General features: G+C 50.2%; 5 protein-coding genes across 7 annotated transcripts; 3 read left to right on the forward strand and 2 right to left on the reverse strand.

Moving 5' to 3' along the window:
• Window positions 1-2,156: 2,156 nt before the first annotated feature.
• Window positions 2,157-27,182, reverse strand: CD207 (CD207 molecule). Its single transcript, XM_059187992.1, has 8 exons — window positions 26,741-27,182; window positions 26,414-26,557; window positions 7,492-7,623; window positions 7,283-7,399; window positions 5,565-5,939; window positions 4,820-4,971; window positions 3,717-3,835; window positions 2,157-3,323 (listed from the first exon to the last, which is right to left on the reverse strand). Exons 3-8 carry the CDS (start codon window positions 7,565-7,567, stop codon window positions 3,173-3,175), a joined length of 990 nt encoding a protein of 329 aa, XP_059043975.1. The 5' UTR covers window positions 7,568-7,623; window positions 26,414-26,557; window positions 26,741-27,182; the 3' UTR covers window positions 2,157-3,172.
• Window positions 27,183-47,437: 20,255 nt separating this feature from the next.
• Window positions 47,438-75,987, forward strand: VAX2 (ventral anterior homeobox 2). The gene is made up of 3 exons (XM_059133927.1): window positions 47,438-47,735; window positions 64,632-64,819; window positions 75,252-75,987. The coding sequence occupies exons 1-3, from the start codon at window positions 47,498-47,500 to the stop codon at window positions 75,693-75,695; spliced, it is 870 nt and encodes a 289-aa protein (XP_058989910.1). The 5' UTR covers window positions 47,438-47,497; the 3' UTR covers window positions 75,696-75,987.
• Window positions 75,988-77,732: 1,745 nt separating this feature from the next.
• Window positions 77,733-107,055, forward strand: ATP6V1B1 (ATPase H+ transporting V1 subunit B1). Its single transcript, XM_059187995.1, has 14 exons — window positions 77,733-77,962; window positions 83,945-84,000; window positions 98,188-98,286; window positions 98,494-98,587; window positions 99,165-99,242; window positions 100,128-100,267; window positions 100,666-100,767; window positions 101,349-101,446; window positions 102,858-102,981; window positions 103,149-103,299; window positions 103,545-103,627; window positions 104,502-104,606; window positions 104,801-104,930; window positions 105,023-107,055. Exons 1-14 carry the CDS (start codon window positions 77,845-77,847, stop codon window positions 105,184-105,186), a joined length of 1,542 nt encoding a protein of 513 aa, XP_059043978.1. The 5' UTR covers window positions 77,733-77,844; the 3' UTR covers window positions 105,187-107,055.
• A 132-nt stretch (window positions 107,056-107,187) lies between these two features.
• Window positions 107,188-114,173, forward strand: ANKRD53 (ankyrin repeat domain 53). Of its 2 annotated transcripts, XM_059187994.1 has the most exons (6): window positions 107,188-107,391; window positions 107,692-107,839; window positions 108,072-108,271; window positions 109,788-109,952; window positions 110,389-110,509; window positions 112,901-114,173. In XM_059187994.1, exons 1-6 carry the CDS (start codon window positions 107,330-107,332, stop codon window positions 113,609-113,611), a joined length of 1,407 nt encoding a protein of 468 aa, XP_059043977.1. In that variant the 5' UTR covers window positions 107,188-107,329; the 3' UTR covers window positions 113,612-114,173. The 2 variants fall into 2 exon arrangements, with proteins under 2 accessions (XP_059043977.1, XP_059043976.1); XM_059187993.1 differs by having other exon boundaries at window positions 107,188-107,839.
• A 2,045-nt stretch (window positions 114,174-116,218) lies between these two features.
• Window positions 116,219-123,037, reverse strand: TEX261 (testis expressed 261). Of its 2 annotated transcripts, none has more exons than XM_059187998.1 (6): window positions 123,004-123,037; window positions 121,311-121,390; window positions 119,992-120,145; window positions 117,868-117,935; window positions 117,034-117,136; window positions 116,219-116,862 (listed from the first exon to the last, which is right to left on the reverse strand). In XM_059187998.1, the coding sequence occupies exons 1-6, from the start codon at window positions 123,020-123,022 to the stop codon at window positions 116,747-116,749; spliced, it is 540 nt and encodes a 179-aa protein (XP_059043981.1). In that variant the 5' UTR covers window positions 123,023-123,037; the 3' UTR covers window positions 116,219-116,746. The 2 variants fall into 2 exon arrangements, with proteins under 2 accessions (XP_059043981.1, XP_059043980.1); XM_059187997.1 differs by lacking the exon at window positions 123,004-123,037 and adding an exon at window positions 122,325-122,496.
• Window positions 123,038-140,153: the final 17,116 nt, after the last annotated feature.

Here is a 140,153-nt window from a genome sequence, read left to right on the forward strand (position 1 = left end):
ATTCTGAACGCCGCCTGTTCACCCCAGTGGTGCGTGACGCAGTCAATTCAAGCTACGGTATCAAGAATATTATAGACGAAGAGGCTTACACAAGGAACACTTGCTTCTCACTGTTCTGGAGGCTGAGCAGTCCAAGTTCAAGGTGCTGGCAGGTCCAGTTCCTGCTGAGAGCCTTCTGGTTTGCAGACTGACGTCTTCTCATTGTAAACTGGCCTGGCAGAGAAAGAGAGGCAAGATCTCCTGTCTGTTTTCATAAGAGCATGAATCCCAACGTGAGGGCTCTACCCTTGGGACCTAATTCCTTCTTAAAGTCCCCACCTCCTAACACCATCATGCTGCAGGTTTGAATTTCAATGTCCAGGTTTTGAGGGGATACAACCCTTCAGTCCATAGCAGTGAGGGAAGGATCTTGTGCCCAAAATAGTGCAAGCTGACCAAACAGATAGCATCTAACACTGAACGGATGAGACTGACAGTCATTTCTTAGTCACATATCACAGTCTGGAGGAGGAGACACCACATACGATGCAGGTGTCCTCGACCCCCACGGCGGTTATACCCGTGAGCAGAGGGAACTGGCAAGGACTGTGGTAGGCAAGCACTATAGTAACCAGAAGATACAGTGGCCCTGATTCTGCAAGAGGACGTGATCGGCGTGTTGGAATAGATTCCTGAGTTGGCGGGCAGGTGGGTTCGTAGAACCCAGCAGGTTTCAAGTTGGGTGGGATGCAGCTGGTGCAGTGGATAGAGGGATTAGCGAGGTAGGGTGACTCTCTGATGAGAACTGGCTCAAAGATGTCACAGCAGCCCATGAAACTGTAGACCTTACAGTACAAGCTTCTGAATCAGCTGTCCCGGTGACAAGTGCCACCTTGGGAGGCAGGCGGAATGGGGAGCAGGGCCACATGCTACTCAATGTGGCAGCCCAGATGTCAGGACTAACATGGCAAGTGGGAGAGTGAAATGGAGAGCAACACAATACTTGGAAACCCAGTGGGAGAGCTTCCTAGAAGCAGCTTGTATTTAATTTCTGTACCAGCTCGTGCTAGGACCGGAGAGCCAACACTGGGAAAAAATAAAATTCTTCCCTAATTTTCTGCTTGGAATTCAAAGAGCAGGAACAATAAAATCTCTCTCTCTCTTTTTTAAAGATTTTATTTATTTATTTGACAGAGAGAGAGAGCACAAGCAGGGGGAGTGGCAGGCAGAGGCAGAGGGAGAAGCAGGCTCCCGGTTGAGCAAGGAGCTTGATGTGGGACTCGATCCCAAGACTTTGGGATCATACCCGAGCCAAAGGCAGATGCTTAACTGACTAAGCCACCCAAGCGTCCAACAAAATATTTTTTAATGACGATGTAGAATTCTTTCTTGCCTACAGCAGCCACACTGGCTCACCCATCTTCTCTGCCCTGACAAGCCCGCGCCCTCAGACCTCAGCAGTCTCTGGAACTGGCCCACAAATGCTCCTGCATGAACACGACCGCTGCCTGACCATCCCTTACCCATTGCCATAGTTTGAAAATCCCATTTGGGGCGCCTGGGTGGCGCAGTGGGTTAAGCCTCTGCTGTCAGCTCAGGTCATGGTCTCAGTGTCCTGGGGTCAAGGCCCACATCCGGCTCTCTGCTCAGCAGGGAGGCTGCTTCCTCCTCTCTCTCTCTCTCTCTCTGCCTGCTTCTCTGCCTACTTGTGATCTTTCTGTCTGTTAAATAAATAAATAAATAGTTGTTTTTTAAAAAAATCCCCTTTGTCCCATATTTCTTCAAGCTTCCTCCTCATGCCCCTGCCCTAAGCCTGAACCCTTTGCACCCAGAACACCACCTGCTGGTCACAGTCATTAAAGGAAGATGTCCTGTCCCCAGGACCCTACTGAGGGCCCAGAGGAGGACCTAAGGAGAGGAGGGCGCTCTGCTGAGCCCACCCCTGTGCTCACACCACATCCTCCCTGCTCCCCGTCTACTCTCCTCCCAGCGGGTTCAGCCTCTGCCTGGATGCCCGCCTTGGCCACCAGATCAGGGTTTGGACTTGATACCCATGAATGGGGATCTGAGTGAAGAGTGGGAAACATGGCCAAGTCTCCCCCTCAGGAATAAAGCCAGGCAACAGCAGATTGTCCAGTGAACATCAGTGAGGAAAGGCCACCGAGAGGGTTGTGACACTGCAGAGCTCACTCTCCTTTATTTCAATAAAAACCAGGGGTAAGTACTGCTTATATTTTGTGGCATTTCCAGGGCCAGGTCTTCTCTACCCCCTTGTTATTTTTGAGCCCCCAGTTGCTTCGTGGGGCTACCCCCAGAACTTCATGTCCAGTGGAGCAGATGGCCTTGCTGGCACTTTCACCTGCACATCCAGGAATAAAATATGCCCGCATAGGTAAAACATGCTTTACCCGGCAGTAGTGCGTTCCAATACAGTTTGCAGGTGAACTCTCTAGGGACAGAGGACCACCTCCTCTATATCTAAAGGGCAGGGAGGAAATGCAGCCCAGAGAGGATGTGCAGGAGGTGAGGCAGAGAGGCTGGGTGGAGGACTGCAGAGACAGAGCTGGAGCACAGAGTTTGCAGAGTGAGGCAGAGCCATAGGGAGCGTGGATACTGATCCAGCTCTAAAGGAAACTTGTTTCCACATCAGCCCCTGACCGGAACCAGATGCCCCCATCTCTGAGAAGAAGGGGCTCAAGTGACAGGAAGTGTGGATGGCAGAGGGCAGTGGGGTCATGGCCCGGACAGGGTCACCAAGTGCAGAGCTCTTCCCACTGAGAAGAACACGGTCTGCTAGGCAGGCAACTGGGAATTGTGTGGGATGAACTGGAAAAGCCCTAAACATTGGTATCAGGGTTGTTTGTGTGGTCTGAAGCGACCTCCATGTGATAAAATTGAGGCTTCTCTGAAGCGACAAGGAACCCCAAGGTCCTGATCACCTTACTGAGACAGGTGGAACTTCTAAATCCTCTCTGCTCTACTCTCCCTTTCCAAGGTCTCCTTTCCAAGCCAGCTGCCTCTATGGGGTCAGAGAATTCCCAGCCAAAGCAGATGAACTCCAGGATGCCTCTGAGACAATTTTGAAGCCAGAAAAATGAAGGTGCAAAGTCACACTGGAATTGGAAGAAAAAGGGGCATGTTCTTGAGTTCGACAAGCATTGGAGCTCAGTGTGTGAGCTTGGGACTAATCCTGTCATGGTTCTGATGTGATGTAGGGCCGTTTACAGATGAAAAGGAGCTTATTGTCACAGGAGGCATCGTTCCATGACTGAAGTGAGGACATCTTTATATTGGCACAGTGTTCATTGTTCCCATAATTGTTGGGCTCACCTGGAATCCAGAACCTACCAAAGGAAAAAAAAAAAAAAAAGCAAAACTTTGTTTCCAATGAAGAAATGAGTGGCTTCAACCCCAGCTATGACCCTGGGTGATCATCACGTTTTTGCACCCGTGCCTGAGAGGAAGGGGATAGAGCCAAGCCAGCCCATAGCTCTCGAGGCCCTACACAAACCCACATGGCAAAGCCCAAGACTTAGAACAGGGGCCCTGCTGAGGCTGGTGGAAGGCCATGCTGCCAAACCCCAGAAGCCATGGAGAGGCCACGGATTTGTCCCCAAGCCCACAGGCAATGAGTGGAGGAGGACAAGGAAGAACCACAAACCCTGTAGTCATCCCATCCTTTGTGCCCTGGCCCTGACCCGGGAAAGTCAGGCCGGGAAGGAGGCTCTGGGACTTACCGTGCACTCTGGACCTTGTCAAATGGAGTATTATCCACCCAGTACCAGTCCCCTTCAGTCCCAGCTTTGGTCAGGCCAATCCAGTAGAAAAGTCCACCTGCCATCTTGTACAGAAACTCCTGTAGGGAAGGAGAAGGAGTGAGACACTACCACGACTCACAGCTGGAACATCTGTCCCTCTGGGTGTCCTTCACCTGTCCTCCATGAAAGCACACACTGACCTCTCTCAAACCCCTTCCCTATCCAGAGTCCATCTTCCAAATTCTGATTTACCTTTGCCCCACAACTTACAGACTCAGGACTTAGGCCTTTTGGCCCCTCAGGAAGCAGATGCTGGAGCGCAAGAAAAACTCAGCTGAACCCCAGAGCAGGGCCCCCAGGAGAAGGGCCCAGATCATGACAACTAAATGTAGTAAGCATTTAACATGCGTCTGCTCAGCTCTTCTCTGAAGCAGGGACTATTCTCATGTACGTTTCATGGATAAGCAGGCTGAGTTGATGAAGTTAAGTAACCTACCCAGGGCTCTAGGACTAGTTAGGGACAGGGTTGGGACTCTTGACCAGACTCCAGAGCACACACTGTTACCTGCTCTAGCAGCCCACCTCACAAATGAAAGGGACTCATTCAGTATTCTGCTGACCAGGTAGGAGACTTCCTGGGTTACGTTAATGTTATTAATGCCTTTGTTTTCTGGGCCCATGGAAAGATCGTACCTCCCAGCCCTCTCTGAAGCTGGGACTATATCTTCATTTGCTTTGGCCAATGAAATATGAGCAGAAGTGATATCTGTTATTTCCAGGCAGAAGCTTAAGGGCCAACATAAAATTTGCCACGTTCTCTCTCCCTGCTTCAGCAATTGTGGAAACACATGCTGAAATGAAGTCTCTTTTGGCATCGGTCCTTGAGTAACCACAGTGGACAGAACCCCTTGCAGGCCATTGCTGGACAGGCAGTGTAAAAGAGAAGTCATCCTCCACTGTTAGGTCACCAATATTCAGGGACTTTTGTCACTGCAGCATACTCTTGCCCATCCTGCCTGATACAGCTGTTAATACACCCCCTTCCAAAAGCCCGTCAGAACAAAAGAACAACACTCACTCACCTGTTCACTCTCTGAGGCCACTGAGGTCAGCTGTGAATCCCTGGACATACAGAACTGCTGGGCACTGTACCAGGTCTTTGGGACTTGAGAAAAGTAATAAAAGTTCTCCTTGAAGTACTTCCAGCCTTGAGAAACCATCTGCAGAATGTCATCTGGAGAACAAGGGTAAAAGATGAACACTGGGGTTCCTGTTTCCTTTGGGTGCTGCCTGTAGGTAGCTCTTGAGTGGGATCTCAGAGACAGCAGTGGGTAGGGCTGGGCTCTGGAGTCTGGGGATTCTTGTGTAAGGGCTCAGGGACACTGTCCCATCTACTGAAGGTCTGGCTGAGAGTGGTAGAGTGTCCGGGCTCAGAGAGGGGAGAGTTAGAGACATTGATCAAGAATCTGTCTCTCCCAGAAGAGGGAAGCAATTCTCTGTTGACCATCACAAGGGGCTGAGCTCCCCAGCTTTGGGGGAGGAACTCAACAGATAAATAGATGGGTTTGGGCCAAAACAGAGACTCCCTAATGCCTTCATATTCTATGCCTTGGTGTGAGAGCCCATGCTGGTGCCTGGTCCCTTCTCTCCAGCCCCTAAGTCCTCCAAGCCCACAGCTGAGCCCTTGCTTCTTAACTGTCCAACCATGCCTGCCCGGCTCCTCTTCCCCTTCCTTCCGCACACACCAGCCTGACAGCCTCATCCCTGTGGCTGCAAGGCCCCATGAGCCACTGGTCAGCTTGCAATGTCCTTTTCTGAGTCACTTACTTTGCCGCCTGAGCAACTTGCTGATGTCCTCCAAATGGCTCTGGAGTCCCTGGATCTTTGCATTTAAAGAGCTGGCTTTACCCAGATCTCTTTTTAGTGCTGGAATCTGGGCATTTAAGTCATTGACCTCCTCCCATCTTCTTGTTAGCATCTGGATCTGGGCAGCGGCATCCCTCACACCAGCTTCCAACTTCCCGATCTGAGAACGCACATGAGCCAGGCTGGCATTTACCATCCGGACCTGAAGGCTGGTTGCCTCCACACTGCCTCTGTTCCTCTTAATCTCAGAACCCAGAGTGCTGATGTTGTCCACACTGCCTTTCAGCAACTGGGCATTGGTCTTTACATCTGATATCGTGCGCATAAACCAGGGATCTGGATTTGAGAAAGTCAAGAGGTCAGCCGAGGGCATTCCCAGGGCCTGGGAGTGTTGTCAGGGGAAAAGAGGAGAGAGGCTGAAGCTCCCCAAGACCTGTTGCTCACCCCCCCCCATTCATTTGTGACATACTCATTCAACACACATGCGATGGGAAACTAGCGCTGGCCAGGAACTCTTGCAGATGCAGATAATGCAAAGATTAATAAAATACAGACCACTGGAGGACCTCACAGGCAAGCTGAAGTGGAGATTGGCACCCAGTCCTAAATTTTCTCTGTGTGTTCAGGGCACAAACGATGCCCTGGTTACCCCCTTGCTGCATCCCCAGGTGCTCCATCACTTGCTTCCCAGCTCTCTCCTTTTGGAGGCCCCTGCAGTGGCCTCAGCTAGGGCAGCACCCATCCCACATCTGCCCACAGGCCCCTTGTGGCCAAGATGGGAGCCAACAATCCAGACTTCTGACCTGAAAGTGACTTCTCCAGAGAATATGGAAAGAAGGAATTGTGAAACCATTTCTCCCCTTGCCTCGTCCCATCCACTGTCACACTCTGCTCAGATCACAGGCTTGGGTGCCAGGTAGGAGACTGATGACAAGCCAAGAGGAAACTCTGCTCAGAAGCTCCACGTCTGAGACCAAATATGTCCCAAAGCCTTGAAGGGAGAAGACGGATGTTCCCTCCCCCTGCTTTCTGGACACCCGGTGGGAGGGAGAAGGCTCTGCTAGCGGAGAACAGGAGGGGCTGGACAAAGCAGAAGACAAGGAGAGATAAGTCACGCATCTGGTGAACAAGGAGGAAGTCTCCTTTGATGGGCCCTTGGCAGAGAGGGGAAGAAGAGCAAAGAGAGCATGAAGGGATCCTGGTCAGGATGGTGAACCACGAGATCTGTCCGCTCATTGGCAGCTTCTCCAACTAGTCAGTTGGGGCTGAGGATACAGCTGGAATTCCTTCTTTTGTGGAGTCAGGAAACATTCTGCTCACTGCTAACAGCTGCCCACAAGGCTCCAAATAAAAGGGACACAGCTCCAGGGGTGGGGATGACAGGGGATAAAGAAATGGGTGAATGTTTCCTGGGGACAAAAGAGCACATCCTTGAGCCCAAGCATGCAAGGGCTGATCCCAATCAGGAAAATCTCCCCAGAATCGGGAAGGAGAGAGCAGCAGCTCATCTTCCTGGGGACAGGGAACCCCGTGGCTGTACCTAGAAAGAGGAGAAATGAGACAACTGGAAAAGCCAGAGGTAAGAGACAAAATTAGACAGCAGGAAAGACAGGGTCTGGATGTTTAGGGAGCTAATGGTGGAGAAGAACCAAGCTGGGATGATAAAACCCAGGACTTACAGAGAGTGGCCTGCAGCAGGATGGAGGCCACAAAGCCCAGTATCAGGGTAATGACTGCAGCCCGGACCATGAGAGGCTTCCTCAAAACCAGGCACGGGTCCGTCTTGGGAGGAGGATCTGTCAGAAGAAGAAGAGAACATTTGTTGAAGGACCTGCCAACAGCGGAACACACCACAGCAAGCAGATTCTGAGCAGAGGCTGGTGCTTGCCTCGGGGCCAGAGGGAGATGTTCTGCTTATCCACGGTGAAGTGCGCATCCGGGACCTCACTCTCAGCAGCCTTCATCCCGCACGCTCACCCCTGCAGCACAGGTGCTTCCAGCCGGCTGGCTCCCTGAGAACCTTTTATCCAGAAAAAAACAGGAAGTGAGTACCAGAGGAGGTGGTCTTGTCATCCCAAAGTTCTCCATTCCGGGTTTAGACACCTTGTCTGGCCTCAGCTCTCTCTGCAAAGTTCCGAGCTCTCAGAAAGAGGCCATTTGTCTTCTCCACAGGCCTGTTACACAGACATTTTAACTCTACTGTCCCAGCACTATTCCAGATCTCTTATAAGACTCCTTTCAACCCTTATCGATCCACACAGGCATTCATACCATAAATACACATCGAGTGCCTCCTAGGGACCAGACACTGGACAAGGACTGGGCCACAAAGATGACTAACTCATAGTCCGTACTCCAGCAGCTCACAATCTGGTAGGAAAGACAGACCAGAGCAAATCAATTACAATAGAGTGTGAAGGGCACATGCACCATTCAAACAAGTGCAGAGATGGAATAATGGTAAAAAGTTCCAGGGAGAAGGATTAGCATATTCAAAAGTAAGGGGGCATAAGACAGCACAGAGGGCCATTTGGTGGTGCTGGAATGTAAAGTGTGTGACAGGCGTGGGAAGGGCATAGGCCGAGAGAGACAACTGGGGTCATAATAAGCAGCTTGAATTTTGACTTATGGATGACATGGAGCCAGTGAAGGCTTTCAGGCAGGAGAGAGACAAGGACAGGGTAACTGAAGAAGGTTCACTCTGAGAGTGGTGAGGAACATTGAACAGGATGTGGGAAGCCCGGAAGCAAGGAGACCGACAGGGAGACCACTGGAATCATATACTTGCTGATACTAAGGTCTCCCACATGACAGAGCATCGCTTTATAAAGTGGGGCTTGGAGATGCAACATGTAAGTGTAAGATGGGGGTTCTCCTCCCTGCCTTCCTGCACTTGTGAGCTTCTCAAAGTGGGGAGGCTTAGCCCCATCAGGCCAGGAATGGCTCCTTCATATGTGGGAGAAGCTCAGGGCAGAGGAGCTGAAGCGGGGCTCAGGGAGGGACTAAGTAAGATCTCTCCTGGGAAGATTCTCCTCTTTGAAGAAGTCTGCCACAGCTGAGAAGCCTGGCACATCACAGACTCTAAGCCAATATTACTTAGAAGAGAGGAAAGAGAAGACGAAAGAGTGAAGAGGAGAGAGGGAGAGAAGGAGAAAAGGAAGGGGCGAGGTCCAGATTAGATGGCTGCCTGGCTGCCTGGCTGGCTGGCTGAACAGATGGCAGATCATGGATGGATTTGATCCATCCACTGGTGGCCGCTCATTTCGCAACCCTGAAACCTCTAGTCTGTGGATTGGGATCTGTCTTCTAGAAGCTACCACTTCTTTCTAACTGTTCCCATTCATTTCCACAGCAAAAACACGAGACAACTGTGATTTATACCTTACTCCAAAATGCATGACACTTCTGACCACGGGACAAGAAAGCTGGCCCAGCCTTAATGAATCTGAGCCAATGGATCTGGATGACAGGGTGGTGTCAGGGACAAGGGCTGGAAATAAATGAGGAAGGCCAAGGAAACAGCCACCCACTCCTGCAGAGGCTTCTGCTGCTTTGATATCTGAGAGGATCCTACCTCCCTACTCAGCCCGCTATACTTATGGGCCCCTTGCTGCTCTCTCCGGGCAGACTGGGCCTCACACTGGAGCTGCTCCTCTCATGGGATGAGGAAGACGCCCAGCTACAACCCTTTTCCCACGTGGCGGGAAAGAAACTGGGCCATAGGGGTGGTGTCCCTTTTGTCCTACCTCATCTCTTCCCTACCCACTTTCTGTCTGTAGCTTCCAGGACTGCTACCTCTTCTAAACTCTGATGTTGGTTCATCCCCCAAACTGAAGGCCTCACACCAACTGACTGCTTGTCTCTAAATGCTTATGACTATACCCACTCTCTTCAGGCTGCTCATTTGGTTGCAGAACTTTGGTTCTACCAGTGTTCAGAAAGGATTAGAATGTTCTGATTCTGGGCTTTTGTGGTTGGTACCCAGTCAAACTCCAGAGTCATCTCAGACCTTCTGCTCCTGGCTCCTGGCCTGACATTCACAACCTGTCATAGTCTAGGGCCTGGGGTAGAGAAGAAGCCAAGTTACTCAAGACTCTGGTAGAAGGGGCATTGGGGGTCCTGGTCCCCTTCTAAGGCATGGGAGGGACAAAAGCCGCCACACAATATTACCTGGAGTGTGTGGCCTCTTCCCTGTCAAAGAGCTGACTTTTCCCAGACCTCTGCTGGTTTGTAGCATGAGGTACTGATGAAATGCCTCTATGCCCTCTCACTGGTCCCAGAAGAGGTCCAGAAGCCTCACCAGGATGGAGCCCACTGCATAAGAAGTCCTGGGCTTGGGCGGCATCTACTCTGAGTAATGGAAACAGGTGCCTCACATAGATATTCAGCTGATCCAGCATGAGGAAGCTAAGCAAGAAGCAACCAAAATCCCGGGCTGTGGGCCCACTGGGGTTTTAGAGATGGTGGATGTAAAAGTCCCAGCCATGAGGAGTTTCATTTCCCACTTGGCAGGGAAGGAGTGAGTCACGAGCTCTTTTCCTATGGCCGTGCTCATCTTTCCATAGGCACTGACTGAGCTCATCGCCCGTGCATCCCTCTGGGGGCCTTTCTGGCCCCTGAGCTGAGACCCTGGGAAGGAAAAAGAGAAGGAGGCAGGCACTTCAACCATACTTTCCTCCCAGGAAAATGGGAGATTCTCTTGGACACTCAGGCAAGCCCAGCTCTTCCAAACAGAGGAGGAACTTTAGGCCAGACTTAGAGTGACCAGAAATCACTGCTATGACGACAGGAAGGGAAGTTCATGGTCATCTCTGTTTTCCCACTCGCCGAGCCCCTGGGACTCTAAGACCTTCTTTGTAGAACGGCAGTGGGAGGAGACCGTTTGTCCACTTTTCCCCTTCTCTGGTCAGGACTCTCTTTCTGCTTGGGGTGGACCATGGACACAATCAGTAGGAGTGGAGAAGAGACGTGGGTTGCTTGAAATGCCCCAGCAGGACCAAGAGTCATCTCCAAGGAGAGGAATCCAGTTCCCTCCAGTCAAGGCATGGAGGAAACTAGAGTGGACAACACATTAGAGAGGGGTGGGGAAAAGAAGAGGAGCACAGAGAGGGGGAAATGGCTATGATATGAGAAAGAAGACACTGTGACAGCTGGTCAGGCTTGTTCACAGCCTCAGAGGGCACCCTTGTGTATCATGGGATGCCAGGTTTGACCAGCAGACCCCAGATAATCAAAGGCTCCTAGGCTACCCTTTGGGTATGTGCTCTGGCAACAGGGGCAAGGGCAGAGAAACCAATAGGAAAGCGGTGCTAGGTGGGACCACTCATCCTTACATTCCTCTGGGACTCCCACTGTGCACCAGGTGTGAGGAGAAAGACAGCCAGAGACCCTGCCCACAGAAATAGTGTTCTTCTTGTTGAAAACATGTACATCTCCCAAGACTCTCCCAAGATTGAAAAGGACCAAGGACCCTGCAGGGGGCCTCTCCTGGCCTTCCTTGACCTTGGGAAGAGGTTCCTCTTTTTTGGAACATTAGGTAGGGGCAGGTTTCTCTGAAACAATGACCACAGGCCAGACGTCAGTGAATATACCATTACATCTGGCGACACCATGTGCAGGGTGGTGTGGATATGAACGAGTAGCCTGGCTCTGTGGGAGGATCGCTGTGTTTCAGGCAGAGGAAGCTGCTCTGAACCATCCAAGCCAAAGAGTTCTTGTATAATCATCACTTCGTTCTTGAGCACAGGGATCCTGCTTGGCAACTGGAGTCAGGTTCCCAATGCCCAGAGCGAGTGAAACCCAGCCACTGTCCAGTTCTGTCTTGATGCGACTTCCATGACGCACGTGCTACGCAAATCTGTACCTAAACCCACAAAAAAGAACAGGACCTCCGAAAACCCCAAATCCCACAACAACATCTCCAATGTCACAACAGGGCTTTCTGACCTCTGCAAACGAAAGCCACTAAGCCAATAAGTTTTAAAATCCCAATATATACCTATGCTCTAACAAATCGTAACACCATTCACTTTATGCCCTGATGCTGTGTATGGTTCCCTCCAACTTTCTTCTTCAACTTTAGCAATAGGTTTCTCTTTCCAAGTATTTCAATTTTGCTCCTTTGTAACAAGTGATGAGATAACTGCTCTCAGCCACCATTTTATGCTTTTAGGTGATTCTCCCAGCTTCCCTTGTACGAACTTCTTTCCCCAACTTAAGATCTCCAGCTGGCCCTTTAACTGGCTGTCTTCCTACCTGGAACCTTAAACTTCCTTTGCCTCCTGCTGCTCCCTAGAGATGGTCCTGTTTCCTACCAGCTGCGGCTTTCATCCAGGACCCTTAGGGTGAGTGTCTCCCATCCTGTCTCCGGATGTTCCTCTACGGGGAACATCCCCACGGGAATTCATGGTATTGCCTTGCATCCAGTCACCCCAGCATCTGTTTACCCACCCAGTGAAATTTATCAAGTACTTGCTGGGTGCCAGTCTCGACGCCTAGCTGTTGGGAGCTCCACCTTGAACGAAACAGTCATGGTTCTGGTCCTGCAGCAGCATGCAGTTCTCTCTGAATAATTCTTGGCATTCCACCTGGGTTCTTGCAAGGAAAATAAAGTGTATCCCTGATTAAGCCTAAAGCAACAATCAAAAAACCTGCAGTTTTAAATGGTGTAAAATATGACATTCTCCCAGACTGCTCCTATTTAAAACACAGTACAGGGAGTGGCACCTGAGTGTCTCAGTCGGTTGAGCATCTGACTCTTGCTCAGGCCATGATCTCATGGGTCCTGGGATCGAGCCCCATGTCAGGCTTCAGGCTCTGTGCTGAGTGGGGAGTCTGTTTGAAGATTCTCTTCCTCTGCCCCTCCATTCCCACTCTCTCCTTCTCTCTCAAATAAACAATCTTTTTAAAAAAATCAAATCAAATCAAACACAGTACAGAAATTTAGGTCCAGGAGCACCTGGGTGGCTCAGTAGGTTAAAGCGTCTGCATTCGGCTCAGGTCATGATCCCAGGGTCCTGAGATCGAGCCCAGAATCAGGCTCTCTGGTCAGCAGGGAGCTTGCTTCCCTTCTTCTCTCTCTCTGCCTGCCTCTCTGCCTACTTCTGATCTCTGTATGTCAATTAAATAAATAAAAAATCTTTAAAAGAAAGAAAGAAAGAAAGAAAGAAATATAGGTCCATGCTTTCATTTCCTGCAAGTAAACTTTTCTCCTAATATATCTGACTTTCAACCACATGAAAACTATATGCTCACAGAGCTCCCTTCCCTGGGTGGGGTGGTAGAGCATGAGAGTTACGTGTCTAGGACCCAGTACAGGGGTCCTCAACTCATGGAACACGTTTGTTAAAAAAAAAAAAAAAGCCAAGGCCACGCCCCCCAAATTCTGACTTATTTGGTGTGGGTTGGGGCTCAGGCATCAACATCTTTAATAACCCTTGAGTGAGTCCTACATGCAGTCAAGGTTGAAGACCTTCAATCTAGTGGGAAAACCTGAGTTCTAGTGGGAAAACCTGAGTTCTGGCATGGGATCTTGGCTCTTCCATACAGTGCTGCGTGGATGAGTTATTTAGGGGAGCATATGTCACCTGTGTAAGTTCAAGAGCAGTGAGACAACTTTCTATGGAAACACCTTAGTGCTGCATAACAAGATTTGCTCTGTCTAGATGACTGGTGGATAAAAATGCCTGGCAGCACTTGTCCAGAGTTAATGATCTTGAACTGGAAAGGGAAAAAGGAGAGAGCCATGTTGTGGCCAAGAAACCCAAACCTCAAGACTCTACAGCTTCATTGCTCTGGGACTTGAAAAACAGTAACCCACAGACCTGGCAATCACTCACATAAAACACAAACATATTCACGGAGAATCAAAACTCTCACCAAAGGCATTCAGCAAAAGTCACCTTCTGGGTATCAGACTGCACTGGGTGGTCAGCAATAAACATAGGAGCTTACAATAAATATAGCCCAAATAAGTATATCACGTGCTGTGTTAAGTGACATCAAGAAAAGGACAAGGAGCACTCAGAGCATGTGAACGGAAGACCTTGTCAGAGCTGGCCTTATAGAACAACAGACTTGGGCCCTGAAGAGTCTGTTGCAGTCCCAGCTAGGAGACAATGCCTTGAAACACTGGGAGGTGCTCAACAGCATGTAGGATCTGCTTTAAAATAGGGCTGTTTGGGGGTGCCTGGGTGGCTCAGTTGGTTGAACATCTGCCTTCGGCTCAGGTCATGATCCCAGAGTCTTGGGCTTGAGCCCCGTGTTGGGCTCCCTGCTCAGTAGATAACCTGCTTCTCCTTCTGCCTGCTACTCCCCCTGCTTGTGTTCCCTCTGTCTCTCTCAATCTTGCTCTACCTCAAATAAATAAATAAAATCTTTTTAAAATAAAATAAAATATGGCTATCTCAGGGCACCTGGGTAGCTCAGTTATTAAGTGTCTGCCTTCAGCTCAGGTCGTGATCCCAGGGTCCTGGGATTGAGCCCCACATCGGGCTCCCTGCTCGGCGGAAAGCCTATTTTTCCCTCTCCCACTCCCCCTGCTTGTGTTCCCTCTCTCACAGTCTTTCTCTCTCTCTCTCTGTTAAATAAATAAAAGCTTTAAAAAATAATAATAAAATAGGGCTGTTTCTTCCCCCACAGTACATGGATCTAGAGTATTTATACTAAGGAGTATAATTAGGTAGTATCTCTCACATTGACATAACATGACCCATCCTCAATGGTCTTACTTCCCTTCTGAAAGTCTAGATCTGCTGACTGGGGGTACCCAGAGGAGAGATACCCTGACTTAGGAGCTGGGACTGCTATCAGGCTATTTCAACACCTCATGCCACTGGAAAAACAGGCTTAAGAAAAAAAATCATACTTTTGGCAATGTCTCAGACTTGATTTTCCAAAAGCAGACACTGAGATGGCATTTGGTGTATAGGATTTTCTATGAAGGAGCAACATCTGCAGAAGGGAGTGGGCGAAGGCAAAATTAGGCAGAGAGAGAAACAAAACTGTGGAACTTCAGTACAGGACCAACAAACCTGAGTCAGCTCCATGAGGAGCTCCAGAGCATCAATGACTTACCAGAATTGTCCCATGTTAGACTAAAATGTCCCTACCTGATGAACCCTGCATTAATTATTTGTTGAGTGTAGGCCACCCACAGAAGTACAGCCCTAAAGGAGCTGACAGCTGGAGACCACCTGCTCACAGCCCCAACAACCAGTTCAGGCAACAAGCTCTTCTTTGAAGGGGGATCTGGGAACTATATCTCCATGTCTACCATGTAGAATGGTTGATCTGACAGTCAAGGGAATAAGGTTCGCTGACACACAAATGGGATGTGGTGGCATCCTCTAAGATGGTCCCCAATGATCTCTGCCTCCTGGTAGTCATGCCCTGAGGATCTTGAAAGAATGACCCTCCCCCACTCGTCATGTCTTCAGATGAGACCACAGTCGCTGGTGCCCAACAGCCGGAACGTAATCTCATGAGAGACACTGAGGCAGAGGTGCCCAGCTAAGCCACACCTAGATTCCTAGCCCACACACACTGAGGTAAAGAGTGTCTGTTGTTAAAACCACTGAGTTTGGGGGTAATTTGTTAGTCAGCCATAGATGTCTAATATAGGGGGCAGGGAGGATTTTGACTGGAACTCAAGCAATAGATATACCCTGGGGCATCTTCTAGGTCAACCTGTCAAGTTTGGCATCCTTAACAAATGGGCTGACCAACAGAGGAATAAGACAGCTCAGAAACAAAAGTCACCCTCATCCCTCCAAGTCAAGAACACAGGCAGTCGACATGCTGACTGAAGAGCAAAGGAAAACAGAATAAATGGTTATGGAGGGTGGTCACATGGCCTTGTGAACTTAGCCGAAACAAGGTCTAAAGCCACTATACCTGTATTTCCTTCTTGCTGTGTCATGTATCTTTTTTATTTAATTTCATTTTTCTTTCTTTTTCCTCTCACTTATCATTGGATACCCAGAGAGGGTCATGACAGAACTAAAGAGGACGACACGATCACTCAGTGATGTTGGACTTGGAGCTGGCTGCAGTAACTCAGAAGACAGTGGGCTGTCCACTCTTGGAAAGAAGATGTGTCTGGACAGCTTACAGCTGCACTAGGTCAGGCAAGAGCAGCTTGGGGAAGTGCCAGGATGAGGGAGAGTGTGTATACGGGTACTGGGCTGTAGAGATAACTTGTCTCTTTGTCCAGGATGGCAGTACCCTTCTTAATAATGAAAAATCTCAAAATCAGTGGTAAATAGGACCACAACTCTGAGTCAGAAGACAAAAAGGATCAGACATTACTTCTTTCAAGCTCCCTCGAATACTACTCAGGCACAAGCAATCAGATGTCACCATCTGCATGACCAAGACAATAATGCACTACCTCAGAGATACCCGAGTCTTCAAGGGAATTCAAGGGAATTCTTGAAGGGAGTCTTCTCTGATGTCCTCCTTTCTTTGGTCCTGCCCCATTTTCCAAGCCTTCACACTGAGTCTGAGAACAAGTGGTTACCTTCTCAATAAACTTCTTATATGCTTAAACTATGCAGACGCGGGCTTGTTGTTTCGATCAAGAACCCTAACTGATACACTCACAGACAGGTCTCCTTCCTATTAAGATTGATCCAGTTTTCCCTGCAGTGTGTTAAATGGAACACTAGTCCAGAAGTATGCTCAAAATGGGTTCAGAGGTTAAATAAGTTTGGTAAACAGTCCATGCTGTATGCCTTTCTTGAAGAGTCATGGTAGCTGCGAGCATATTAAAGGTTCTGAGAAGTTCTGTGTTAAGAAAATCTGTTTAACATTGTTTATAACAGGGTTTCCATTGCCATTTTTCTTTTACACTTAATTGATGACACTTCTCACTCTGAGAAACACTGTCCTGGAGCCAAAAAAAGGAAGATTCAGAGAGAGACTGCAGTTCCCTCCAATTTCTAAGTTCCAGTTTGTTTGCTCTATGAGGTCTTGCCACTTCCCCAGCTGAATCACACAAAGAGTCATCACCCCCTTCCAAAGAAACTATCCATAGAATATCAGCCCCAGTCTGTTGAATAATATGTACCTTCCCCCTTAATTTCACATAGTTTTCTCTGACATTAATTATTTTCTTCTCAGGTCTGTCAAAGGCCTCTCTATGTAGCTTTATTAACCTTAGAATGACTAATAATTGCTTTACCAAATCTGAAAACACAGCAGATCCCCCTTATTAACCATTTTTGAAATAAAATTTTCTTAGCCATTCTTGTTCTTTCAAATTACCTTTTGGTGAGATACAAAAACAAAGTCCAATGCAATTTTATGCAAAGGTTAATTTTAGTAAATTTAGTAATTTTAGTAAAGCTGTAAAATAATTTAGGAAGACCTGACATCCTTAAAATAGTCTTCACATCTAGAGCCATATGGTATCTGCTTCTGTTATATCTGTCAGTCTACATTTTTGAGTTTCCTTCAGGCAGGTCCCAGGATTTTTCTTTTCAAGGGAAGAAGACAAGGCTATTATTATTTGTAGGTGAAATGATGTTTTCCCTAAGAATCTGAAAGAACCATCTGGAATAGTAATTTGAATTGATAAAAGAGTTCAATAATCATATGGACAAAACAATCCACATGAATAACTTTCCTGGGTACACAAAACAACCCAATAAAACTACAACTACATAGAGATATAGGGGAGATCCCAGATATATTTAGGGGCAGAATTAACAGGACCTGGTAATGGGATTGGTGTCATCTGTGGGCCCCCTTCTGCCCCACAATCACTCTCCAGAAAGAACCATATTGGATTATACAATATCATTTCAATTTTAGAGCCCAAATTTTATGTCTAAAGGACACTTTCAAAATTTTTGGCCTTCCTAGCTTCAGCCCTGCTAGTGAGGTCTTCGCTACCTTTCCTCATCTCGTTCTTTTCATTCCATTCAGGCGGAAGTGGTTTGGTTAGCTGGTCAGCTCCCACCCCACCATTTTTCTCAGAAATCTGCCTGTAAGCCTCTCTGTGACTATGTCCGTCTCGCTCTTGCCTGATTGTCTGATGAAGCAGGAGGAGATGATCCACTAGAGTTGCACTGGGAAACTGAAAAGAAGAATGCAGATTTAGAATAGCAGTAAAGAAGAATGGAAGAGGAAGCTCCCTGGGGGTAAGGAAATGGACAGACAGCCCTGAGAGGACTATTCATACAGTGGCCTTGTACATTTCAAAGGCTCTCAGATCCTTTGAAAAAGGAATCTACCATGCATGGAGGTTGGCAAGGGAAATGACAACGTTCCTTTTCTGGACTAATTCAAAACCTCGCAAGTTATACCTTCAGGAAAAAATATATCAATGTAAATATTGTTATTAGGACATTGACTTGTTGAGTGACAAGCAATCGGAATTACAGGCTTTCAAGAATTAAAGGTTACATTCACAGCACTTAACAACCTCCGAACTCCAGACATCCTAAAAGATTCCTTTGTTATATGAAAACAGAACAGGATTACACCTGTTCAACAAGTCTTCTCACTGGCAAGGAGAATAAATTTGGTGTTCTTTGTAGATTTTCTCAATATACCTGTTCATCAGAACTCACTTTAAATAGGTCTGTTTCGGGGTACCTGGGTGGCTCAGTGGGTTAAAGCCTCTGCCTCCGGCTCAGGTTATGATCCCAGGGTTCTGGGATCGAGTCCTATCCTGGGATTGAGTCCCACATCAGGCTATCTGCTCAGCAGGCAGCCTGCTTCCCTTCCTCTCTCTCTTCCTGCCTCTCTGTCTGTCAAATAAATAAATAAAAATCTCTAATAAATAAATAAATAGGTCTGTTTCCCTATAGTTACGTGGGAGGGAATGCTTTCTGCTATAGTTTCTAAGATCTTTTTCACCAACGAGCACGCTTTAGGTTAAACCTACTCTCAAGATTAAGTCCTTTAGTCCAGGAGGAAAGTCCTGGGAAACTTTAATATGGGGGGTGGGGGAAGGTAGAAGAAAATTTTAAACAAATGAAATATGCAGTAGTATGCTCAAAGACGTTTAACAACGGGCTCTCTAGATCTAGAGGAGAAACCCCGATTTGTAATATTTGCCAACTGTCAATGTGTAAATATTTCCACCACGGCCATTAAGTAACCAACACGATGTCACTGAAAGCAGAGTTGAGAAAAGATGTATATGATAGGCTCTTCACAGCCTGTAAGGGCTAATTCTAGCATACCACTAAGAGATAAGTAATGTTTTCTTCCTGTGCCCCAATCTATCCAGTTACGTCGTTTTTCTCCAACCTTGCACTCCAGGAAGGAGAGGAGGAGATGCAGCTGTAGGTTGGCGACAGAAGGACAGGGGTACTGTTAAATGCTATCAGGGAGACCCAGAGAGCGGAAAAGATTCAAAGACCCAGCATAAAATAGAAGGAATGAGTGCCCGGCCCTCTTGGAGGTCCTCCATTCTGAGCATTTATTTGTCCATTTCCACCAAAAGTGTGCTATTGTTTGCTTTAAGTTCTGTCTGTAAATTCCAGAAGGAACTGTTCTTCTTCCCTGGCCACAGGAGGCCTGGCTGTCCCCCACGACCACAACTCCCTGATGAGGGCACAGCTCCCTTTCCTGGCTGTGGCTTCCAATTACCTTCTTGGGAGTGTGTGACTTGACAAGGGAATCCCCGGGTTTCTGAGTACTTTCCCTGAAGTGAGAACCATCCATGCCCAGTGTTTAGCCACTGAAGAAATGGGGTGGGGGTGGGGGTAGCTATCTGTCTATAAAGAACAAAAACTCTTCCCATGGATATAGTAGCTCCAGGTACCTTGGGACATTTCCCAGGTATGGGAAGAAATGAGATGCATAATGGGATTAAGCAGTCCCTTGCTTCAAAGGATTCGCATTACCCTGGAAAGAAAATTAAATATCTATCATCTTCAACAAAACACTTCAGGATCTGGTATCTGTCTACCTCCATGTTCCTATCTCCCACCACTCCTTCTCACTGGCTTTCTTCACATTTGGAAATATTCCAAGCTTGTTTCTTCCCCAGGTCCTTTGTACTTGCAAATGTATGTATGTATATATATGTATGTACATATACAAACTTTCTCTTGCTGAATCATTTGAAAGTGAATTGCAACATGGTAGCATTATTTGATATTTCTGCATTTATTCTAAAAACAAGGACATTCTCCTCCATAATCATAATACCATTACCACACTCAAGGAATTTAATGTGGCTGCAATATCTAAACTATATATAAATGTCTAAAAAATAAGTCCCTTATACCTGGGGGTGGGGAGAAGGTCCTGACTCTAGGATCCAACTAAAGTTTGTGCATTGCATTTGATTGTCATGGTCCTGGAGTTTCCTATAACCTGGACCAGGCTCACTGCCTCATCCTCACATGTGTGCATACACACACACACACACACACACACACACACACACACCTCTTTTTATCATTCATGACACTGACATTTTGGAGAGTCCAGACCAGTTGCTTGTAGAATGTCCCCAGTTCTGGTTTTGCCTAATTGCTTCTTCATGATTACACTCAACTTACGATTTTCTTTTTAAAACACTGTGCAGCTCGACAGTCCCTCACAGGTAGGGTGCTGAGTGGTGACTGAGCTGGGGACGCAGCAGGTGTGCACCAACTGTGGCTGAGCCTGGCCTCCAGGTGTCCCCTGGGATCCACCGTCCTGATGCTGCTCAGGTCTTGAGTCCTTCTAAGCTGGAACAGTAGTGAGGAACTTTTCATCTAAGGGCCATGGAGCCAAGGATCTGTTGTTTTCTGACAGCAATATCTGAACCCCTGGGGCAAACATGTCTTAATGGAGGACAAAGAAACCAAGAAGTGGGACACCTGGCTGGCTTGGTTGGGAGAGTGTACAACTCTTGATCTTGGGATCATAGATTCGAGCCCCACATGGGCATAGAGCTTACTTGAAGAAGAAGGAGGAGGAGGAGGAGGAGGAGGAGAAACAAACCAACCAGGAAGCAACTGTATCCAGAAAGCTGTGTCACAGGGACCGCTGACCAAGACTAAGAAGATGCCCCACAAAGCGGAAAGACTGTTTCCTGCCAGGACTGGCACTCAGTGTGTAACCTGGAACCACAGAACCAGACATGTCACACATCTGGGACACCAACCACACCTACCTATTGTGGGGAGGGATGGGGAGGGATGAAATCTTTACTATGTGAACCCTGAGAGCAGAGGTTGGGCCCCAATCTCCCTAGATGCCCTGAGACTCTGCTAGTGGTGTCTTAAAAGCCATCCAGGAACTTGGGTTGAGCTAGTTCAAAACTAAAGTGACCGAATGAAGACTTCTACTTCTGGCCAAGAAGGAATAACAGTGGAAGAAGAAACAACATTCAAGAAACCATGATCTGTAAGACACTGGACATCATCAGGATGCCTGGGTGGCTCAGTCAGTTAAGCATCTGCCTTCAGCTCAGGTCATGATCCCGGGGTCCTGGGATCAAGCTCTGCATTGAGCTTCCTGCTCTGTGGGGAGCCTGCTTCTTTCTCTCCCTACTTGTGCGCTTGCACACACTCTTTTTCTCCCTCACCAATAGATAAATAAAATCTTAAAAAAAAAAAAAAGACACTGGACAATAGACAATAAAAGACGGGAACCCTGAGATGTAGGAAACAAGTGAGGGGAGCCCTACAGTTGCCCCTGCTGTATCTTGAGAGCTTCCACAGTGTACAAGGAAAGAATAGGCGGAGCCCAGCATACTCCCTCAGTTGACGGGACAGAACTGAGAGTCCAAGAAGACGGAGGCCACTAAAGAACACAGCACAGAGCTCCCAAGAAGAGAGAGCTGCACAGATGCTCAACTCCAGAGAGCTGCTGAGGTTCTCCTTCAGTGTCTGGGAGAGTACTGGCCACGCGTCTGGTCATTAAACAAAGATCTGTAGAGCTCACACTTCATTAATCAATATGTTGAACACTACATCAAGTACTAGTGATGTACTATATGTTGGATAACTGAACATAATACTAAAAAAAATCAGTAGGAAGAGTGTGGAATCCCATTCCCTACTGTCCTGCCTCTGCCTCTCCTTATCACAATTACACCATGCGTTCTCCATCAGAGGCCCATAGATGGCGCCATTACCTTTGCCAGGACACAGAATTACTCAAGGCTACCACTTAGAATACTGTTTTCACAATGTGTGTGAATCTGGTCCTCCTTAAAATTTTGTAGGATGGCATGATAGTTATAATGGAATCCTGGTCTTCCAGGAATTCCAGACCCCCTTAATAAATGTAGCAAGCAATACTAGTAATCCTGTCCCTATCCCTCATTCCCAGGCCAGGACCCATGAGGCTTCTGTAAAATGCATAAAGTAGGGGGATTCTTTGAACAGAGAGAGACAGGTGATGGCTTTATGGAATGGTCTTATCCCCAAAGAGCAGACATGAACAGTCTTGGCCTTCAGAAACCAGCCAGAGTGGAGGTGGCCTCTATCCCACCAGCTGTGATTGTTCAATACAGTAAGCCCTGATGGGATCAGTCCCAACAGTCTAGAACATTTAGAAATGCCAGGTCCCTGTTGGGAGAAGAGCCCCTGCAAAAAGGGAGATAGGCAGCAGGGGGACTCCATGTTTGCCTGCTCCACCAAAGCCGTTCTTGCCAAGGGCAAGAAGACCTCCACCAAAAAAGAAAGACACCTGGACAGCAAGTGCCTCCTGATATGATCCAAGTACCACTCATGAGGTTCTATTGTCCAAAACCAGAAAAAAAAAAAGAAAAATCAAACCTGAATCTGATAAATCCTCCAAATCAAACTGCCAGAGAACAGAGCAACATGGTTAAAGACACCAGAGGGGCCAGCAAAAGCCAGCATCAAAAATTTGAAGGATTTATTGTCTAGTTTTTACATGTGTGTGCATGCACACACAAAGTTGAACAGTTACAGACTTTAAAAGTCTAAAAGAGGGGCATCTGGGTGGCTCAGTTATTAAGCATCTGCCTTCAGCTCAGGTCATGATCCCGGGATCCTGGGATGGAGCACCTCGCCTTGGGCTCCCTGATCAGCAGGAAGCCTGCTTCTCCCTCTCCCTCTGTCCCTGCTTGTTTTCCCTCTCTCTCACTCTCTCTCTCTCTGTGTGTGTCAAATAAATAAATAAATAAATGCCCAAAAGAGTGTGTCAGACAGATATGGGTTTTTCTTTTTTGGGGGGATACTGACTGAAATAAACTACTTGTAAAAAGACATAGGAGATAATATAGAAAATATAGACAATGACTAGATATTTGGCAATGTAAGAATTAGTACTAATTTATAGCTATCATTATTGCATTATTGTGGTTATTCTAAAGTTCTTCCTTCCTTTTTTTTTTTTTTTTTTTTTTTTTTTTTTGAGAGTTCTTACTTCTTAGAAAGACATACTGGAGTTTTTGTAGCAAAATGATATCATATGTGGGATACGCTTTAAGACAATTTGAGGGAGAACAATAGGGGTGGAGATCAAATAAGAACAGTCAGTTGTTGAAGCGGCATAATTGGTATATGGCAGTCATTATACCAGTCTCTCTGCTTACGTATTTGCTTAATACATAATAAAATACATAATAAATAATAAATACATAATAAAAGGCTAAAGAGAGAGAATTTCTTAGCAAAGTGCCCCAGGCAGCCACAGTCAACCAATCAGAGCCGAGATGATGGAGCAGCCTTCTCTGCTCAGCTCTGGGCTGGGGCATGGTAATCCTGGCAAAGAGACTGTGAACCAGGAAAGAACCCAGTGGTCTTAAAGGTGAGTCTGTTCGGATAGGGTCAGAAATCTGATCCTTAGAACCTGGCTATTTTTAGAGAATGCTTGCTTACTTGCTTTCCTTCTTTGTGCATGTGTGTGTCTGTGTCTTTTCATTGTTACTACTTTTCTCCCTCAATCTTTGGTAAAATTCTTTTATGAAAATTCCAACTTCCTTCAGAGGTAATCAGAGGGACCAGGGAAATTGGGTTCGCTTACTAAATGCTAAGACCTGCACTTTCATACCCAGCCCTCTTCTCCCACTGGCTCCCAACCTGCTGGCAACTTCGCCTTTCCCTCCTAGCATGAAACTGGGAGGAACTTCTCTGGGGCATCTGACCAGTCCAGGAGACATATTTTCAAGGCAATGAAATGGATAGAGGTCTGGGAGGAGCTGGAGACTTCCAAATGACCATACACATAAGGACCAGATTTATCAGGCATACAACAGGGTTTGAGGTCAAACGTTTGTTTGCCTGTGTGCAGTTTGGAGCAAGCTGCATTTCCATGTTTTCATGTTTTTATTTTTTTTTAAGATTTTATTTATTTATTTGACAGACAGAGATCACAAGTAGACAGAGAAGCAGGCAGAGAGAGAGGAAGGGAAGCAGGCCCCCTGCTGAGCAGAGAGCCCGACGCGGGACTCGATCACAGGACCTTGAGATCATGACCTGAGCCGAAGGCAGCGGCCCAACCCACTGAGCCACCCAGGCGCCCCTCAGGTTTTTATATTTTTAAGGAGCCTGGGCCATGTGTGTTTGCCTCCTCCCCCAGATTCCACGAGGAGTGGGGGGTGGGGGGCAGACCAGCCTGGAGCAGGAGGGGACATGAGGCATGATTGTAGCTCTTGGCATCCAGAACAGAAGGGACAGTTTTGACCTGGAGGCCACATAATATATTTTTAAAACTGGGATTTCAAGGTTATTCATACAGCATGAGACTCACAAATAACATCCCTTAGGCTCTCAATAAGTACCCGATTTGATGTAACTTTGCCTTATTCTCATTTATTGCCTACTATTACCTTCATCTAAGTGTAGCTTCCTTTTCTCTTCCGTTTCTATTAGGTTTCTATAATAATAATGAAGTTTTCTTTCCTTGTGGAAACCAAAACACAGCTGTTGTTAATCTTTTGTTCAGAATACCTCTTCTGCATATTTAATTTTCTCTCTTTCTATGACTTCTGTTATCTGGACTCTGGCATTTGTACTTCTACTGCCATACCTCTTAACTTCAATTCAAAATTTCCTAATTATTTATTCTTCACTGCTTCCTTCTGTAAGACATCTGATCTTGCAATATTAATTGTGCCCATTCTATTATTTTTCCCATCTGTTGTGTTATTTCAACTATTGTATTGCTCACATTTAATATTTCCTCTCACTTCTTTTTATAATTCCTTATTCTTTTTTTTTTTTAATTTTATTTATTTATTTGACAGAGCGAAATCACAAGTAGGCAGATAGGCAAGCAGAGAGAGAGAGAGAGAGAGGGAAGCAGGCTTCCTGCCGAGCAGAGAGCCCGATACGGGACTCGATCCCAGGACCCTGAGATCATGACCTGAGCCGAAGGCAGAGGCTTAACCCACTGAGCCACCCAGGCGCCCTGATTCCTTATTCTTCTATTATTAATATCTTCCCTGCTTCCTTAAGTGTATTTATTGAGGTTATTTTAAATTATTGGTCCATCTGTTCTAATACTTCAAAAGATACATGTTATCTCCTTTGTTTCTTTCTTTGAGAAACTTGTTTTCCTCAGGTGTCTAGCTTTTTTGGCTTGTGAGGTCATATTCTCCACAAAATTCCAACCACTCTGTCTGAAAGTGAGTTCAGGGAAAGAACCGAAGTTCAAACTCTGGTCCTTCTCAGCCATGTGAGCATAAATGGAAGGGAGAAGATGAGCCTGAGATGAGCACCAGAACCACAGGTAATCACACCTGTGTGCTCTTACCCCACTTTTCTACTTCGGATCCCACGGAATGGGTAGTCTCTTGGGTGACCCCCTAGCCCTGGGAGTGTAGAAGAGGAAAAGTAGAGAATAAATACAGGAGGCCAGTCAGTTCCCAGTGACTTTCCCAGTTACCCCAACAAGACCTGTTCTCTGTCCAAATAGTACCCTAACGACACCTAACCAAGCTCAATGGGTCCTTTTCACAGAGTGAGGGAGGACATGATGTTTTCCCAAAAGCAATAGAGTAGGGACAGGCCAAATCAAAATTAAAATAATATTCTGCCCCAAATTAAACAGACACTTTCATCTCTTTGTGGCTTTTTAAGTTAATAAGTATCTCAAATACACACAGACACACATACACACACAGTGTCTTATCATCAGATTCCAGGGTCCTCCCCCAGCCTGTGACCCTAATGTCTAGGTGGCTACAACACTGTCCATGTTGAAATCCTCCCCATTTTTACAACCCACCAAAAAATGCCACTTCCTTCATTATGCCTTCTCTGAGCACCATGGCAAGAAGGTCCTCTCCTCTCTGAACTCAGCTCACATTGCCAACAGCCTTTATAGGTCCTGATGGCTTTCTACCACACAATTTCATTATTTGTATATCTATCACATCTCCTCTGCTCATTCATTTGGCCTTGAGGAATGCTACTTTGCTGAAACAGGCCCAGTATTCAAAACACCACAAATTCCCAGTGGCATCATCCAGGCTCACTTTAGATGATTCTCATGCACAGAAGCCACATATTTGCCCTTCTGAATGGCCCCCAGCCACTGTCCTGAACACGTGTCCACCACATCCAGGGCAGTGACGTGAGGAGCACCAGGATCTCACGTGCTGACAGGTCAATGAATTAATGGCCATACCATTTCCTTCAACTTTACATACATGACAAAATGGAGCCACAGAAACCAACAGTCCAAAGTGACCAGATTTAGAGATGACAGCAACAGCAACAGCCTCTGACTCTCTTCTGTGACTGTTTTCCTGGAGAACAGTACTCAGTCAGGGAAGGCCTTCTCACAGGACAGAAGAGCAGGCTAGAAAAATCCTGTCCTCCTGATCTTTCGGAGGACCCAACTTCCCCAACATTTTCGGTATTTTTGTTGTCATATTTTACCTGTTCAGCTAAAGACAGCAGTTGTCCTCTTGTTAAGTTGGCAAACACAGTTAAGAACTGTTGCCCCATGGTCTTGAAGGATCTAATCTCCAGCCACCTGCCCAAGATGTGTGACAGGAAGCTCAGGAAAGAGCCAGGTGAGGCCTGGAACAAAGCAGACACAAATGCACACATCAGAAGTGCCCCACCCCCATCTGTCCTCCTGGGGTCCTTCTGCACAAGAAAGTTCCACCAGGTGGGCTCTTACAGAGTCTACCGTGCTTGTTCAAGTGTAACTTTATGGTGACCCCTGACCCTCCTGGTACCAGACTTGTTCTTTATACTCACAGTTATTCCCATATCATCAGTCTGTGCTATTTGCTCCTGTATCTGTTTCCTCTACCAGACACTGAAAATGACGACACTGAAGGGAGAAGGATGGTGATGTCAGGCCACAGGGCGGCCTGGGGTGGGGGTTGTCGTTGTTCACGACCACAAGGTGGGTGTTTTCATCATCCAGGTACCCTCAGAACTCAGGAAGGGCTTCAGAAACCAATACAGAATGCCCTTGGGCCCCGCGGCCACAGCTCTCTGGGCCCCGGGTGGTAAAGTCCCGCCCCCTTGCCACCCCCCGCCGAGGTGCCGGGGTTTAGGGAGAGCGGACTCCAGCACTTAGCGCAGACAGATAAACCAGAGAAATGAGACCCGCTCCTGGCCTCTGTTCCAGGCGTTCCCGCCGACTTCACCGGGTTCTGCATCCGGCTCTGGGAGGCTGGGAGAACCAGGAGGGCCGGCGCCCTCGCCCAGCGCGCATGCGCAGGGTCGTCGGCGCGGGGCGAAACCCCCCTAGTCTCTTAAGCTCGCAACCAGCAGGGGGCGACACGAGGACGCCTCCCTGCTTGTAGACGGGAGCTGAAGACGTCGTGGCTGGAGGGTGGGCTGGCACCTCGCTGGGGACGGCGAGGAAGAGAAGAGAAGCGCCCAGCTTCTCCCGGTAAAATTAGCGGAAGGATAGGACGTGGCAGTAGAGAGCATGCTGGCGCGACCCCCGCCGTCTCCGCCACCCCGGATCGAGCGCTTACATGCTCCCCGCCACCGTCAGCGTGGTGTGGCAAGGGGTTGAGAGGTGCAGTGGCTGAGGAAACAGGCTTCAGCCTGAGAATGAAAGACTTTCAGCCTCACCGTTTACTCTGATTTTAGGCACCTTATCTGGCCTGAGCCCTGGCTTTCCTACCTATTAAATGGGGGTAGTAGACCCCACTTCACTGGGTCATTATGGAGCTCGCAAGCACACAAGTAAGTGCGTAATGTTAACCCTTATCAGAGCTTTTCTTCATACAACACTGTTGCCTGTCTGTGCATCTCTGTACTCCCCCCATGAACCCCCACCCGGACCCACCACATGGCCTGACTCGGTGAGCTCCCCTGGGTACATAGTGTGGGTCAGTCAACTTGGTATTACCATGCACAGCACCAGCCCTGGTAAAAAAAAAAAAAAAAAAAAAAAAAAAAAAAAAAAAAAAAAAAGAAAGGGAAGGAAGGAAGGAAGAAAGAAAGATAAAAGAAAAGAAAAGAAAACCTGCTCAGGGAACCAGGGAGAAGCCAAGGTGCTGAGTTGAGATGAGATCCCAAAGGGTCCACACGGGGTCCTACAAGAGCCCCTGCTCAGATCTCAGTCCAAATCATTTGCTCAGATCGGCAGACTCCAGCCCCATGGAACCCAAGGGCTTTGCTGTGTCCTAGCAGCCTAACCTCTCTGCTGTGTGGAAGGATGGGCTGCTCCCTCCCTGAAGCCCCCTGGTCCACCTAGCCCTCAGGGGGTGTTTAGTCCTCCCCAGTGTGTTTTGTCTGAGTCTCCACCCACCTCTGTGTCTCAGACTCTGCCTGACTCTTATTTGTGCTTGTGTCTACCACTGAGGCTGTAGATCAGAAAAGAAGAGGAGGGAACACCACCTCTTTCTAGTTCCTGCCTGAAGTTGGTATATATGATTAGCCCAACTCAACTCTCTCCCCAAAACACAGCTGGAATCTCAGCCCTTACCTCAACCTGCAGCCTGTGAAAATTCTACTCTTCTGTTCACTGCACAGCCCCACTCAGGCTCAGCCCAAAGGGACATGGAGTAGGATCTCCCTAAAGGGGCTGCAGAGCCCTGAGAGACTGCTGGCAAGGAAAACATGTCCTATTCAGGAAGAGATGGCTGGCGAGAGAAAGGTCCTGGGGACTCTCCACTGGACAGTTTCCTTAGTGAGCCTAAGGCCAGGGAGCCCTGGGCACTCTCTTCTCCCTTGTGGCTCAAAGGCAGGTCCACCTCTAACGCACGCAGCACCCTTGTGAAAATTAGCTCAGGCTGGTTTTCAGTCCCCATTTGCCTTCTAGGCCCGGTGACCTTGTATAATGCCCAACCTGCTCAAACTGTACATGGCAGAAAACTGCATCCTGCTAGTCCCCATGGAGTGTAGAAACTCAGACTGTGAATCAGGCAGATGTCCGCTTGTCCACCTCTACACTCCAGGACAGTGATGGGGGCAGTGACTGCTCCTATAATAACATAACACTTCTGGGGCACCTGGGTGGCTCTGTGCGTTAAAGCCTCTGCCTTCAGTTCAGGTCATGATCCGAGGGTCCTGGGATCGAGCCCCACGTCAGGGCTCTCTGCTTATCAGGGAGCCTGTTTCCTTCCTCTCTCTGCCTGCCTCTCTGCCTACTTGTGATCTGTTTGTCAAATAAATAAATAAAATCTTAAAAAGAAGAAGAACAACAACATAACACTTCTTACTCCCATCAGGGGACCCACAGCTCCCTGTGCCTCCCTCCAAAGCCTCTGACTCTGAAACTGATGGAATCTACAGGACAGTTTCTGGAAGCTTGTGGCCTCTACCCCCACTATTTGTCATGTCTTGGCCAGGAGGGTCGACTACTCCTCTGTGCTCAGCTCTGCTCCCAGGCACAGTCCTCACTGCCTAACTAGACCTGCAATGCTTTTTCATATTTCTAAAACCAAGAGCCCCTCTCAGTGATGCCTTCTTTCTTCCCAAACTCTTGTCTCTGATTCCCTGTTCTTCATGACCTTTGATTTGGCAATGGTTTCTTAGATATAATACCAAAAATATAAGCAACCAAAGACATAGATAACTGGACTTCATCAGAAGTAAATATTTTTGTACTTTGAAGAACACTATCAGGAAAGTGACAAGACAATCCACAAATAGGAGATTTATTTGCAAATCATATATCTGATAAGAGACTTGTACCTAGAATATACAAACAATCCTTCCAACTCAATATATAATGACAAGTAACCCAATTAAAAATGGTCAAAGGATCTGAGTAGACATTTCTCAAAAGATATACAGATGGCCAACAGACACATAAAGACAGTCAACATCATTAATCATCAGAGAAATGCAAGTCAAAGCCATAATAAGATACCACATCATACCTACTAAGATGGCTGTGATCAAAAAGACAGGTAATAACAAGTAACAACAAAAATGTAGGGGAAACTGGAACCCTCACATGTTGCTGGTAGGAACATAAAATGGTGCAGCCATTTTGGAAAACAGTGTGGCAGTTTCTCAGATAGTTAAACACAGAGTTAACTCTTCAACCCAGCAATTCCACTCCTAGGTATTTAGCCAAGAGAAAGGAAAATGTGTGATCACACAGGAACTTTTACGAGAACATTCACAACAGCATTATTAATAATAGTAAAACAGTGGAAACAACCCAAATGTCCATCGACTGATGAGTGGATAAAATGTGACAACCATATAGTGGAGCATTATTTGGCATTAGTAAGGAATAAAGGACGGCTACACGCTAAAAGGTGGATGAATCTTGAAAACGTGATGAAAAATGCGAAAAGCTGGTCACAAAAGACCACACGTTATACAATTCCACTTGTATGAAATGTCCAGGAGAGATAGGTAAAGCTACAGACACAGAAAGTAGATTAATAATTGCCCAGGGCTTGGGGTGCCTGGGCGGCTCAGTGGGTTAAGCCTCTGCCTTTGGCTCAGTTCATGATCTCAGGGTCCTGGGAATGAGCCCCACGTCAGGCTCTCTGCTCAGCAGGGAGCCTGCTTCCCCCTCTCTCTGCCAGCCTCTCTGTCTACTTGTGATCTCTGTCTGCCAAATAAATAAATAAATAAATAAGGTTTTTTTATTTAAAAAATAATTATAATTGTCCAGGGCCTGGAGGCATGGGAGGATTGAGTAGAATAGCTAAAAGCTTCTCACCGTAATGATGAAAATGTTCTAAATTTGATTGTGGGCATGGTTGCAAAACTCTGTGAGCATCCTAAAAACTGTTAAATTATATACTTTATGAGACTGACACGCTACCTACTGCACTAACGAGGCACCTAAATTATATACTTTAAATAGGTGAACTGTATGGTATGTGAATTATATCTCAATAAAGCTGTCACAAAACAAAACAAAACAAAACAAAACAAACAAACAAAAAAAACAGAAGCCAACTGAAGGGAATCCCATTGACTACATTTGGAACAATTTGCAAATTAAATAATGATAGTAACATTTTATAACCCATTGAATAAAATATGAGTTCATTGTACTTATTGTTATAAACAATGCTTAGAAAATTTGATGAGTAAAAGGATAGATATTTCTGTAGTCTCTGAGTTCCTCCCTGAAAAATATTTATTAATTACAAAGGAAAAATATACTAACTTTAGAGAAAGAAACTTGGCAGACACAACTTCACAGAAATGATCAAAATTAACATCACCCATAATCGGATAAATAAAAATCATGTCCCCTCTGACAGGATAGAGTAAGAGAATTCAGCACCAGTTCAGTGGTATTCCCACCAAAGATGCATAATCTAAATTGCATCACAAGAAAATATCAGATAAACCCATACTGACAGAAGTTACATATAATAACTGGCCATGGAAGTCAAGGAAAGACTGGGACTGTTAAAGATTAAAAATGAATAAGGAGACAATGACAATCGAATACAGCATGTAATCTTGTTTGGATCTTTTTGCTAGAGAGATTGTCAGGAAAATTGGCAAACCTTAATGAGGTCTAATTTGTCCATGGCAATAATGTTGATTTTATTATTTTGACGATTCCATTATGATTATGAGGGACATGCAAAATAAAGCATATGTCAGCAATCGATGCTCAGATGGGGCCAGGGCAGGGTGAATTCTTTATACCTGACAACTTTTCCATAAGTTTCAGATTGCTTAAAATAAAACAAGAAACCATAATACATTTAAAAAAAATACCTGGCCCATGTTCTTCAAAAAAATATCTGTTACAAAAAGGCAAAGAAAAGTTGATGAAATGTTTTCAGCTAATGGAGACTAATAAGAACTCAAAAACTAAATGCAATGAGTGATACTGGATTAGATCCTGGATCAGAAAAAAATAATAAAGGACATTATTGGCACAAGTGGCAAATTTTGAATAAAATCTGAAGATTATATTATAGTATGTTAAATGTCCTGATTTTGATCATTGCCCTATGGCCACGTAGGTGAAAGACTTCCTTCTTTGGAAATATAAGGAGACATGGGGTTGCCACTTACTCTCCAATGTGTCAATAACAATAATTTTCTAAATATATACGGAAAGAGAACAATAAAGCAAATGCAGCTAAGAAATGGGTTTATTGCAGTTCTCTGTACTACTCTTGTAACTTTTCCATAAATCTAAAAGTATTTAAAACTAAAGTTTTTCAGAATAATATTTAAAAAACAAAATGAAATATAAAAGCCAACGCACATGAATGAAAAGCACACGCACAAAAAACAATGCATATTTTGTGAGAAAGTATAACAACAAAACGTACATTCCAAACACACCTCAATGGTTCCTTATTGAATGGGGGAGTGGGGTGGGGAGGAAAGTGGGAGCTTGTGGCTAAAGAGACAAATAAAACAATTTTTTAAAGACTGGAGTGGGAGTATTTAGAGGAACAAAAGTCAAATTTCTCACTTCAAACTCCTGAAGAATAAGGTGGGATAAGAGTGGAGGCAAACATGAAGAGGAGAAACATCATACAAACACAGGCTGTTTTGTGTTTTATCTTTTTGTTTCGGCATTGTTTGAATTGTTTTGTGATATAAAATATATTCATGTGGGGGGAGGGGGGTTGGGAGAAGGGGGTGGGATTATGGACATTGGGGAGGGTATGTGCTTTGGTGAGTGCTGTGAAGTGTGTAAACCTGGTGATTCACAGACCTGTACCCCGGGGATAAAAATATATGTTTATAAAAAATAAAAAATTATAATTAAAAAATATATATTCATGTATTATTTATGTAATTTTCAAAATAGAGGAAAAATGGAACATCCATATAATGTAATCTAGAGGAGCTATTGAAACTGAGATAGAGAGAGGGGTGTCCCTGTCACTCAGTTAAGCATCTGCCTCCCACAGGGAAGGCATGATCCTGGGGTCTGGGTCCTGGGATAGAACCGCATGGGGCTCCCCACTCCACAGGGAGTCAGCTTCTCCCTTTCCTTCTTCTTCTCCCTCCCACCACCCCCCTCGCTCGTGTGTGTGCGCGCGCGCTCTCTCTCTCTCTCAATAAAATATTTTTTTAAAACACTGAGAGAGAGCTACATCCACTGATATATAAGAATGTCATGGTCTACGGTTAAACTTTTTTTCCAATAGCGATTTGCTGAGTAGCAGGAATAATATAAGCAGTAGATGAAAAACACATAGTTTGCACATGCAACATTGTAACTATCAGCTATGTTACTTAAGGAGGGAGGATTAAGGAGAAGGGACTTATGTACATTTCAGCCTGGTTATTTTACAATGAGCTTGTGTTAGCATAATTTTTAACCACAAAATGCATGAATATATTCTCATTTTGGAACAAAATCAAGAAATATATGTATGGTTTTAAGATACATATCACTGTAGCTAAGGTAAGAAATTGTTTCTTAAAGGACAATTGGAATTTATTTTAAAGGGAATGTAAATTCCTTTTTAACAAAACACTACTTAAAACAATAATTATGTAATTTCGTCTCTGTTCCTATAGCGGACAGTTTAAATAGTGCATACCCACAATGAGGAGGTCGTTGGTTTCCAATTCCGTTGAATGAAAGGTGAGAGTCTTACCTTGCCAGAGTTTCCCAACCACCCTCAATACTCCCGCAAAGTATAAGCCTCTTCAAAGTTTGCCCCTCCGAATCCAGAAAGCCCTCCAGCTACCCAACCTGTGCACAGGAAGGTCCCCATGTCGCTCCCTCGGTTTCTACTTGACAACTCCTGCCTGAGGCGGTTGGGACATCACCTCCACTGGAAAGTCTTCCTTTCTCCAGGCAGGAGACGGAATCTCCAGTCCTTCTCTCCTCCAGCCTCACCAGTCCACCCCACTAACCCCACACCCTCCCCATCTTCACCTCCCTTCTGTTGTGGCATCTTCCCTCCACCTAGAGGGTTCATCACTTGGCGCACTGACTCTCGCTTCGGGGACCTGTCTCAGCAGAGGCATAGGGTATGGGGAAAATGTTTAAAGGCAGTTTGGCACTGTATTAACAAGAGCAATGCAAAGGTCCCTATCCTGTGGACCTAGTAAGGATCCTAATGAAATACTCCTCCCCAAAGGAGCAAACTACTTATTTGAAGATTTTGGTATGAGCATCATTTTAATGCTGAAAAACTGGACATGCGGAACATTTAACAACTGATTACCAGGAACAGCCTATCTCTTTGCCACTGAAAAATACGGACGAGGACAATAGCACATGTCAAATATTTAGTTGAGACCTCAACTAGAAAATGCAGAATATAAAACTGCGTGTTCACCATGATTAAAACGATGCAAATTAAGTGTGCAGTGAAAAGAAGAGTGGGTTGTTTTTTGGTTTTGTTTTTGTTTTCCTTCTTTCCCAAGAAAGAAGATGGTGAATTTAGGTTTGGGCACTGGGATTTTTTTCCCTTCTCTCAATTCTATTATTATTGTTCTAACTGTATGACTAGTGTGCAGAGGCTGGAAGAAGCGTTAAAAAGGAGTCTCAACCTTGTTTACAAGAGGAATGCTTTTCTTTTCTTTCTTTCTTTCTTTCTTCCTTTTTTTTTTTTTTTTTTTTTTTTTTTTTTTTTTTTTTTTTAAGGACTGCATTTCTAATCGAGGGATTCCGGCACCTTGACTGGCCAATGGGGGCTGGGGGCCGGGAACAGGATTCCCAAGGTCTTTTAGAACAAAGCCAAGACCACCAAGTGCACCTGGAAGAATTGGTACGAAAAGGACCCCTTGCCCACTCCGCACCTGCGACTCAGGTCAGGCTGAGCGGAGCCGATTGCCGGTTGGTTGAGTGCATGTATTTCTCCAGCGATCCGTCCCTTTAAACTACCTTCCCTATTAACAACCTGCCAGTTCCCACTGAGACCAGCCGGCCTGTGGACCAAACCGAAGAAATCGGGAGAAACTGGGGGAAAGGCCGATCACTCTCCGCGGAGACCAGGCGGCGCTTTGTCTGGATCGCAAGCAGCCTCCCGGCTTCCGGCTCCGCCCCTTCCCACTCTCCCTCCCCCTCTCCCCGACTCAAGCTCTCGCTCTAGAGCTCCGGCACCCTTGCTTTCACGGCTTCTGCCCCCTCCCCTCGGCCTCCTCCTTCCCACTCTCTTTCCCTTTCTGCCATCACCACCCACCCAACACACACACACACACACTCACTCACTCACACCTCTCCCGCGTCAGGACCTCCAGCACAGTCTTCGCCACCACCATCCTCCCAAGGATTTGCAATTTTTGTCCCAGGGAACGGACCCTAAAGAAGGGGTCTCTGCGGAAAATCAGTAGGACTCAAACTTTCGTGGAGATCAGGACGCCGGCCAGAGCATCTCGGCCCCATCATTCCAGACAGCGCCGGCCGCGTCCCTGGGGAAGGGAAGGCGAAAGGCTCAGGCAGGTCTCTGGAGAAGGAATGACGGAGTGGGAGGACACTAGAGAGGGCGACCAGGGTGGGGCCGTCTCCACTTGGTGACTTTGAGCGCTGTCCGTCGTCTATCCCATAGTTTATTGGAGTTTGGGGATGATCTACCAAAGCCAGGATTTCCGAGGGGAGAGCCCACGTCGCATCCCCCGATATCCCCAAGTTTGTTCTCCATGAGTGTCAGGGGGAGGTGGGAGAGAACGAGCTCAAGGAATATATCAGTACATTCCTATTCTCCTTAAAAAAAAAAAAATAAGGTCAGGTCAGGGGCTTCAAAATGACACACATTCCCCCAAACACTCGCTTTTTTCAGGAGAAGAGCTGGCTCTCTCGGCGGTCCTTCCAGCTCTCCCTCCACGCACATACAGGACACAGAAACGTGTAAAGGGTGGGTCGTGGTTATTTTTACACAAATGGTGTGACATTCCGTGATTGTCCCGCAGCGGAGGCCGCCGAAGCGTGCCTCGGGAAGGGAGAGGACGAGCTCTTGACAAAAAATTCCTTCGCACTGCTCGGTACTGTCTGTTGAACCATGTATGTTTGCCTAAAACGTATTTTACCTTGTCAGAAAGAAAAAAAAAATATTAAAAATAAAGAAAAAGAAAGGGAATTAAAATCTAGAAGAAAAATAGGTAAACCCTGTTCCTCAGACACACATGCGCACAGGCGCGCCTCGGGAGCTCGGGCACATTCGCTCTTTATTCTTTGAAATTGCTTCGGACTCATCTCTGGGCTCTCTTCGCAGCCCCTCATTTCGTGTGGCCGAGGCCCAGAATCCGGAGGTGTCCTAGTCCCGCGGCCGCAGGAACCCGTCCTCTAGAGCCTGCCAAGGCCATCCACGGGCTCGGAACTCAAGCTTCTGCGTGCAGCCTCCCGAGATCGCAATCCCCCCCGGTGCTGTCCCCAAGCCCGGCCCGCGGATACCAAGGACCTTGACCTCGAGGGGACCTCGTCGCCTTGTTTAGCTCTCCCTGACCTGCTTTTGAACCCGCTAATCCTGTCCGAACTCTCGCCCCGCGGCGATCCCTCGCCGAGGCCCGGCGCGCTAATTCCCACTGACCCCGCGGCCCCGCCGCCTCTCTCCACTCCCCAGGCTTTGAAAGGGCGGCGAGGGCTTCAGCCCCCGAGGGCGGTGCGGTGCGCTGCGCTGCGTTGTGGCGCGCGGGTTAGGATGCCCGACCTCGCTCCAACCCACATACACGCCCTCGGACCAAAAAAGCAGTCTCACACATTCTCTCTCTCTTTTTTTCTTTCTCTTATTTCCCCTTAGTTTAATTCTCGTTTCTTTAAGAAACCCATCAGATCCACAGAAATAAAGATTTTAGTTAACATACTGAACTGGCGAGGCTGTGGGGAAGCGGACACTTTCGCACGAGGCTGGCAAGCAACCAGGGCGCAGAAAGGGTAAGCGGGAGTCGGACTATACCACCGAGCAAGGCGCGGGCGAAGGCGGGAAAGGGCAGGAGGGAGAACAGAGGGACAGTGTGACTTCGTTCCTGTTTTTAGGTGACGGCGGGTACGTCTGAGATGGGGCAAGAATATGGGGCTTCTGGGATGGGGCTGAGGATCTGAAGAGAACCCTGCTTGTGATTTTATAATCCTTTGTGCTGGTTAGAGGGTTTTTTTTCTCTCAGATGAATGTTTTCTTTAAAAAAAAAAATTAAAGCTGTTTAAAAGTTAATTAAATTCATGCACAACATACACACTTAGGAACAAAAGCCACACACGCGCACACACACCCAAGGCATGGGACTGCATGTTTGTTTGGGGTTTTTTGTTTGTCTGATTGTTTTCCTTTGTTTCTTTAGCCAACTGAACGGGAGAAAATGCATTCCCCTTCTTGGATTTTCCTTTACTACAGAACCACTAAGGCTTCCCAAAAGCACCTCTTTCATGGGTTATTTTCAGAGGCTATTTTCTAGTCCCCAAAACAAACCTATGCTTAGTCACGGGCTGGACTGTGCGTCTCAGCAAACCATCAATCAGGCCAAGTGACCCCTCAAGACAAACGATACAGGTCCCCTGCTATGACTCCATTTTGGGTTTCACTATCTAAGGGAAGGTTAGCTGCCCCAATAATGTAGGATCCCCAACTGTGGGGATTTAGGTCTGTTCGGTTCAAAAATGTCCTAGTACCTGACATTCTGTCCAGAAGTAGTAGTAGCTCAATAAATATTTGTTAGAGGAGGGATATTCCAAAGAGTGTGCAGTAGATCCCAGTAGATATACATTCTTAGCAACATGGCAGGGGGGGGGTAATAGGACACACACCCTAAGGGACTATCTGGAGGGGGCCTTGGCTAGCCATCAGAGTGTTCCCAACATTCCAACAAGGCCCAACAGTCATCCAACATAGGCTGCCAAGCAGCTCCTTGATCTTCCACATTTGAAGTTCTTTCCCAGGGTCAGGAGATGGGAGAATTCCTCCAGGTTCACCCCATGCTCATGGCCAGCTAACTTCCTTTCTTCATGGCAGCAGATGCCAGGCCACCCAGTAAAGGGGCCTCAGATGCTCAAATCTGGACCTGTGTGACCCAGAGAGCAAGGAAGTTTCAGGTGGAGAGGTAAGGGAGTCCCTAGATCCAGAGTAACTGCTGAAGGGAGTACCAGGCATCTTGTTTCTTCAGCTTCCCTTTCTCCAACGTAGCCTGGAACCCACTTTGGGGGTGATGCTGATGGCAAAGGATCCCTTCTTGGGAGTAAGGTTCAAGACTAGTGGGTTCCCTTGGGACCGGGGTGGTTGGTGACCCTGAATGTGCAGTGTGGCAGCAAGCACAGCAAAGACAAAAAGGAACCCTGTCTACAGGGTAAGTCACTATAGGCCAGCTCCCAGAGGCACAAAGTAGGGGAGGAACAAATAAGCACCTGTCTTTGATGGGGCCATCAAAACAAAATACCTCTTTAAACTTATTCTAACAACATTTAAAAGATTGCTTAACTAGATGCATTTGAATTATAACACCCCACAGATTCAAAGGGTGTGAAAGGATATAAAAGCCACCATTGCTGGCCTCCAGGCTGCTCCCCCAAAGGTAGCCTAAGGAGCCATTCCTTCTCTCTCCTGGGCCAGGTGTGATGGGAAAGGTGGGGGCCAGGACACCTCTTGCGGGGATCTCCCTGCCTCCAGGCTTCGGGGCTCAGATCCTTCGGGGCTCACGTAGCCCTTCCTTCCTCACCTGAGCCATGGGCCTGGGTCTTGGGAAGGGCTGTAGGCTGGCTGGGGTTCTTCAACCGGGAAGGAGGAAACCTAGCTTGGCGGCAGAGGAAAGAGTGTTACTTTAAACATTGAACGCTCCGCAGTGTCCATGCCATTGGATGACTGAGAAACACGAGGCTGGATGAGAGCATCAGATTTGCTATATAGAGGCCTTGGCGGTGAGATGCGTTTCTCCAACAACCCCATCCTGACCACCTAAGCAGCTGGGCTTGAGGGCCTGGAATCTGGGTTCCCAGCCCCAGGTCAGAGAACCTCCCTCTGTCCCTTTGGGCATGGCTAAAATCTTCATTCTTCCATCCATCCAGGAGAAGGGGAGAGGGGGATAAACTCTTGCAACCTGTGAGCTCTGGTCCTAAGTCTTAAGTGATAAAAGCTTAAATTTTCTTCTCTCTAGCACCCCACTGAGTCCTAGGTACCAGGTCAAATGCTCTACGAGGATTAATTTACCCCTCATAACAACTCCAGGAGTTTGATACTAACATCCCCATTTAATGGATGAGGACAGTGAGGCACAGAGAGGTTAAAAAACGTATTAGCAACTAGGTAGTGGTAGAACCAGGATTCTAACCTAACCTAGTCAAAAGTCGAGGCTCTGGATCTTTTTTTATTTCTTTCTTTCCTTTCTTTTTTTATTTTTTTTTTTAAAGATTTTACTTGACAGAGAGAGAGATCACAAATAGGCAGAGCGGCAGGCAGAGAGAGAGGGGGAAGCAGGATCCCTGCCCAACAGAGAGCCTGATCATGACCTGAGCTGAAGGCAGAGGCTTAACCCACTGAGCCACCCAGGCGCCCCAAGGCTCTGAATCTTTACTACAGAGCTAGAATTCCTACAAGCCTTCCAGTCCACCCATCCCCTCCTTATTGGACAGGAATGGAAAGGAGGCTTCTGGAAAGTGACCCATTCGCTTGGGACATACAGCCAGTGCATGCCCCAACCCTGAGCTTCACCATGCTCCTCCCAGAAGACCTCCTACCTCTTCTGAGGTACCAGTGGAACACCTTGAGACAGGGGTGTACCCATACTCTCCAACAGATATGTAAGGTAGAAACCATCCAAATGTCTATCAATAATTAATGGAAAAACAAATATGATAGAATCATACAATGGAATGTTATTCACCCATAAAAGGAATATAGTACTCATATATGCTATAACATGAATGACCCTTGAAACATTATGCTAAGTGGAAAAAGCCAGCCACAAAGGTCAATTATTATATGATTCCATTTGTATGGAAAAATCCAGAATAGGCAAATCCATAGAAACAAAGTAGATTGTCGGTGGTTGCTTAGGGCTGGGGGTGGGGGCAGTGGTGGGAATTTGGAGTGTTAGCTAATGGGTACAGGGTTCCTTTTAAGGTAATGAAAATGTCTGAAAATTCGCTGTGGTGACAGTTGCTCTATACACCTGAATATTTACTACATATTTGAGTATGTCTGTGAAAATACTAAAAACTATTGAATTGTATAGTGTGTGCAAATTGGATGCTATATAAGTTATATTTCAATTAAGCCATTACCAAAACAACAAAAAACAAAGCAACACAGAGTAAAGGCAGCTACATTCAACTCATCTTCTGCTCTTTGAGAGCCTAGGTCTCACACTCTGGGTGAGCAGGCTTCTTTTGGTCTCTCCAGAGAAATCACAGCTCCCCTCCAAGCTGCCAAGGCACCATGTCACTCAATCTGAAAGTCCCCACTCCAGCAGCTGAGCTAGAAGCCACCAGCATGTACCAGGGCCATCCAGTGACTGAGTGAGTTTGGGGGGGGGGCTAGCGGGGGATGGGGGGAGCCCAGTTCTCAGAGTGAAGTGAGAGACAAGGGAAGAGATTTTTGTCTTAGCAGTGCCCTGGGTTCCCACACCTGCAGGTGAAGCCACACAAAGTAGGTATGTAACCTCGGTCTATTTCCTTCTCTGCAGAAGGGAGCAACCAAGTCCCACTCTAAGGGGTGTTGTGACTCGTTCATGATAGTATTAGTGTTGCACAGTTTGGGGCACTTAGCCCTGTATCTGTCGCTAGAAGACAAATAACTTGTCAATTGATTTAGAGAATGATCCAGATCAAATCAGAGTGTGGTAGGAGTGAGTGGCTTTTGTTTGTTAAGAAAGAAGGAAACATTTTTGGAAGATACTCTCAAGTCCCAAGCTTTTTCATTGGTTTAAACTCTGCACCTGGCTGGGATGGCTTTTTCCTAAGAAAGATGAGCAAAAGTGGGTACTTCTGCTCCAGCTAAGGGGAAGGCTGATGGAAAGTGGGGGAATTTTGGAGCCAAAGAGGGAAGGCGGAGAGAGGCGAGGGAGAAAAAGAAAAAAAGAGCTACGGAGGCTGAGGGGCTGGGTGGTCAAGACCATACCGGGAAAGGAGGAAGACTGGAGAATTAGAAAGAGAAAGGAGGTGGAAGGAAGATGAAGTAGCAAATTATCAGAGAAGAGGCAAGGAAGAAAATTCACTGAGCACTACCAGGAGGAATACGAAGCCAAGAAAGCTTTAGGGAAAATCTGTCTAGAGGAAAGCAGAGACAATCAGCAAATCAGGAGAATGCCCCCCCATGCCCCCCATGCCCCCCACTTCCACTACCACCACCAAGCCCCTATTCTAGAACCTGGGAACACCCCTTCCTGCGCTAGTAGCTAACTCTACTTCCCACCCTGCCCAGCCAGCCACCTGCTCTCTCGCCCTTGGGTAGCCTCTCCTCTGGAGAGACCAAAGGAAGCCTGCTCGCCCAGAGTGTGAGACCTAGACTCTCAAAGAGCAGAAGATGGGTTGAATGTGGCTGCCTTTACTTTGTGTTGCTTTGTTTTTTGTTGTTTTGGTAATGGCTTAATTGAAATATAACTTATATAGCATCCAATTCGCACACACTCACTAAGAGAATCCGGAGTCCGTGGGTGGGGGGTGCTTTTCAGATCGGGTTAGACACCTGCGTGTTGGGTCCAGCTGTATCCTGGCCAAGATGGTTCACCCTCTCTGATCTTCCTACCCCAAAATTGCCCTCACTCCAGACCTCTGCTGGCTTCCCTCCTCTCCCACCCACCCAAAGTCCTGTTTCTCATTCCCTGATTACTGCATACTAACCACTCAAGATATTTGCTTCTGGCTTTCATCCAGCAATGCATGCTTCCCCTACACTCAGCCCAGTGCAGGGGTTCCCAGCCAGGCTTCCCCTGGAAGTCTTTTAAATATCAGGAACCCACTGGGGATCTAATTTGAAGTCACTGGACCTGAACTGAAGCCATTTGGTGGGCAGCCTAGCACCACTGATTTTTTTTTTCTAAATTATCCAGGTGATTTAATAGGTGTCAAGTTGTGAAATCCATTGCCTCCTCCCTTAAGCCTTCCTGGCACTGGTCCAAAGCCAGAGTCAAGGCAGGAATTGCCTACTGATAACCACTGGGTGGTAGGTACCTGAAGGATCTTATCAGCCCTGGCCTGCCCACAACTGTCACTCCAGTGTGGCCCTCTTTGCAAACAGGCCTAGACCCACAGCCTCCCCTGGGCAGCTCTCCCCACAGGCCTTGGGACTCACCAGATCAGGGAAGGCACCAGCGGGTTGTACTAGATCCTGGCACCAGCAGATCTTGACCACCCTAGAACTCCCACTACCCAGGCTGGGATCCCTGCCTATGCACAAAGTGGGGGACAAAGCAAAGCATGGGGAATGTTGACTTGAGAGGCAAAGATGTGGGGCAGTAGCAGAGCCTTGCCCACCTCACCCTGCACCAGCCCACCCAGCTCAACTAACTTGGGTTCCCTGCTTTCCCTGCAGAAGTGACCTCTATCTTCCTGCTGGGTCCCTCTAAGGCCCAGAGGGTCTACTCCCTGCGAAATCCTCAGAGGGCAACAACCAACGTCCAAAACAGACAAGCCTCAGGCATCTTGTGTTGCCTAAATAGAGCCAGTGACTGAGCCCAGTGTCTGAACCTGCAAGCAGCTAGCTAGCTAGGAGGAGCCTACACCCTGGAATTTGAGGAGCCTTGCACCAGGGCACCTCTCCCACTGACCCAAGGAACAGTATGTCTCACGGAGGGAGCAGCCCTCCTTGGGTTGCAGCACTGCTACTCTTCTCAGAAAGGAACACATTTTATTGTTTGTTGGTTTGTTTGTTTGTTGTTGTTGTTGTTTTACAAAAATAGCAATGCTCATTGTAAAAAACAAACAAACAAAAAAACCCAAAGCCTCCAACAGCACCCCACCTACTTCTAAAATGTCAATCCTTCCTACCAGAGAGTGGAACGTGGGGTCCCTCTCTAATGTGCCCGTAAGCGGTCTGACTCCCAGGCTTGTGGGTGTGGGGTACAGGCAGGGCCAGGGAAGGAAGTCATGCACAGAGTTTTTCTGCCTCGTAGGACTTGTACTCCCCAGCTGATTCTTCAGGGAGTGTCCTTCCCCATTCACCAAGCGCCTAGCTTACTTCAGCTGCTGCAGAATAATAGCTGGGGGCCAGAAGAATGCCATCCAGGATTCCCAAGGACCTTTGTGTGTGGTGGGGGGGCCTCAAACCAGGAAGAAGAATGATGGACAGGAGACCAAAACAAAAAGGGGGAAGAGGCAGGGTGGAGGAACCCAGCCTCCTGAGTCTCTAGGCCTCCAGGAAAAGACTAGGGAGAAACACAGGCTGAGAGAAAGGAGCAAGGAGGTAGAGAGGCTGAGGAGGGGTGCAGGAAGGAAGCCAGCTGGGGAAGGCACCCGAAGAGGCTGCAAGCTTTGCCCAGGCCACAGAAGGAGCAGGGCTGAGCTGGGCTCAGGGGTCCAGGCCTGGAGAGGGACATGATGGGCTTGCCAGAGCACCCTAGGGATACAGAAGAAGGAAGAATAACCAGATACAGGATGGGGCCCCGACTTTCCAGGTTCTGAGCACAGAAGGGGATGCTGAAGGCTCCTGTGAGCTGCAGGCCCATTGTGAATGGAGGACCCAAGGGCTTGGCTTTGAGATACAGGGAGCTCCTGGGGGAACCTGGACTCCAACCCCCATTCAACTATATGCACACCTTGGCTCCCCGAGAACCCAGGACAGGTGACATATTCTGATCCTATGAGGCCTGCTGCCCAGCAGGGTGGGGGTAGGGAGACTCTTTACCCATACACGAGGTGGTGGGGCAGGGAACTTAACTCTCAGAAGGACAGAGGCTCACTCAATAAACTGCTAGAAGGCCTGGTGAAGGTGGATGGGGAGGGCCTGGAGGATCCCGGGAGAAAGACTGGACCAAGCCCACTCCAGGAGAAAAATCAGCAAGAATTAGAGATGGCAGTTAAGCAAGGTGAGACTAGAGAGAGGATAGCCTCCTTCCCCAACTCAGGCCATTTTGGAGAAACTCTCTGGACCCCTAGCACTAAGAAGCATCTGGAGAGTGCTGGGTTGGTGGAGTCCTTTCCTGACTGGCTGTCCCCCCCACTCCTACAGCTGAGCGGAGGAACCTGGACCACCATGTGGCCAGGGAGCACCTGGTGGCAGAGCATCATGGGACTCTAGCCCAGAAAATAGCAGCTCCTTGTAACCAGACCTCCTCATCCTGCAAAGCAGGAGCCCACTATTTCTCTGGGACCAGCAGAGACCAGAACAGAGACTCATAGTGGGGATGGAACCTGGGCTATAAGCTGTGGACTCTGTAGGACCCAGAAAGGGCTGGATCAACACCTGAGGTCTGTCAGCACTGGAGCCTAGAAGGGTCAGAGGCACAGGGAAAGCCAAGGCTATGTCCCTGTCCCTTCCCTCTCCCCCACACACATCCCTCCCAGGAAGGTGCCTGAATCACTTTACAAAAAGGGAGGGGTTGTGTAGAGAGAGCATTTTCCATGTCCCTAGGATCTTGAGCAGGTTGAGATGACAGTGACCCTGCAAGTGTAGACTGGCAGTGAGAGCATAAAGCATAGGATGCATAGGCCATTGGTCCCAGTGCCATGGGGTGAGGAATCCTGGATCTCGGTCAATTCATGCCAGGTGGGCTCAACACCAGGAGCTCTGTGTGTCCTGCTCTGGTAGGAGGATCTCCCAGAACCAAACGGCATCCCAACATGTGAGCGTGCACCCATGCTCAGCAAGGCCAACCCTGCACACCCCTGCCACATGGCCGCACTGGGTACAAGGGCACCCAGCATTCCTTATCCAGCAAGCTCAGGAAATAGACCTGCAGGACAAGGTCTCCAGAGAGGAAAGGATGTGGGTGGAAGACCAGTGGCCCCATGCAATCCGTCCCCTCTGTTGTTAGGCACTGGGCAGCCCAGGAGCCAGGATGGCCTGGCAGGCATCTTGGCTGGGCCAGAGCCCAGGCTCAGAGCCTATATCTAGCAACGCCTCCCCCCAACACATCCACACATGCAAGGGACACACTCTTCGCCTCAGCGCACAGAAGCCCTGAGTTCTTCGCTTGCTCTGGCACAGGCAAGATCTCCCCTACCAGGACCCCACCGCTAGGCCTGAAGAGCTAAAAGAGTCTGATGTCCCGGGGACACCAAATCCTACCCTGCAAAGAGGGAACGGGGAAAAAAATAAATAAAGTGCGGGAGAAAGAGGAAGAGCAGGACGTGCCCCTAGTGAACCCTACAGAAGCAGGAAAGCCCTGCCCGAAGCTTAGGAAGGGGAGGTTGCCGCAACTGCCTGGGTCCTGTCTCTCGGGTTTCTGCCTCTCCCTGCAGACCCCCCCTCCCCCCGCTGCTGGATGCAGGCGCCCAGAGCCCATTCTGGACGTCGCAAGAATTTCCCAGACAGAGACCTGAAGTTATTGGCACTGGGAGATGTTATTTGTAGAATGAAAATTTACAGGGTGAAAACAAACCTGGCAGGGCTCAGCAGGTGCTGTTCCACTCTTCTTTGAACAGAAACTGGGGCTGCGCCTGTGGGCAGGCAGAAGAGCGAGGGCTTGGGGGCCCGGGAAGGTTGGAGCCTAGTGTTTACTTTCTGCTTCTTACGTGAATAACAGAAACAAGTAAACTTGAGAGAGTCAGAGGGGAGAAAGACTGAAATGCAGAACATGCTGAGCGAAGGCAACCAGTGACCTACTGGGCTGGGACGGAGGATGCCCTGGCCCATGTGGGGGTCACTGAGGAGTTCTGCAGGGCCCCTCCAGTGCCCGCCGCATGGGTCCTTCCAACCGAGAGCTCGCACTGCTCTGGTTCCTCCTCTAACTATAAACTTGCCCTCCTCAGTGCCCCAGGGGCCACCAACTGTCAGCGCCGGGCAGCGGGTCCAGCCTGCCCTCCCTCTGCACACACTGCCCAGCACCCCGACACCATCCCGAGGTCCCCTGCCCTACCTAAAGTACCTAATAGACAAGTTTCTTTCTTTACTAGGTTCCTTTCTGTTAGAATGGAGCAGCAGTCCTCCTCCCCTGCACCCTTTACCCTCCCCTCTTCCTACATCTCAAACTCTTCACCAAGGCACTGTTAGTCACCCAATTACATAACTGGGGTGTCCAGCCCATCTTGCTTTCTGCTGGGGGCGTTTGAAATTGGACAGAATCACACCCACACTGGACACACGCTAAGGCACCAACACACGCACATTCACAGAAAGGCTCACCGAATCATGTAGGCTGCACCAGGACACATTCAGCCCGGCCACAGCCACTTACCCACAGCACATCCATGGGCCTTGCCCCCAAAGACACTCATTCAGATCCCCCCTGACAGACTGGGGTACCCTCGCTCACCGAGTCTGCCGGCGGGAAAAGGGAAGCAAAATCTGTAATTTATGGCGCTTTAGCGGAGTTCACCGACCCTCCCGCGCACACACACCTTGTACACGCGTCTTCGCTGAGGTCTCTCAATCTCTCTTCAAGCCCCTTTCTGAGTCACACGAAGGGAACGAAGAGCCTGGCCTCTCCTGGTGCTGTCAAAGGAGAAGCCAGAGTCGGGTGAACCCGGGGTCCTCAGAAAGAGCTGGGGACCGTGACGCCTCGGAAGGCCGAGCGCTCTGCCCAAAGACTCCCAACCCCTTTGCTTCCCAGCGCAGCTGGCTCCTAGCCGCTGTCACCTCCGCGCTTCGCTTCTCTCAGCCCACGAAAGCGGGACCTGGGACCAGGACTGGGGTAGGAGGCAGCTCCACGGAGGCCGGTGGGGTAGGGGTGGCACAAGGAAACGCCCACCTGCTAACCCAGTCTGAGGGTGCGGGTCGGGGAGCCGCAGGGGAACCGGGCGTTTGCTGCCTGCCAGTCTCGGCCTCACTCAACCCTCTGGGCCCCTGGCCCCGGCTGTCTGTCTGCACGTGTTTCCTCTCCCGCGGCGGGTACATGTCACTCCGTCAGCACCCCCCCCCCCCCGCCCCCCGGCCTCACTCAGGCTCACTGACCACATTCCAGGCCTTGCCCTCCCGGGAACGCCGGGACCCGCCTGAAGTCTGTCCGTGTTCTTGACTGTGGGTGGAGGTATGACTCTGGGGCGGGGGTGGGGTACTGAACCCCAGGCCCGAGTCCCTGCCCCCAGCCCCCGACCCCGCCAAGTGCTGGAGCATGGCCAACCTCCTTTCTGCTTGGTCTCTCTGGGGTCGCCTTCCTGGAGCACTGCGGTTATTGATCCCGCTGAAAGAGCCGGAACGCGGAGCCTGCTTCCCTTGGGATGAAGGGAGTGAGGAGGAGAGTAGGCAAGGGGTTGGGGGAGGGAGTTGATAAACTTTATGGGAGGATGTAGGGCTAGGACAGCACTCTAGGGCCGCCCCAGCCTCGCTCTGCCAAGCTGGGTGTGGGGCTAGACTAGGGGTGAAGGAGTGGGCCACCCTCTCCCTTCCTCCCCACCCCCGCGCCGCGCAGCTGCCACGGAATCCTCTGGGAGTCGGAGAACCCCGACTCCTGCCCAATCAGCAGGGATGGGTGGAGCAGCCGGGCAGGGGCGGGGCCGGAGGAGGAGTCGGGCGGGGGGCGCGAGGGGAGCCGGGGCGCGGGGGCGCGAGGGGCGGGGAGTCGCGGGCTTGGGTAGCGTAGGCTGGCCAGGCGGTGGCGAAGGCGGCGGTGGCGGCCGGCATGGGCGATGGGGGCGCCGAACGCGACCGCGGTCCCGCACGCCGGGAGTCGCACGGCGGCCGCGGCGGGGACCGAGGCGGAGCGGAGGACTCGGGTACTGATGCCGGCCGCCGCAGCCCCAGGGAAATTGCAGGGACCTCAGCTTCTAGCCCCGCGGGCTCCAGGGAGAGCGGCGCGGACAGCGACGGCCACCCCGGGCTCGGTGAGGCAGACCACTGCCGCCGCATCCTGGTGCGAGGTAAGCGGACAGCGCGCGGTCCTGGCTCACCGGATCCGCCCCCCCGCCCCCACCGCTCTTCTGCTGCCTCCACCTCCCAATGCATGTACTCAACCAGTCAGTCATCACTCAGTCATTCATTCAGCTAGTATTATTCTGAGCGTCTATTGTGTACTGAACGTTGAGCTGAGTGCAGGGGACAAAGCGGCGAACGGGACCAAAGAGATCCCCGTGTCACTGCCTTATATTTCTCAGCCTCTCGGGCCGGCCGCTCACCCTAGGCCCATCCCAGCCTCTGACGGTGGCGGGGGCACAGACGCGAGCGCGGGAAGCCGAGAGCCGGTCTCCGCCCCGCGTCCCAAACGGCGGGTGCGGAGAAGAGCGTCACGAGCGCTCAGCGGGGTCAGGACAAGGAGGGACCAGCGTCTGGAACCCCGGGAGGAAAAGGCCGGCGCTCCGCTCAGAGGCCAGGAGCTTCCTCGCCGCCTGGCCAGCCTGGTTTCTCATTCCCAGCGACGCAGACTGCACTGGTTGCTCGCGGGAGAGGGCACCCGGGCACGGAGCGCGGGGTGCGCGGCGCTTGCCCGCCTGGGCTTCGCTCGCTCCCACTTCCTCGCGGCGCCCGGGCCCAGCCGGCCTTCTCCCGGCCTGGCCTTTCACGGCTCTCGCTTTCTCCCTCGCCCTTCGCCCTCCTCTCTTCTTTCCTGGCCTTTTCTCTCTGCCGAGCGCTCCCCAGCCCTCTTTTCCTACAAGCGCTTCTGGACTGCGCCCGAGTACCCGGCTCCTCCTGGCCTCCTCGCTTCGAGGCCGAGACTTCCCAGACCCCTAAAGCGAGCCTCACTGGAAGCTGCAGGCTCAGCTTTCGCCGGATCGGGGCCTCGCCCAGAGAGATGGGAGGAGAAAGGGAATTCCGGGGTCTCTCGGTCAGCCTGTCCCTAGGCCTCGGCCAGAGCCTTGAGGTCTGTTTCCCCCAGCATCTCGGAGCGCGGGCACCCGCAGACCGAGCGCCCAGAAGAGGCCACACGCTTGTAAAGGCTCCCCCCCAAGGCCTCCTCCAACTCCCCAGCCCGGCTTCCTCCCGCTTCTCTTTTACTGCCTCTGCTTCCTGAGCGCCCTCTTGCAAGCCGCTAGGCTTTGCGAGGCCACCGGCCAGAGCTGATTTCCCTGGCCATCAGGTCCTGGGGAAGGGAAACCAGCTTGCCGCTGGCCCCAGGACACTCCAGCGCCAGGATCCCGAGTTTGTCTGATCTGACCTAGGCCACCCACACAGGGGGGGGGGGGCACCTTGGCCTGGTTTTGCACAGCTTCCCCAGAGCCGCTGGGTTTGAGTGGCTCTGGGAATGGGGGACAGAGCTAGTGTTGAGCATGGAGGCAGCCCAGTGTAAAGTCAACTGATAGACTGTCTTGTACACAGACTCAACGACCCTGGTCTTCCGGAAACACTCCTGGTGTCAGGTGTGGTCCCCTAGAGATGGGGCACTCGGCGCTGTTCTGAGGGAAGGCTTGGGCTGAGGCAGTTACAGGACTGGGTACGAGGGGTAATTCCATCAGGTGTGTGGACCTTTTGGGCACCTGGGGTTAAATTGGATCCCTTCTCATAGACTGTAGGATGCCCTGAATACAAGATGTCAGCAGCCAGCTTGGAGTTCCATTGAGAAAATCTGCAGGGCTTCCGGAAATGAAGAAAGAAATCAGCCCTTTAAGCCCACACTCCGAGATTAAGACCCTCAAGTCCCTGGCTGCCACACTCACCACCTCATACACTATCTGTGGGTATTTGTGAGTTCCAGACCATCGTGAGTTCTATGCCACCTATCATCGCTTCCACTCTACTAATTCTGCATGTAGAACAAATAAATTCTGTGTACAGATGGCCAGTTTAATAATTCTCAGTTGTAAACTCACAGAAGGTAGGAGTGTGGTAGCTTGGAGGCCACCCACGCTAGAAGCAATCCACAGCGGGACAGAGAGGAACACCCCTCCAACACACACAGACTGTATGTGGAACAGCTTGTGTGCATTGTCAGGAGATATGTTTTTATAAATGCATGTGTGCACATACAGCAATGCATTATATTGGCATAATATAAAGAGAAAGAAAGGAAAGGTACATAAGGTCCTCATAAATCCCTCTGCCCTTTCTCATTTAATGAAAAGAGGTTATTTCAGGCCTGAGATACCTGGCATGTCATTTAACCCTAATTACTCCTAGCCAGGGTCACCTGCGTCCCTCCTGGCCCCACCCGGGCTCAGGGTAGAGGCTCTAACAGATGAAAAGCCTGGCATCGGGATGAATGTTCCTCTGGTGTGCTTTAAGTAGCAAATGCATTTTGCCCTTGACGTCCCAGGGCATAGCCTCCCAAAGTACATTTGGAGGAAATCATAAAAATGTAGAAGGGAGGTGTTTGCCATCACAGACCATTAGGTTGCTGATGGGGTGAGAGTTCTGGGAAGGAACCCCACTTCCTCTGGGTCTTAGCACTTCTTTCTGTTTCTTTCTGTCCTGATCTATTAAGGGGAGTTCCAAGGCACAGGGGGATAGAAGGTAAGTGTGTGTACTGGAGTTAAATGAAGTTGGGTTGGAATACCAGCCTTAGAGGCCTTTAAATTTAAGCCACTTTCTTTACTGCTCTGTGCCTCATTTTCCTCATTGTACATAGAAACCCAGAGCTGTCACCTTGAAAGTCAGTGCTAAATATCAGAGGTGATGTCTATAAAATTGCAAACGCCCAGCAGGATCTCCAAAAATATTCTATCGAACGAAAAGGGGTTGCTCTGAGGTAACCCACAAACCACTCAGGGAATGGACCTCCTTCCTCAGAAGCTTCCTCCAGCTCAGCTCAACCCCGCTATCGGGGACTTGGTATCTTTTTGCCTTGGCAAAATGCTGTGCAGCAAAGGGGTTGAGAGCTGTGGAAAGGAGGATTAGTGCCACCTTGCAGACCACGAGGTGTGGCCTTCCCCCAATCACCTTCAAGAACCCTCACTCCACCAATTGCTCAAGTCCCCTGCTGCCTCGGCGAAATGCGGGTCAGGGAGCCAGGGAGGCCCACCTTGCTGCATCCCCACCTCAAAATGGAGGCCGCCTCAAGCCACACACGGACACAAACAAGGCCACAAAGATGACAGGCGAGTGTGCACAACAGGCATGCCCGCATACCCCCCCACCCCGCGGTGTACACAGCCAGGCTCCTATGAGATGAGACAGCCCCGCAGGCCACCACACACCTCTGCATGCACAGCCTCTTGTTGGTGAGGAGCAGGGATGGGGGATCCTTTTGTTTTATACTGGAAACGGCGCCAACCATGAGCTGGAGGCAGTCTGACAGACCGCCTCCCAGCCTCGGCTCTCACCGCACAGGGCGGACCAGATGCAATGGCCTTTTCGCTGGACCCGGGACATCGGCAGCTGGAAGACATGGACTAACTCTCACCCGAAACATCCAGCAACCTCACAATCTCTGTTCACGCCCACACACTCAGATGTGCCTGAGTGATTCCCAGATTAATCCGGATGCAAATTCAACAACCCTTCTGGATAGAGCCGGCAGGGTCGCCTGCTAGTGTCACCGACTTCTGTGAATAATGCTCAGGACCTCTACCTGCTACCCTGAAGGGGTCCCTCAGGCCAATGGGTGCCAACCCGCCATTCTGGTTGCATCCTCTGTCCTCAACTCAATGTAAGCACCTTGGCCCGGGTGAAACAGGATCACGCTGCCCAACCCCAGCACTCCCCTTCTGTGAGAAGTGGAGAACCCCCTTCCTCATTTCCACACACCTCTGGTGGCAGGAGGACAGGAAAAAATTAGGGACCCCATGACTGAGTGAACAGCTGACCCGCCCACCACCACCCACTCGCTGAAATGCTTTCACCTGGGAGCTTGATGGATGCACCCGGTGTCTAAGGACATAAGAAAACCCAGGAAGAACAGGGCCTTCAGCACCATCTAGCAATTCTCGCTGTGGGTGTGGGTGTGGGGAAGGGAGGCACTGAATTTAGTGGAGTCCGTGCCCACCGCCCATCTGCGGGCAGTGCTGCTGTGTTCCAGAACGGGGAACCTCCAAACCCTTAAAAGGGCTAGGCAATGGCCTGCACCAGGCAGGGCCCTGGCTGCCAGACTCATCCGAAGACGCTGGGCAAGAGGCCAAGGCCTCTGGGACTTGAGCTGAGAGCGGCCTGGGTGGGTGGGGGAACAGACTCCCCCCTCCTGCAATCAAATCTGGGCTCAGCTTCGCTTCGAATCTGCTTGCTTTCTGCTTGGATTTACAAAAGCCACTGGACGTACAGCAGCTCAGCCCTGACCTTGCAGGTCTCACCCTACAAGTTGGAGCAGCTCCACAAGGCATACCTGCCCACTTGCCCAGCGGGCATTTAAACAACCGAGAAGGTGGGGCAGATTGTTTTATGTAAATGAGCACAGGATTGTGAGACCCAGCTCTTGCTTGGGCCATTGGTGGACCTCAGGACCCTGGCCTCAATCAGAGTCTGTGAATACACGTGATTACCCAGGCCCAGGCCCCAGGCAGCAGTTGAAAGGTTTGAATGGTTCATACAGGGACTGTATGGAATTTTGGAATTTTGGTTTTATATGTTATTTTTAGTTTGGGAGCGTGTGCGGTTGTATTAGGGTTTGTTTTTTTTTTCTTTCCCTGGGATTGTTTTTGTTCTGTTTGTTATGTTTTTCCTTTTGCTTTGTTTTGGCAAAAGTACCCGCATTCTCCTCAAGGGTCTAGAGCAGGTGCTATCCTTTTGGTCTTTATTTTCCCCTTTACACACATGCCGCCTCCCCCCGCCCACACACACAAAGAAGCAGTCCCGGCAACCGAATGTGTCCTCTCATTGATGTGTTTTTCGGGCAGTTTGCATTTTTTAGGGAACTCTGACAGGCTCCTTGTGTTTCATGCTGTTTTTGTTCTGGGTGGTAGACTGGGCTCTAGTGCCCGTGGACCCACTGCCACATCGCCCGGGTGTGTACCACACCCACGTGCAAACACACACATATACACACACCTGCAGGGTTAGAGCTTCTAGGTGTCCCCCTACCCTCAGCACCTCTATCTCCCACCTCCACCCCTTCACCCTGCAGAGCAAGGAGCCTAGGACAGTTGAGGGAGTACTTGCCCTGGAGGGGAGGGAGGGGACCGTGGGTGTGTGTGTGTCCTTGGGCTGGTATAGATAGATGGTTAGCTCTGGTTGGGAACATTGGCCCATTGTGCACCATCTATAGGGAGAGGGAGCCTTTATGGGTCCTGCTGGCTCTAGGCCATTTCCTCAATGACCCTGGACTGAGCCTGGGGCTACAGTGGCCCTGAGCTCCCTCCCTATATCTTTTTGATTTGCATGGGGGGGGCACAGGAAGCATACTAATTATACTTCTATTTCCTTTTTGCTTAATATAAAATAAAGATTGCCCTGGGGCACCTGTGTAAGGCAGTTGGTTAAGCATCCCACTTTTGTTTTCTGCTCAGGTCCTCATCTTAAGGTCAGGAGACTGAGCCGTGTTTTGGGTTCCCGGCTCAGCGCAGTCTGCTGGAAACTCTTGTCTCCCACTCCTCTCCTCCCCCCCCCTTCAGCGCTCTCTCTAAAAATAAATAAATCTTAAAAAAGAAAATAAAGATTGACCTCACTCCTTGTTAAGCCGTTAGGGCTACACAGCGTGTATCCGCCCCACCCCACCAGTTCCCAACCCCAATTTGAGAAACTCTGATAGAGGACACCGAGACAGGGTGGGCCTGCGTAGGAATCCCTGAGAGCTGGGTGGTCTCCCCCACCCATCCAGGAGGGAGGTTGGAGGGCCTGAGGGTGTCAGGGTGGCCTCGAACAATGCGAAAAGGGAAAGACAGGACAGCGCCAGGACGGGATCTGGTCTACAAAGCAGTAGAGTGGACAGCGGTGAGAAAGCCAGGGCCTGGAGCGCAGGGGTGGGTGGGGATGGGACTGGGTCGGCTCTTAGGTGCTAGCTGCCCCCCCCCCCCCGCAAAGGCCTCTCGAACCATTTCTCTCCCAGGTTCTCCTGCGGTCTTGCCTTTCACTTGTTTTCACAAACATCAGTGAATACCTACTAAGTGCCAGACCCAGGCGCTAGCGCTCAGCTTCCCAAACACGAGACTGTCTCAGACACTGGGAAGTGCGGGGTTCCTGACCCGCCCACCCCAGAGTTGTCGGGGAAGCGAGGCCTAAGCGAAATTCCAGGGACCTGACCCTGCGCCAGGACCACGGAAGAGGTCACCGTGCCGTCCAAATCCACCATCTCCCCGGATGTGTTCTTAGCACACAATACACAGTATTTATGTAGTGAATGAAAGAAGACAAAAAAGCAGTCAACGTCGCCTATTTCTTTAGGTGTAAGACTGCAACGCCCATGCCCGGGAGCAACATTCATTCTGAGATGACGTCCTCATTTATTTGACGTTACAATACCGTTTCTTTTATGAAACCATGATGGTGCCAGAACCCAGAATAATTGTTAAAACATAAAATTACCAATGCCAAAAAAAAAAAAAAAATTACCAATGCCATATTTTTGGAATTTTGTGCAGCCCTCTACTTTGCGAACCACCGACATATAAAACGTGGAAAACCTCGAATATGTTTGTTTGACTCATCGCTGGGTCTCCAGGGCCGGGGGATGGTGGGCCGCCTAGAGTCCGGTCCCGGCCGGAGCAGGGGGTCGTGCGAGGCGCTGGGCGGTGAGGTCGGTAGTGAGTCTCCCGCTTCTCTGCGACTGTTAGTGCGACGCTCCGCCCGCAAAGCCAGCGGGGGGTGAAAAAAGCAATAATACCTAGGTAAATCCGCGCCCCTCACGCCCTCCGCGCTCAGTTCACAAGCCTCCAGCCAGCCGCTGGAGCCGCACATCTCTGGGTGACCAAAGCCGGCGTGTGCGGCGGGTTTCGCCCCTGCCGCGGCCCAGCGCGGCGGCACGTGGGGCTGCGGGCAGCCCGGGCCGGGCTCCAGGGCCACCCTCACTCGGAGAAGGACCGGCGGAGGATTGCATTTCAAAAAGCAATAGGGGCTCCGCGTAAACAAAACAAAGCCTGGAGCGGCGGAAGGCTCCCCCAGATGGCCACAGTTCGCAGTTCCAGGTGCGTCCTTCCAGATTCTTCTACTCTCGCAAACAAACGTTGAAAAAGCGGAATCGTCTTACAGAAGCTGTTTGGCAACTTACCTTTTTAAACACATTTAATCCGCAGGGGTCATCTATTCGGGTCAACCATTTCGCGCTGTCCCGTGACGGAACCAGAAGGATCCCTCCGGCTGGGGAAAGCCCGGCTTCTCCCAACCGCTGAAGGGCTGTTCCAGTTGTTTTTCCCCAACAGAAACACCGTGCAATAAACTCCTAGGGCGCGGGGCTTTGCGCCCTTGAGTATTTCCGTGAGATAAATTCCTTGCCGTGGGATTGCGGCACCAAAAAAAAAAAAAAAAAAAAAAAAAAAAAGGTTTACGCACAGCACAATTTCTAAAAACGTGTTTTTGTTTCATTCCAAAAGAGTAACTAACTCCTATGATTCGGAACTTCAAAACCTGGTGGTGGTGCTTTACGGACGCCGGGAAGTATCTCTCCCAGCCCCGCCCTCCGTCTTCCCGTTACCACCCGGCTCTAAGGCAGCGATTTTTACTTTCTCATTTGTCCTTCCAAAACCATTTCATGCTTAGGCAAGTCAGAGCCCCTATTTTATTTTTTCTTGCATGCATGCATGCATTCATTCATTTATTTATTTATTATACCCATATGGTGATATTTCCATACTTTCCAGCACCTTGCTATTTTTCACTTACCCATATATTTTGGGATGTGAGAAATTTCTCGTCAGTTTTTTCCCAGATGCATAATATTCCATTTATATGGACTGGGTGGGCCATAATGTATGTTGCATAACCCATGTCCTATTGGTGGGTATATAGCTTTGTTCTCATATGTTGCTATTATATACAATGCTGCAATAAATAAACTGGTTCTCAGTCATTTCTACGTGTGTAGATATGTGTCTAGGGAAGTTCCTAAAGGCAGAATACTGGGTGTGTTTGTAATTTTTTTTTAAGATTTTATTTATTTATTTGACAGAGATCACAAGTAGGCAGAGAAGCAGGCAGAGAGAGAGAAAGAGAGGAAAGCAGGCTCCCTGCTGAGCAGAGAGCCTGATGCGGGGGCTTGATCCCAGGACCCTGGGATCATGACCCGAGCTCAAGGCAGAGGCTTTAACCCACTGAGCCACCCAGGTGCCCCTGTGTTTGTAATTTGGAAGATAATGTCAAATTGTCTTCCGTCTATGGTATACCACCCCACTCCCTACCCACCCCCACCCAAGCTCCAGCTTCAGCAACAATGCCTGTAAGTGCTTGCATCTCCAAATCTTTTTTGAAAATAATTTTTAAAAAAGATTTTGTTTCTTTATTTGCCAGAGAAACAGATCACAAGTAGGCAGAGAGGCAGGCGGGGCGGTGGGGGGGGGCGGGGAGGAGGGAGGAAGCAGGCTCCCCGCTGAGCAGAGTGCCCAATGCTAGGCTTGATCCTCAGACCCTGAGATCATGACCTGAGCGCAAGGCAGAGGTTTAACCCACTGAGCCACCCAGGCGCCCCTGTATCGCCAAATCTTGCCACCACAGTTTGTATTGTATATCTTGATAGATACTAATTCTTTGCAATTTATACCCTCATATTGTCATCTTGTTCTTTGTAGTTTACATCCTCATCTTTTCTCTCTGCCCATATTGGGCATTACGCATCCTTTTTACCTTTGTCAATGGTAGAGGTGTTAAGTAGTGCCTCACTGGCATTCTAATTTTTATTTCATTTATTATTAGTGAAGCTAACTATCTTTTCATATTTACTGACCAGTATATTTCTTCCGGTGTTATCTATTAGCTCGTTTCTTTTGACCATTTTTAATTTTCAAATATTCCTTTCTGTGCTGATGGGTATAAACTCAGCATTAAGGGTAGTAACTCATTGCTTTCAATATGTGTTGCAGGTTTTTTTAAGTTTATAATTTCCTTCTGATGTCTTTTATTTTCTGACGGATAAAATAGCCTTCCAATGATAAAACCAACCATGCTGTTTTGCTAGATCATGTGTAAGTGGAAACTTCTTCATTTTTCCCCAATAAATCATGTATACTCCCAGGATATCACCTCTCAAATTTTCTCTACTAATTGAAAAATAGAAAGATGTAAGTGATATATTACAAGAGTAGGAATTGTTTTTGCAAAATTTTTTCCATTTTATAAACATTTGTAGACACCTTGCTCTCTAGAACTGTCTTGTTCTTTGTAACAGCAGCATGATATTCCATACTTCAGATATAATTAATTTAGCCAGTCCCCTATTGATGGATATTTAGGTTGGTTCTACTTTTCCACTACTACACACAATGTGTCAGTGAACATCTTTGTATCCTAATTTGGAGAGATGATTTTTTTTTTAAAGTTCCATTCATGAGACAATCTGAAAAATGTGGAAATGTGTAGGACTTTTTTATGTTAAGGAATGATAGGTAATGTTTTTGGTTGTGACAGTAGTACTGTAGTTTTTTTTAAAAGGAAGTCTTTCTTAGAGATACACAGAGAAATATTTCCGGATGAAATGATATGATGTCTGAGATTTGCTTAAAATTATGAGGACAGACAAGAAACAGGATTGCTCCTGAATTTATAATCGTTGCAGTTGGGGAATAGGTACATCAGAGCTTTACTATTTTCTCCAATTTTGTGTATGTTTGGAATTTCTCATAATAAAATGTTTAAAATAATAAGCATATTTCACATGTATCATATTAAAATTATGATAAGTATTTCCAAAATTCATACCAAAAATTTATACTCCCAGCAATTGTGTATAAATGTGCCATTTTCCTCATTCTTCCAACCCAGGTATACTGACTCTTAGAGTGAAGTTTTTTCAAGTGAAAAAAAAAAGTATTTTTATTAGCATTTTTAATTACTAGTGAGTTAAGCATGTATTCATATACTTAGTCCTCATTTTAATTTCCTCTTCTGTGAATTTTTTATTCATGTGCTTAGCTATTTCTGTGTTTATTATTTTCTTATAGTTGTGAATGCTATTTTTCTACTAAAGAAATAATACCTTTTCCTGTGACATGTGTTGCAAATATGCCCAAATCTTTTCCTTTTTAAAAAATTTGCTGTGAGGTTTTTTTTTTTTTTTTTCCCCCTGAACTCAAATTTAAATTGTGATCATATCTAATGGTCCTTTCTCTTGGGTCATTTAGTTCTGTTAGAAAGTTCTTGTTAAACTGAAGATAAAATTCAGTTTTGTTACAATAGTCTTTGCAGCAAACCAAACAAAAATGTATGCAAGGTAAGATTAGGGAAAATTTTTCCTCCCTGACCAGCTTCTGATCCTGAACAGTGAACAGAAGAGAGGTGTTTATCCTGCGGACTTGAGCCTATGTAGGAACAAGCATACACACCCAGACACACACACACACACACACACACACACACACACAGTGTAGTCTTACTTTTTGCTCTTTGTAAAAACAGGTTTGTACATACTTGCTGTTTTTGTAAAGTAGCATGTAAGGGGCATCCATCCAGACTGATATATGGGGATGTACCTCATTCTTGTTAACTTCTGCATAAAAGCCAAAGGCATGACTAATATTGTGATTTTGTTAACAATATTTCTACTGATAAACATTGAACCTTTTCCTTTATTTTTTTCTCTTACAAACCATGCCCCAGTGAGTCTGTCTTTATCAAAGTGTATCAATATTTCTCTGGCATAGAAACCTTTATCAAATTTCTAGGACAATGGAATTATTGCAGTTTTTAATTTAGCTAGGTATTGTGAAATTGCCCTCTACAAATATTCTTATAAAAACGGAGCTTGAAAGGGCCTATATTTCCCTCATTTTTGCCAGCACATTTTCCCCAGGCTGATAGATAAAATATGGCATCTGGAAAAAGAAAAAGCTGTATCTCATTTGCTGTTCTAACTTTCATTTTCTCGGATTCCCTCTGAGGTTGAGTATTTTTTCATAGTTATTAGGCACTTGAATTTCTTCTTCTCTGAATAAACCTTTCATAAAATTTGCTCAGTTTCTCACCGCTGGACTTTACTCCTCAGTTTCTAGAAGCTGTTTGTACCAGACATTAGGGCTCTGCTATGCAGGTATTATGAATATTTTCTCCTAATCTGTTTTTTGTCTTTTAACAGTCTTGTCCTGCAAAAGCTTTAATTTCTGGGTACTCAAATCTGTCCTTTATTTTCCTTTTTAAAAAATCGTGTTTTTCTTCAATTTTTAGAGCTTATTTTTATATGAAGATTTTCATCTATCTTGTGTTTATTTTTGCACACAGTGTGAGATGAATTATTTTATTCCAAATAATGAGCTAATTGTCCGAATGCCAGGTCTTTTTTTTTTTTTTTAAGATTTTGTTTATTTATTTGACACAGAGAGAGATCACAAGTAGGCATAGAGGGGGAAGCAGGCTCCCCGCTGAACAGAGAGTCCACATATGGGGCTCCATCCCAGGACCCTGAGACCATGACCCGACCAAAGGCAGTGGCTTAACTCACTGAGCACCCAGGCACCCCAAAAGCCAGTTCTTTAATAATTTTATCTTTATTCCCTCTAATCTGAAATGTCTTCTTTTTTTTTTTTTTTAAGATTTTATTTATTTATTAGACAGAAAGAGAGACAGTGAGAGAGGAAACACAAGCAGAGGCAGAGGGAGAGGGAGAAGCAGGTTTCCCGCCGAGCAGGGAACCCAATGCTGGGCTCACCCAGGCCCTGGAATCATGACCTGAGCCGAAGGCAGGTGTTTAACAACTAAGCCACCCAGGAACCCCTGAAATGTCTTCTTTATAAAAATCCTCATATATGCGTCAATTTGCTTCCAGATACTTGTGCCAGCATCATACCATTTTAGTTGCTGTAGATTTGTAATATGTTCTACTGGCGGGGTGGGGGATAAAGCAAGCATTTTCGCCTCATTCTTTCACATTGTTTCCTCACTATTCTTCCATTTTTAATTTTCCCAATAAACTCGAAGATGAATTTTCCATAAGGAATTTTTATAATAATCACCTTGTAGATTAAAAAAGGAAGGACCTTGTCACGTTTTAAAATCGGCACATTACCAGCTCATCATGCAAAGGAACTACCCGGGTGCCAGGGGTTGAAATCAGGAAGGGCTCTGTGGGCATCCACTGGGAGAGGGACCAGGAGTGGGTAATATTTGGTCCTAGAGGTCAGGGGCAGTGGCTAGCCATTATTAGTCAGAGATGACCACTTCCCCCAAGGCAAAGTCTCCTTTGACTGGATCATCCTCTCCCATTCCCCTAGGACTCAGGCCTCTTTGAGGAGAGCAGAAAGGCAGCAAGCTTCAGGGGTGCATTTTCATCCTAACAAGTCCCTACCCACAGGGAAGCCCTAGAATTAAAGCTGTCCCTCTTTCTGGGTGCTTCCCCCAAACTCCACCCAGAAAAGGAAAAATTCAGGGAAGGGGGCTGTGTCCAGGGGGCTAGATTTTGCCTCCGAGACAACCCCAAATCTTAGAGTTTGAATAAAACACAAGTGTACTTCTCACTCTCATGATAAGTGCATCACAAGTAGGCTCAGGCTCAGTTTGGTACTCAGAGATCCAGGCTGATGACCGGCCATCTTGACTCCTATTTCCAGGACCTTCCCAGTGAGAGGGAAGGGCCATGGCAGATTATGAACCAGTTTTTAAAGTGTCCACCTGAAGGTGACCTTTTGTTTTCTTTTTGGCCAAAGTCAGTCATATAGGCATATGTAATTTCAATGTGCAGAAAATTAGTGCAACCCTACCATGTGCTGGGGAGAGGTTGGAAACACTGGTAAATGGCATTCATAATTTATCCATTAACTTAACTTTGATGAGTAGTCTTCTCTGTTATAGCTAAAGTAGCAACTACACACACACACACACACACACACACACACCCTATGGTTATTGGGTTTTGGTAATTTGGAGAGGGTCAGCAATATCCTCTTATCTTGTTTTATTGTCATCCCAGCATTTGTCGTTACATACATACTCAATTTTAAAGTTTATTGTTTTTCTCTGTCCACAGTACAAGGTCTAAGGAAACAAGGAACTTGTTTCTTTTGCTCATTTCTGTATCTCCAGACCCTGGAATAATATTTGGTACATAGTAGGTGCTCATTAAATATGTATTGAATGGTTTGATATGAATATGTGTTTCATTTACTTAAGTGGGATATTACTGCATATGTTATTCTGAAACTTTGTTTCACTTGATGTCAGTTCATGTAAATACTTTGTCCTTCTTTTAAATTGCTGCACACTATTTTGTAGTGTGAATTACCATCATTTGTTCAGTCATTTCCCTTGTGGGGAACCTTGAGGTTGCTTTCAGATTTTCAATATTTTGAACAAAGCTGTAGCAAACATACTTACATATACTTTGGAGCACTTGAATGTATGCTTTTCTGAATAAATACTTACTAAAATAAAATGCTAGGGCAAAAGTTACGTGTGTCTTATGTAGCCTAAAAAGGTGGTGACAGGGGCGTCTGGGAGGCTCAGTGGGTTAAAGCATCTGCCTTCGGCTCAGGTCATGATCTCAGGGTCCTGGGATCAAGCCCCATATCGGGCTATCTGCTCAGCGGGGAGCCTGCTTCCTCCTCTCTCTCTCTCTCTGCCTGCCTCTCTGCCTACTTGTGATCTCTCTCTCTGTCAAATAAATAAATAAAATCTTTAAAAATAAATAAATAAATAAATAATGAAAAGGTGGTGACAATTTACAGTCCTACCAACATTAAATGGGAGTGTGGCACCTCCTACAGTTCATCATTGATTTATTAACCATTAATTAATGCCCTTCCAGTCCTACGGGAGACAAATGATTTTCCATCATGTGAATTCGCAGCATCCTGATTTCTGTGAAGCTCTGCTCATTTTTCTTACGTTTATTGGTCATTTGGCATCTTTTTCTCTAAATGGCCCAGATAAATAATTTGACCATTTTTCAGTCTAGACTAGACAACTTGCTTTTTAAAAAAATTATTTATTATTGCATTATAGATAATTTCTTTACATTTTTAAAAAGGTTTTTCTTCAATTTAAAAATAATTATCTTGGTAAAATTTTTGCTTTTTTTTTTTTTTTTTTTTTTTTTTAAATTTTATTTATTTATTTGACAGAGATCGCAAGTAGGCAGAGAGGCAGGCAGAGAGAGAGAGAGAGAGAGAGAGAGAGAGAGAGGGAAGCAGGCTCCCTGCTGAGCAGAGAGCGCGATGCGGGACTCGATCCCAGGACCCTGAGATCATGACCTGAGCCGAAGGCAGTGGCTTAACCCACTGAGCCACCCAGGTGCCCCAAAATTTTTGCTTTTGTCCTACAAAAGGCATTAGCTTTAATATAGTTGGTTATATTCTTTGTCTTTCCTTTACAGCTCTAGTTTTATATCTTTTTTTAAAGATTTTATTTATTTATTTGACAGAGAGAGACACAGTGAGAGAGGAAACACAAGCAGGGGGAGCGGCAGAGAGGGAGAAGTAGGCTTCCTGCTGAGCAGGGAGCCCGATGCGATGTGGGGTTTGATCCCAGGACCCTGGGATCATGACCTAAGCTCAAAGCAGACACTTAACACCTGAGCCATCCAGGTGCCCCTTCTCCCAAAAGTGACATTTTGCATATCTATAAAACATTATCAAGGGGTGCCTGGGTGGCTCAGTTGATATCCCATGGACTAGCTGTACCCCTGTTTGCTTAACCCCTCACCTGCTGAGGGACATTCAGTGGCATGTTTCCATGGGGGTGGTTATTATAAATAAAGCAGCTGTGAACATTCATGTATGGGTTTTGCCATGAACCTAAGATTTTGTTTCTCTAGGATAAATGCCCAGGAGTGTGGTCACTGGGTTTTATGGTAATATATATTCAACCCTTTAAGAAAGTTCCAGGTCATTTTCTAGTGTGGCTGTACCAGGTATGTTCCCACTGGCAGTGCCTGAGAGATTGAGTTTCTCTGCATCCTCTGAGCCTTGAAACTCTCAGTATTTTTTATTTTAGCTATTCTAATTTGTATCTCTTGTGATTTTAATTTGCCTTTTCCTACTGGCTTGCGATGTTGGGTATCTTTTCCTATGCTTGTTTTAATGGCCTGTTTTGATAACTAGCGGGCAAGTTGCCTATAGGATTCCTGCCTTCCCTGACCTTGAGAGGAAGAGCTGACCTTGTCTGTTCCCTGAGGCAGGAATGCTCATCTCGGCTCTTCTACAAGGAGGAAATGACAGGGGACACGTGTGATTTGACCCCAGTGGTCAGGAACACAGGCTCAGGTGGTCTCCAGAGGCTCACTGAGGAGATGTGAAGCTGCCAGCACCACATATGACAGCTGCCACCCTTCCTCCAGTCTACACACCCCAAAACACTTTTAATAAAATCAAGGCCTTTGGAGATGGAGTTACTTGGGTGTTGTGACAAAGTTCTGAGACAGGTCTCGTAGTTGGAAATAACAGGACTTGAACAAAGGGGACCCAATCAACGGGGTCACAAATACTACCTCCCCACCTTTTCGGAATGTAGAAAGTACCAGTCTCCTAGATCATATGGAGGATAGGCGGGGAGTGGGTCAGATTTACCCTCTAGGGCAGAGATTCTAGAAGCAGAATCCAGAGTGGTGAGGCTCACAGGAGTCCCTTGCCAGACAGCACATCCCAAACTCAGGTCCTTTCCTGTACCCCTGACCAAAGTTGTTTTTTTCTTTTTCTGTATCCATGACCAGAGTTCTCGTCATTATAACCTATCCACTGAATCATTACGCATTACCAAAAGATGGTCTTCATAAGGTAAAGTGAGGGTATTTATATAGCCGATGGAATAGTGTCGGTGCGGCCTCAGCTAAGTTACTTAAAATGTTTTCCTCCACTTCCCTATCTGTAAAATGGGACTAATAAATAGTTCAGCTCCACTGAGACATTAGGAGGGTTTGGGTGCGTAGAACAGTGCCTGGCCCAGAGCACACATGGCAGAGGTGTCTGTTTTTATTACGCCTAAAACATGAGCAACCCCGCCATATGCTTCTAGAGGGAGAACACAGATCATCTCTGCCCCTATAATTAAAGCTGAGGTATAGATAGCAAGCCCCCCTTCCAATTCACATTTTACTTTTGCCGCACATTTAGTTGTTGTTTCTCAATTCTTTGAGTGGGAATATCTAGTGAACATAGGCTTCAGGGATTTCAGCCACTCTTGAGGAGGCTTCAAAATATTGGAGACCCTGTGCACAGATGGCATTGGTTTAGGACCCAGGAGGGTGGTCCTATTGCTCAGAACTAGGTACAAGGGGAGTGGTAGAAATCTTGTCTCTGGAAGGCACTGCAGCAGCTTGATGTGGTGGCGGTGGTCCTTGGGCTCTTTCCTGGGGATCCCAGCTCCCTAGGCTGCCCCCCACCCCACACTGGCTAGCTTCCTCATGGATCCCAGGAGGGTCTGTGGACTGAGTGTTCCCCCATGCATGCACATGCCAGCACAGGGCTCAGGACCTAGTCCTAGATGTCTCCTCCAATAAGCCTTACCTGAGTGATCAGGTCCAGTTCTAACCCATCCCTTCCTCTGCACTTGAGGACTTGGTATATCTCTGTCCATTTGTCCTTCTACTCTGCCGAGGGAACAGAATTCTGGCTGAGTCAGAGTGAGTCCTTTCTGCCCAGACTATGGTAGAGGACTTGAAATTTGTAATGAGGTCCGTTCACATATATTTGCCCAATAGATACAACATACTGCATTGGATGATGAAGGAAGCTCAGCCCAGAGAGGGCAAGCCACTTGTCAGACACCACATTGCCAGACCCAGGCGGAAGAGCTCCCCATTAGATCACACTGCCTCTTGTGAAGATGATTGTTGGTGGTCTAACTCCTTGCCTAGTGAACTAACTGGCCTCTTTTTACGGCCCCTGCAGATGCCAAGGGGACCATCCGGGAGATCGTCCTGCCTAAGGGCCTGGACCTAGACCGGCCCAAGCGGACCCGCACGTCCTTCACGGCTGAACAGCTCTACCGCCTGGAAATGGAGTTCCAGCGCTGCCAGTATGTGGTGGGCCGGGAGCGCACTGAGCTGGCCCGTCTGCTGAATCTCTCTGAGACCCAGGTAAGCCGGCAGGGCCAGGCTACTCCACCCGTGACCTGCAAGCCTGGGGACTTTGTGGGGGTGTGAGGCCTTGTGGGCTGCTACTGGGAGACCCAGCTTGGGAGGACTTCAGACATGTATCAGGGAAAAGCTGAGAGTTAGAGGTAAACCAGAGCAGTAAATACAGTGGGAACAAGAGAGCACTGGCGCCAGTAGGCCCACAGGGGGCCTTCTGAATGCATCTGCCACTTTGGGGTGGGATATGAGAAAGAGCCAGAGAAATAGGAAGGAGGGGGTCCAGGATGCAGGGAGTGAATCGGGGGTGTTGGTGCAGGAGGGACCTTGCAGGAAAGGATGGGGAGGGGTTGGCTTGCCAGGAGAAAAGATTCCAGGAAGAGAAGAAACATCAAAGAACTGAGTTGGGGGGTGCCTGGGTGGCTCAGTGGGTTAAGCCGCTGCCTTCAGCTCAGGTCATGATCTCAGGGTCTTGGGATCAAGTCCCGCATCGGGTTCTCTGCTCAGCAGGGAGCCTGCTTCTTCCTCTCTCTCTCTGCCTGCCTCTCTGCCTACTTGTGATCTCTCTCTGTCAAATAAATAAATAAAATTAAAAAAAAAAAAAGAACTGAGTTGGGGACTTATTTCCCCATTCTGGGCCTTCCCTCTGCCCCCCCTCCATACATACCCTCCATACACACCCTTTATCCCACTGTGCCTCAGAAGTTCTTGCTGGAAAAAAAAAAAAAAAAAAAAAAAGAAGTTCTTGCTGGAGAGAAGGAGTCTGAACACCTCCTTCACCCAGGAAGGGCTTAGCATTTTAACAATAATAAGCTTGACCCAAAGGAGAACCTTTTGTAAAGTCAGCATGCATTCTGTGTGATTGGAGGCATTTCAAGCTGTAACAGATGCATGATAACAATAATGGTAATAATACCACTGAGGACCTGCTGTGCCCAGGAGCTGCTCTGTGGGCTCTGTGCAGAGTAATTCACCAAGGCCTCCCATCAACCCAGTGCAGTTAAGTCAGGGGTGGCTGCTGTCCTGCAAGCCTGGGCCATCTCCACCTGGACCTGTTTTCTTGCAGCTGCCAGTCGCAGACCCCCGAACCACCCGACAGATGGCCCGGGGCAACAAGGACCCTTACCCCAGCTATGCTCAGTACAGAGGCTGGCAAGCCCGGCTCTGCCAGACAGAGGGCTGCAGTGGCTGAGCCAGGCCAGAGCTCCTGGAACGAAATGAGGCAGAGAGTCACCCCTCTGTACCTGCCCCTCCCTATCCTAACTGCCCTCTGCCTGGCCTCGCTTTGCCCACACACTATACCTGGAAACTCTGCTCCTTCTCTGTCCTCATCCTTCCCCTGCTCTGCGCCCTAGACACCATAGTGTACCTACCCTTGATGGTTGAGGGCAAACCCCTCCTCTTCCAGGAAGACTTCCATAAAACCTCCACCTGAGAGACCCTTCCATATGGTGTGTAGCGCGCGCGTGTGTGTGTGTGTGTGTGTGTGTGTGTATGTGTGTGTGTTGGGCACTAGCTAGCATACACTTCCGGGGGACAAGAATGTGTTTGAAAGCCACATCTCCTTTTCAGGTCTCTTTGGGGAGCTCAGCACACAGCTGGGCAAACAGAGACCCCCACCTCCACCCAGGGAATCCTCAACTTACTGACTCTTGCTTACTCCCCTCCTTTCTCTTTCCCCAGCCCCTGCCCTTGTAGGTCCTATAAGGCACAGCTGACCTTTACCTTTACCGGGTCCTCTGTACCAGGCTCTAAGTACTCGAGGTGGCCTAACTCCTGTCGTCCTCACCACGACCTTGTGGGAGGGGAGGGAGGTATTTCTTCAGACTGTACTTCTGATGCCCAATGTGTGGTGTTTCCCAACACCAAGAGCAACCAGTTCTCCCATTGTTTCCCACCAACTGGGTGTCAAACTAGTCAATTCAGTTCTGACGCAGACTCCTGCAGTGAGCACAGACACCGCCACGTAAGGCTCAGTCCCACAGGACAATCTCCCATCTGGTGCCAGGTGCAAGTCCCCCCTGGGCCACCTGTACTTCTTACTGGCCAGCTGGAAAATTGGGGGTTCCCACATCTCCCTCTTCGGGTTTGGCGGTGTGTTGGAATGACTGGCAGAACTCAGGAAAACACTTCACTTTCATGTACAGGCTTATTGTAAAGGATAGAACTCAGAAATAGCCCAGTTTGGGGCAGGGGAGAGAGACAGCCAAAAAAGATCCATAGAGCAAGCTGTTGGGGTGAGGGTGTTCGAGGAGCTTCTGTACAGTTTCTGGGTGTGCCAGACCCCAAGACTCCCACATGCTTATCAACCCAGAAGCTCTCTGAATCCTTACTGTTCAAGAGTCTTTATAACCCAGCCCCCTTGCCTTCCTGGAGACTCCAAACCTTTAATCATGGGGGGTGGTGTCTTTCTGGGACCAGTGCTGCCACCTGAAACTGTGCAGGGCCCACCCTGAGTCACCTTGTTAGCATAATCTCAGATGTAGCTTAAAGGGATCCGTTATCAATGACAAAAGACACTCCTATCACTCAAGGAATTCCCAGGGCTTTAGGGGCTCCCTATCTAGAACCAGGGACAAAGGTCAAATATGTTCACTTTTTTAAAAATTTTTTATTTTTTACAAACATATATTTTTATCCCCAGGGGTACAGGTCTGTGAATCACCAGGTTTACACACTTCACAGCACTCACCAAAGCACATACCCTCCCCAATGTCCATAACTCCACCCCCTTCTCCCAGCCCCCTCCCCCCAGCAACCTTCAGTTTGTTTTGTGAGATTAAGAGTCACTTATGGTTTGCCTAAATATGTACACTTTTTAAATACCAGAAGAGGCCTTTATTATTTTTGCTTTAAAGAGAGGAGAACTGAGGCACAAAGAAATTAAATAACATGTTTAAAGTTTAAGGCAGGAATATTTGGGGAAAGTGGTTGGCTCAGTCAGTGGAGAATGCGACTCTTGATCTCGGGGTCATAAATTCAAGGCCCACACTGGATATAGAGATTACTTAAAAATAAAATATTTTAGGGGCACTTGGGTGGGTCATTTGGTTAGCATCAGCTGTTGATCTCATCTCAGGTCTTGATCTCAGGGTCATGAGGTCCCAGCGTGGAGCCTACTTAAGAAAAGAAATCTTGAAGAAAAATAAAAATCAAGTAGGCACATACATTCATTAGTTCAACCAATTTTTACAAAAAGATGGCTTTATGGGTAGTACTATCCCCATTTCAGGAAACTCAGAGAGGTTAGTAACTTGCTCTAGGTTATATAGTTAAAATTCAGTGGAATGCTCCATATAGTCACCCATACCTCTGTTCAAAAATATTACCGAGGGGTGCCTGGGTGGCTCAGTGGCTCAGTGCCTGGGTGGGTTAAGCCGCTGCCTTCGGCTCAGGTCATGATCTCGGAGTCCTGGGATCGAGTCCCGCATCGGGCTCTCTGCTCAGCAGAGAGCCTGCTTCCCTCTCTCTCTCTGCCTGCCTCCCATCTACTTGTGATTTCTCTCTGTCAAATAAATAAATAAAATCTTTAAAAAAAATATTACCGAATACTTACTACATACAGGTACTGTTCTCGGCACTGGAAACATAGCCCAGAGCAAAACAGACAAGGCACTTAGCCTCATAGCAGCTTCCATTCTGCAGAGAAAGACAGATAGCATTTATTTATTTATTTATTTATTTATTTATTTATTTATTTATTTGACAGACAGAGATCACAAGAGAGGCAGAGAGGCAGGCAGAGAGAGGAAGGGAAGCAGACTCCCTGCTGAGCAGAGAGCCCCATGCGGGGCTTGATCCCAGGACCCTGGGATCATGACCCAAGCCATAGACAGAGACTTTAACCCACTGAGCCACCCAGACGCCCTGACAGATAGCATTTAAAGAGTGATGAGTGCTATGAGGCAGATAAAACATGATAAAATAGAGACTAGGGGGTCATCAGGGAAAGCTTCTTTGAGGAGATGGGCTGAGGTGTGAATGACAGAAAGGAAACAGCCAGAGGAAGAGCCAGAAGAAGAGGAGTCGAGACTCAGAGTAAACTGGCAAGACCTGGAACTAGCATAGAATGTTCTGGAAGTGTCAGAAGGCCAGTGTGGCTGGAGTTGGAGGGTAATAGGGAAGATAGGTAGGGCAGAGCAGATAGTGTTTAGGGGCCACAGTGAGGTGTTGAAGAGAGGACTGGCATTTTACAGAGATCACTCTGACATCTGGAGAATGTGGATGAGAGGGCAAGGTGGGGCCACTGCCATGTTGTGTCAAGCTCCGGGTGATGGTGAAGGAGAGAAGTGAACTGATCTGAGACGTACTCTGATTTGGAGATAGAGCCTGTTAGGACTTGCTCATCATGAATTATGTCCACTGGGCAAGGGAGAGAGAACTGGTTGGGACTGGAACAGATGTATGTGGAAAAATGGTCACATATGCCACATCCCACATGGACAAGTTGAGAAAGCCGGGGAGGAGCAGGACAGTGGGAGAAGAATCTAGAGTTTTGTTTTGGATCAGTTCAGTCTGAGATCCAAGTGGAAATGTCAGGAAGATATGTCTGAGTTTTTTCACGGGGTTGATGTTTCTCTGATTTACCTAACTGTCTTGGTCTGGGTTCTTCTGGGGGAAAGGATAAGAGATTCCTTCAAGTGTGCTCAAATGATAGATGGACTTCTAAGGGATGAAACAGGAGGCACAGTCTTGTGGGAATCCCAAAACAGGAACCATGGTGTAGCAGGCCTAGTAGAGAGTGGAAGCTGAAGGTCATTTTGGAGCTGAGGGCTTCAATGCTAAGTACAGCCCTGCCCTCTAGAGCTCCCAACTATGCCCCCCAACTGCTCTCCAAGCAACTGCCTCTGTCCACTTCTCTTCCTCCTGCCAACAAGCATCTTTGCCCTCTTCCTGGGTATCAGGAGGGTCCTAATTCAGGCAGAGAGAGAGCATGGGCGAGTTTTACTCAGGGCCCGTTCTCATTCCCTATCTCCTCCTTAACCTCTATATGCCAGGTAGGTTGTCTGCACTTTTAATGAGAGCCCCTTTATAGGACCTGGTGGACAGAACAGCGAAGCCTTCCCTCTCCACCTGCCTACAGAGTTCTGCAGGCTGAGGCATTCTTCAGATGTAGGGACAGTGAACCAGGCAGGACACAAGTGACCTCTGGCCCTGGCCTTGCCGAGACCCTGACGGCTGGAGAGCAGGTGGGGGTCTCAGAAAGAGCTATTTCTTGGAACCATCAGAATCACCTCTCCCCAGCTCCCCAAAGCGACATGTGCTCTTCCCCACATCAGAGAACTAGGATGGTCCCACTTAGCTCAGTTCTTGCTATGTTTAGAAACCCCCTGATACGCTTCGTCCCCATGCTTCATTTCAAGGAGAACATATGGTGCTTGGTTAAACCAGTGTTTCTCAAAGTGTGGTCTGCAGACCACCTTTGTGGAGAACCCCTGAAGTCCTCATTAAAATGCAGATTCCTTGCTCAGATTCCATGCTCAGCCCACAGGTTCCAAGTTAGAATTTCTAGGGAAGACCTAACAACCTCTGTATTTTTCAAATGATGTGGTACCACACTGCTGGAAAGACTTCAGCACCTGCCAGACACTTTACTGAATTCACTAGTGTTAGCTCGTTGAGTTATCACCCCAAACCTATGAGGAAGCATTATTACAATCCCATTTTAAAGATAAGGAAACTGAGGACCAGAGAGTTTAAGTAACTTGCCCCCATGCCATTCTCACTAATCAAGGAGAGGCCGGAGTTGAATCCGGGTCTGTCTGACCCCAAGATCTTCACTGTCTTGTTTGCTAGTTCTACCAAAACATCTACTGTCTTGTAACTCTTACCTGTAACTCTTGACCTGTCCATTTGCCCTGCGACTGGTGTCTGAGAGGTAAGTGGGTGAGTTTTAGGTATTCCTGTTTCCTCAGCACCTGGCAATGCCGACATGGGCTGGATGCTTGCTGTTTATGTGTTGTATGAATGAATGACTAGAGGCAGAGCCGGAAACAAGAAAAGACGTGGCTTTGGAGAAAAGGAAGGTGGGAGGCTAGCTCCAGGACCCCCCTCACTCGGCTGACCTGGGGGACTTTTTCAAGGCCAGGGCCCCACACAGGCTGGAGGCTGAAGACAAAGGGCCACATCCCAATACTGACTTGGTCATCACTTAGCTTGGATAAGAGCAGCTCTGGCTCCTCGACAGTTACCTCAGACCCATACCCATCACCTCTGCCCCAGATGACTTCATCCAGAACCGCAGAGTAGGGGGTAATTTCCAGGTTACAAAAACCAGGGCCATTGCAGATATGCAAGTACTGTTAATAGGTTTGGGCCCACAGTCACAGGAAGCAGCCTCTTCTTCTTCTTTTTTTTTTAATTTAAAGATTGATTGATTGATTTACTTGACAGACAGAGATCACAAGTAGGCAGAGAGGCAGGCGGAGAGAGAGAAGGGGAAGCAGGCTCCCCACTGAGCAGAGAGCTGATGTGGGGCTCAATCCTAGGACTCTGAGATCATGACCTGAGCCAAAGGCAGAGCTTTAACCCACTGAGCCAGCCAGGAACCCCAGGAGGCAGCCTCTTAAAGATCAATGCCATTTCCAAATCCACAGTGAGGCTTGGGGTTTAAGGCCAACCATGAGCCCAGAAAGGGGGACAGATGATCTCCCAGAAGACATCTCCCTAGTCCTGGCAGCCGGCTAGAAACCACGCCCCTAGGGACGCCTCGGTGGCTCAGTTGGTTAAGCGGCTGCCTTCGGCTCAGGTCATGATCCCAACGTCCTGGGATCAAGTCCCACATCGGGCTCCTTGCTTGGCAGGGAACCTGCTTCTCCCTCTGCCTCTGCCTACCACTGTCTGCCTGAGCTCGCTCGCTCGCTAACAAATAAATAAAATCTTAAAAAAAGAAAAAAAAAAAAAAGAAAAGAAACCACGCCCCTCCCCTCGTGTGTGACTCACCGACTTACTGACTCGCCCTGTGGTCCCTTGCAGGTAAGAGGGCCCCAAGCATTCACTGAGTTCCAGGGGAACCAGGAGAGGGAGGAGGCAGGATGGCAGCCTGCAGGGAGACACAGCAGGGCACCAAGAAAGCAAGGGGAGGCCAGCATCAGGAAGTATGCTTCTGCACAGGATCCAGGCCCATCCAGTATGCCATCGAATTGGGCCTTAAAGGATCTGTACCCAGATTTACCCCTGAGAGAGGGTGGCCCTGGTGGTGGGATTGAAAGCTTCCTAGAGGAAAGGGGGGGGGACGAGCCCAGAGGCTGTGAGCCTGTCTCTTACTTGTTTGCTGAGCCTTACAAATTGGCCCTTTAGGGACCGTGGGACTGATGATAGGAAGTAGATGGGCCTGGAGCCTCACCCCCACCTTTGCAGCTCCAGCGTCTTCTACCCCAGTTCACACACCAGAATCACATCCAGAAAGTTTTTAAAAATATGGATGCCTAGGCCTCCCCCTGTAGAGATTCTGAGCTGGGATGAGGCAGGGGCATCCAGCTTTGCTAGAAAATGACTCCAGGTAATCTCAGGGATTGACAGCCCCTGATGTGGCTCATAAGGGCCCAAGAAATGGGCATGCCAGACCCCAGCCCCGCCCCCCCTTCCCTCTTCCCCAGGAGACTTCCCAGACCTGGGGCCAACGCACATGTCCCTCTCCCTGCTCCCCTCCCAACCCACCCAAGCTTTGTCATTCCTCATGGATCACATTCTTGTTATTGGCACTCCCTTTGCTGCCAGGAGTGGGTCAGGGCCACCCTCCCCCTGGACCCTCAGCTTCCCCAGGACAGGAATCCTGACTTCTGGGTCTGTCCTCTCCCCCTAGTTCAGAGCCAGGAGCTCACATTCTGGGTAGGCCAGGCACCATGCGGAGCCATCTACATGGACTTTCTTATCTGATCCCTGCAACAGCCCAGGTATTTTTGTCCTCATTTTTTTATTTTTTAAAGATTTTATTTATTTATTTGACAGACAGAGATCACAGGCAGGCAGAGAGGCAGGCAGAGAAAGAGGAGGAAGCAGGAAGCAGGCTCCCCGCTGAGCAGAGAGCCCGATGCAGGCCTCGATCCCAGGACCCTGAGATCATGACCTGAGCCGAAGGCAGCGGCTTAACCCTCTGAGCCACCCAGGCGCCCTTTTGTTCCCATTTTTGAGATGAGAAACTGAGCTGGGGCATTCTTGGGGTGGTACCTCGGTCCTACAAGAGCCACTTCCCCAAGGGTCTGGAGGGACCCTTTCGTGGAGTTCCAGGGAGCGACAAACTCAGGAAGGTTTTCTTTCCAGTGGCTTCCTTCAGCCATACTTAGTCGAATGCCCTTGACCTTCCCTTACTGCTATCTCCTTCACATGTCACCTCTTCAGAGAGGCCGTGTTTGCCACCCACGAAGTAATGAGCTAGTCCCCTCCCCTCCCTCTCCCCCTCCATCCTGCAGCCTTTGCCCAAACCAGTGTCTCTCCAAGTGCGGTTCTCAGGGCTGGCGTCCCCCGCAAACTGTTCCCTGTCCAGGACGCGTCAGGGGCACAAAGTAAGTGTAATTCGTTTTAATTGTATTTGACAAAAACATTGGTCCACAACAGACTGGAAACTTTAAGGCGGTTCCTCAGCACGAATAATTTGAGGGACACTGCCCAAAGCCCTTCACGCCCCCTGCCAGTCACGCTGTTGTCCTTTGCCCTTCTTCGTCTCCGGCTCTCCCTCGGTGCTGTCCCCTCCGCACCAAGGATTTGCTCTGCTTTCATCCCTGCTCATTCCCCGCCCCCCCACGTCGAGGGCACCGCCCAGCAGGTAGTAGGCACTCAGTACATAGCCACTGAATGAATGATTGAGTGAATGAATGAAGGAAGGAATCCCTCAATCTCAAGTACATCCCATAACCTTCTGGTTATTTCTATCACTGAAACTCAGTCCGGTCCAATTTAAAACACCAGACTCCTGTCTATTTCAGATCTCTTCTTCCTCCCCTTCCTGACTCAGAACAGGTCTGACTCACCATTGGGGGCGCTAGAGGGGTGGTTGCTCCTAGGAGGTGGGGTCTCCAGGCATCGCCCCAGGGGGCCTCCACTGGGCCCTCATCCTCACCCAGCCAGCCCTCCCATTCCTGCCTCCTCTTTCTTGCCTCTGGGCTCCTTCCCCAGAGCCACAGGAGTGGCTGGCCTCCCTTACACCCTCGCAAAGCTGGAGTCCACCAGCAAGGCCACCCCATCCTTTTTCTCTTGCACCCTCCTCTCGGTGCCCCCCCACCTTGTCCTGCGGGCACACACCGCCCCAGGCAGCTGCCAGCCTCTGAAACTTCCAGGCCAGAAGCAAGCACAGCCTTTGCACTCCTGGGCCACAAATCTGGGCGCAGCCGTGCTGGGTTGACAAGCGTTCCGGCTGGGGAAGGAGTTCAGACTCTCCTCTCAGGCCCTTCCAGTCCCTACAAATGATTCTTCCGTGCTCCTGGCCCCTCCCCGTGAGGGGCACACCCTCTCCTTCTCACAGTGGGGAGGAAATCCCGGCACCATGAGGGCTGACCACTGAGCTTCGCTCCCAGCCTCCACTTTCTTCTACAGACTAGAACGGGGCCTGGAGCAAAGGTGTTGGGTGGTGGGAGATGCTGTTCCTGCCTCCTCTCCTAGACCTAGACCTGGAGAAAGGGGCTCTCTCTGCCCCCCCCCTTTAAAAAAGATTTTATTTATTTATTTGAGGGAGAATGAGTGAGAGAGAGAGCATGAGAGAGGAGAAGGTCAGAGGGAGAAGCAGACTCCCCAAGGAGCTGGGAGCCCGATGCAAGACTTGCTCCTGGAAGTTCGGGATCATGACCTGAGCCGCTCAACCAACTGAGCCACCCAGGCGCCCCTCTCTCTGCCCTTCTTTTGGTGGCTGCACTTAGATGTGGAGGACTTGGCACCTCTTCGTCCCCAGGTTTGAGTGTGTGGCCCTTGGAAGCCCCCTTGGCAGTCTTCTGTATGCTGTCACACCTGGTGTTGCCTTAGGAAGCCTGGCGGCCTTTATAGGGCATGAGGGGGGAGGTGGCTGCAGAAAGGTTCACACAGATGGGGACAGAAAGCTCCCTTCAGAGGCAGTGTGGGGGTCGAGACCAGGAGCAGTGGGATGGTCCTCACACTTGGCAGCTGATCCCTGCCTGGGACCCCATGCTTCCCCGGGCCCCTTCTTGGGCCATGCCGATGGCCACAGATGCTGCCTACTGGGAGTCTGTGTCCACCTTCTAGATCACACCCCATGTCCATGATCTGGAGGGTGGGTCCCTTACTGGTTCACCCCGAGCAGGCTGGTGTGGGAAGACCTTAGTGACATTCTGGATGCTCTTCTCTCCCCCTTGTGCTCCACCCTTGCCCCCCGCTCCCCACTCCCTGGCCCTCCATGTCCTCCCTCTCCTTCTCTCCTCCCACCAACCCCCTCTTTGCTTCACCTGTCCCCTCTCCCTTTCTGGCACCCCTCCCTACCCTCTGCCCCAAGGTGAAGGTCTGGTTCCAGAACCGCCGCACCAAGCAGAAGAAAGACCAGAGCAGAGACCTGGAGAAGCGGGCGTCCTCCTTGGCTTCCGAGGCCTTTGCCACCTCCAACATCCTGCGGCTGCTGGAGCAGGGCCGGCTGCTGTCCGTGCCCAGGGCCCCAAGCCTCCTGGCGCTGACCCCTGGCCCACTGGGCCCACCTGCCGGCCACAGGGCCACCTCGCTGGGTGACCCCAGGAACTCCTCCCCGTGCCTCAACCCATTGACCTCGGCCTCGGCTTCGGCGTCCCCGCCACGGCCACCCCCTCCACCAGCGCTCTGCTTTTCCACGGCTCCTGTCCTGGACCTGCCCGCCTGCTATGAACTCAGCTCCTCAGCCTTTGAGCCCTACAGCCGGCTGGAAAGGAGAGGGGGCAGCCCTGGAGGTGGCAAGAAAGCCAATGTTTAAGCCTCCACCACCCTGTGACACTGAGTCCCCAAGCACGGCACCGTCCCTGCCTGCCCTGCCCCGTGGGCTGCCCCGGAGCCCGGCTCCCAGAGCGCGGGGGCAGCACACGTCTGGCCCCGCCAGCCCCCCAGCTCAGAGACTGTCCACCGGAACGCCTTGGTCCCGCAGCTTGTGTGTGTGAGTGTAGTGTGCGTGTGTGTGCCTCTCACGGAAATAAAAGAAAAACAATGACAAGAAGGGAAACGGAGCCCCCACAGCACCACCGCTGCCCTCAATCCCTTCTTTCCTTCTCACTGGGAAGAAGAATGGGCTGAGCCTGGGGAGCTCTAACGGGGGGGGGGGGGCGGAGCAGTGGAAGCTGGACCCATGTTCACAGTTAAGGGAAGGATCAGGTACCACACGTGTGGGAGGACAGGCACCGCAGGCCTACTCCCAATTAGAGCTCCCACGTGGGCATTCCAAAGCCCGAGAAGGCAACACTGACGCATTGGTTGGTTAAACATTGCTCTTTGTAAGCTCCTCCATGAAGCAGAAATACCTAAGAGGTGGAAATGTTAAGTCCCCAAGAGGGGTAAACAGTGAAAGGCGGAATCAGGATCCAGAGTGTTAGACAGGGTAAAACCAGGCAAGATCCCACGTGCCCCAGAGTGCACGACCCCCACAGTCACCACCCCCACGGTCACCACGGTCTTTTTCTTCAAGTAAGACGCTTGTGTTTAACTTTTTGTTTGGCAGTGGCTGTGGATTTATAGCAGGTTGCAAAGAAATCTTTGTATCCTTCGCCCTGTGTCCCCCAGTAGTTGCATTTTCCATAAGCGAAGTTTGCTACTGGGAGCAGGAAATGGATGTGGGTACTGTGTGGGCATGGTTACCTGTCATTGTATCCCCTAGGTGAGCTTTGTGGAACTACCACACTGCAGTCCGGTTGCAGGGTTGCCAATGACCACAAAGGTCCCCTCTGCAAAGTACCCCACCACACACATACCCCCAGGAGATGTTGAAAGAATGGAAATTCTGAGAGAGGGACCAGGGACCCAAAGTGGGTCCTCAGGCCAGAGGTTGGAGGTGAGATTTTAACCTTTGGGGAAGAAAAGCTAAGCACGGTCTGCCCCAGTCTGCTCTGGGGAAGACATATTTTGGTTTCGGATTGGCTGGCCTGAGTCACCCGGACAGGGGTCCCCAGACAACCGAACTTCCTCCCTTCCCTCTGCGTTGGCGGTACAGTTTGCCAGCTGGACATCCTGAGTCTGGAATGAAACATGGGAGTGACCAGGGCAAACCTTCCGTTCAGTGGATTGAGCCACTACCTCATGACCACCTTCACTTGTCCAGCAGGCCTGTGACCCCATGACTCTTTAAGCCACTAGATACCAGGAGGATTCCTCCATTTGTACGTTCTGCTCTGAGCTGAAAAATGTCAGGATAGGTCTGTGGCATGACACTGAGCAGGTAAAATATAAAAAGGTAAGACAGTCCTAGGAATGAATGGAGGGAGACTTGCCCCGGCTTCCAGAAAGCTCTCAGTATTATGAGACAGAAAGACTTAAAGAGACCAAAGTCTGATGGAGGAGACACAAACTCAGCTCTCTGGAGGCTCAGAGTCTAGGGGCAGTGATAAGAGACAATTCTCCAAAAGGGCATGACAAAGGAAAGACACCAGATGAGTGGTGAACGCAGGGAAGGCTTCCTGTAGGAGGTGGCCCTGAAGCTGGCACAAGAATGGGGAGACAGTGAGGAAGAGATGTGTGGAGAGAGCAGCCTGCCAGAAAGTGCATGTGGTGTGGAGACCAGGAGGAGATGTGATCTGGAGCAAGGGGAAGAGCGGAGTTCACACTGGCCACAGACTGGGGGCAAACGGACACCCAGATTCAGAGGTTAGAAGGCCAGCCATACCCCTGCACTGCTACCCTCCTGGCAGCTGCTGCTGGCCATTGGCTTACATCCCCTCCCAGATCCGGAAGAGCTTCTGGACCAGAGGCCGGTTTCCCTGTTTACAGTCAACTCAGGGAGGAGGGGACTGGTGAGGGGAGGGGTGGCCTCTGGGGCGGTCTGAGCCGCCCTCTCCAGCTCCTCCAGCTCTAGCTGGGCCTCAAGTGTTGCATTCGCCACAGCAGGCTCCTGTCCTCAGCTCCCAGCCAGCCGCCTCGCCATGGCCATGAGGGTAGACAGTAGGCCCGGGGGAGTCCCTGGCAGTGGCTGTGACCTGGGCACAGCCCGAGAACATATGCAAGCGGTCACCAGAAACTACATCACCCACCCCCGTGTCAGTGAGTACAATCCCCTCAGGGGGATGGGGGTGGGCGCTGCTGGGTGGTTCTGCTTTTTAGGCTCAGGGAAAGAGGAGGATCTGAGGCAGAGGAAGATCTAGGGGGCTCTCGGTCCAACAGAGTGACACCATGGGCTGCCCCCGACAAGGGACCATCTCTGCAGGTGGGGGATGGGGTCCCCAGCCCAGGCTACTCAACAGGAGAAGGCAGGAAACTTGCAGGAACCTCTCAGTCATCTCCCTTACCCTGTACTGAGACCCCAAGTCCAGAGAGAGCTCCCCACTGCCCCAAGAGTGTGTGTTTGTGATACATGCTTTGTGTGAATCGGTGTGTGTTGGGGGGGGGGCGTTGTGCGTGTGCACCAGGACATTCAGCACAAGGAAATGTACCATCAGGTGTTCTCAGGGAATGTGTGTGGCAGGGCAGGCTGTGTGTGCTTTCTCGCGGTGGGGACATATGTGCCACTACGTGTTGTGTCTGCAGGTACATGTCATGCGTGCATTTTGGGGAAGGTGTCTGTGAGTCTAACCCAGGGCAAGGCGCGTGCCTGGGTACTTGTGTGCTCCCACCTTCACTTAGGTGGGGATGGGCGTAAATATGTGTGTGACCACTTGCAGATGGGTGTGATCAGAGTGAGGAAATGTGGGACAGTGTGTGTGCACGCTTGTGGGTTCAGCGCGAACGTGTGGGTCCGCGCACGCGTGTGCGTGCTCATGGGGAGAATGTGGGTACATGGGCAGGTGATGTCAAATGTCTGTGTAGGGACAGCCCAGTGTATGCCCTTGCAGGACTCAGAGGGGGCCACCCCGAGGTGTGTCCAGATATCTGGGACACAGAAACCAGTAAGGCTCTGAGGACCAATGGGGGTACCGACTACATCTCTCCTTGCCAAGGTCATTCTCCAATTCTCAGGTTCTCAGACAGCCCAGCTCACTGGCATAAACCGGCTTGGCCAGGATGGGCCACGGAGAGCTGGAGGCTCCCGCCAGGGCCAGGGCATGTGAACAGAGAAGCTGGCCCAGCACAGCCTCCCGCCCTCTGTCTGCTGTTACCCAGGCCGCAGGGGGAGGAGCCGCCCGACGGGGCAGCCAGGTCTGCGTAGAATGGGGCTGGCAGCCACCCAGAACAGACCAAGTGCAGTGTAGTTAGGCCCCATGCGGAGGAACACAGCAGGGGGTGTGCAGGCACCTCCAAGGGCCTGAGGCAGGCACTGAGGGGTGGAGCACATTCCTGCAGAGGAGAAACTGAGCGGGGCCAGATTTAGCAAGGAGGCCCTGCAGGCCCAGCCCTGTGGAGGCACCCAGGAACTGGGAAGCGCTGAGGCCTTGATACCCCCTGGGGCAAAGCAGGGGTCATGAAGGCCGGAAAATACCCCAGCCGGCCCCCCCACTTGGGTCCGGAGCCCAGGTCTGGTGGAGATCTGAGCTCCTCCCCCAACTACCCTTCCTTGCAGGGTGCCTTCCCAGGGACCCTGACAGGTGCCACCTCACCCCAGGGCTCCCTCCAGCCGGTTCCCTCCGGCCTGCACCTTATTTAGAGTCAACAAGGCCTGGTACAGAGAAACACCCAGGAGATGTGACCCAGGCTGGGACCCAGGGGTGGCAGTACCCTCGGTGTCTGTTTGTGTGTCCCTTCACGGGGCCCCCACCCAGGTGAATGTGTCACACCCAACAGCTGACCTGGAGACAAGGTTCTGCTGAGGGGGAGCCCCTCCACCCTCCACCCCACTGGCTCTTCTCCCCACCAGCATTAAAGTTGTTCCTGCACTGTACCTGCAGTGACAAAGGCTGCACACCAGTGTCCTATAGGGTACCCCCCAGGGGCCAGCCCCTGCCCCACCGACAGCCTCCCCAACCCAGGATCAGATCTGATTCCTCAGTGTGCTTCTGTGACCACAGCTTTCTCCAATTCCCATCCCCCTTCTCCTCTGGGGCCTAAGGGGTTTCCTGCCTGAAGGTTGTGGAGGGGGATTGGAGGAGGAGGGTGTGGGGGGGGGGGGGAGAGGGCTTGTGCAGAACTATAGCTGTTCGCTCAGGTCACTGAGGCAGGTCTCCTGTGTCTCTCTGCCCATCTCCCCCAGCCTGGCCTCTGACCCCAGAGGACTCTGGATTTCTGGGCAGTAGAACTTTATGTAAAGATAGAAGGAGCCTAGGAGGAAAGGTGGGGGACCAGAAGGACAGGGATGGGGCAACTGGCTTCCAGCCTCAGGGCTTCCTCGGCCATGGGTGTGGTGAGTCCAAGAGAAGGCTTCCTGGAGGAGGAGAGGGACCAACAGGCCTGAGGCCTTAAGGGTGATTCCACTGCAGTGGCTGAGGGAATGAGCCAGAAAGGTGGGGGCAGGGTAGACTTGAATGGGAAGGGAATCCCAACAATATGTGCCCTGGTTCAGAAGGGACCATTTGCCTCCCTGAGAGCTAGAGCTCTTTCCCCAAGGGGAGGAGGTGGCAAGGATTATTTTCCTGTTGCATGGGGCAGAAGATGCTAGGCAGGGCCTGGGGGCGTGGGGGGAAGCAGGGGGGCAGGGTGCCGCAGGAGCAAAGCTTGGACCCACAGGCTGTCAGCCCAGCTGGAGGGGTAGAGCCGGGTCAGATCACCCAGAGGCTGGAGTGCCAAACCTCCAGCTTTGCCGCCTGACTCAGTTTCCTCAACGGAAAGGCCAGAGAGGTCACACTGAAAGAGTTCCACCTGGCTGGTCCTGGACTGATTCTAAGAAGCCTGGGCTTCCAGCCCCTTGCCCTCCTTCTGCTAATCCCTCAGGAGGGGATCAGGGAGGAGGTTCGGGACCTGCTGCCCTGGGCTTGCCCCCACCCCAGCCTCACGCCTGGGCGACTGGCTCAGCCCTCTCCCAGGACGCTGCAGGTGTGGCTGGGCTGGCCCTAATTAGTGGGCTGCACGGAGCCCCGCTGAGCCTTTGACCGGGAAGGCCGAGGGGAGATGGGGGCAGGGAGGGGCTCCAAGCCTGTGGCCCTAAGTGCTACCCGAAGTGTCAGCTAAGACAATGGAGAAGGGGAGGGGAAGAGTGGAGGGAGGGAGTTTCTGCAAAGTCTCAGGAAGGCCTATTGAGGGAGTGCCCCTCAGAGGTCTTCCGGGCCAGCCCCCTGCCTCCAGCACTACCCACCCCCTTGCACCTCACCAAGGTTGAGAAGTAGGTGCCAAGGCTGGGGGCAGTGCCACAGGATGCTGTCTGATGTGTGGTGTGCCCCAGGAGAAATCAGCCAACCTCTGGGCCTCCGTGGTCCACAATCAGCTGGGAGTGGGTACACACAAAAAACCCAGCTTCTGTCAAGGACACCATTGGCCTGGCCCCCACTTTGGCTGTGTCCAGACTAGACAGCCTCTAAGGAAAGATAGGCTCCAGTCTGACCTGGGAGGCAACAGAGCTCTGGTCTGAGGGCAGAGACATGACCCATCTCATTAAGGACCACAGGCTGGAGAAGAGGACACCCTCTATCCAGGGTGTCCCCTGAGGGCTGTGGGACTTCAGTGGGGAGCAGAGCCAGGGAGCTGTAGAACTAAGTTAGGGACTGGGTGTTGTGGGATATGAAAAGCCATGCTGAACAGCCAGAGTGGCTTTTCTGCAGCCAAAGGGCCCAGCCTGTGGAGGGTGGACTCACCTAGCAAGCATTTAGAAACCCCAAGAGAGAGCTCGAGACCAGTGCCTCTGGAAACCCAGTAAGCTGGTTTATGGCCGAGGCTGGTGGGATGAGCTGGGGGCTTACAGACCACACACTGGGCACCCAACCCAAGGGCCCTCTGAGCTGCTCCCAGCTGCTTACCACTGCTTTCCCTACCTCAGGTGCCCTCCCCGAGGTAGCTCTGTGGGGATTTCCACCAGACTGGTTTCCCAGAAAGAAGCTGTGAAATGGAAGGGAGGAAGTTGAAAGACTAGACTCAGAGGCAGAATTGGAAAGAGTTCCCTGGGGCTTTGTGGACCTTGAGCCCCTCCCCATCCCAGCCCACCCACTCTGCAAGTTGCTTCAGCCATCTCAGCCCTTTGGGCCAGTCTGGTATTTTCGCTATAGGGCCAACGGGAGGCCAGCTCTTCCCAGGGCTTTCTAAAATCAGGCTCTGGTCTGCTCTGCCTGGTCCCTTGGGGTGGCCTAGAGAGAAGCCTCACTGGATAATGCAGGAGGAGGGAGAAAGGTGGGCGAAGAAAGTCAGCAATGGAGCCAGAAGTTGGGCTGTGAGGGTCACCCAGCAGTGCAGGGACTGGGGCCGAGCAGTGGTTCTTGAGATGGGAGATTCCAGGGGCACCTGGGTGGCTCAGTCGGTTAAAAGCATCTGCCTTGGGCTCCAAGCATGATCCCACAGTCCTGGGATTGAGTTCCGACTTGGGCTTCCTGCCCCCAGGGGAGTCTGCTTCTCTCTCCTTCTACTTCTCCCCCTGCTCATGTGCTCTGCTGCTTGCTCAGTCTCTCTCAAATAAATAAGATCTTTTTAAAAAAGTAAGATGGGAGATACCAGAGCTTGCTTGATGGGAGGGCCAACAGAGGAGGAGGCATTGGCCATTTCCCCTAGACAGCAGTCATCCTGGAGCCTGGACCCTGGGGCCAGGAAAGGTGGGTCTAAGAGGAAAGGTTGGATCCTTTCTCCCCTCTTCCAGAGGAAGCTGAAGGAGTTCCCGCCACTCCAGGGCCAAGCCCAAAAGAAAGGGTCTTCTCGTGCCCTCCTGTTCTTGAGTTTTCCTAGCAGTCTCTAAGCTCAGAAGAGCCTTGCCCAGCTGGTCTCCCTAGCCCAAGTCCCAGTGTGACCACTGAGCCCCAGACTGGGGAGGGCTTGAGCTGGGGACATTGAGTTTCTCTTGGTGTGGGGTGACTTGGTGACTTGGCACCGGGCTTGCACAGAAGCATGAGGGCAAGTGGCTGGGAGCCAGTGTGGTCTGATGGGAAGCACAGACTGGGATCCCAGCCCCAGCTCTGCCACGAGCATGCTGGGTGACCCTGGAATAGGTTTTTCACCCCCATTCTACTCCCCTTTTGAGAAGAGGGTTAGAACAGGGTTCTTCCAAACTGTGAGTGCTCCCATGACCTTACAGACACTCTGACCATCCTGCCTCGCCAGGGTCCCTCATCTCAGCTGTCCCACTGGTGCTTCACAGGGAAGAGATGTATATCCCAGGGTCATGGGTGAGGGAAAACCCCAGGGGTTCCCAGCTAGCCTCCAGCAGAAGCGAGATAGGCTTCCTGTCTGGCTGTCTGTGGCTCTCCTATTGGGGTCCCCAACACTGGAGTTAGAGGCTCCCTGTAAGCTGAGCTCATGTCCCCATTTTTGGTTTTCTCCAGCCACTAGGACTGGGATGTTCCTCTTCTTCCTCCTTCTTTGTCATTCTTTCCCCTCCCCCACAGGCATCCAGGGAGCCCAGGTTGTCCAGGACCCTCCCTGGCAAGGCCTCATGACAAGGCAGGGACCCTGGTTGATTCTTCTCATCAGTGCCTGCACCAGCCCCCACCACCCCCACGCAGGCGCACAGGTGCACGGGCGTACAGGTGCACGTGTGCGCAGGCGCGCAGGCACAGTGCTCAGTCAGTGTCGAGTGATCCCAGAGGGCCACAGAGGGCAGTTCACTCATCCTCTCTAGCTGGGGGCCAGAAGCTTTTGGAAAATGCTGTGGGTCAGAGAGGAGGGGGTGGGTAGGATGGGGGCTGAGGCCGGAGGGGAAGCAGCCTCAAGATAAGAAAGACTTCTGGATGGCTGAGGGGGAGGAGAGGACTCTGAGGGGCCTCTGCCCTTGCCCTGGCCCTCCCCCAGCCTCCTGCAGGTGTCCAAGCCAGCGGGGGGCCCTGCGGGCAGGGGCATGACCCTTACAGCAATGGTGGCTGGCCCTGTCACAGCTAATGACCCTGACAGCCCAGACTGGGAAGGGGGTGGGGGTGGTGCACACAGGGAGGGAAAGCAGAGGATGCCTCTGTGTGTGTGTGTGTGTGTGTGTGTGTGTGCGCGCCTGGGTGTGAGACCCTCACCCACCTCCACCCCTCCCCCCAGCCTACAGGACTGTGTGCAGCGTCAATGGGCCCCTGGTGGTGCTGGACCAGGTCAAGGTAAGACTTCTATTTCTTCCCAGGCCCCAAGGCCAAATCCTGTGGGCCCGCTTGTCCCTTCTAATTCCCTGTCACCCGCCCCCACATTCTTCCTCCCCAGCTCTCTCCCCAGCCACCCTGGTTTCCCTTCCTGCATTTTCAGTGCACCCCCATTCCCTCTCTGGGCCTTCAGGGACCCACACCTACTGCCAAGGAGCTAGGCTGTCGTGCCTCTTCCTTTGGCAGTGTGATGGTTGTGTTGACCTTGCTTCCATCAGCTGCATCCTTTCAAAGGAACAGAAGGCAGAGGGGCAATGCCAGCTAACTCTTGTCCAGAGCTCAAGGTTTTCAGAGGCTTTTGGAATATCTCAGCCTGGGAACCAGCTGTGCTGTGAGTGGGACATAAAGTGGGTCTCCCAGAAGGAAATGGGATGTTGGCTCCTTTGTGTCCCCCGGGGAATGGCAAGACCCTGGCAGAGACAGACAGCGTTTTGAATCTGGGGTTGGGGATTTTTTTTTTTTTTAAGATTTTATTTGTTTATTTTATTTATTTATTAAGATTTTATTTATTTATTTTAAGATTTTATTTATTTATGACAGACAGCGATAGCGAGAGAGGAAACACAAGCTAGGGGGAAGCAGGAGCGGGAGAAGCCAAGCAGGGAGCCCGATATGGGGCTTGATCCCAGGACCCTGGGAGCATGACCTGAGCCAAAGGCAGGCGCTTAACTAAGACTGAGCCACCCAGGTGCCCGGGGGTTGGGGATTCTTAACCCATCAAGGGCCCTGTCAAGGTATGAGATCACTCTGCTGTCCCCTTTCCACCAAACAGTTCCCAGTCTCCCACTGCATGTCACCCACCCCAGACTGGGAAACTGGTGCCACCCTGGAGTCATCCTTTCCTGCCCAGTCCCTCATTGCCAATGATCTTTGAGCAGTCTCCCACCCCAGCACTCCCTGATTTGGCCATGGCCTCCGAGCCCCCAGCGTGGGGCCCTCCTGTCCCCCATGTTTCCCCTTGCAGCCTGAACCCCTTCATCTCCCTGCTTCAGACTCCTCTAGAACTCCCAATGCCTTCACCTTACAGGCCCTACATTCTGTCAGGGCTCCTGCACACCGCTCCGCTCTCAGGCCACTTCCCCTCCTCTCTGCATGGAGCTGCCATTTGATGTCTTTAGGCCTTTGCTCATATCTTCCCTCTGCCTCTCCAGCTACCTTTCCCCCATACCTTCCTCTGACTTACCCCTAGGACTGGCTGAGAGGTCACTTCTAGATGTCTCGCCCAGGTCCCCGGGCAATGAGCCTGTGCCTCCTCTCCCTCTTCGTACTGTCCCCTGGGCAGCTCTGTCAAGCCAATTGAGCACCACCCGGCCACATGTCCTCTCACTGCCTCCACAGTGTCCCTCCCATTGCACATTACTCCTATGTCCCTGGAGCCCCACCCTGCACCCAGTCCATTGCGGGTGCTCAGTTTGCTCAAAGGAAGGGTGAGTACATGAATGAGAGGCATGAATGAGTAAGTTTTAGAATAACTAAATCTGACCCTCTCATTCCCGGAAACCGGATTCCGAGTTCATACAGACCTCCCTGTTTTTTGGTTTTTGGTTTTTGTTTTTCAGACCTTCCCATCTGACCCACTAACCTTGGGGAGGCTGTGGGAGGGAGTGTGATGGAGTGCTTATGTGTGTGCATGTGACGGTGGGGCGCCCCCCCCTCGCAGTCTGACTCAGACTCCCTAGCCCACCCTTCCTACTAGCTACCTGTCAATTCGAGATCAGCAGCATCAGTACTACCTGAGGACTTGTTAGAAATACAGATTCTGGAGGCACCTGGGTGGCTCAGTGGGTTAAAGCCTCTGCCTTTGGCTCAGGTCATGATTCCAGGGTCCTGGGATCGAGCCCCACATCGGGCTCTCTGCTCAGCAGGGAGCCTGCTTCTCCCTCTCTCTCTGCCTGCCTCTCTGCCTACTTGTAATCTCTGTCTGCCAAATAAATAAATAAATACTCTTAAAAAAAAAAAAAAGAAAGAAAGAAATATGGATTCTCAAGCTCCTACCCCAGACTGACAGGATCAGAAACTCTGAGGTGTTGGGGGCGGGGGGATGCAGAAATCAGTCTCTAAAAGCCCTTCAGGGTGATGTGATGCTCCCTGAAGTTTCCAGAAGCATCTGTTTCGGCTTGTGAATGGTGGTTTCCTCATCTAGTAAATGGTCAGAGAGTTGTTGTGAGGATCAAATCAGATAAATGTTATTTTTATTATTCCTCCTTGAGAACGGTAGCCCTAGCTCTGCCTGAGAGGCAGAAATGCTGATACGCCTGATTAGGCAGTTGGTGCCATCTGCTGCCCCCTCGCATGGTACGGAGAGTCAGTACCTGTACAGTCATCCGCTCTCCCTACCGTTAAATGGGGCTAGACTAGGAAACGAGATAGATCCCCAGATCTGTGACTGTTACATACATCTGTAACTCTTAGAACAGAGTAAGTGGGTGATGGAGACACCCAGAGGACCCTGGACTTGCAGAGGGAAGAAAAAGAAGCAGTTATATATAGTCTCATAAGTTCAGGAGATGGAGAAGACAGCTTTATATACCCCTCTTTGGGTTCTGCACCCCCTTCCCCTTTCCCATTTCCTTGGGCAAAATGCCACAATTCCTCCTCTGCAGCGCCACCTGCTGCCCAAATCGAACCACGCCTGCGATGACACTTAGGCTTCCATCCTTCTCAAAAGGAAAAATGCTTGTGGGGGGAAGAATTTTGTGTAGATCTCAGCCCAGGGAATAAGGGCCTTGAAATTGTACGCAAACCTTTGAAGTCGTGTATCCATGTGCCTGTGCATTTTACTAGAGTTAGCTTCCACAGTTTTCATCTGATTTTTGGAGGTCTGAGTGGAAACTAAAAAATCCTAAAGGCTAAACCCCTGAGTGTAGACTTTAAAAAGCACCCCCCTCCCCAGATTACTAAACATCCACACTCCTAGCCCTGATCTCAAACAGTCACACACAGGTTGTGCAAGCCTTAAAGAGGAGTCAGGTTAGCGGACAGCCACCTGTCTGGGTTTCATTAAAGTGATTTTACTAGAGCAGTGGTTTTTGAACTTGAGCATGCATGAGAATCCCTTGGAATGATTCTTTGGGTCCCAACCCAAAGTTCTGATTCAGCAGTCTGAGGTTAAGGCCCAAGAATCTGCATTTCTGACAAGTTCCCAGGTACTGCTGCTGCTGCTGCTTGGCTGGGGACCACGTTAGACGATTCAGTGCTCTAGAAATCTTCCAACTGCTGTGTTTTGATGCAGACCAATCTTTATTGAGATTTGAAGAAAGCCTCATCCACCAGACTTGGTTCCAAATGTCTGTGGCTACTTCCCAACTTGTAAAGGAAAAAGCTTTCAGAAGTATGTGTATCAGCTCTGAAGACAGTTTCCAAAGAGGGCTTTTCCCAAACTGCCCTGGACATCGTCAGAAGGAAAGGATTCAAGGCCAGGGCTTTCTCAAACAAGTCTTGCCAGGCTTGCTAAGAACTTCCCATTTTGAGGAGTGCAGGAGTGTGGGCAGCAGCTCCTCTCTGCCTGAGCCCTGGATGGCTGAGAACTCAGCAGAATCCCCAGCAGAGGATGAAGATGGCCTTAAACCATCCCCCCCCCCCCCCAGTCTTCCTAGGGACCCAGAGTGGGAGTTGAGAGAATCAGGCTCTGAAATGGGGCTCCTTTGAGTAAAAGGTCATCATCATACCCTGGAATCCTCCCCCTGCCCTCCCCTGTTCTAACGGGCTGTGACCACCCCTGCCCACCACAAATAACTCAGGCAGACACACACTGTGGAGCCTGGTATTCTCTTCCTAGAGGATTCCGGACCACATCCTCCATGACGGGGTGTGATGGTCCTGACCATTCTTCCCGGTGTCTGACTGCAGTCTTTCTGCTCCCTACAGTTCGTTTCCTCTTATTTCATGGATGTCATCTCTCAGGGACACACAGGACACCGCCCCTCTCTGTTCTCCTCTCCTCTGCCGTCCCTCACTCTCATAAACCCACATGAACAGGGATGACTTATTATCACCTGGCTGTCTGGTTATTTATCGGGCTCGTGGCCTCCTTTCTTTTGGGCCCGCCTTGGCCTGCCCTCTGCCAGGTAGTTTTCCTCCAGAGGTTAACATCCCAGCAGGCAAGGCTGCCTCGAACGGAGACTGACTCACAGAACAGCCTTGGAAAACCAGGACGTGAGTTAACGTCCGTCCCGGGGCGTCCCAGCCCTGGCTCTTGGGCGCCCTCTTGTGGTTGACAAGCCAAAGACCGCTGGATCGGAGCTGCCCGCCGACCTCCGCGCCTTCCTCCCGGGGCGAGCCCTGCTCTCCCAGCAGCCCCACTCCTAGGGGTGGGTGGTTTGGGGGAGAACGAGGTCGCTTTCCTGGCGTCCGCGTCGCAGGACGAGGAGGGGCCCGATCGGGAGCTTCCTCCAGTGACCGTCAAAGCAGCAAACGCTCCGGTCTCAAGTTCCACCCTCCCAGGCCCGCAGGGGTGCCCCGCCTCCTCACACCCCTTTAGGAAATTGAGCCACCCACTCCACCCAACCCTTAAGGTCCCTATGTTAGGTCGAGCGGGGGATTTAATATAGTTAGGATGGTGATGACCAGTCGCACAGCACTTGAACATCCCCAATTACTTTTTAATTACAAAAATAAATAAATAAATAAATAATAAACCAAAAATAAAAAACATGCTGCTTGTAAGCGGTGAGAGAAAAGAAAAGTTAACTGTCCCTATCCTCTTTTATCCCCAGCTTCTTGAGACAACCAAGGTGAAGATTCTGCTGCTAAGAGGCAAATAGCATGCACGTTGGCGCTTTATGTTGGTGTCCGTCTCTTAAAAACATGTCAGGGATTCCCCCGGTGTCAGTAGCGTCCTTCCTGAGAGCAGCCCGGAGCCTGGACGTTCCGTGATGGACTCAGTGGCAGACGTTCCGTGTGTTTCCAGGCTTTGCTATTACAGATAGTACAGCTAAACACATCCCTTTCGGACTGGTGCCTTGATTGCTGTAAGGTAGATCCCCCAAAATGAAATTGCTGCTTCGAAATGTATATTGATTTAAAAATAGATTTTAGGGGCACCTGCGTGGCTCAGCCCTTAGGCGTCTGCCTTGTCTCAGGTCATGATCTCAGGGTCCTGGAATCAAGCCACACAATAGGCTCTCTGCTCCTCGGGGAGCCTGCCTCTCCCCCTCCCACTCCCCTTGCTTGTGTTCCCTCTCTTGCTGTGTCTCTCTCTGTCAAATTAATAAATAAGATCTTTAAAAAATAGATTTTTAAATAGATACTGAAGATTTGGGGATCACATTGCCAGCTCAGCAGGATTGTGGGGATTCACATTCCTGTCTCCCCTGTGCTAGAGGACCCACTTTCCAGCATCCGTGCCAGCCCCCAACATGTTCTGTCTTGGAATTTTGCCTGTCCAATCAATGAGAATAATACTATATATTTTTTTTAATTTATATATGAGAGTCTTTTTATCTGTTTGGATTTCACTTTCTCCTTGATGACATCTTCCTACATATTGAGATTGGCCTTTTGAGTTATGGAAGCTCCTTGTTTACTGTTTGCATTTTTTAAATTAAGATTTTATTTATTTATCTGAGAAAGAGAGAGCGCGCACAAGAGACAGCATGAGCAGGGAGAGAGAGAGAGCCCCGATGTGGGGCTCGATCCCAGGACTCTGGGACCATAACTGAGGTGGAAGGCAGGTGCTTAACTGCTTAACCCACTGAGCCACCCAGGAGTCCCTAGGGTCAAGTATCTCTATTTTTACATTTATGGCTTCCAGATTTCTTACCTTACTCAAAGACATCTCTCTTGCCCAGCTTTTCTTGAAAAGGTAAGAATAGGGAAGAAGAAAGGCTCTTCTAGTATTTTGTTCATCTTAGCTTTATATGTAAAGGTTTTACATATTCCTGGAACATATGTGTGTTTATGATGTGGGTATCTTCTAAGTAGATACCGGTTCTGTTGGTACCATTTATTCAGTAAATTCCATTTTTCCCTGTGAAGTAATGTGCCCTGTTTGTTCTACAACAGTCTTCTAAAACCTGGGATCTGTTTCTGGACTCGGATCTGCCCCACTCGGATCTGTCCGTCTTCCCCACCCCGACACTTAACCCTGTGACTTCCGTAGCTTCAGAGCACTTTTTTTTTTTTTAATAGCTAATATAGTACTATAATTCATACAAATAAAAGTTAACACATGTTGATCTAAATCCGATCTCTGAATTATCCCAGATAATTTCTTTCATTTTTCACTTTTTTAAAACTTTTTGTTTATTTTTAAAATTTCTTTTTAGTGTTCCAGAATTCACTGTTTATGCACCACACCCAGTGCTCCATGCAATACGTGCCCTCCATAATACCCACCACCAGGCTCACCCAACCTCCCACCCCCCACCCCCAGAGCACGTTTTCACGTCTGCTAAGGCAAGTTCTCCACTATGATCTTTTCCACAACTATTTTTGGATATTGTCAGACACTTAAATGAATTTTTAAAATGATTTTATTAAATTCTAGAAGAAACAAGAATCCATTGGGAATGCATATAATTTATATACTTTTGAAAAAGATTGATATTTTTATGACAGTGAGTCATTCTGTCTTGGACAATAGTATTGTTCTCCATTTGTTCAGGGCTTGTTCGATGTCCTTCACCAAGATTTTATTATTCTCTTGTACCTCTCTTGCCAAATTTATTTCCAGATATTGTGTGGGTTTGGACCCTATTGTGGATTGAACATTTTTCTCCAGTTCCTTATCCGTTTATGGCTGGAATAGGAAAAAAGGATTTTTTTTAAAACTAAAGTATATTGACACACAATGGTAAAAAGATTGATTTTTATGTATTTACCTTGTATACAGCTTCCAACTTCTCTCATTAATTCTGGGGGTTTCATTTTTTAACTAGAGAGCCTCTTGGGTTTTTCTAGATATACAGTATCATCCGAAATGAAGGGAATTCTGCCTCTTTTTCCATTGGGACGCTTTAATTTTACTTGTGATTTTGAAACAATTTCAAATTTATAAAAACTCACAAAAATAAAAATAGTATCAGGAACGTCTATATACACAGTTGTTAACATTTTACTCCATTTGTTCTGTCTTTTGCTCTACGTGTGTGTATGTGTGTGTGTGTGTGCGCGAGGGCGCGCACACATAATTTTTGCCTAGATCTTTTAAGGGTAAGTTATCCCCCAAAACTCCAGTGTTTATTAAAGAATAAGGATTAAAGAATAAGGATGTTTTCTTGCATAACAACAGTGGTTACCAACTTCTGAAATTTACACAGATGCATTTATCTGATCAACCATCTATTCCAGTTTACCAGCTGCTCTAATGAAATCTTTTATAGCATTTTCTGGCCTCCGGCAGAGGATCCAGCCTTTAGTGGTCACGTCTCTGCAGCCTCCTTTAACCTAGAACATTCCCACAGCCTTTCTCTGACTTTTCTGAAGAATACAGTCTCCTCTCTCACTATCTTTTTTTTTTTTTTTAATGAAGCATTCTCCACTTATGTTTATTATAGTATACTTTTAATTTCTCTTTTTTGGGTTTTCTTGTATAAACCATAATTTCCAAAACAATATTAAGTAACAACAGCAATATGGGCATCTCTGGGTGTTACTGGTTTTATTAGAAATAAAAGTGGGGGGCGCCTGGGTGGCTCAGTGGGTTAAGCCTCTGCCTTCTGCTCAGGTCGTGATCTCAGGGTTCTGGGATCAAGTCCCACATCCGGACTTCTTGCTGGGATGGGGGGGGGGGAGTCTCCTTCTTCCTCTGCCTGCTGCTTCCCCTGCTTGTGTTCTCTCTCTGACAAATAAATAAACAAGATTAAAAACAAAAAACACTGCCAAATTTTATCAAAAGACTTTTGGGTTTCTATTTACATAATTCTGTAGGGTTTCTTTTTTAATTTGTGTTTACAAAAAAACCTCCCTATTATTATGAACTATATATTGTCAAATGTTGACAAATTCCCAAGATTGATTTATCTGGGTTTACATTCTTTTGATGAGCCCTGTTTGATCATACCTCATTGTTTATTTAATATACTGTTTGATTTGACTGGCTAATAGTTTATAATTTCTGCATCTATAAGAGAAACCAATCTACTTTTTTGGGGGGGGTCCTATCTTTACTACATTTGAGGTTTGGGAAATTTTCTATTTTATAGTTTCATTGCCTTCTAGTGTTTCTTTCCGTTCATTATATTATTTATTTATTTGACAGAGATCACAAGTAGACAGAGAGGCAGGCGGGGGCGGAGGGGAAGCAGGCTCCCGGCCAAGCAGAGATCCCGATTCGGGGCTTGATCCCAGGACCCTGAGATCATGACCTGAGCCAAAGGCAGAGGCTTTAACCCCCTGAGCCATCCAGGCACCTCTGTTCATTATATTATATTGGCTGGTTCTTCGAATGTAATACTGAATAGAACGATGATAGCAGTCGTTGTTTTGCTCCTAATTTTCTAAAAAGAAATTATTTATTTATTTATTTATTTATTTTGAAGGATCTGAATTTTTTAAAATTATTATCCCAGCAGATATTACACTAGAGAAAATTCTTGGGAAAATACAAATAGAGTCATTAAAAACACAAGCTGATTATTCCTCTTTGAGAGAGAAGAGCAGAGCAAAGAAGAGAGAACACAAGTGGGGCATGGGGCAAGGAGGGGTGGAGGGAGAGGGAGGCTGCCCATTGAACAGGGAGCCAGTGCGGAACTCAGTCTCAGGACCCAGAGAGCATGGCCTGGGCAGAAGGCAGATCCTTAATCGACTGAGCCCCCCAGACGCCCCTGTTTTGCTCCTAATTTTTTTTTTTTTAAAGATTTTATTTATTTATTTGACAGAGTGAGATCACAGTAGGCAGAGAGACAGGCAGGGAGACAGAGAGAGAGGAAAGCAGGCTCCCTGCTGAGCAGAGAGCCGGACACGGGACTCTATCCCAGGATCCTGAGATCATGACCTGAGCCGAAGGCAACGGCCTAACCCACTGAGCCACCCAGGCACCCCCGCTTCTAATTTTATTTTATTTTATTTATTTTATTTTCAGACTTTATTTATTTGAGATAGAGAGAGAGAGAGCAGGAGGAGAGGTCAGCAGGAGAAGCAGACTCCATGCCGAGCAGGGAACCTGATCCCAGGTCTCCAGGATCATGACCCTAGCTGAAGACAATTGCCTAACCAACTGAGCCACCCAGGCGCCCCTGCTCCTAATTTTAAAGGGACTGTCTTATATGTTACATCAGAGTATGTTATCAGCAGCTTTTTTTTTTTTGAGGATGCTTTTTGGAGTTAAGGAATTTTCCTTTTATTCTCCATTTTCAAAGAGTAGTTTTGTTCTTTAATCGTGGATATCATGATTATTTAATCTTCAAAGTTTTTGTTTTTAATCATGGATAGTTTTTTAAAACTTTTTCTGGAATGTTAAGATGATCACAGCGTTTTTTTATTTTTTAATCCTGCAAATCATTAATTAGGTAAATTAGTTACATTATCAGATTTCTAATATTAGACTAACCTTGAATTGTCAGAATAATTCCAACTTGGTCTTTTTAACTTTTGTGTGTGTGTGTGTCTTTATTTTTTGGTTTTTTAATCTTTCTTTTATTATTTGGTTTGTAATTTGACTTTTTTTTTTTTTTTTTACTTTGCTGGATTTGGTTTGTTAGTATTTTGCATAGGACTTTTGTATATATATTCATAAGCGAGATTGCCTAAAATTTCCTCTTCATTATCTTATTTTGTATTGGGGTTATCCTTACCTCATAAAATTAGGTAAAAGACCATCCCTTTTCCATTAGTCTTTTGAAGAGCTCAAATAAGTTTCAAATTATTTGTGCTTTGTCAGAACTTACTTGTGAAACTACGTGGGACTCGTGTTTCCTTTGTGAAAGATTTTACACTATTTATGTAATATCTTAAAGACTGTAGGACTATTCCAGCTTTCTGTTTGGTTTCTAGTTGGTTTTGGTTTGAGTTTTATTCTCTTTCTCTTTTTTTTAAGATTTTATGTATTTATTTGACAGACAGAGATCACAAGTAGGCAGAGAGGCAGGCAGAGAGAGAGGAGGAAGCAGGCTCCCTGCCGAGCAGAGAGCCCGATGTGGGGCTCGATCCCAGGACCCTGGGATCATGACCCGAGCCAACGGCAGAGGCTTTAACCCACTGAGCCACCCAGGTGCCCCGAGTTTTATTCTTCTAAGACTTTGTTCCTTTCATCTAAGTTCTGAGCTTTATGGCATACGGTTCTTCGCAATTCCTTTTTATTCCTTTTGAATATTATTAGTGTAGCTGATTTGACATTTTTACTCCAACAATTATTTATGTCTTTGCTCTTTCAGTTTATTTTATCAGTCTATTTTACTAGGCTTTCAACGAACCAATTTGGTTTTTTTTTTTTTTTTTTAAAGATTTTATTTATTTATTTGTCAGAGAGAGAGTGAGTGAGAGCGAGCACAGGCAGACAGAGTGGAAGGAAGAGTCAGAGGGAGAAGCAGGCTCCCTGCGGAGCAAGGAGCCTGATGTGGGACTCGATCCCAGGACGCTGGGATCATGACCTGAGCCGAAGGCAGCTGCTTAACCAACTGAGCCACCCAGGCGTCCCCCAATTTGGTTCTTAATCTGCCTTGTTGTATATTTGCTCTCCGTGTTAATGATTTCTGACCTTTTATTATTTCTTCTAATATATATATATATATATATATATATAAATTTTTTTTTAGTTCCCATTAGTTAACATAGTGTTGTGTTACAACATAGTGATTCACACTTCCGTACATCACAGGTGCTCATCACAGGTGCCCTCCTTAATCCCCATCACCTCTTTTCCCCACCCCCCATCCTACTTTCTTGGGGATTTTTTTTTTTAAAGATTTTATTTATTTATTTTACAGAGAGAGATCACAAGTAGGTAGAGAGGCAAGCAGAGAGAGCGGGCGGGGGGGGGCAGGCTCCCCGCTGAGCAGAGAGCCCGATGTGGGGCTCGATCCCAAGACCCTGGGATCATGGCCTGAGCCGAAGGCAGAGGCTTAACCCACTGAGCCACCCAGGTGCCCCTTCTTGGGGATTTTAATGCTGTTCTTTTTTTTCTCACTTTTCATGTTGCATACTCTTAAACTTACTGTTTTTTTCTTTTCTAACATAAGTGTTTAAAGCTTAAATGTGGGGCACCTGGAGCAGTTGGTTAAGCACCTGACTTTCGGTTTCAGCCCAGGTCATGACCTCAGGGCCCTAATCTCAGGATCTTGAGATCAAGCCTCATATCCCGCTCTGTGCTCAATGTGAAGGCTGCTTGAGATTCTCTCTCTCTCCCTTAGCCCCTCCCCCTGGCTTTCTCTCCAAAATAAATAAAGAAATCTTTTTTAAAAGATGAACTTTAGGGGCGTCTGGGTGGCTCAGTGGGTTAAGCCACTGCCTTCGGCTCAGGTCATGATCCTTGAGTCCTGGGATCGAGTCCTGCATCGGGCTCCCAGCTTCGCAGAGAGTCTGCTTCTCCGTCTTACCTTCTCCCTTCTCATGCTCTCTCTCTCAAGTAAATAAATAAAATCTTTAAAAAATAAAGTTTAGATGCATCACATATATATCGATATACAGTTTTTCATTATTGCTTAGTGCTTAATATTTTCTAATTCTGTGTTCTTCTACATTAGGTTTTGAGATTTCCAAATCTATGAAGTTTGTCTAACCATCTTTTTGTTTTTGATTTCTAACTTGTTTTGATTATGGTCAGAAAACATAGTACAGCCCAATTTATTCTAGAGGTCGTGGCACAAAGGGATATCCTTTTTCATTCTTTTCCATTTCATCTAGCTTGTCAGTTCTGAGTCCCTCTGCTGTCCAAGAAGTAATTTAGTGGAGTACTTTAACCTTTCAGAATACGAGGGGCATTACCGTTTGTTTTTACTAGATTCTGATTCTGACTTACTCCCCAAAGTAACTCAATCACCAAGCAAGCAAGGTGAGGGAACCTCCCTCCAGAACCTCCCCTGGAAGAAGGTACAGGCAGGGCTTAGGTCTCTGGGGCTGGCAAGAGCTGAAGTCGGTGTCAATGGGGAGGTTCTGCTCTCCCAGCCCAGCTCTCCTGCCTCAGCTTGTAGCCTCTTCAGGAAGTAGAGAAAGACCAGGACCCTGGCTCCTGGAGCATGCACAGACTGCACGGGATGTGAGACTCCCTTGACGCAGACCTCCACCTGCCCAACCTGCTCAATCTGCTTCCCTGTGGTCCTGGAAGGACAGCCTTATTGTTTTTTTAAAATTATAATTCATATAAACTCCTTTTTTTTTTTTAAGATTTTATTTATTTATTTGACAGAGAGAGACACAATGAGAGAGGGAACACAGGGGAAGTGCGAGAGGTAGAAGCAGGCTTCCCACTGAGCAGGGAGCCTGATGCAGGGCTTGATCCCAGGACGCTGGGATCATGACCTGAGCTGAAGGCAGACACCCAATGACTGAACCACCCAGGCGCCCCTAAACTTCCTTCTTTAAAAGCACACAATTCAGTGGTTTTTAGGACATACACAGAGCTGTACAACTATCACCACTGTCTGATTCCAGAACATTTTCATCAGCTCCAGAAGATTTTCTACCTGTTGTCACCCCCAGTCATCCTTCCAGCCCCGCGCAGCCCCTAATCTTTCTGTCTTTATGGATCAGATTATTTCAGACACTTTGTATTCAATGGAATCATATAACTCGTGACCTGTTGTTTCTGGCATCTTTCGCCTACTTAGCGTGTTTCCAAGGTTCATCCGTGTTTTCAAAGGATCAGTATTGCGTTCGTTTTTAAGGCTGATAATACTCTGTGGTACAAATACGCCATCTTCTGTTTCTCCATTCACCGTCTGTGGACATTTGGGTTGTTTCCACCTTGGGGCTACTATGAACAAGGCTGCTACTTGTATGTGAACATTCGTATACAGTCATACACAAATTTTTGTGTGGTCAGGTTTTCATTTCTCTTGGGCCAGTGGACTTGCTGGGTCATATGTATCTCTCTGTTTAGCCCTTTGAGAAGCGCCAGAGTGTTTTCCAAAGAGGCTGCACCATCTTGAGGGGTCCGATTTCTCCACACCCTCAACCACACTGTAGTCCCTCGGACTTCAGCCACATTCACAAGTGGGACCTGGCATCTCGTCGTGGTTTTGATCTGTGTTTCTTCAATGGCGAGGGATGAGCATCTTAGGGGCTTCTTGATCATTTGTGTATCTTCTTTGGAGAAATGTCCATTTAGATCCTTTGCTCGTTTTAAAGTTCTGGTATTTGTAAATTTTTTTTTTTAAAGATTTTTATTCATTTGACAGATCAGAAGTAGTCAGAGAGGCAGGCAGAGAGAGAGAGGAGGAAGCAGGCTCCCCGCTGAGCAGAGAGCCTGATGTGGGGTTTGATCCCAGGACCCCGAGACCATGACCCGAGCTGAAGGCAGAGGCTTTAACCCACTGAGCCACCCAGGCGCCCCTAAAGTTCTGGTATTTTTATTTTTATTGTTAAGCTGTAAGAGCTCTTTATAGATTCCTGATACTAGCCTGGTTCTTTTCAAATGGATAAGAAGAGATAACTATAGTTGCTCATAACCAAAAGAGAAGTGATTGCCTGACTTTTTATTCCTGAAACCTGTGAGGACGACACGTGAATCAGCCCCAGCCCAGTGGCTAGGAAAAGACGGCCACTCGTACGAGGGGACACCTGGCAGCCCAGGACACACTGTGCCAGTGTGTCCGCCATCAGTCCATAGGGGCAGAGACAACAGTGCTGTCCATGGGACCTAAACAGCCGTAGTAGTGATTACATTTTATTGAGTTGTTACAGGTCCTGGGCACCAGCTAATGACTTCACGTAGCTCATTTCTCCCCACAGAAGCCCTCTGAAGTTTGAAAGATGAAGAAAGTAATACTCAGAGATGTGAAGTAACTTCACAAGGTCACACAGCTTCTAAGCTTCAGAGCTTCAGTTCTAACCCTGGTCTTTAACTCTGAAGTCAGTGCTCTACCCATCCAGGTGTACTGCCTTCCAAACAGAACCCGAATGTCCCACCTCCAGCCCTTCAAGTTCACCTAATAGTGCCTAGTCACAAAAGGGGAGACAGAAGCTTGAGACTGGGTCAAGGCGGGATGGGGGGAGACAGGGACTTCACCTCTGGTCTCACCTCCGCTCTGGGCTGCTCTCCCCTCCTGCCAGTTCGCACAGTACGCTGAGATCGTCAACTTCACCCTCCCCGATGGCACTCAGAGAAGCGGGCAGGTGCTTGAGGTGTCTGGGACCAAGGCAATTGTTCAGGTAAGTGGTGTCAGGGCGATGTTGCCCGACTGAATAAATGAACGGACCTGCAAAGTGCCCAACTACCTTAATAGGCTCCAAAGGCAGGAAAGTCCTATTTTCCCAAGAGCGTCTTGCCCAGAGCTGGGCACAGAGGGAGCCTAGAATGGAAGGCCCCATTCTCCCCAGCAAGACCCTTATTAGAGTAACTAACCTCTTGTCCCATAGGTGTTTGAAGGAACCTCTGGCATCGATGCCCAGAAGACCACCTGTGAATTCACAGGGGACATCCTACGGACTCCCGTGTCAGAAGACATGCTGGGTGAGGATGGGGGCAGGGGAGATGGGGGGGTGCTCCTCTGTCCTCCCGGCCCAGCTTCCGTGACCGCACACTTAGCACACTTTGTTGTCCTTTCCTCTTTGTCTGTCTGCCTCCCTGTGAGCTCTTTGAGGTCAGAGGTGTGTCTTTTCTCTCTGATCCCCCAACTCTAGCTCAGGGCCAGTCATACAGATGTTCGTGAATGAGGAAGGCAGGTTCAGTCAACTAGGGGCACAGTAGGTAGACGTCTATTTGGGTTAGGCTGAAACAGAGCACAGACCCCCCACCCCCAGTTTTCTCCCAAGATCTGCCATACCTGGCCCTCTCCTCTTTCTAGCTCTAAAACCCTCCATTAGAGTAATTTCCTGGGCTAGCACCTCACCTGTAAAGATTTCCGGGAGAGGAGGGAAGATCCCCAAGGAAACAGTCACTGTAGCCAGCTCTCTGTGGGTAACTGAGGGCTGATGGGAGAGGGACATGAGGGGCCAGTGGGAGGCAGTGGTGGTGTGGAGGGTGAGCCGCAGTGACGGAGACCCAGGGCTGGCCCTGAGCATCCCCCAACTCCCTTCCCCACCCTCAGGTCGCGTCTTCAACGGCTCCGGCAAGCCCATTGACAAGGGGCCAATGGTCATGGCAGAGGACTTCCTGGATATCAATGGTGAGTCACCAGAGAGAGGCTCTGGACAGCTTTCGGGACCCAGTCCCCAATCACCTTCCTCACTCCCCGCCATCGCCTCTGCCACCTTGCCCTCGGAAGTTCTGCCCCAGACACAGGCCAGAGGCGATGGGCCAGGGCTCAACCGCAAGCTGGTTAGACTGCCAGGCAGATCAGGTGTGCATTGAGAATTGCAGAGGCCTCTCTGTCCCCAAATCTGCCAGAGAGCCTGAAATAGTGCCCTTTGTGTCCCATTCCTTTCAGTGCATCATCAGGTGCAAAGTTCCATGGGTGCCCCAAGACCCTCACTCTCCTGCCGTCCAGTGCCCTGTCCCTGCCCCTCAGAGGCCCCTGGGCTGGCTTGCAGAAGGAGACACAGCCCCAAGGCCATCCCGAGTCCTCCACTCCTGTCCGTTCTGAGGATGAGATGGAGGCACCACAGTGGTCTGCGGCTGGCCCCCAACCACTCAGCAAATCAGAGGCAGAGCCCAGAACACACATCTCCTCAGGGAGGAGCTCTCCAGGCCACCCTCCATTCCTTCGAAGGCACACATGACCCCTGCTTAGCCTTGGGGGCCTTGGCCTGAGTGCCCCCCTGCCTGCTGCTTCTAATAGGCCAGGTGGCACTGTCCAAGGGGACAGTGGGCCGTGGCTATTGAGATACAAACTAATTCAAGTGCAATACACTTGCATTTCAAAACCACCTTTCACATGCTCACTAGTCAGGTGTGACCAGGGCTACTGGACCTGGCAGTGTAGTTAGAACACATACTCAATATCACAGAAAATTCTGTTCAGTAGTGCTGCTCTGGAGTCTGGGGTAGTGTTGGGGGCTGGCAGGGATGGACTTGAACCCTCAAGCGTGGGTCCATGATCGCCTTCTCCCAGGCCAGCCCATCAACCCCCATGACCGCATCTACCCCGAGGAGATGATTCAGACGGGCATCTCTCCCATTGACGTCATGAACAGCATTGCCCGTGGTCAGAAGATCCCCATCTTCTCAGCAGCCGGGCTCCCCCACAATGAGGTGAGACCTGCGGGGTCCTGCAGATGTGACCAAGAGGAAGACACAGAGCAGAGGCCAGGACTGGTGGCCAGTGAGGAGGGTCTTCTGAGGCAAACAGGCAGGGACTAGCCATGCGGGGGTCATCACCGTCCAGACTGGTAGCTGTCCTCTGGCAGCTGATGGACTCAGGGCTGCAGAAGATCTCCTCAGGGGCCCCAAGGGGGTCTTCAAGCACCATGAGGAAGGCTATAGGACCTGGGGGAACCCTTTCATCTTTCTGGCCTTGGATCCCTCTCATCAAAGGCCTTTGCAGGAGGAAGGACTGGAAATTGCTCTAGCTGTCATCCTCCGTGATGGTCAGTGGGCTGGGATCCTGGCTTTGGCTCTGACACCCTTCCTTCCAATCCACCCCACCCCAGATTGCTGCCCAGATCTGCCGCCAGGCTGGGCTGGTGAAGAAGTCCAAGGCTGTGCTGGATTATCATGACGACAACTTTGCCATTGTCTTTGCGGCCATGGGGGTAAGAGAAGCAGGGCAGATTGGCAAGTTCTGGAAGCTGTGAGCAGGCAGTCTTGTCTTTTCAGACTCTGGCTCTGCCTGATACGATAAAGGAGGCATAATCCTTCTCCCTGAGAAGCTACTGGTGTCCAGGCCTATCTGGTGGGAGAAGCAAGAATATGACTGAAGGGCGTGGTTCACTGACGAGGACAGTGTGTCCGTCAGTGCATTCCAGAGGATGTGGCAGCTATCAGATGAGCCCAGGGTGGCCTAGAGAAGGAAGAAGCCAGGGAATTTGGGAAGACCGCTTCAGGGAGGGGATACCATGGGGCCCTCAGAGGGCCCAAGGAGGGGTTTAGCAGGGAAGCAGCTGGCTGAGTGAGGGGTTGGGATGGCACTGAGCAGAGCTCAACCTGAAGAAATCTGAACTTCTCTTTGGGGACCTGGGGAGAGCAAACCCAGCCCCTGCCTTTTCAAGTTCTAGGTCATTCCAAGGACTATTAGTCAATAGGCTTTACTGAGAAGAGATGGGAGGGGCCAAGGCCCCTGCCCTTAGGCTGCAGAGACAACCCCCAACTCCAACCATCCCTGCTGTGTGTCCAGGTGAACATGGAGACAGCCAGGTTCTTCAAGTCTGACTTCGAGCAGAACGGCTCCATGGGGAATGTCTGCCTCTTCCTGAACTTGGCCAACGACCCCACGTGAGCCATCCCCTGGTACCCAGACTGTCTGCAGGCAGCGGGCCCTATCCCCTCTCAACACCCGCAGTACCAGAGCTCAGGCGTATCCCAGAACCACAGCCATGGGCCAGAGCTGGGAAAACAACCCCTTGTTGTGCAGATGGGGAAAATGAGGCTCGGGAAGGGGTAGGGCTAGCCCAAGGACAGACAGAGGGAACCGGCTCACAGCCCCGCCTGCCACCTGCTGCCCATCTGTTCTTCCCATAATCTGCGTCCAGCCACTGTCCCGAGTCAGGCCTCCTTATCCTTGAGTCACTTCCACAAAGTCACCACTAAGGAGAGATTTCCTTAAACCACGTACTGACAAAAACTGCTGTGGTCTTTTAAAAATTGTCTTACTTGAGTAGAGTTGACATACAGTATTACATTAATTTCAGGTGTACGACATAGCGGTCCAGTTTCTCTGTGGCTTAATGCTGTGCTTGCCACAGGTGTACCTACTGTCAGTCCCCATACAGCACTATGACAATAGCATTGGCCCTGTTCCCTCCGCGGTGCCCTTCTCCGGAACTGGACGCCTGTGACTCCTGCTCCCCTTCACCCGTTCTGCCCATTTCCCCAGCCCTTCTCTCTGGCAACCCTCAGTTTATTCTCTGTATGTATAGGTCTGATTCTGCTTTTTTGTTGGTTTAGTCCTTTGGAAAACTGCTACTTTTAAAGTTTAGGAAATGTGAGTTTAAATCTGTGGGTCAGGTGAACGAAAAAAAAATTTTTGATAAAACCATCCTGGGTACTGATGGTGCTCCAAAAACGATTCTGGAGGCCAGGAGGACATCGCCAGAGAAAAGACCCATGGAACAGAGTTCGAGGACGGAGAGAGCCTGGAGGCAGAGGGTGGGAGTCAGGAGAGCTCAGAGTGCAAGGGGGCTACCAGGCGGACAGGGCAAGCCTATGGAATGTGCACACCAGGCATGCTCTAGAGTAGGGAGAGGAACCTTATGGAAAGAATCAACGGAGTGCCCCAGCTGAGCCAGTGCGGGGGTGGGGGATAGGAGGAGGAGGCTGGGGAAGACAGAGCGACAGCAGGAGCCCTGCCCCTGCCTCATTCTGAGAAGCCAGAGCCCCCTCACCTTCAGGCCCACAGGGACAGGGTGCTGTCATTCTCCATCAGCCCCCTGGCCCTGCCTGGCCCACTCCAACCCAACTCCCTGCCTGTTCCAGGCTCCCTACCCTTTCCTCCCTTGGACAGCAGGAGGGAGGAACGTTGGACGTGACGAACTGCCTGCCCCAGGAACCACAGCCCTGACATGGGGCTCATCCCACCGGCTCCCCTGATGCTGTGCACAGCTGACTGTCCACTAAGCACTTGGGGATAAATGGAGCACAGGCCTAGGCCTCTGGGCTCTCTGAACATGGGGTGTCCCTCCTCCAGGATCGAGCGGATCGTCACCCCACGCCTGGCACTGACCACTGCTGAGTTCCTTGCCTACCAGTGTGAGAAGCACGTGCTGGTCATCCTGACTGACATGAGTTCCTATGCAGAGGCCTTGCGGGAGGTGAGACAGCCTGGGAAGAGTGTCAGGGTCATGCCTGCCTCTCCCTGGTCCCTCTACCCCAAAACTCATCCATCCAAGCCTGCTGCCACTCACTTCGTTTCTCAGTCGCTGAACCTCCCACTCAGCCTCTTGCTCCCTCTCTTAACCCAGTGACACTGATGTTGCAGGTCTCAGCTGCCAGAGAGGAGGTGCCAGGGCGCCGAGGCTTCCCGGGGTACATGTATACAGACCTGGCCACCATCTATGAGCGGGCCGGCCGCGTGGAGGGCCGGGGGGGGTCCATCACTCAGATCCCTATCCTCACCATGCCCAACGACGGTGAGTCTCTTGGTTGCCCACTGCCCTCTACAGCCCCCTGCCCTCCCTTCTCACTGGGATGCTTAAAGGGCCCGTAGTTTTCTGTATAGATGTGCAGTAGCTCTATTTCTCCATCAAGGGATTCTCTGTCTTCTTCTTGCCTCCACATACCCCATCATTCCCATGAGAGAAACAGAGCCCAGGTGTCGCTGAGCTGGTGGAGACGTGCGCCCCGTCTACACTGACACCACTGCATTTCCTTGCAGATATCACCCATCCAATCCCAGACCTGACAGGCTTCATCACGGAGGGACAGATCTACGTGGACAGACAGCTTCATAACAGACAAGTATTGTCCCCTCCCTACGACTTATTGCTCTGCTCACACCCACGGAGACACTGATGGACAGATGTCACAGTACTTACAGAGCTTCAGTTCTCTGTCAATTAGGAGGGGGTGGGCAAGGCTACCTCCAAAGAGGAGAAGAAGAGACCACCCAGGAAGACTGTGTGGTCACAGACACAAGACAGGTCTGGCTAGAATCCAGACCACCTGCCTGTGGGAACCTTGAGAAAATTATCTCATCCTTCTGATGCTAGGTTTCCTCATCTATAAAAGAGAAATAATAGTACTGATTACTCAATGGAGTGCATTGCGGAGGATACAATCAGTTGGCATATAGAAAGCCTCCAGGAGATAGTAGATACTCAATAAATGCTGCTTCTCTTTGCTTTCCAGCGATTTGCTCAGTGAACAAAACAGTGGGTAACTGACACTGTGCTCTAGCCCCGCCCACAGGTGGACCCTGTGAATAATGTGCCAGCAGGTTACAAAATGTGCCTGTTCCATCTGAGGTTAAAGGCAGCCCCTGTGACTTTTCCCTCTTTGCTTAGTAGGTTCCTTCTTTACAGTTATTAACTATTAAGCTTCAACCTGGTTTTTATCCAAATAATAAAAGGTTTTAAAATAGTGACTTCCATTACCTAATGTCACATCCTGTCCCCCCTCCACCCTCCTGTCTAGGAGCACACCTTAGACACCTGCATGCCCAAGCTCTAGAACTGTGGGCGACAGAGGAGGGTGGCGTGACTGACCCCCTGTCTGTGGGACGAGTGAGCAGCAGTCTCTTGAGCGCCCCAGGGGGAGGAGAGACAAGTAGGGGTAGAAAGGAAAGGAAACTCTGGACCCTGCCTTCTGCCACTCCCTTCTTCTGCTTCCCCAGATCTACCCTCCCATCAATGTGCTCCCATCCCTGTCGCGGCTGATGAAGTCTGCCATCGGGGAGGGCATGACGAGAAAGGACCATGGAGATGTCTCCAACCAATTGGTAAGCATGAGAAAGCCCAGGGACTGGAGGGTAAGCTAGTTTCAGAAGCCAGAGGCTTGAGCCCTTCCTAGACCACGAGCTGTTCTCCAGCAAGATCCCTCCCCTTTTGGAGTCCCCACTCAGCCAAACTGGTGGCCAATGGGCTCCCGTGATAGGCCTGCGGTGACGGCTGGACCGTTCTCCTCTTCACCCAGTATGCTTGCTATGCCATCGGGAAGGACGTGCAAGCCATGAAGGCAGTGGTGGGGGAGGAGGCGCTCACTTCGGAGGACCTGCTCTATCTGGAATTCCTGCAGAAGTTCGAGAAGAACTTCATCAACCAGGGTGAGGCGCGCTCGGGGCGTGCCCTAACCCTAACCCCCTTACCCGGCCACATACACGCGCGCGCACGCCTAACCCTCCTGCTCCGACCCTAGGCCCCTACGAGAACCGCTCCGTGTTCGAGTCCTTGGATCTGGGCTGGAAGCTGTTGCGCATCTTCCCGAAGGAGATGCTGAAACGCATCCCGCAGAGCGTGCTCGAGGAGTTCTACTCCCGGGAGGGGGCGCCGCAAGACCCCGCTTCTGACACAGCGCTCTAGCCCCGCCCACACGCGGACCCCGGCGCTCCGTCCCCGGAGCCCCAGCTCTACGCCAGTTCTACACCCGCCTCAGTGTCTGCCAAGGTCCACCACACCTGAACCAACCGCTTGAGTGCCCACTGTCAGCCCCCCGCCGGCTCAGGGCGGGAGGCGGGCTCCCACGCTTCATCCCTCCCCCTGGATTCCCTGCACTGAGAAAGAACACAAGGTTGTTAAGCTTGGGATAATCACCTGGAGAACTTTACAGAATACCAAGGCCCAGGCTCCAAACCAGATCAGTTGATCTGAATCTAGAGGCATAAGTCCTCTGCATTGGTACTCCGCACCCCCACCCCAACCCCGGCCCCAGGTACAGCTGGAGTTGCAACCAGTAGTATAGACACTGCAAGATAACCCAGGTGTAGATAATGAGGGCGAACTTGAAGAGGTCCTGAGACACTCTAACCCTGACATATAGATACAGTTTTGTTGTCATTCTTAGGACCCTAATACCTCAGAAGCAACAGCCCACAGAATCCCCCAACTGCCAGGAAATCCTCAATGCTTTGTCCCTGCAAATCATTGTCACTTTATCTTAATTTGAAGCCAGGTGTTAATGCCCCCCTTGGGGCAGATGCCCAGTAGAATTTGCTAGTTTTTAAAATGCTCAGGAGGGCTGCTGACTCCTTCAGACTGCTGGGGTTGGGAGGTGAGTGGGTTCCCAGAGGAGGTTTTCCCTGAAATGAGGGAGAGCTGCTTTGGGTGAAGAATCTGCATAATTTTTGTCCCTCCCTGAGTCGCTGTGGTCTTGGGAGACCCTCCCCCCTCCTTAGATTTCTCTGGGGGGAAATACCAGGAATGATGGGGCCCAGAGGGGAGTAGGTAGTTAGAAGTGAGTGGTATGATCAGGGATACCTAGAGTTGACCCCTGGGTCCTCAATAAACCTCTGATAAGCTTGGGGTCATTCCCCCTGAGAAGACCCAACACTGAATCAAGCCACATGATTGCTTGGCTACCAATATACCATAAAAACTTAAAAGGCAAACTGAGGAAAACACTGACAACAAACACTACCATGTTAATAAGTTTTACAAATCCAATAAGAAACACTTTAAGACACTCACAGAACAATGCAAAGAAACAGATAATTCCCAGAAGAGAAAAACACTGATATTTGTTTAACTTTTTGGTAAGTCATCAAGGAGTCAAATTAGAACATTTCCACTACCAAATTATTAGCAAATGTTTATTTAAAATCACAGTATTCAGCACTGGTGATGAGGTTTTCAAGTAGTTCCTCTTTTAATAATAGAAAATTCTAGATGGCTGGCCTAGTCTCCCTGCTCCCCTGGCTTCCCTCCCTGTGAAGTAGGTAGTAGTAGTCGCATTTTGCTGATGCAGAATCTGAGACACAGAGGTCAAGTAACTCACCTGAAGTCCCATGGCCCATGTGCAGGGCACCTGCTTCACTGCAGGGAAAAGTGTAAATGAGCATAAAACTTTGCCGGTGGGTAGTTTGGAAACACTAACAGTTGAAAATGTTCATTCCCTTTCACCTAGTAATTCTGCTTCCAGGAAATCCATCCTAAGAACACAACCAAGATGAATCCTTTTTTCCTGCTGCACGTGTGAAATGATAGCACGGCCATTGTGACGCTGGGCTGCGGCGGCGTCATAATGTCGTTTAGTATATGGCATGACAGTGGATGCTAGTTCTTAATAATTAACGCTAAACGAAAAGTACAAACAAAAGGTCTGTACGATATGTATGTACACATTGTCACAGACCGTGATTTCTGTGGGTGATGGGACTGTGATTTTTAATTTCCTCATCGTCCTTTTTCTCTGTTTTGACAATCAGCACTTATTAATTTAGAATTAGAAACAACCCCCAAGTGTCTTCTGATTTATGTGTGTGGTCGATGCTGTTTCCACGACGAGTGGGCCCGGGCTCCCCGGGGAGCGGAGCGGGGCGGGTGAGCGGCGGCAGGATCTCCCGGAGGCGCAGGGCGGGCCCCTGGAGACGCGGGCAGCTGGTTCCTGGGCCCCAGCAGCCGCTCGGTCCGCGGAGGAGCCCGCCTGGCCGCAGCATGCATTCGAGCCTCGGCGGGCCGGCAGGGCGCGCCGAGGGTGGGGGAGCAGTCCCCGCGCCCAAGTGTCGCCATGCTGCCGGGGGAGAAAGTCTACAGGGTCAGCTGGAGTGGCCCGGAGTCCCAGTCGCCCAGGTGGGCCGGGGATGAGGGGGCCGGGCTGCGGGGACTCTTTGGAGGGGCAGGGTCCCCAGCGGGCGGAAGCCCTGGGGCGGCGCGAGGAGCCGGGCAAACGGGGCGGGGGTCCGGGTTCGCCTCCCGAGGGGTGCTCGACGATGGTGGCTTCCTCCTTGCGCGGCCGACCAGCGAGCCCCGGTCCGGTCTCGGTGCTCAGGGACAGAAGTGCCTCGGTGCTCAGAGACAGCCCTCACCCACAAGCACGCCCCTCCGCAGGGCCGCTGGCCCAGACCCAGACTCCCTTTTCTCGCTCACCAGCCCTCTCCCAACCCACACTAACCCTGACGAGGGGAACCAGAGTGCAGCTGGGAACTACTACGAGCTGTTCGCGGCCGCACTGGGCAACTTGGAATGGTTGCGCTTCTGTCTGAGTCGGGGCCGTGACAAAATTCCAGCAGATGACAAGGTAAGGCCTTGGAGCTTGGGGCAAGAAATGAAGTCCTCTGTACCACAGAAAGTTCCTCACATAGTGGTTCCCTGGCAAAGAGCTGCCTGTGGAGCACCCACAGATACCCTTTTCTGTGCAGTCACCTTCTGCCGGCAGAAATTGCTCTGTAGGTTAGGTTGTGACCTTGGGGCCTCAGTCCTGCTCAGCCTCCTCTTACCCTCCTCCTCTTACCCTCCTCCCGCTCCCACAGGGCTTCACCGCCATCCACTTTGCAGCCCAGAGTGGCAAGCTCAAGTGCCTGCAGGCCTTAGTAGAGGAGTACAAGTTTCCCGTGGACCTGCCCACCAAGAATGGCCAGACACCGCTGCACCTGGTCATCAAGGGGGACAACAAGAGCATGACCCTTTCCTGCATTCACTATCTACTTGAGCAAGGGGCGGCCCTCAACACGTGAGTCCAGCCTGTGTCCAGAAAGTGTCCTGGAGCCTGGGCAGATAGGAATCCCCTCTTCCCCCACCAGGTCGGCAGATCCACGCAGGCCAGGCTTCGAGGTGACAAGGATCTGGTCCCCCATAAAGCAGTCAGCGAGCCCTCACGGTGTGATAAGGAGATCAGGCTCTAGGAGGGGAAAGACCCAGTTCACATGTCAGCTTTGCCATCTGCTAGCAAACAGCAAGACCTGGGGGAGGTCACTTGGCCCTTAGCCTCAGTGCTCTGGCTCCCAAGCCTGTCAGCTTAGGGGAGTCCCACGTGGAGCTTCAGAAAGAGCAGTGCCTGTGTGTCAATCAAAGGCCAACATTGGTGTGGAGTGCTGTCTGGGCTTTGGAAGGCCTAAAATCCAGGGGTTTCTAATTGGCAGCATAGTTGGGGAACTATTTCCTGAGCGTCCTCAACTGCAATGTAGGAGGATGACATGAGACTGTTGTGGCTAACAGAGGAAATGCACGAAAGTGCCCGAACAGCCTATGGGAGACTGCGCTCACTCACATTTACAGAGCGCTGTGTGCTCAGTGCCATGCCCAAGTTGAATATAGCAGTGAAGACACGCAAATGGCCCCAGCCCTCACGCAGCTGGGGTACTAGTGCAGCAGCACAGTGAGGTAGCACACTAATAAGTAGTTAAGTAGTTAACTAGTGTAACTAGTAGTAGTTAAGTAGTGTAAGTAGTTACAAAGGAAATAAACAGGGTGATAAGCTGATGAGTGCGAGGGGTAGGGTAGAGAATCTATTTTGGAAAGGGAAGTCACATCTAAGGAAATAACATTTAAATTTTTTTTTAAAGATTTTATTTACTTATTTGACACAGATCACAAGTAGGCAGAGAGAGATGGGGGGAGAAGCAGCTCCCTGCTGAGAGAGAGCAGAGAGCCCAATGTAGGACTCGATCCCAGGACCCTGAGATCATGACCTGAGCCGAAGACAGAGGCTTAACCCACTGAGCCACCCAGGCACCCAGGAAATAACATTTAAATAGCAACCTGAAAACTGAGAGCAAGCCAGCCATGCGAAGAGCCAGGGAAAAGTGTCCCAGGTAGAGGGAAAATCATGTACAAAGATCACATGCTGGGAAAGAGTGGGGCAAGGTCAGAAGATGAGGGTGAGGAGGAAGCAGGGCCTAGGTCATGCAGGCCTCGTGTGCCATGGCCAGACGGGGGAGGGGGCAGGAGGGCTGGCTGACTTGAGAGCCAGTAAGGTTAGTAGCCTCAGCTCCAGCCAACCCAGCTCCCCTTCCAGGCGATCTTAACTCTTTTTATATCCATATAATCAAGCTCCCACCATTCATTTAGTCCATACCCTCCTTCTACGGTTGAGGAAATTGAAGCTCAGGGAAGAAGGGACATGTCAGAGTCACCCAGTAGGCTAGTGGCAGAGCAGGCCCAGAAGCTGGCCTGCCCACCTCTCTAATGGGCAGATGGCCTTTGTCCTTCCTTTCTGCCCTCTTCCTGGTCGGTGGGGCCGTCTACAGGCAGACATGCAGTGGCTGCACACCCCTCCACCTGGCAGCCTGCAAGGGCCTGCTAAGCTGTGTGAAGGTGCTGGTGCAGAATGGTGCCAATGTCCATGCCCGGGACGCCCTGGGCTGCAAGCCCATCGACTACTGCAAAATATGGAACCACCGCGACTGTGCCCGGTGAGGGTGTGGGAAGCACCCTTGGCCTGCTGCCCCTTCCCTCCTTCCCAGCCCTTTCCCTGGAGCCCTCACCTAAGGCTGAGCCTTTACCAGGCGGGGTTGGGCTGGGAGCTAAGTCTGCAGCGGAGACCACTGCCCAGGTTATTATTCCCAGGGCTGTCCAGAGGGCCTCACCCCTTTGGGTTTAGCACTGCCCTGCCTTGCCCAGAGGCCTTGGGTCTTCTGCAGGGGGTGGTGATCACACTGTCAGACACCTTCCTCTCTCACCTAGAAGGAGAGAAGTTAATCAGACGGGCCTTGGGCATGGGGAAGGCTCCTCTGGTGGCTCCTCCCACCCTCATCCAGACCCTGAGCATTGGCCCGTGTTCCCAGCCCGGGGTGAATCTCAGTCCCTGGGGGATAATAATGTACCCTGCCCTCCCAACCTTGGCATCAGGTATTTGAAGGATGCCATGTGGAAACGGGACAAGAAGGACTTTGCTCGTGAGATGGAGAAACTGAAGAGGCTCAAAGACCAGCTGGCCTTCATGGAACAGGACTACCTGATTGAGTATCAGGTAAGGGGGGAAGGTGGGCAGGGGCGCCGGGCAGCCACTGCCACCCAAGCAGGCGAGCACAGGAGGCCTGACTCACGTGCCGTTAGAAGAGTGGCTGATAGCAGTCCTGTCCAGGAAAAGCCTCCCTCTCCTCATCCTCTGAAATTCCACCCTCAAAAGCCACTCCTCTAGGTCAAAATTCTTATTTTGTGTTAGAGAGCAAATACAGGTTAAATTAGCAAGAACTACACCCCTCCTAGTGCATTGCCTCCTGGATTAGAGGGAAATCTCTAGCGAGATGCATGCCCTGCCTACACTGGGATTCACACTGGTTAAAAAGATCCACCCTGAGGTGCCCGAGAGGCTCAGTCAAACATCTGCCTTTGGCGCAGGTCATGATTCCAGAGTCCCAGGATCAAGCCCCGTATTGGGCTCACTGCTCAGTGGAAAGTTTGCTTCTCCCTCTGCCCCTCACCCTGCTTGTGCTCTCTCTAATAAATAAATAAATACATAATCTAAAAAAAATAAAAAAGATCCATCCTTTGGGGCATGTGGCTCACTCAGTGGGTGGAGCATGTGACTCCTGATCTAGGGGTTCAGAGTTCAAGCCCCAAGTTGGGTATAGTGATTACTCAAAATAGTCTTTAATATTATTTATTTATTTATTTATTTGACAGAGAGAGATCACAAGTACACAGAGAGGCAGGCAGAGAGAGAGAGGGAAGCAGGCTTTCCGCTGAGCAGAGAGCCCAATGCGGGACTCGATCCCAGGACCCTGAGACCATGACCTGAGCCGAAGGCAGCAGCTTAACCCACTGAGCCACCCAGGCGCCCTTAAAATAGTCTTTAAAAAAAACAAATCCATCCCTTCCAACAGACACTGAGCACCTCCTCTTGGCTAGACACCTGCTGGCCCCTGAGGCTACAAGGACAAATGAGATGTGGTCCCTTCACTTAAGGAGCTTAGGGTCTAGAATGGGAGGTGGGTTATATTCCCACAGAGGAAGAAGGGTCCAGGAGGATGCCAGAGAGATTAATGCTTAGAAGGATCTTTAAGGGTGGGCAGCAGTTGGCCATATGAAGGGAAGGGCTGACGAGGCAGAAGGAACAGACAGCCCTGTGGAGAGGCACAGAGGTAGAGAGCGTGGTATATGCTGAGAAGTACAAAGTCAATACAGCTAGGGGAACAGCTGTGAGCTGGAGATTGACAAGCTAGAAATTTGGAAGGGGCTCAGATATATGACAAGCCCTTGGCTGGCGAAGAATGGGGGAGTAGCTAAAGGATTTCAAGGAGGTATAATGACATAGGATGCAAGAGCCAGAAAACCCAGAGAGAAGATGCTGGGAATCCTAAGTGGATCCAGAAGTGGGGAGGGCTTCAGGGCTGGCAAAATCCAGTACTCAGCTTGGTTCCCGGTGCATGTCTGTCCAGTTTTCTCAGCCCTGCTCTCTTTTGTCAGTGTTGCCCCGTCCTCATAGCCCCATGGGTCCAGAGGAGGCAAAGCTCATCTGTTCCCATGGCTCTTAACTTTCCCAGAAGCTCCTTACAGATCTCCCCTATCTCTTTGTGGCCTCAGTTGGATCCTGTGTCTATTCTGTTCCAACACCTGGAGCTAAAGGAAAGCCAAGTACTGACTGACCTGGGTCTGGGGCAAGGCTGATGCAATTATGATGATTGGCTTAGTCTAAGCAGAGCCTACCTCCAGGGCAGCTGCTGCGTCAATCCCCAAACCACCTGGTGGCTTAGCGACAGTCTGGGGGGGGGCGGTGAGATACTAAAACAAGGGCGTGGACAAGGGGCTGTTCTGTGACCAGCTGAAAGTTCACTTCTAGTGGAGGCAAAAAGAAAGAGGTAGACAGAGCCATGAGCATCCGGCCCGAAGAGCCAGCCAACTATATCCCCCAATATACAAGGTCCACCACTTCCCGAAGCCTATCCAGACTGGCTCCCCCCCAGTTCCAGGCCTTCCAAAGCTTTCTGCTTTCTTCCAGGGTCGAGGATGTGCCTTTCCTCCCCCATCAAACCAGAGACTCTCTCAGGGCAAGCCATATGTCCACTATCAGACGGGGGACTTTGGAGGTGGAGGCTTGTCTCCCCCATGAGACTTGAGGTTTTCCATAGGGCAGGGACTGGAGACCTCACTTAGGGCAGAGGCCCTGTCAAACTTGCCCCATCAGCCCAAGGGCTCCCTTCCGGCAGTAGTTCTCTCCCTGTCAGAACAAGGGCAGAACAAAGGCCCATGAGGCAGGAAGTCTCTCTCCTCAGACTTAGGCCTCCTGGGGTGTGGCTGTTTCTGGCCAGTGACACTTGAGGTTTCCAAGGGCTACAGCCACAAGAGCCCCTTCTATGGGAGCAGGGAGGAGGGGCAGCCCTCCATGACTGTCTCTGTCTCTTACCCTCTGATGTTGCAGAAAGAGCACCAAATTCTGAGAGAAGCCGATTGGAAGAAGTGGCTCTATCCCAAGCAGCTGCTCCGAGGCCAGTCCCAGACTCGCAATACCAAGCAAGCACCTTATGCTCCCCAGCCAGCGATCACTGTCTCCAGGACTCCCAAGCGCCAGGGGCACCAGAAGAGCTTCTACCCCTCCCCGGAGGCACGCCTGTGGCAGACCTCAGTGCCCAAGCTGCAACCTTCGGGGATACCCACCCCCACCTACATGCAGCCCATGGTCAGGCGGCCCAAGTCATGGAATGTTAGCAACAACCCTGCCAGATCGCCCACCACCCAGATTGGCTTCCCACAGGGCATCCGCCTGGGTGTACATCCAGACCCCAGCCCGGAGCATGACTTCAGCAGCTTCCTCGAGGTGAGGTCTGACCGGTACGGTGGTGTACAGCTGCGCACGGTGGCTGGCAGCCGGGTAGCACCTGTGCCCCAGTTGCCTTTCGAGGTGGTAGTCCAAGAGCTGCATCCTTCAGTGCGGCCACACAGGTTGAAAGTGCCCCAGGGCTTCTGCCCTGTCAGCATGAGCACTGTGCCCCAGAAGCGGCACTTTAGTGACAACTTTTGGACCGATACTCTGGCCATGAACCTGCGTGAGACCTTTGATGAAGCCTTCCTGGCCACTGTGCAAGCCCATCAAGGGCTCCCCACTCTGCCCTCCCTCAAGAGCCTCCCATAAACTTATTTTGGTAGAGTCTCAACCTGAGGCAGCCCAGTGAGGGCTGAGGTGTGGTGATTCACGATGGGTTCGGAAGGGAGAGGAGTACCCACAGGCTTCCCACTTCCCGCTCCCAAGCTTAAAGATCGGAGCCCCTTCTCTTTCAACAAAAGCCTAGATCCCAGGTCTCCCTTCTCCACGAAGAAGTTTCTTGGATTCCCCAGGAGGATGAAGCTAGGGCAGAGGGCTCAGAGTGGGCATCAATCTCTATCCTGGGCACTTGCGTTGTAAAAGTTGACACTTTGGTGTCCCCATTATCTCTCCTCCCCACCAGGAGCAAGGCCTTGAGGATAGGGGAACCACTAGAAAAGTCTGCCTCTTGTTCAGATGAAGTCCTTCAAGGTTTCTGTAGTTCAGGGAGGCATAAGCAGCATACGTTCATTGGGGGAAGGAAGGGAGGACCTGTGGCTTCAGTTTCGGCTATACAAGCACTTGTACTTCTTCCAGGAAGCTGTCCTGGGTCCCCTGTTATGCCCTGGACGCATCACTACAAATCGTTCATTAAACAAACATTTATTGAGTGCTTTCTATGTACCCGGCACCAAGCCAGGCACTGTTGATACAAAAACTGAAGGGCAGTCCCTGCCCTCAAGGAGCTTACAGTCTAGTGGGGAGATAGACCAGTAAGCAGGCAAGTAAGCCTAGAGTGATCCGTGTGGTGTCCTGAAGGGAGAGGGGACAAAGCTTAGAGTAAGGGAGATCTAAGTTGAGAACTGACTGAGAAGGTACCCAGGTGAGCAGAAAGGGGAATCAAAGTGGCATCTCTGAATACAGGAGGTGGGGACACAGGGCGCAAGGTGGCAAGTGATGAGGCCAGAGAGGTGAGTAGGAACCAGACATCACAAGTCTCACAAGCCATGCTAAGGGGTCTGGACTTTAACCTGAGGGCAACAGGGAGCCATGGAAGGTTGTAGGCCAGGAAGTGAGTTGATCATTTTAGATAACTCTGGCTGTGGGACAGAAAAGGAGGCTGTCACAATAATCAGGGTGTAAGCTGATGACCGTGGGTGCAGCTCGAGTCAAGAGATGTGGGGAAGGTAAACTTAACAGTTTTTAGAGATCAGATGGCAGGAGGAGGGGCAGAAAGAGAAAGCAGGGCTAGAAAGCAGGTTTCTGGTCTGGCTCCCGAGCAGTCTTGGGGCCATGGCAGGTACCCAAAAGAGGCAGGTTTGCAGAGGACAGGAACAAGTGCCCTCTGGGCCATGAGAGTTGTCTGTGCACCCAAAGGCAGCAGAACAATGGTTCCGAAGATCAGGAGGGATGCTGGGGCCGGAGGTCAACTCGCAGTTCCTCGGCAAAGAGTCCTTGAAGCCATCAGCATGGATGGGCTCCTCTAGGGAGCCCAAAACAGAACCCTGAGAAACCCCATGGTGCATGGGGCAAATGGAGAAGCCTGCACAGGAAACTAAAATGAAGAGCAGAGGTAGGAGGAAGACCAGCCACAGGAGTGCCAGGGAAGTGCAGTTCAAGAAGCCGGGGGTGACGGGCCCTGTCAGGTGCTGCAGCAATCCAGTATAAAGTATGAAAGGGTCCGCTGGGTTTAGCACGAGAAGGCCACTGGCAACCCCTGGGAGAGAAGCCCTACTGTTGGGGTGAGGAACAAAGGACACGGCAAGGGAGAGCAGAGCCGGCTGCTGACCCAGCAGTGAGGATGATACTGGCCTCCTGTGTCCTCTACCTTGTTTTCCCTTGTCTGCATAAGCTAAAAAGGCCTGGCCATCTCAATCCCGCCAGGAAGAAACCAAAATGTGCTACTCCTCTCAGGAACGGGAAATGCTGAAGTCAAGGGAATGAAGGGCTGTGGTGGGACTTGGGGCAGGATACAAAGAATTTCAAGCACAGGGGATTCCCTGGCTTTAAGGTCCTGCATATGCACTGTGCATCTCCGCACCTGCCTGTCCTGCTCTGACATACAGGACGCAGCTGGGAAGGGCTCTCGGGGAGGCTTCACTCCCGTATGTACTGCTGAGTACTTGCAAGGCACTGTAGTTGGAGTGCAAAGTCAGCAAATGCTGGTCTGTGCCAGGATCTGGCCCACCTTCTTAGGAGACTGAGGTCAGCTCCCTGGGAGCCAAGAGCACGCAGAAGAGGGCCAGCCTCTGTGTGCTCTTAGAGTGACAAACCGTTTCTCCCCTCAGTCCCATTTCTTAAAAATTAGGCTGTAACCCAGGCTGCCTGGAAGCCAATTTCTATTTTCTTTCTCCTTGGGCCTAAGATAGAATTCAGCCAGAAACCACTCCTTTTCCCCAGGGGAAGGCTTACAAATAGGATATTGCAGATGTTCTGAAAGTCCAACCCAGTCCCAAACTGTCCTTCCTCTGCCCCCAGTGTCACAGCCATGGAGCCTTGGGGAAAGAAGAGATGGAAGAAAAGGGAGGGGCACGAGAAAGGCTGCTTCCGCCAATTCCCCTGACCCCGCTCGGCTCCTCATCTCTGCCCGTTTCTCACAAAGGGCAGTGAGAGCAGTCCTCTGAGAGGGCAAGACCCAAACCCAGGAAAGGAGCCTCTGGAGCAGAAAAACCAGTCCAGTCCAGGGCAGAAGGTCAACAGGAAGAAAGGGAGATGAACTTTCAGGATATTAAGGCAAACAGTGCCACCTAGAATCTTTATTCAAATGGGAACCAGCACTTGGGACAGAAATCACAGTTCAACAGCAAAAACTATTTCTCTCAGAAGTGCCAAGCCATGGCCCCTCCCCACGGCCATGTGCCCAGAGAACTTATTCCTATCTGGTCTCCAGCTTCATAGCTCCTGCCCTGCCTGCCCCAGCTGAGCCAGGACCTCCTGACACCATGGAAGCGGGCAGGAGGGTCACAGAGAGCTCAGCTTCTGCCTAACCAGAGGGACCGTGGCCGCCTGGCTAAGCAGGCTCTGCCATCCTCCCCGGTGCCCTCTGAGGTCGCAGCCCCTAGCAGCGTCAGATCTGAGCCAAGCTGAGCCCTTCAAGGAAGGTGGGGACGAGGGCTTCAGGGAGAGTCAAGGGGCCAAGGGCCAGGGCCAGGGGATGGTGCCTTCCAGGCTCACAGCCCCCGTCTAGTGCAGAGGCCCAGGCCCCGACTCTCCTGATCTTGTCCCCGCATCCCCTCCCCAAGGGGTTCAGTATATCTTCTGACGACTGGGTAGAATGGCCTCTTTGATGAAGGAGAAGACAACCAGGATCCCTAAGCGTTTGCCCCGCTTGCCTTTGGTGAAGTAATTGGAGACCACGTCATCTGTGGAGACATAGGCAGGGAGATGAGTGTGTGTGCCACCGTCTTCATGGGAGCATGGCTGTCCCCACCTGGTGCCCGAGTGTTTCCATCACAGGGCTGGGCTCGGGCTCCCCACACGACCCAGGCCTTCTGAGGTCAACCCACTGAGACCCATGACAAACCCCTTCTCACCTCCTGGCTGCACGGTGGAGGGCAGGATGTTTTCCCCAGCCGACAGGGACACAAAGAACGCAAACGGGATTATCCACAGACAGAAAGTGAAATAGGCCAGGACCTAGCAACAAGAGACACTGAGAAGACGGTGCCCTGGAGGTGCCAAGGGTGGGTGACACATGGTCACCATGCATCTTGCAGAGGCGGTCAAGAATGCACAGAAGGCCCCGCACCTATCTCTGAAGGAGGCCAGGAAGCAGAGAGAGGGCAACCCCAGACGTGGAGATAATCAGTGGGGAACGGTGCAGGTCGAGGATGACCGAGTAGTACCACAATCCCCAAACCCTGGTCACTAAGACAAACGACTCTTCCGAACTAAAGGAAGCAGATGGAGGGCAAAACCATGACTGACCCATATTCCCCCCAAAAGTGATCTTGTTCTTCCCAGGGGACCGAACCAGAGCAGGAGCATGTGGGGAACCCCTGAGAGGAAAAAAGCCTAGCAGGCTGCTGGGAGGAGCTGGGCTGCAGGGCTGCAAACTGCCCAGCCCCGTGAGGTCTGGGTCAGACAAGGCCAACCCAACACCCCGTCCCAACCTCATGGTGTTAGGCTGTGATCCTGGGAGAACCAAAAAACTCCCTGGAGGAGAGCAGTGTCCTCCCCATCTCAGCCAAAGACATCCCTGCCCCTCAGCCACACCACTTTCTAAACTCATCAATGCTATTTTTTTTAAATGTGTTATCCCCGTGTAGACCAATTCAAATCTCAGCTAAGTTCGTGAAGCAAATCACGCAAGTCCCCTTTACTTCCTCTGTCCCTGCTGGTGGTATGACGTACCAAACACTTCTTACCTCTGAGAAAGGGTAATATTCTTCTGCAAAAAACTGAAACGCTAGGTAATGATTCACCACCACTAGCCCTGTTGAGGGAATGAAGAGTCAGTCAGTTTGGGGGGAAGACTATAGAAGAAGCTGGACTTCTAACCTTCAAAAGGCCCCTGGGAGTTGGGAGGCCAAGTCTTAGTCCTGGTCTTACACCCAACTTAGAGTATGGCTATAAGCCAAGTACACTACCCTCCGAAACACAGTTCTCCCTCTTTAAAAATAGGGTGGTTAGCTCCTACCTTCCCACTGCAGAAGGGTTAGAAGGCAGATAAGAAAGCTCTCCGAATGGCATAAGAATGAGACTGGTTACAGAATCCAAAGCACTGTGACAATTAACCTGCTTTTAAATGGGTGTGAATCCTGAAGAGTACCCTCCCCTGCACAGTGGGTGCAGGAAGTCATGTGTGGGCAGATAACATACTCCCAAGAGGTTCCACTCTGAACTGGGCAGACCTCGAATAAGGAGGCTTTCACTCCTCAGGAATACAAGGGCACAGTTTGCTACATGCTCTGGGGTGCAATTTTAGGGTTCCTCCAAATTCTCGGGGAGAGGGTCCTTCCTCATTTTGCCCCAGGGTAGGGTTCACTGGTCTAAACTGGAATGTAAAGGACGCAGCCACATTTATGGAAAGAGAGACAACTTGCAGATCCTGGGGACGTGCTGCTCAGAGAAAGGCATCCCGGCCTGTTCTCATGGTAAGGTGAAGGGCAGGCACCAAAACAAAGCACCTACTTAAACTGACCACCAGAGCCAAATGCCACGTCTTCTTTCTCTTTCCTCCTCTCTTGCCTTTCCCCTTCTAAGGCAGAGCTTGGCCGTGCCTAGCCACACGCTAAGACTGGGGAAACTGGAAGACTGATGGTGCCTAATGCCCACAGATCTTCAGCAAAACTCTCAGACATCTAAAGGGCAGGTTGGGGGAATAACAAAGGGATGCCAGAAGGGTCTGCTCCTATAGTAGCAGGGACAGGGAGGGTTCTACCCTCTGGGAAGATGCAGAAGAGGCCTGGTCTCCAGGGAAGGACTCCCCACACCAACCCTCACCAAACACATCCTCTGGTGGACTCCCCAAGGCACTCAGGGTAAGAGGCCAGTCCTAGCTTTAACCCGGTGCCCTTCTTGGGAATCTTCTCTTTCCACATTCTCCCACAGAAATAGTCAAACAGCTCTAAAAAACTCCCAATTACATGTACATCCTGCCCAAAGGCTAGATGACCAGTAATGATTAATGGGAGAAAAGATAATCCTGATAACCAAACACTTCCCAGAATCTTTTCTGGGGATATCTATACCCATCTACTGTGTGTCAGCTGAGTCCATCATCTCTGAATAGATCAAGAACCCAAGGCCAGAGAGGAAAAATGACTCCCAGGATCAGAAAGCAGTGCCAGGTTAAAGGCAGAAAGGTCAGGGTCCTCTAAACATATTTGTCTACCCCAATACCGGTACCTGCAGGGGAGCCCACGGCCCCATGAAGCCTATGTTAATCAAGACTTTGGGCCAGGGCGTCTGGGTGGCTCAGTGGGTTAAAGCCTCTGCCTTCGGCTCAGGTCATGATCCCAGGGTTCTGGGATCGAGCCCCACATCGGGCTCTCTGCTCAGCGGGGAGCCTGCTTCCTCCTCTCTCTCTCTCTCTGCCTGCCTCTCTGCCTACTTGTGATCTCTGTCTGCCAAATAAATAAATAAAATCTTAAAAAAAAAAAAAAAAAAAAAAGACTTTGGGCCAGACAACTAGGCGGGGAGCTACCTGCCTGCCAGGGTAGGGCTTTGGGCTTTTCCTGGCCAAGTGGTTTCTTAGGGCCCATAACTACACATCAAACCCACATTTTCTCCCTTCTCAAATTCACCTCCTTGGGAAAGCCCTCCCTAAATATCCTACTCCCCCACGCTATCCCCCCAAATATTAGTCACTAGAGCCAAGTAGACTCTAGACTCCTCAAGTGTGAGAAGACCATGTTCCCAATCAGCCTGGCCTCTTGGAGGACCTGGGTTGAGTGGTTTGCCTCTCTTCTCTATATCCCCAGAGAGCCCTGGACTGAGCTGGCCAAGTTCAACCACCTCGACTGCCTCCCCAACCCTGCCCCTCTCACCGCATGAAAGGATGAAGTTAGGCGAGGTCAGCATGATGAAGGGGAAGGTCTGGAGGAGGCCAAAGTAGACGAGGTTGGTGAAGAGGCCCACGCCAATCATGAAGGTGGGGAAGCGCTCAAACACGTAGAGGCCAATCAGCACAGCTGTGGAGAACTGAAACAACCAGAGGGACACAGTGCAGGGAGCCTCTTCCAGGCAGCCTTCTTGGTCTTACTAACCACACCCGCCTGCTCTGGGCAACACTAGGTTCATGCTTCAATCTCTTCTTGTTTCACAAGTCCTCCCCAACTTGTCTCTCAGTGCCCAAAGGGCAGCATCTTTTAATGGCATTCTCAAAATTTTTTACAGCAAAATGTAAACATTTTACAGATCAAATTTCAATTCTAGTCTCTTCTATTTTTTGAAAATGCCGAGCATGACCTACTGAACTGATGACACAACCCAATAATGAGACCCATGACTTGAAAACACTTCTGAAGGATTTACGATCTATGACTTGAAAAACACTTCTGAAGGATTTATGATCGTCAGCACTTAACAAATGGCAGTTGGTAGAATGAAGATTTAATTCCTGTACCAAAACCCACAGGCCAGGCCTCTGAACCCAGAGCTGACTGCTAATGGTCTTGTCTCCACTACTAACTCTCTACCCCAAGCCATGTCCTGAGTGGCTGCTGACACCAGGTGACTTGAGAGGCACTGGACTTCTCCCATCCAAATGGTCCCAATCCCCACACCTTCCTGAAGCTGGAAGGAATCTATCCGCCAGCAGGCACTCCTGTAACTTTGACATCAATGGCAAGGATTGTGTCTTCAGGAACAGAAGCCTTCCGTGAGACCGCAGGAGGGCAGGGCCTAGGCCAGGGAAGGTGTCTCTCCCTTAGGACAAGTTACTTGATTGAATCAGGACGAGGGCAATGAGTACAGTACTCTAACTCATGTACTCAAAACCGTCCTTAGGTTCGTTCTTCGTTCTAAATGCTGCAGAGGGAGCAAGGGGCTATAGAGTCAATGGGAAACAACCAAATAAAGGCCAAGCCATGGTCTTGTCACCACAGAGTGTGCACTCAGCTGTCACCCTAAGGATCTGAGAACAGGGTCTGCAGTGAAGCACTGACACTTGGAGAAGGGGGAGCGAGGAAACACCTGGACCTGGAGAGCAGACTCAGGAGACAAGGGGCAGGTGAAGGAGGAAGGGATGGTGCCCTCAGGAAAACAGCAGGGACAAAGGTCTCATCATCCCTGCCAAACTCTCCCCACTTCCTCCTTTGAGGCAGGCCAAAAGAGGGGATAATCCTGGGGAAAAACTGCCACTTACCCAGATCATGTATTTTATGATCCTGCTGGTGGCCACTGTATATTCTTCTATCAGTTCTGCCAGGTAATAAAGTCCAGCCGCTGGGGGGGGGGGGTAGGGAAGAGGAGCAAGCAGGAAGAATATTAGCCAGGGTCACTTCCACCATCCCGGTCTGCCTCTGTCTGCAGCTGGGATCCCATCAACCCCTCATGAACTCCCTAAGGCACAAACCAAACAGCCCATGTGCGGTCCTCCCAAATCTGAAGAAGCAAAACTTTTGTCAGGGCAACTGAAAAAAGATTTTGTAAAACTGAATGGAAAAACCTGTATCTGATGCCTCAGCACAATGCTAACCTCTGGTCCACGAAGGGGGAATTTCATTCACTCATTCACTAAATATCTGTTAGGCACCTAGTATGGGTCAAGTGCCGGGCCAGTCCAGGCAAGATCCCTTCCCTGACCTAGCGTGGGTAGGCAGGGGTAGGGAGAGCAATCAGCCGATCCCGGTGTGACAGGTGCTACATCAGACAAAGTACAGGGCACAACCAAACCCCATAAGGAGAGCTTCCCGGAGGAGGTGAGATCTCGGCTGGGACCAAGAGTAAAAACTCGCCAGAAGGGAAAAGCGTGTCAAAGTCCAACAGAGTAGGCAGTAGGAAGGGCCACAAGCCAAAGGGTGGGGATAAGCGTCGGGGAAAAGTTCAGCGCGATAGGGCCACGAAGGTGGGCACGGCAGCGGTTGGGGATGCTCGAGCTCCGGCAAGGGGCACTCGAGTCAGCCACTCCCAGGCAGTGCCGGGGCGGGTTCAGTGACACCGGGAGGGACCCACGGTCCCACTGGGCTGGTGGGGTCAGCAAGAGGGGGCAGGATCCGGCGGGACAGGGAAGGGGAGGGATGCGAAGGCTGGAGCATGGGACAGGAGTCTCCCGGGTTGCTCCGGCGCCCCCCTGATGCGACCGCCCTCGTGATGCGACCCCCGGCCAGCACAGATGCCGGGACAGGAGCCCGCGCGGACCCGGGTCGCGCACTCTCACCGACGGCCAGCGTGATGAAGGCCACCTGGATGAAGAGCGAAAGCCAGCTCAGCACGTACATGAACCACATGGCGCCCCCGCCCCGCCCGCCCCCGAGCGCCGGGACGGGCCTGCGCGCTTCGGCTCCGGCGACACGGAGCCGCCGCCACCGTCGCCGCGTCCCCGCCCCGCGGACGGCTAGAGGGCCGTGCGCCGCCGCCGAGAGGAGCCGGGCCGGAGCGCCGTCCCCGGCCGAACCCGGACTAGCGCCGCCCGCCGGCGCGGAAGACCAGCCGGCCGCGGCCGCGAACACCACCCTGCAGGCGGAGCCGCGGCCACCCGGAGCTGCACCCAGGGCGGGCCCGCGACGCCGCGGGGAGAGGCAGGACGGTGCCCGGGGGCGGGGATGCGGTGCCTCCCGGAGGGACAGCCTTCGGGGCACTCCCAGGGCGCTCCCGCGCTGGCGTGGAGGGGGTCCGGGGCGCGAGAGGGCCGCCTGGCCGCACCCCAGCCGCCGCGGGCCGGAAGCCTGAAGGCAGGTCGCCCGCGGAGCTTGTCTTGCTGCCGCGGCTGAGTCGAACGACTTGGTTGCGTGCCTAACGCGGGCCAGGCCCTGTGCTAAAGGCCGCGCTGTATGTTCGAGAAGGAAGTTGATTTTAAGTCATTTCAGGATGGGGAAGCTGGGGCCAAGGAAGGTTACCTTGCCTCAAGTCATACATCTAGGAAGCGGCATGGGCGGGAGTGGGGCGCCTTTAATTAGTCATCCTCAGGCGTGAACTCTCCCTTTAGGCTGAGTTCCTTTAGGGTACCTTCTGCATCTTTGTGTCGCCGGCACATCGCCAGTGGCGGGCACGCAGCGCGCCCACTGGGCCCTGAATGCATTTACTAGACCTTGGAAGAGTTACTGAGGGGGCGGAAGGACAGCGGAGCCCTTGCTAAGAAGCTCCCCATCTAGTGGCCACGACAGGCATGCAAAATAAAGTGTTGGGGACTGAGCTAAGCTATTCATCTCAGGATGATCTTTATATGCATAAAAATGAATACACATTCCTCAAAGATTAAACATAGAACTATCAAATAGTGCATCGATTCCACTCCTCGGTATATACCCCCAAAGAATTGAAAGTAGGGACTCCAAAGAGTTAAGTCTACACCAATGCTCATAGCAGTTTTATTCATAAAGGTGGAAACATCCCCAAGGTTCAGCAGCAGGTGAATGGATAAACAAAAGGCGTTTTAGATATACGATGCGATACTATTTAACTTCAAAAAGACATGAGATTCTGATGCATGTTACATCATGAATAAATCTTTAAGACATGCTAAGTGAAACAAGTCATAAGTGATTTCACTTATCTGAGGTATCTAGAGTACTCAAAATTGTAAACAGAAAGTAGCCAGTAGAGGAGGGGAACAGAGAGTAATGGGGAGTTACTATTTCATGGGTACAGAGTTCCAGTTGGGGAAGATGAAAAAGTTCTGGAGATGGATAGTGGTGATTGTTGCCATTGTGAATATGCTTGATGCCAATGAACTGTACACTTAAAATGGATAAAATGGTCAATTTTGTGCTACATATACTTACCACAATAAAAAATACATAAGGTTACAACAAAGAAATTATACTGAAATGCAGGTATCAAAATACTTTTTAGAAAGCCAAATATGTGATATAGTAATGTTTCTTTATTAACGCATACCATAACCAGATCTAATGGAAAATCTAATAACTACCTGTTAATGACATAGTAAGAAATATATATGTTTGGCCTCTGCTCCCATTCTTGACACAGACCTCCTGAAGCCTTTGTAATTTCCCAAGTAGTAGAGGTGATAAGAGTGTGTTAAACAGAGCTCCCAAATCCCTTGGGATTTCCAGGGTGAGAGGAGCATCTCTGGTCTAAGGAGGAGACTCTGGGTGGGCTCCTGGATGGATCAGGATGGGGGCTGGCCACCAGAAAGACCAAGTCCTGATTAGAAGCTTGGAACTTTCAGTCCCATCCCCCATCCTCCACTGAGGTGAGAAGGCTGGAGATTGAGTTATTTCAGGATGGGGAAGCTGGGACCAAGGAAGGCTTGGCTTCCTTGACTGTGTGATGAAGTCTCCATAAAAATCTCTAAACTATGGGGTTCAAAGGTTGGTGAATGCATCCACATGCTTGGGTGGTGGCCCACCCCAACTCCACAAGGACAGAAGCTCCTGGGCTTGTAAGCCTTCCAGACCTCACCCTATGTGTACCTTGATCTCACTGTTCATCTGTACCTTTATAGTAAACTGGTAAGTGTAAGTAAATATTTCCAAGTTTTGTCAGCCAGTTATAGCTGAGGTATTATTTCCAAGTTTTGTCTAGCCAATGATCTAGCCTGAGGAGGGTGGTTGGGAATCCCCCACGTTGTAGCCAGGCTGGACCTGTAGGCGCTCTGGTGACCCGTGACCATAGCTGGCATCTGAAGTGAGGGTGCTCTTGTGGGACTGAACCCTTAAACTTGGAGAGTCTGACACTAACTCCAGGTAGTTAGGATCAGAACTGAATAAAATCACAGGACACCAAGTTGGTGTACAGAGAGTTGGAAAATCGGTTGACGTTGGGGTAAAGCATACACATTCTACGTCAGAAGGGTTGTAAGTAAAGAAACGATTTCCTTTACTACCACAATGACGAGGTATGAATGACAATTCAAAATGATATCTCAAAATACAGTCAGTCATGTGGGAGAGTTGCAGATACTACTAACAAGTACTCGGAGTTTGTTGTCTCTATTCACAACAGAGGGAAAGGCTCAATTTCAATTAGAGGTTAGTGCAAATAAAGACAGAAAGCATTTTTCCTTCCAGTTTTCCAGGGTTCTGGAGTTTCTCTCTCTGACTTCTACATCTGCTGACTTCTAAGGGGTCCCAAACCCCTGCTTAAGAATTCCTGAGAAAGAGGCGCCTGAATGGCTTAGTGGGTTAAAGCTTCTGTGTGATCCTGGGATTGAGCCTCACATCAGGCTCTCTGCTCAGTGGGGAGCCTGTTTCCTCCTCCTCTCTCTCTCTGCTTGCCTCTCCACCTGCTTATGAGCTCTCTCTTTCTGTAAAATAAATAAATAAAATCTTAAAAAAAAAAAAAAAAAGAATCCCTGAGGAATATGTATAAGGAGCAGTGGGAATTTCAAGAACTGTGGCCTTGTCTGTAAGCCTCTTCTTTGCAGCACTGGGAGACACCGGAGCCAACCTGGACGTTCACTAATAGGAAACTGGATAAGTGCCTTTTGAAACGTCATAGAGCAGAGCTGTAAAAACAAATGAGAACAGAATAAGTCATGGGGGTAAAAAGTACCGTTCAGTGAACATAGTCAATGATATTGTTAAAGCGTTGTGTGGTGACCGATGGGAGTGACACTGCGGTGAGCATAGCATAACATAGAGACTTACTGAATCACTGTGTTGTACACCTGAAACTGATGTAATAGTATGTGTCAACCATACTCTAATTTTAAAAGAATCAAAACAAACACACAAAACTGAGGATGCTCTTTATGTACCCATATAAGAAGATACCCCTTTTGACAAAAATAAAGGGCTGGGAAGAAAGAACTAGATATTCTGTATAGAGGTATTTCTTTATATAGAATATCTGTGGAAGGATACATTCTAAAATGGTGACATTGCTTGCTTCCTAGGAAGAGAGTGTGGGGTTCAAGGGTAAGGGAGAGCCTTTCCACTGTATGTCTTTTTATATTCTTTACATATATTACATAGTTCAGTGTGTTAACACATTAGCCATTCATAAGTTAAGTTTAAAATTAAAATGTTCCTGGTATGCTGGATCTTCTGGGATGACTCAAATTTCTTGTTATTACCCCATCCCCTTGTGAGAAAAGCCACTGTGTAGTGACTTACAGGTAAGTTAGCTAACCTCGAATCATGTGGCCTGGCCACCTGGGAGTCTGAATTTGTCCTCCCTGGGAGGGAGGAGAATCTAAAAGTACTCCCCCACTCTTCCCAGAACTGTAGAGAAGAGAAACTGGGCCAAAAAAGTTATGCTCATTGAAATGAGTAGATGCAGGATTGTTTCGGTAGGGGCTGGGCGCTTTCACTTCCCCACAGTCTTGGGACTATAAGTGGCCTCGGGAACCAAGGCTGAGCACTGGCGTTTCCTCCCACAGCCGGCAGGAGAAGCCAAGGCTGAGCACTGGCGTTTCCTCCCACAGCCGGCAGGAGAAGCCGTGGTTTCCTGAGAGCCGTGAGAAGCAAGCCAGGAGGCACCGGCTCCCATCTGCTCCCTCTGACCCAACAGGGCTGGACAGAGCCCAGGGAGGCACTCTGGGACCCATGCGTAGGCAAGGGGAAAGCAAACCCAGCCTCCCTGGAAGGAGGGTTGGGAGGGAGCAGGAGGGCTCCCCATCCTCAATTCAAGGGACTCGAGGGTGAAATGATTTATAGATTCAGAAGTTTGTTGACCTACATATCGACAGCAAGTGTATACACTTATCCTAATGTTACACATAATCCTTTAATTTTCCTATTCACACACTCATGTGTTACCATTCGAGGCTGGCGTGTGTGAGGACCACTTGCTCCACATCTCATAAGGATGTTCTAGGGGGAAACTATCTCTTTCGCCATCGTATGGATCTCCTCCTCAAAACCCTAACTGCTAGCATTTGTAGTGTTCTTTGTGCCAGACACTGTGCTAAGTGATTTGTATGTATAAACCCATTTAGTGCTCATATCTAGCCTAGGACATGTGTTATTATGACGTGTCCATTTCACAGAGAAGAAATTGAGGCACAGAGAGGCTGAATACCTTGTCTACAGGCACACAGCTAGTAGTTGGAAGAGTCGGGGTTTGAGTCTGGGCATTCTGGCTCCAGAGCCAGGATGGTTTTTTCTGGTCTCTTAAAAGTCACCTGCCTTTGTTGTGAGAGTGATTTTGCCTGTCTTGTCCTCACCTGCCATTTGGTCAGTGGCCTTGATCCTGCTGCATCTACCCAAAGGCTGCCTGATCCTCTGGCTCTTCCTCTTTTCCCTCTGCCTTTACCCTTAGAGGAGCTGATAAGTATACCTCGGGTTCTGGTCTCCTCGGATCCCTTCCTGCATCTTCACTAACTCTCCTGAGCCCAAGGCCAGGGACGGGAATTCAGTTGTTTCTGTGGTCCCAGTGGCCCACAAAGCTGCAGGCTGCACATCCCTAGGGGTTGGGAAAGGTAGAGGGCTGTGGAATGAAAAGGTGGGGTTCTCCAGAAGTGTGCCGTTCAAGTTCTGGGGCCCCGCTGTGTTGGCTGCTGCCCTCCAGTGGCGGCCAGAGGAGCTACAGAGACAGGGTTGGTGGGAAACCTGTTGAGGGAGTTTTGAGAGACCACGGGAGCCTCACCGTCATTGTTAGAGTGTGGGCCAGGAGGGCAGGGGGAAGAGCACACACACACACACACACACACACACACACCCCAAACTGGTGGAGACAAAGTCCACATCGGCATCTGTGCCTCTGCTGCCGCTGCCTGTCCTGGCTGCCAACAGGGATGGTTGTGAGAGGCACAGAAAACTTAGAGACAGTCAGGCCTGGAGACCAGGCCCCTCTTCCCTCATCATCCTTTCCTCCCCGCTGTGGAGCTCTTGCCTCTTACCCTGCCAGCGCCCCAGCCCCAGTGGAAGAACAGCTATCCCTCACCCCACTCTACCCTGACACACGTGATGTCACCGGGTGACCCCCTCTCTGAAGTGCTCACATCCTCTGGGAACTTCCCCTATGATGGTCCGTGTAATCAGCAGCTTTATTGCTGGCCCCTCACCTCTCTGGTCTTGGTTTTGCTGCAGCTTAGCAAGAGCGAAATTTGGTAAAAGACAACCACAAACAACGAGCAGCAACGACCAAGGGACTATGACCCCATTATCTATTTGTTCCTGCAGTCCAGGCCTCTTGACCCCATTTCTCTGTTCTGCCTCTGCCTCCCCCACCCCAAACAGCTGCCCTGGTGTTCCTGGCACCCCTGTCACATGCCTGGGGCCCCAACTCAAGTGGCTGAGTTAAAGAGCTTTCTAATGACATGTCCTCAAAGGGCTCTATTAATTGCCTCACATTTAGCTACTAGGCCTGTGAGGACCACGTGGGGGGCGGGGGTGAGGGTGTGAGACTGGGGAATAACAGGAAAGAACAAGGTGGGGGAGGGGAGCCATCTGGGACTTTGCACACATCACATGAGACCCTTGCTGACCTCTCTCTCTCTCCCTCTCTCTCTCACTCACACACACACACACAAACACACACACAGCAGAGCCCCTGAGTGGGGGTTGTGGGGAAGCAGAAGGCTAATGGAAGTCCAGTCAAGACTGGGAGTTCCTCTCCAAGGAGAAGAGGCAGTCCATCAGCAAGAACAGCAGAGAGCCATTCGTGTTTTCTTAGCATAACACAGATCATTGGGTTCATGGCTGGAATGTCTCTTGTCTTTATTCAAGCAGCTCTGAGTGGTCTCCCATGACAGGAATTGCTAATTAGAAGGAAAGAGACTGCTCTCTCTGACAAGCTAGCTCCCCTCCTCAGGGGGAGAAAAAAGAGGATGAGATTAATTTATCACAGGACGAAGATATTTCAGGACTAGGAGGTGACTTAGTTCTACTGTCCACTTCACAAATCAGACCAAATATTAGCCCATGTTTGAACACCTTAGCAACACACTAGCCCTGATGCATCTACTAGACTTTTCCTTCTACTGAGCAGGTTGGTCCCACTGCCTCCCCTGGGGCTACACAGAAAAAGTCTCTGTATCTAAGGCAATATTGTTATTAGTGGCTAATGCTTGTTGAACATGACTTTGTGCCAGGCCCTGAGCTATGTCCTTTACACACACTCTCTGTGGAACCATCACAAAAATTCTATAAACTAGGTTATTATTTTTAGACCCATTTTACAGGGGAGGAATCTGAGGCACAGAGAAGTGAATAAATTGATCACGTTCACACTGCTGGTCAGCCCCGGGCTAGGTGACCAACCACGCTGGTATACCCAGGACCTGGGATTCTCAGGGCTGACCGGGAAAGTCCTAGGCCAACTAGAATGAGTTGGTAACCCCAGTCTCTAGTCTTCCCAGCACTAACTCCCCACCTGCTTAACAAGGCAGAATGCCATGCCTGGCTAACCAGTACCGGGGGGGGGGGGGGGGGACTCGAGCTATGTGGAGGATACAGCCAAGATCATTGCAATGCCAGCCACCAGGACGGGAAATCCCAATACTACCCACTGCCCACTGCGTCTTAGGGTTGGAATCACCAAGAAAAACACAACACGGTCAAGCGCCCAATGGCACAATGCCTTACTCCCATACAGGAGAGACAGAACATCAGCTCAGCAGCAGGCATCAGTCCTTCACGGACAGTGGGGGGCACCCAGCAATGGGTGCAAACCTCAGGGCTTGTATCTCCGCAGAGATACAGTTTGTATCTCCAAACTGTCTGATAGCAGTCTCAGGAGTGGGCAGGAGCAGGAGGAGAAGGTGAGATGTGCATCGATTTCAACAACATGTAAGGGGAGTGGCCCTCCTGGGAGCGCTCCTTGCCTCCTGGCTCACACAGATACCAGAGAGAGAGAGAGAGATTGAGAGATGAGAGGTTCCCTCTCTTTCTGTGGTTTCTTGCCTCAGATGCAGACTCCAGTCTTGCCCATTTCACCCTGCCCCACCTCTCCAACTGGCAAACTCCTATTCATTCTTCAAGACCCAGCTTAAATATTTCCTGAGACGTCTGTGAGAATGTGCTCATTCCAGCACCCAGTGCGGGCCTAGCTCGAAGAGGGGCTTATCGTGGGCAAAAACCACCCCACCGGCAGCCATATTTCTGCTAGGCAATACTGTACCCATTGGAGAGGCAGAGCCTTGATCCAAACCAGCCAAACGGATTCTTGTTACCCAAGCTAGCCAAACACGTTCTCTTTCCCAGAACTGGAAAGGTGCCTGAGAGATAAAGAGCACAGGAGACCCTGAGATCACCAGAGTCCTGAGTTCTCATCCCCACCTCCTCCTCCCAGCTAGAACAGCCCTGCTCAGCCTGCCCTTCTTCCTCTCCTTCTTTCCAGCCCCTACTCAGGAGGGACAGCCCCCTGGAGCCTTCCCTGCCAACCCCCACATAAGACACCCTGAGCGATGGCTCTGCAATCCTGAAGAATCCTGCTATCTTAGCCCCTGCCTGGCACACACCCTCCTACCTGCCCTCTTACTTCACTCACAGGGCTCTTTTTGCCCCTTCTCTCTGCCTCCCTCATCAGTTCCTACCAGGCTTTCGAGACCCAGGTAGCACTCCTCCTCCAAGAAGCACTCCAGGAGTGCTCTAGCCCATTTGAACCCCTTTTTCCTCTGACCTCCGGTTTGTACTGAGTCCACAGTCCTCATTAGATTCATCTACTGCCTTCTTGTAACTTCTGGGCTTCTTAGTGAACTTCCAGGTTTTGACGTCTTGCCTGCCCAGCTAGTCTGTGAGACCCATGCCCACCTACAACCTGGCCCAACCCTGGGCCAGGTACATGGAGATGCTCAGGAGTGCACTGGTTGCTGCTGGAATCCCTTTCCCTGCCCTCTGCACCTCAGATTTTCAGGGAGGGTCCCACCCTTGGGAGAGAGAGCAGCCTCCCTCTCCCACAGAGACACAACTCCGGCATGGCCTGTGGAAAGGACACACTGGGGAAGGCGACAAGATTACCTCTTAATTTCCTCCCAAATCTGAAATCTCAGAGCCCAGCACACCAGGTAAACAGCCACCGTAGCCAGTCAGTCTGTCTCATCTCGCCCTCAGCCACCACAGCCCTTCCTCGTGGACCGTAGAGGTGATGAGAGCCTGAAGCCACAGTCGGAGGTCGGCAAGAGGCCAGCATCCATGTGGGACTGGTCTTGGGACCACTTGGGGCCACTGTTCCGGCTAGCTGGGGGTGGGGCAGGGTAGCTGGCGACATGTAGACACAGCTAACGGCAAATCCTTGCCTGTCGACAGCCACAGAATCACATCTCCCAAGACCCGCAAGTCTCCTTGTCGCCCCATCGACAGCCCTGATGAGAGCAGAGCGGGCAGCTTCTCCCCAGAGCCTTGGGGCCAGGCCAGGCTAGGGAGCAGGGTGGTGCAGACCTCAGAGGCTGACAGGTGACAAACCTTAAGTCACCTCAGCCGCTCATGCCCAGAGAGGCACATATACAGAGAGGCTCCCACAGAGCCAGCAGACACAGGGGCCTCAGAGGGTCCCATAGACAGAGGCACATGGGACCCACTACCAGACACCTGAACAATCTGGAAGGCACCGGTCTGACCTAGGTGTCAAGTACACTCGGGTACAAGTAGACCCACAGACGCGGGTTCTCACGCCTCATGTCGGTGTCATCCTGAGACACACAAGCCAACCTTCCATGGTGGAAGGAAGCCTTTGGCTGGTTTGTCAGGGCAATAATGGCGTTTCCCACCGATCCACCTCCCTTTTCTTTCAGTCACTTGCCCTCTCCTGGAGGCCACCTGAGGGATGTCCAGCTCGGCTTCCCCTCCTGAGCCAGTGAGGCTCTCTGTCCCACAGCTGTGGGGTTAAGGAAAGAGAAGGTGAAGTCTGGAGTTGGCTTTTGGCTTCTTTGCTGGAGGCTGGAGCCCACCTTGTTTGTGGAGAGGGGTTGAGCAAGGCAGCAAGGGCTGGGGAGGCCTCCAGCTTCCTCTGTTCCCAGTCCTGGTTGCTACACCAGGCCAGGCCTCTTAAGAGAAAGTCTGAGGTGACGCTCTCAGCCGTCCCATCACACCACCTACCAGCAGGCCTTATGCGGCAGGACAATCCAAAGGCAGCCTTGCCTCTGGCCACTAGGATTTGGCTTCGAGGCCAGTTTCAGACTCTAGGTTCAGGGTTGAGTTTGGCTGGAAGAGTCCTGCTCTTTCTCCCTGGACAGTGGCCTCTCCTGTGGCTGGTACTATGTGGACATGATTAGATTGGCAGAGCTGAGAGTGTCCTCTGGGGATGGTCAGGACCTGTACAAGCAGAGAGGCTAGACCCTGGGATAGGATTTGGGGGAGGGGCAGAACTGCTCCCCAGAGCTGAGGAAGGCAAGCAGATTTTCACTGAGGGTTGTCCCCTGCCTGGACCATCGGATGTCTCCCCAGCTGCGGCCTGCCCCTCCTCCTCCTGGCCACACCACACACACCTGCAGCATGGCAGAATCCCACCTCCTCTCTCTCTGGCCCTGCTCCCTGCCCTCTGTCTACAGCCCTCCTCCTCCTGATATTCAACAGGCTGCCTCCTTATCATTTAGGTCAAGATCACCTCCTCCAAGGGGCCCTCCCGGATGGTGTTGGAAGATAGCTCCCCAATCCCATTTCCTGTTGCACCTTTCCTCCGGCACTCAATCCATGTCCATATAAATGTTTGTTTGTTTCTTTTCCCTCTCTGCCACTCGAATGGAGACCCCACTAGGGCAGACACTTGGGCCGTTTTGTCCCAGAGTTCCAAGTGCACACACCAAGGAGGCAGGAAGTAGATACACAAAGTATGCCAGAGGGACGAAACATGCCAAATGGGCATGAGCAGGCACACGTGTGCAAAGGGACACACGATTCATCCATCTCGAAGGCGCACGTGGGCACCTGCCCCACGCACATGGCCATAGCCACAGGCAGAGGCCGGCATGCTCACGTGTCTCACTTGGCCCTACCCCCCAGATCCCAGGGGGAGGTGTTATCACCCCCAGCCAGCCAGCCTCCGGCAGGACTCCACTCAGCCCTCCTGGTGCTAACTCAGCCTGACACGCCGGCAGCACGTGGGGCTTTCCGTGGAAGCTGTGGCAAGCGCACCACCATTGTGGGGGCTGCTAATTGGCTCTGTGTTGGGCCTTGGGTCACCGCTCGGTCAGCCATGGCTGATACCTTCTTCCCACTTGTCTCAGGAAAGGCGCTGCTGTCCCCTCTGCTTAGGCCTCAGCTGGCCACTGAACCGAACATGCCTGGCCACATGGGACTGGCTGGGCCAGCGGGCCCCTCCGACCGTGGCCCCCGCCTCACTCACTCCTGATGGGAAGCAGAGAGAACTGGCAAACAGGATTGGCCTGGGATGGACATTTGCCCAACGGGTGTGGTGTGGAAGCAAGGGTGTGAGGATGACCCAAGCCCAGATAGCTATGTTCCGGTGCCTGAAATGCCGCCATCCGAAACTGGGTCCTCCAAGTCAATCCTTGCTCTCCCGCAGGGTTTCTGTTAGAGTGTACATCCCCTCATGGGGGTGGGGGGCAGTCCTGAAAGGTGGGAAGAGGAAACACTACTAACTTGAATGTTCCAATCGATCCTTGCGTTTCTTCGTCAAGGCTCCAAGCTTGAAACTGTTATGCTCTCTATACCCCATTTCCAGGAGTTTTCACTATTTTTAGAGTGGAAGTGTCTGCCTGGCTCCATGCCACCACACCCCATCTCTGGGATATTAGGGTTCAGGGGAAGGTGAAGTGGCCTTTCTCAGCCGTGTCTGGGATCCTTGGTGGGTGCTTGTTTTTCTGACTTTCCTCCCGGTGGGGTTTGCGGGTAGAGATCGGGGCAGTGCCTGGGCCTTGAGAAAGTTCCAGACCCGGCTTCCTCTATGAGATGTCCACCTTGCTCCCACTCTTCATTCTTCCAGAGCCTAGCTTATATCCTTCAACAGATTTGCCAGAGCCCACGCTTCCTTCCAGTTTGGGACTAGAATAGCTCTCACTCTCTGCCTTCCTCAAAAGCCCGACTCCTCCAGGAAGGCTTCTCTAGGACTGTTCCAGCTGGGTTTTGCGACGGGTAGCTACATTCTTGCCCCATTGGCCCCACTCAGGGAGCTCAAGGAACATTTGGGCTGTACCATGCCTCTCCTGCTTTTCTTCCCCCAGAGCCCCTGGCTTGGGGGTTCATGAATACATAAACCCTATCTGTCCAAAAACTCCAGGGGCCTCCTTTGACATAGTCCATTACTCAGGGAGAGGCAGTATGTTAGGGAAGGCCCACAAGAGGCTGTGGGCAACACCGCGGAGGCCAGCTCTGACCCCTGCTCTGGGTCTGGAGAGCGGAAACCTACTTTTGCCCTTCCTGCTTAGGAAGAAAAGGCTTAGGGCAGGCCAAGGTCTTACTGACCCAGAATCTGGGAGAGAATTCTGGGCTGCCCCAGGGCAGGAGGAGTGGTGGAGTGCTAGCGCTGTCCTCCCACCCCGCGAGGCATGGTGAGAGAGAGACCCGAGGCTGCCAGCGGTTCCAGCCCAGAGGGAAACAAAGCCCAAACTTGAGGCCTTATGGTGAAGGCCCTGGAAGAACTGAAAAGTCCAGTGTTTATTCATTTTTTAAAAAAGATTGTATTTATTTATTTGATAGTCAGAGATCACAAGCAGGCAGAGCAGCAGGCAGGGAGAGAGAGGGGGAAGCAGGCTCCCGGCTCAGGAGAGAGCCCAGTGCGGGGGCTTGTTCCAGGACACTGGGATCATGACCTGAGCCAAAGAGGCTTTAACCCACTGAGCCACCCAAGTGCCCCAAGTCCAGCGTTTAAAAGCCAGTGGATTGGGGTGCCTGGCTGGCTCAGTGCATACAGCACGTGACTCTTGATCTCAGGGTAGTGAGTTCAAGCCTCATGCTGGGTGTAGAGATTACTTTAAAAAAATAAAATCTAAAAAAAAAAAAAGAAGAAGAAGAAGAAGAAGAAGAAGAAGAAAACTAGTGAATTATTTTTTTTTAAAAGATTTTGTTTATTTATTTGAGAGAGAGAGAGAGAACACAAGCAGGGGGTATGGCAGAGGAATAGAGAGAGGCAGGTTCCCCACTGAGCAGGGAGCCCGATGCCAGGCTCCATCCCAGGACCCTGGGATCACGACCTGAGCTGAAGGCAGATGCTTAACTGACTGAGCCACCCAGGCATCCGCAAAGCCAGGGGATTATTAAAGAAAAAAAGGGGGGAAATTTTGAATTGAACAAGAATGGAAATTACACTTCCAGCTGGGTTATCCTTGAAGTCTACCCATGGGATTATTGAAATGATATAGGCCTTCCAGGACCGTGAAGTATACGTGATCCTATAGACCAATGTTCTTTTTCCAGAATTCTCCAAATTGGAATTGGGAGAAAATTGCTGTGTTGGGTGAGAGAGTGTGCAGGCAGGGAAAGAGAAAACTCCCTCTGGGCAAATAACCTTGTTTCTTGAGCCATTAAACAAGATGAAACAGGGTTCTCTCCCTTGGGGCTTTTGGGAGCATTAATGTCCTGCTGGGCAGCAGAACTCTGTGACATAGCAGGTGGATGGATGGTAGAGGACTCAGGGTTCCCAAGGCTCACCGGGTCCCTCTGTTCTAGAATCACCAGTTAACATCTCCTGGGGAAACAGCATTTGGGAAACCCTGCTGAATTGTTCTGCGGGTAATACCTCAATCTGTTATTTGCTGTCACATGTCAATCCTGCTTTCCTAAATTATGAGAAGACAGTTGTAAAGAACTGAAAACTGAACATTTCTCCTCCTAAGAAACACTTGCGTCATAAAATCTGTCATGGGTCATTGGGGTGACCCCCCAGACTTGCTCTAGGGCTCCTCTCCAGAAGGGATTTTTTTTTTTTTTTTAAGGGTGACCAACCCAAACCATGTTTACAATTTCAAGTCCCTCATCCCAGGAACTCCCTCAGTCCTGAGCAAACCAGACTGCTTCCTTGCAAGTATTTTAACACGGGGGATTGGCTCCAAGGAGCTTAAGCAGCTCTCCAAGCCCTGCAGGGCGCCTTTTGTAAGGGGACGGTTTCAACTGATTAGGCTAGTGGCCAGCCCTTCTTCTTCCTCCTGCCTAGCCTCCCACCCTGCGGGTCACACTGCCCAGGTCTCCTGGGCCAGTGAAGGGGAGGCAAGTTGCCTGGCCTGCCTCACAAAACACTCTGAGCAATGGCTCTGGAATCCTAAAGAATCCTGCTCATCCTAGCCCCTGCCTTGTATATGCCCCTCTTCACTCACAGGGCTCTTCCTTCCCCTTCTCTCTGCCTCTCTCATTAGTTCCTACCAGGCTTTCAAGACCCAGGAAGCACTCCTCCTCCAAGAAGCCTTCCTGAGTGCTCTAGCCTGTTCAAACCCCTTTCTCCTTTGATCTGTTTATACTGAGTCCATGGTCCTTATCAGATTCATCTACTGGGGCCAGGTACATGGAGATGTTCAGAAGTGGTGCACTGTTGCTGCTGGAGCCCCTTTCCCTCCCCTCTGCACCTCAGATTTTCAGGGAGGGTCCCACCCTTGGGAAAGAGAGCAGCCTCCCTCTCCCACAGAGACACAACTCTGGCCTGGCCTGTGGAAAGGATATGCTGGGGAGGGGGTGGCAAACCCTCAGGATTCTGGGAGGTGGGAGCTTGGGCTACAAAGGGAGTCTTTGGGGCATCTTGTAGGGAGGGGCAGAGCCAGTCCGGACAGTTGCCTGCCCTGGAGCAAGTTTCCCAGCCTCTGTTTTCCTCATTCTTCTCCCTCTACTTGACTCTAGGGACTGTCCCTTCTCTTGTGTGGCCTCTTCCTGGAGGCCGGGACCCAGTCCAAGTCTTGAGCTGCTTACCATACTCCCAAACGCAGACACTCAGTGCCTGCTAAGGGGGTCCTAGCCAGGCTCCCCTCCAGGAAACAAAGCCCCAGAGGTATCTGTCCTGAACTCCCACCTCCTTCTAGAAGCCCTGTTGGCAGAGGCCTGTCTGATCCTGGATGGCCCTCGCACTTGTCTCGTCCTTGTGTAGCAGCTGGTGCTGGAACAGTGGTGACTTGCCCTGAGAGGGGGCCCTGCCCAGCCTCGACTGGCAGCTGTCTGCTCCAGCCTCTGTCCACCAGAAGTCTGAGCAGAAATGGAGGCTCTAATCGAGGAAGGCCCTAGTCCGGCAGAATTCTCTTTACCTCCTCTCCCTCCTGAGGTCCTAATCCCCTCAGGCTCAGGAGGTTGGGCTCTTATCCCCCCCTTTCCCGGCAGATAGTCACCCCCAGCCTGGAGAGGGATACTCAGCCACAAGAGCTTGAGGGTGGGGGGCCAAAAACATGGAGTTTCTCCTGATTTTCCAGGTTCTTTTGTGAGGCTCAAGGGTTCACAGATAAGGAGTCACAACTTTAGAAACTTTATGGCCATTATATAGATGTTTGTATGTGTGAAATATTTCACCAGAAAGAAATACACTACATCCACAGGTGGAACGCTGCTCAGCCATGGGAAGAAGCTCTCCAGACGTACCACCGCCGGGATGAACTTCCGGGGAACTGTGCTAGGTGCAAAAAGCTCCCATGTAGATCACATTCTCGAAATGACAGGATTGGGGAAATTAAGAACACATCAGTAGTTGGCAGGGGGCAGACCAGCCCTGAGGTGGGATACTCCCAGAACAGGCCTCTGGAAGAGGTCCCTCCACTGTAAAGGGGGTGGGGTGGGCAGAGGGCCTTTTTCGCCTCCCTGCTTCCATTATTACCAGCACCTTCCTCTCAGCTGCCAAGAGGGAAATAACTGCTCTTGCCAGGCTGCTCTCCATGGCTCCTCACATACTAAGCCTTGACCAACCTGCATAGCCCATCCTAACACTGGATGCTTTGCCCTTCTCTCCTGGGACCCAGAATGTCTGTAGCTCAGAAAGTTCTGTGTCCAGGCCTCCAGCTAGGTGCCAAAGAAGAGATCCTGATAAGGCTATGGGACAGGCCGGGGGAACAGAAGCTGGTGAGACTTGGCCCCCCAGATCCACTAGAGGAAGGTCAGCCTCCCAGCCCACCCTCTGCACACACTTATTTCTGGGTTTCCTGCAGTACCTCAGCTGACAGGGCAGGCAAAAGTTGACTCAGGGTCAGATGATGGCATTTGGAATTCTAGGATTTCTTTGAGAATCAGTGGCCTAACCCATCACGACCAAAAGTACCACTTCCTGACGGTGCTCGGGAGAAGAATGAGGCACAAACAAGTCAGCTGTGAGAGAAAGGGAGCAGGGGACAACAGTAGAAAAGACCTGCCCCAAACAACTCCTCAGTCCCATTTTTATATAGACAGTAATCAACAGAGGAGCTGAAGAAGGCTACACTTTAATTATATAGCTTGTAGATAAATAAGAAGGAAGGCAAAATAAGTCTGGTCAAGCAGTGGAAAGTTTATAGTTGAGCAGGCACATTTAAAGGACTTATCTGGGGCGCCTGGGTGGCTCAGTGGGTTAAGCCGCTGCCTTCAGCTCAGGTCATGATCTCGGGGTCCTGGGATCGAGTCCCGCATCAGGCTCTCTGCTCAGCAGGGAGCCTGCTTCCCTCTCTCTCTCTCTCTGCCTGCCTCTCCATCTACTTGTGATTTCTCTCTGTCAAATAAATAAATAAAATCTTAAAAAAAAAATAAAGGACTTATCTAATTAGCCACAGGTACTGGGGGGGAGGGGAGGGGAGACAATGGAAAAATGAAGCAGGGGGCGTCCGCCCTGAGCGGGCCAGGCGTTCCCAGCTGCTCGGCTTCAAGGCCCTATATCGTCCTCCCCTCCAGGGGCCTGTTGCCAGTATGTGTTTTTCTTGAGGCTATGTCTAAACATGCTTGGTAACTAGTAGAATTTCTCATGGGTTATATTTTAAGTAATACATTGTTCTGAGGGACAGTTACACAAAAGCATGTACCAAGTGCCCCTAATACACTGGGAACTGAGGCAGCCTGGTGGAGTGGAAAGGCATTATAGTCAGAAAGAACTAAGTTCAAACCCTGGGTTGGCCCTCTATGAGGCCCTTGACCTGGGGGAGTTCTGGTCTCTATAAGACAGGCTTGCCGTTTATCTTAGTTAGGCAATATGATGCTCCTTCCCCTCCCTTCACCCTTTAATCCTGGAGGCAGCAGCCTGGAGGGAGAGTCCAGGAGCCCAGAAGGAAGGAAACACACACTCCTCTGAACCTGACGAGTGAACAGGATCTAAAAACCACGAGAGATGGAGACTGGTTGGAGGCCCAGGCAGGCGAAATGGGCATCTCGGCAGCTGCTGTGGCCACATCTCCTGGGGCTGTCTGCTGTGTGATCCTGGCCCTCAGATGCAAATGGGGGAGCCACGAGGAGGAGGAAGCAGCTGAGCGTTAGGTCTAGACTGAAACCTGAATGACTGAGCTCCCCTGTATATGGTTCGATTAGGAGTGGAGGACTGAGAGAGAAATTCAGCTCGGTGGTAACATAGTTGCAGGTTCGCACCCCTGAGTTTGTGATCTGTAAAAACGTGGACCCACGACACAGGTGCACACTTTCATATATGTACTTGTACACTGATACACCCAGGGCACAGACGTCTCACTCACATAAAGCATATGTGCCCAGTGTATGCTGGTAAACGTTTAACAGCCAGCTTTCTGGAAGCCTGATCACCTGATTTAGAGTGGTTACTGCTTCCTGTGTTGTAAATATTCCCACCGTGACAATTTTGAGCTGCAATATATTACCTAATGGAAGTGAGAAAGATGTGCCCAGCTAGTTCTTTGTGAGCTAGTGTGAGCCTGTTCCGGCATAACACTGCCAACCTGATTTTCTGGGGTTGCTGCACTGGCCTGAGACCCCACACCTTCCGATGCAGGGGCAGGAGACTAGAAAACCACACCATTTATATTTATAGTCACCCACCTATACCTGTTTCTGCACTCTGCCCCCCACACCCCTCCTTGCATCTTCTGTCTTATTCCTGGTCGTTCTGCAGGTCTGGAAGAACCCTTCTCTTGCATTCTAGCTGCCAGCCCGGGAGTCCCATCTCCACCTCTAGTAAGGCAGCTCCTTACCCCTCTCCTTTCACTGGTGGAAAGTCAGCTCCAGCTTCGTCTCTGCCTTCATTCCAGATCAATAGAGGGAAAGGTCAGTATGACACCCCCCTCCAACAATTGGATCCCTTCTCCCGACTTCTGCTCCGCCCTGTCCTTCATCACTTCCTTGTTCATTTC

The sequence above is a fragment of the Mustela lutreola genome, chromosome 9, assembly GCF_030435805.1.
Source record: "Mustela lutreola isolate mMusLut2 chromosome 9, mMusLut2.pri, whole genome shotgun sequence".
Lineage (NCBI taxonomy): Eukaryota > Metazoa > Chordata > Mammalia > Carnivora > Mustelidae > Mustela > Mustela lutreola.

What these genes read in the sequence shown, in the direction of transcription:
- CD207 (XM_059187992.1), bottom strand. Translation starts at nt 7,567, where the DNA reads ATGAAGGCTGCTGAGAGTGAGGTCCCGGATGCGCACTTCACCGTGGAT. An exon ending in CATCTCCCTCTGGCCCCGAG is followed by an intron (nt 7,400 to 7,491) that starts GCAAGCACCAGC and finishes TTCTTCTGACAG; the next exon opens with ATCCTCCTCCCAAGACGGAC. An exon ending in TGGCCTCAGAGAGTGAACAG is followed by an intron (nt 3,836 to 4,819) that starts GTGAGTGAGTGT and finishes CCTTCCCTACAG; the next exon opens with GAGTTTCTGTACAAGATGGC.
- VAX2 (XM_059133927.1), top strand. Translation starts at nt 47,498, where the DNA reads ATGGGCGATGGGGGCGCCGAACGCGACCGCGGTCCCGCACGCCGGGAG. An exon ending in CCGCCGCATCCTGGTGCGAG is followed by an intron (nt 47,736 to 64,631) that starts GTAAGCGGACAG and finishes CGGCCCCTGCAG; the next exon opens with ATGCCAAGGGGACCATCCGG. An exon ending in TGAATCTCTCTGAGACCCAG is followed by an intron (nt 64,820 to 75,251) that starts GTAAGCCGGCAG and finishes CTCTGCCCCAAG; the next exon opens with GTGAAGGTCTGGTTCCAGAA.
- ATP6V1B1 (XM_059187995.1), top strand. Translation starts at nt 77,845, where the DNA reads ATGGCCATGAGGGTAGACAGTAGGCCCGGGGGAGTCCCTGGCAGTGGC. An exon ending in GGACCAAGGCAATTGTTCAG is followed by an intron (nt 98,287 to 98,493) that starts GTAAGTGGTGTC and finishes CTTGTCCCATAG; the next exon opens with GTGTTTGAAGGAACCTCTGG. An exon ending in CCTCACCATGCCCAACGACG is followed by an intron (nt 103,300 to 103,544) that starts GTGAGTCTCTTG and finishes ATTTCCTTGCAG; the next exon opens with ATATCACCCATCCAATCCCA.
- ANKRD53 (XM_059187993.1), top strand. Translation starts at nt 107,330, where the DNA reads ATGCTGCCGGGGGAGAAAGTCTACAGGGTCAGCTGGAGTGGCCCGGAG. An exon ending in CAAGGGGCGGCCCTCAACAC is followed by an intron (nt 108,272 to 109,787) that starts GTGAGTCCAGCC and finishes GGCCGTCTACAG; the next exon opens with GCAGACATGCAGTGGCTGCA. An exon ending in ACTACCTGATTGAGTATCAG is followed by an intron (nt 110,510 to 112,900) that starts GTAAGGGGGGAA and finishes CTGATGTTGCAG; the next exon opens with AAAGAGCACCAAATTCTGAG.
- TEX261 (XM_059187997.1), bottom strand. Translation starts at nt 122,394, where the DNA reads ATGTGGTTCATGTACGTGCTGAGCTGGCTTTCGCTCTTCATCCAGGTG. An exon ending in CTTCATCACGCTGGCCGTCG is followed by an intron (nt 121,391 to 122,324) that starts GTGAGAGTGCGC and finishes CCCCCCCCCCAG; the next exon opens with CGGCTGGACTTTATTACCTG. An exon ending in AATATTACCCTTTCTCAGAG is followed by an intron (nt 117,137 to 117,867) that starts GTAAGAAGTGTT and finishes TCTTGTTGCTAG; the next exon opens with GTCCTGGCCTATTTCACTTT.